This window comes from Lemur catta, chromosome 3 (genome assembly GCF_020740605.2).
Source record: "Lemur catta isolate mLemCat1 chromosome 3, mLemCat1.pri, whole genome shotgun sequence".
Classification (NCBI taxonomy): domain Eukaryota; kingdom Metazoa; phylum Chordata; class Mammalia; order Primates; family Lemuridae; genus Lemur; species Lemur catta.
Genome location: NC_059130.1, coordinates 100,245,524 through 100,385,775, shown reverse-complemented (window position 1 = coordinate 100,385,775; position 140,252 = coordinate 100,245,524). Strand labels below are relative to the sequence as shown.

The 140,252-nt window shown below is 48.5% G+C and overlaps 5 protein-coding genes and 1 long non-coding RNA gene across 11 annotated transcripts in view; 1 reads left to right on the top strand and 5 right to left on the bottom strand.

Annotated features, from left to right (window-relative positions):
- STK40 (serine/threonine kinase 40) overlaps positions 1 to 29,728 on the bottom strand; it is a 42,527-nt gene extending 12,799 nt beyond the window's left edge. The window contains exons 1-6 of one of the 2 annotated variants that reach the window (XM_045548253.1): positions 29,326 to 29,728; positions 8,782 to 8,901; positions 6,944 to 7,029; positions 6,444 to 6,587; positions 3,124 to 3,351; positions 2,355 to 2,407 (exon numbers count right to left, since the gene is read on the bottom strand). In XM_045548253.1, coding sequence (XP_045404209.1) covers positions 2,355 to 2,407; positions 3,124 to 3,351; positions 6,444 to 6,587; positions 6,944 to 7,029; positions 8,782 to 8,893 — 623 coding nt within the window. In that variant the 5' untranslated portion in view covers positions 8,894 to 8,901; positions 29,326 to 29,728. Of the gene's footprint in view, positions 1 to 2,354; positions 2,408 to 3,123; positions 3,352 to 6,443; positions 6,588 to 6,943; positions 7,030 to 8,781; positions 8,902 to 28,898; positions 29,113 to 29,325 lie in introns of those variants that run through there. The other variant, XM_045548252.1, reaches the window with a different exon arrangement.
- On the top strand, positions 654 to 3,367 carry LOC123635762. Its single transcript, XR_006734205.1, has 3 exons — positions 654 to 699; positions 2,072 to 2,210; positions 2,655 to 3,367. It is a non-coding gene; the product is annotated as an uncharacterized LOC123635762 (long non-coding RNA).
- Positions 29,729 to 35,852: 6,124 nt separating the features above from the next.
- Positions 35,853 to 38,859, bottom strand: LSM10 (LSM10, U7 small nuclear RNA associated). 2 transcript variants are annotated; one of them, XM_045548250.1, is made up of 2 exons: positions 38,574 to 38,859; positions 35,853 to 36,665 (listed from the first exon to the last, which is right to left on the bottom strand). In XM_045548250.1, the coding sequence occupies exon 2, from the start codon at positions 36,640 to 36,642 to the stop codon at positions 36,271 to 36,273; it is 372 nt and encodes a 123-aa protein (XP_045404206.1). In that variant the 5' UTR covers positions 36,643 to 36,665; positions 38,574 to 38,859; the 3' UTR covers positions 35,853 to 36,270. The 2 variants fall into 2 exon arrangements, with proteins under 2 accessions (XP_045404206.1, XP_045404207.1); XM_045548251.1 differs by having other exon boundaries at positions 38,722 to 38,859.
- A 6,406-nt stretch (positions 38,860 to 45,265) lies between these two features.
- OSCP1 (organic solute carrier partner 1) lies at positions 45,266 to 72,983 on the bottom strand. Its single transcript, XM_045548249.1, has 10 exons — positions 72,782 to 72,983; positions 62,458 to 62,612; positions 60,462 to 60,629; positions 59,861 to 59,941; positions 51,620 to 51,723; positions 51,077 to 51,205; positions 50,471 to 50,540; positions 48,449 to 48,588; positions 47,130 to 47,193; positions 45,266 to 46,905 (listed from the first exon to the last, which is right to left on the bottom strand). Exons 1-10 carry the CDS (start codon positions 72,891 to 72,893, stop codon positions 46,789 to 46,791), a joined length of 1,140 nt encoding a protein of 379 aa, XP_045404205.1. The 5' UTR covers positions 72,894 to 72,983; the 3' UTR covers positions 45,266 to 46,788.
- Positions 72,984 to 76,787: 3,804 nt separating this feature from the next.
- MRPS15 (mitochondrial ribosomal protein S15) lies at positions 76,788 to 84,419 on the bottom strand. The gene is made up of 8 exons (XM_045548248.1): positions 84,136 to 84,419; positions 83,792 to 83,836; positions 82,632 to 82,707; positions 81,454 to 81,502; positions 80,882 to 80,966; positions 79,110 to 79,168; positions 77,182 to 77,373; positions 76,788 to 76,942 (listed from the first exon to the last, which is right to left on the bottom strand). The coding sequence occupies exons 1-8, from the start codon at positions 84,263 to 84,265 to the stop codon at positions 76,862 to 76,864; spliced, it is 717 nt and encodes a 238-aa protein (XP_045404204.1). The 5' UTR covers positions 84,266 to 84,419; the 3' UTR covers positions 76,788 to 76,861.
- Positions 84,420 to 86,601: 2,182 nt separating this feature from the next.
- Positions 86,602 to 100,610, bottom strand: CSF3R (colony stimulating factor 3 receptor). Of its 4 annotated transcripts, none has more exons than XM_045548245.1 (17): positions 100,378 to 100,610; positions 99,154 to 99,208; positions 96,785 to 96,868; positions 94,316 to 94,612; positions 93,230 to 93,353; positions 92,896 to 93,074; positions 91,968 to 92,137; positions 91,694 to 91,847; positions 91,515 to 91,594; positions 90,909 to 91,122; positions 89,756 to 89,944; positions 89,282 to 89,383; positions 88,575 to 88,721; positions 88,344 to 88,484; positions 88,084 to 88,177; positions 87,778 to 87,859; positions 86,602 to 87,374 (listed from the first exon to the last, which is right to left on the bottom strand). In XM_045548245.1, the coding sequence occupies exons 3-17, from the start codon at positions 96,846 to 96,848 to the stop codon at positions 86,904 to 86,906; spliced, it is 2,508 nt and encodes an 835-aa protein (XP_045404201.1). In that variant the 5' UTR covers positions 96,849 to 96,868; positions 99,154 to 99,208; positions 100,378 to 100,610; the 3' UTR covers positions 86,602 to 86,903. The 4 variants fall into 4 exon arrangements, with proteins under 4 accessions (XP_045404201.1, XP_045404203.1, XP_045404200.1 ...); XM_045548247.1 differs by lacking the exon at positions 100,378 to 100,610 and adding an exon at positions 97,562 to 97,704 and having other exon boundaries at positions 99,154 to 99,189; XM_045548244.1 differs by lacking the exons at positions 99,154 to 99,208; positions 100,378 to 100,610 and adding exons at positions 97,562 to 97,704; positions 97,880 to 99,142.
- Between the last annotated feature and the right edge of the window lie 39,642 nt (positions 100,611 to 140,252).

Genomic DNA, 140,252 nt, shown 5'->3' with positions numbered 1-140,252 from the left:
ATTCCCAGAACCCAGGGGATCTAGAGAAGTGAGAGTCAGAAGCAAACCCACCAGTGACACAAAGAGGCTAGGAGTGCTGGTGTGGTTAGCCGGCAGGACCCCTGACTGGGCGTTCCCATGACAACCCCGGGGATGCTCATTTAGAGCCAATGAATGAATGGCTTCCGCTGAAGGCCCAGGAGCTCTCTAGTCCAGATGGACTTAGGTACTCAAAACACAAGTCCTCTCTTTGTGAACAGTGAGCCTGCAGCCAGAGCAGGACAGGACTGGCCCAGGGTCCCACAGACGGCTAGGGGCAGGGCAGGGCCCAACCTCCAATCTCTCAGACGATAAGCTTTCCACAGCTCAGGGCTGGGATGCTCAGTGCTCTGCAACACCTGAATTCTCCCAGAATTCTGAATCCTCCCAGAATTCAGAGCTGTGACTGGGGAACCGCTGAAGGACGCTGAGCCTCACCGGGGTGTCCTCATCAGCCATGCGGCAGGCCTCATCTCTGGAAGCAAGCCACGAGGCCCGCAGTCCCTGGCTGGATTAGCACCGGTGGTGTGCTTACAATGGCCAGACCCCGTCAGGCAGTTTTACAGCAATTTACTTGCACCTCAGGCCCAGCTTTCCAGGAAGGTAGAGCCATCACCTCTCTCGCATGAGGAAATGGAAGCTCAGAGAAGGGCCTGGTACCCCAGCATGTGAATTCCTCCAGTGAGTAAATAATCAAGTGAGCACATTCTCACGGTCTCCAAAATAACTAGAGGCGGCGCTGGGATGTGACCGGGTCTGACCCCCACGTGCATGCTGCTTCTGTTGTCCCTAACTCACTCGCACAGCCAGTTCAGGACCCAAGCAGCCCGGGCACTTCCTGTTTCCTTCCCTCCTCCCCGTGGAGCATGACAGGGCCAGGTTCTTATCAATCCGCTTTCTCAGGCTGGCAAATCTCCACGCATCCTTCATAAATCGACTCAGATGGCAGAGTCACTGTTCTCTCCATGTGCCCCCACCTCTCTGCACGCTTGGCCCCCATACGTGGTACTCATCTGGTCAGCACCCCATCAGCTGGTGAGCTCCATGGGGGTCGTGGTGGCAGCTGGGAGTTCCTGTCTGCAGCCCCAGCGCCAAATGGTGCTGGCGGAAGGAGGGAGACAGGCTTAGCTGCTGCGGTTTGCAGCCTCCTCGCGATGGCGACTCAGGCTGGAGCTGTGGGGTCTGGTGCCCCCCATCCAGGGGCCAACTTCCCTGCAGCTTCTTTTTCTCTCTGACCACTGTGGCTTTCACCACTTTATAGGGACAGTGGGCTCAGGGCCCTTCCTGTGCTGGGCAGACCACGTTATGCAATGAGTCTGCTGAGACTCGTGCTGCCTGCCATTTGTAAGCCCTCCAACCCACTCAGCACCTGGGGTGACAAAGGTGACAGAGGCAGGCTCAGGAAGGGGAGGGAGGTGCGTCCTTCCCAGCCCTGCGTTTCTAGCATCATGGTGGCCCACAGAGCCATCCCACCTGCTGTTGGTCCTGGGCACCTGTGTGGTTGGTGTCCCTCCATCACTGCCCAAGACCACTGCGAAGGGGCCCAGACTCTCTGTTGAGGTGGGGTGATGGCCTGAGACTGGGGCCTCAAGTGATCTCCCTCCACCGCTGGCTCACCAGGGATTCTGGGGTGAGCCGCCCAGATCCCCTCCAAGTCCAGGGCACTCTCCCTGCTGTTGGGAGGGCTGGCTTCTGACCACTCCCAGCTGCGCTGCTCTCCAGGAAGCCCCCTTGGCCAAAAGAAGCTGCCTTGCCCACGGCTGTGCCCCTCCCTAGGGACAGCCTCCATCCAGTGGCTGGTCGCTGTGGGGCACAAGGGCAGTGCCCGCTTGCCTTGAGCTGGGCCGTCTGAAGGGCCCTCTGGCTCTGGAGCTCTTCAGGCTGAGGCCCTGCTGTGACTTCCCTGCAGTTCAGCTTCTCCCTCTGCCCAATTCCAGCCCCTTTCTCCCCGAGAGCACTCCCCATAAACCTCCCGTGCAGAAACCTCTGAGTCTCTCCTGAGGAAACTGGCCTATGGCAAGGCCTCATTTTTCTCTTTCCTTCATTTTTATAGTCATTTACTGAGCACCCACTAGGAGCCAGGTATGACCCATGGATGGACCAGGGAGGATGTCTAAAATTCTTTCTGCGACTCTGAAACTCCCAGTCTCAGCAAGCACCACACATTCCCACGCGACAGGAGGCAGCAGCAGGTATCCCATCCCTTGGCCCTGGGATTCCTGGAGAAGTGGGCCGTTTTGAGTCAGAATCACCATGGGACACTGCAGGCACTGGGGAGCCGTAGTGCCTGTCCCAACTCGAGGGTGGCAGCATTGAAGAAGAAATAGGAATCTTACCTTTTATTGAGCACCATGTTCCCGAGCTTCAGGTCTCTGTGTACAATGTTTTTCTGGAAAACAACAGGCATATGGTTTGTACCGTAAATGTGAGAGATGTGATCAGGGCCCCCCTGTAAGATGTGGGCTCTCCAGGTGTTTGGGAAGGCAGGAAACACTCATGATACGTCTCTTTAGGCTCAAACCACAGGCGGATCAGGACAATTCTAAGGCCTCGTTATCCATGCGTCTGAACAGGGTAATGTACCCTATCGGTTTCTGCCCACCCAGGGCAGTTTTCTCAGCTTTCTCTCCCCTCAGGGCAGCAGCTTGTGGGCGATGCCACCGGCCTCTTCCCCTCCATCAGACATCCTAAGGACGGGCTAGATCTGGGGGTCAGAGGTGAACTGTCATGGCTCTGTGACAGAAGCAGTGTGCCTAGAAGAGGCCCGGTCTCCTACAAAAAGCTCAGATGGGCTGTGGCCACCCAGATGGATATTCCAAAGTCGTCACCAGAGCTGAGAGACTACAGTTTAGTCCTTGACTGATGGGGAATTACTGCACGGGGTCTGCTGGGCTGCCCGGTCAGCCCCCACCAGAGAGGTGGGCCGTGGCCACCGTACTGTGCCTCACCTGGTGCACCTGCCATTTAGCCACTCTCCTTCTGGACACCCCTAGCTGCAACGCACACCTGGGTGAGGCAGGACAGAACTGCTTTCTGCTCAGCAGCAGCAAGAAGGGTGGCTTTCTATGGGTCGCAGGGAGGGAGCGGCAGGGGGCAGGGCCTCACCTGGTGCAGGGCCTCCACCACACGCACCACATCGTAGAAGATGACCACGGTCTCTCGCTCGCTGAGCCTCTTCTCCTTGATGACATAGTGCTGCAGGTTGATGAGGTCAGCGGTCTTGTCACTGAAGTCATGTGCACAGAGGCAGTCCAGGACGAGGCAGATGCGCTTCTTCATCTTCTTGACCATTCGGCTAGATTCTGTGTCTTCGATGATTTCACAGGTGCGGTCCTGGGAGGCAAGGGGGCGGAGCAGGGCTTGGCTGTGGACTCGGCAGGGCCAAAGACAAGGGTCTGGGATGCTCCTGGAGCTGGATACTCAAACCAATGAGACAGCCCAGAACAAGCCTGCACATGCGGGTGGTGGAGGACTGAGGCATGGGCAGCCTGGGCTGTGGGGCCACTCAGCACTGCTCAGCTTCCCATGTGCAAACGCCAGGCCCAGCAAGGGGCTGAGGTTAAAACATCTCAGGTAAAGGCTTATTGCTTTGATCATAATGCAAAGGATTTGGATTTAAAGCCCAAGTGCCCTCCTTAGCCCAGTGCATAGGCAGCAAACCTGGGGTCTAGGGCATCCTCCTCTCCACGGCACTCTCAGATTCCAACAATCACCAATAGAATGTCCTTCCAATGTTTAAGATGGTAGAAGTTAAGGAGAGGTCAATCTCACACCTATAATCCTAGTACTCTGGGAGCCCGAGGCGGAGGGTCGCTTGAGCTCAGGAGTTCGAGACTAGCCTGAGCAAGAGTGAGATCCTGTCTCTACTAAAAATAGAAAAAAAATTAGCTGGGTGTGGTGGCATGTGCCTGTAGTCTCAGCTACTCAGGAGGTTGAAGCAGGAGGATCACTCGAGCCCAGGAGTTTCAGGTTGCTGTGAGCTAGGCTGACACCATGGCACTCTAACCCAGGCAAAACAGTGAGACTCTGTCTCCAAAAAAAAAAGAAAGAGGTCAATCTTGGCAGGCTCCAAAGGTCACACAGTGTTCTGTGTGTCCATGACAACAACTTTCCTCCTGACAGTCATACGGTGGTGGTTAAGAGCATGGCTCTGACCCTGGACGGCCAGGTTCAGGGCCCAGCTCCACCTCGTCTTAGCCGTGGGACCTGGGGCAGTTTGCTTCACCTTCCCCAGGTCTCCAGCTCCTCATCAATTCCTCTCACAGGTTGCTGAGAGAAGGAAGTAAGACACCCATGCCCAGGGCTTAGGTTCTGCCACAGCCGGGGCTCAGGAAGTAGGTCCTGTCACCCCCACTGTGGCTGCAAGCTCAAGGCCCATTTTTTCTTGCTGAAAAGTATTTCAAGTCAGACAAAAAACAGGAACGACATGGGGACTTTCGTCCTACAAACTTGATGAGGCCCTTGGTGTCATCCCCAGAAGACTTATCATTCCCTCTGGGGAGCTCTTAAAGGACTGAATATCCACATTTCTCCTTAAAAGCAGGATCATACCTCTTATTCACTCTTCTCCTGAGGCCCTAACAGTGTCTGGCACACAGACGATAAGCTAGAAATACTTTTTTTTTGAGATGGACTTTCACTCTGTCACCCTGGCCATGGTGTCATCATAGCTCGAAGAAACCTCAAACTCCTGGGCTCAAGCGATCCTCCTACTTCAGCCTCCCAAGTAGCTGGGACTACAGGTGTGTGCCATCATACCTGGCTAATTTTTCTATTTTTAGTAGAGATGGGGTCTTGCTCTTGCTCAGGCTGGTCTCGAACTCGAGTTCGAGCGATCCTCCCGCCTCGGCCTCCCAGAGTGCTAGGATTATAGGCGTGAGCCACCACGCCCGGCCTAGAAATACTTTTGATCCCCCAGGTTCTCTCATCCAAGATGACATGAACCAAGGCCACACTTTTAAAGATATCAGAGACAAAATACTAAGAAATCACAATCACCCTCAATTTGATTTCATGTTTAAGGGAAATGCTCTAATTTTCAGAGTTGCCTCTAATTGCAAATCTAAGAATAAAGACCTTGGCGGGGTGTGTATGTGGGTGTAGGAGGCATTTTCCATTTGTTTTATTTCAGGAAATCAAGCTGACAAGGAGTTTTTATTGCCTAAAATAGCAATGATGATGAGAGTGTGCCCGCAGCAGCTCAGTGCTTTACTCTCCCATTCATCTTCCCAACAGCCACATGAGCTGGGCACCATTATCATAGCCCCATTTTACAGATGGGGAATCTGAGGCCTAGAGACCTGAACTGACTTGCCCAAGGTCACACCACCTGAATTCAGGACTGTCAACATCAAATCCCGTGTGCCCTCTCTGGCACCATGCTGCCTCTCAAGTAGCAAGTCCACCTCAGCAAGAGCTGGGCCTGCCTCAGGGCCTGGAGGAATCTCTGTTGAGGAATGGGGCTGCTCCCAGGCCGGGGCAGAAGGCCACCCGGTCATTCTGAACCCAACTCTTCATTTCTAGAGATGCAATTTTAGCTTTGCCCCTAGGATGGCACTTTTCAGGGTACAAGTTGCTAATTAGTACCTTTCCTAAGGGACCTGGAACATCTGAGTGCTGGAGCCTGAATTGTCCGGGCAGGCAGAAGGACTGTTCGTACCAAAAACAACTGTGGAGATCTGCAGGCAGTCCCAAATGCTGATTCCTCCTCATCGCCTTCCCCTCCACCCTGGCCTGGCCAATTCCTGATGACACAGTACATTGTAAAGAGCCTGGGTATCTTTTTTTTTTTTAAGATCTCGCTTTATTGCCCAAGCTGAAGTACCATGGCGTGCTCATAGCTCACTGCAGCCTCAAGATCCTGGGCTCAGGTCATCCTTCTGCTTCAGCCTCCCAAGTAGCTGGGACTACAGGAGTGTGCCATTAATGCCTGGCTAATTTTTCCATATTTTTTTGCAGAGATGGGGTCTCACCGTGTTGCCCAGGCTGGTCTCAAACTCCTGGCTTCAAACAGTCCTCCTGCCTTGGTATCCCAAAGTGCTGGGATTACAGGCCTAAGCCACTACGCCTAGCCTTTTTTTTTTTATTAAACCAAAGTATTTTACAGAACTGGGTGTCTTTAAATGACTTCCTGTTTTCTTCTTTTCTCGGAAAAGCAGCTCTTCAAAGAAAGCCTGGCTGCTGTGAGATGCAAGCTGTGTGCATTCCTGCTAGGCTATGACCCATCACCACAGGCGCACCGCGACAGCTAGGCTGGCCCCAGCCTGACCTCCAGCCCATTCCACCCAGGAAGTCCCGATGCATGGCTGGGACACCAGGGGGTCACACGTCATGGGCTGCTCACAGTACGGCTGTGGCCCCAGCAAGCGTCAGTGCCTGCAGCCAGCCAGAGGTGGGAGCCAGGGATTGGAGGACAGGCCACTTACCTGGAAGAGCCCGTGGTGGTGGACCACACCATCCTGCGTGTGGAGCAGGGAGAGGAGCGAGTACTCAGTGTGCAGCAGCATCTTGCCCTGCCTCTCCTCTTGGCTCTCTATGCCTTGGTCCCCCCTCTCCTCGAGTGTCAGGATCTTCAGGAATGCACAAAAACAAAACCACAAGACCAGGACACCTCACGTTACACAGCGGAGCAACCGGAATGGCGGGGCAGGGGGCTCACTTTCTTCTATGAGACACTTGTGTGCAATGCACACACAAACACCAAGTGAAACCATTTTTCTTAATGTGATAGCAATGTAATTTATGTGCAAAGTTCTTTAAATCAGGAGTTGTTGTGAGTGAGACTGTGTGAACTTGACTGTTTCATGGGAAGAAACAGCGCTACTCCTGTTCACAAGTGACGTAGACGTGAAGGTGGGGGCGGGAGGAGTGGGCTGGCAGGGCTGGCCCCGGTCCCGAGGTGCCCTTGCCCCCACACTTCACTCACCTTCAGCTGATAGAAGTCATCCGTGCCATCTTTCCTCGCCAAACACTGCACGATGCTCGGCACTGGTGAGTTGCCCAGACGGGGACCTATGGCGCAGAGAGCCGCTGGCTTACTTTTCAGAAGGTCTGGCTATCGTGCAGCCAGGTTACCATTGGGTCTTCGACTAAACCTTTTCAGGAGGGCACCACAGTTCACACCCACTAGCCTGACTCCCACTCACCCCCTCCCGGCCCCGCCAGGTCTCCTAGTGGAGAGTTTCCACGATCTCCCCTCCAGAAATGGAGAAGGATGTGTGTGCATCTGCCTGAGACACACCCGGCTTCCGCAGGCACATTTCTCAAGGAGAGGTTTCCAACCGTGGGTGTGTGATGGAATCTCTGGGGAGCAGCTGTTAAAAACAAGAGATCCCAGGCTGCAACCTGGACGCTCTGAACAGCAACTCCAGGGTGAGGATCCAGGAAACTATGGCTCTAACAAGCTCCCCTGGTGACTATGATACATCTGCCTGGCCTCTGTCCAAGTGCCAGCTTTTAGGATGTCCTGTACTTCTAGAAATGCTTAGTGCTCGTTGTCCTGTGACAGCATCCTGCCTGAGCTTTCAGAGTGGAAATCAAACCGTGTCCCAGTGCCATTGCTCTGCGAGAAACCCTTCACAGAGCCCCACTGCTCTTAATATACCACCCAAACCTCCAAGGCCTTGCATGATTGGGCCCACCTTTCTAACTGAGTAGGTTCCACCCCTGTCCCCTGCCACACTCCAGCTATAGTGGGCTCCTAACTCCTAACACGGTAAGCCCTTTCCTGCCTCTGGGCCTTTGCACTTGCTGTTTCTTCTACCTGGAATGCTTCCTGCTTTTCACACAGCTGCTCCTGCTCATCTCTGGGCTCAGATGTCACTTTGCCATAGAGGCCTTTCTTGTCTACACTATCCACAGGCCCTTCTCACTCTGACATCATCTTGTTAACTTTTTCAGGGCACTTGCACCCCTGATGAAGAGCTAATATGTTGTTTCAACTCTCTGTTTCTTTTCCCAACTGGAATGTTACGTTCCAGGAGGGCGGGAACTGGTTTGACTTAGCCACTGCTTCATCCCTGGCAATCAGCATAGGCCCGGAGCGTAGCAGGCACCATTCACTATGTGCTGAATGACTGCAGCTGGAACTGTCCTGTGCCCATAAAGCCCAAAATGCTGTCCCAAAGCAAAACTCACACCCAGTGCCAGTGTCTGGCTGCCAGGAGAGACAGGGTCCTCAGAGCCCACACCACCTGCAATCCTGACCACAAGCACTCTGGACCTGCCAGTCCTCAGGCACCAGGCAGAAAGGCCCTGCTGCTCTTCTGGCTGACTGGGAACACACAATGCCATGGGATTTCTTGCCAATTTTACAAGCTTGGGGTGGGGGGGGTTCTATACAAAATGTTTTGTGAAATTAATCATGCCATCCAAGAATGGTCTAAGCAGTGCCTTGGATGATGGATCTTGGGTTCTAACGCAGCTATGTGCTTCCTATGGGCACATCAACATTCTGGGGCACACAAAGGATTCTCTGGGGGAAGAGACAAAGGCTAGCTATCAGCTGAGACTGATCTAAGGCTGGTGCAGCTACAACAAAACTGATGGCCCTTGGTGCAGAGTGACCTGAGGCCTGGGTCTTCCACTGATATAAATATACTCCATGTAAAGCGATGAAGCTAGGGACCAGGCTAGGAGCTGGTCAGGACCCCACGCTGCTGTGGGTGGGCCACCTCACTCTGGGTGTCTGCAGGCCAGATGTGCGAGCCAAAGGGCCCTGCCCCTGCCCTCTGTACGCCATTCCCCCCAGGGTCAGAGGCTTACCAAGGATGAATGGTCCAGCTCTCTTTGCATTATTTCCAGAAATTCCACTTCCTAGAGCCTTCGCCCTGGCCGACGTTTCCCCAGCTCCTCTGTCTGATGCTCTCCGCTTCATTCTCAGCTCTGGACAAGACACAAAAGACCCCTTCTCACTAAGTAAGTCAGCGAGGTTCCTTATGCTAATCCAGCCTGCAAGTCTTTAACTTGGGATGCGTCACGAAGCTGCTGCTGTTCTGCTGCAGCCACCACTTCCTCCCCCTGCCGGAGGAGCATCCAAGGTTCCCGGTGACAAACAACCACAGCTCCTTTACTTGGGACTAATTAGGCACTAAAAGTGGATGTCCTTTACGGCAGCATATGCGGGCTACAGAGGTGGGGAGCCAGCATGCTGCTGCGAAGGGACTGGTCAAATTCAGAGAGGAGAAAATTGGGCTTTGTGCAGATGCAAAAGCCAAACAAGAGCCCCAAGAGACCACCAGAGAGGCAGAGAGAAGAGCCAGCCCCATCCAACCGAGCCCCAGCCCTGAAGCAAGTGTTCCCAAAGTGAGGCCTTCCCTCCAAATACGTACAGCCGAATGCCCTGAGGTGCCCATTCCTGGGCCGTCTCTGGGGAGTGGGCTCTGGGAAAGGGATATTACACCTAAGGCTTCTTATGCTTACGAAGTTTGACAACTACTGCCCTAAGGATCCCTCTCCTCGACTCTCTTTGGCTCTCAGGTCCTCTCGGATGAAAGAACACCCCAACCTTGTCAATGGGGGATTTACTTTCTCTTACCTCTCCTAAATTCAAATTTTTCCTTAATTACTTTAAAGAAAAAATAAAACAGGCTGGGCATGGTGGCTCATGCCTGTGATCCTAGCACTTTGGGAAGCCAAGGTGGGAGGATCGCCTGAGGCCAGGAGTTCAAGACCAGCCTGAGCAATATGGCAAGACCCCATCTCTACAAAAAAATAGAAAAACTAGCCAGCCATGGTGGCGCACACCTGCAATCCCAGCTACTGGGGAGCCTACGGCAGGAGAATGACCTGAGTCCAGGAGTCTGAGGTTGCAGTGAGCTATGATAACACCACTGCACTCTAGCCTGGGCAAAAAAAAAAAAAAAAGAAGAAGAAGAAGAAAGAAAAGAAAAAAGAAATAAATTATGTATTTAAGAGTAAGTTAAAAGACACTACTGGACATGGCTGGGCACTCTCATCTGCCTGATGATCCCTAGTTCCTCTTGATTAAAATGAAGGGTGGACACAGGAGTCAGATTCTGGAAGACATTAACCTCTTGACATGGATAAAAAAACAAGGCTGGGTACGGTAGCTCTCACTTATAATCCCAGCACTTTGGGAGTTGAGGCAGGAGGCTCTCTTGAGGCCAGGAGTTTGGGACTAGCCTGGGCAACAGGACAAGATCCTGTCTCTACAAAAAATTAGCTGGGTGTTGTGGCACGTACTTATAGTCCCAGCTACTCCGGAGGCTGAGGCAGGAAAACCCCAGGAGTTTGAGGTTGCAGTGAGCTGTGATTGCGCCATTGCACTCTGCCTGGGCAACAGAGTGAGACTCTGTCTCCAAACAAATGCACAAACAAAAACAAAAAAGCTGCTTCTTCCAGCTCTCCAAAGTCAAACACCTGGGGAAAGCAGAGTCCAGGAGGGGAGCAAGGAAACAGATGGTCACAGGTGAGTTCCACACAGGGAAGGTCACAGGTCATAGGGATGCCCAGTTCAGGTGAGGGGCTCAGGGAAAATGTCCCTAAAGAAGGGATACAGGAGTGGGCTGGGCAGAGAGCAGGGATGTTCTGGGTAGAGGGGCCTGGGTGAGCAAACATACATAGGTAAGAAACGGCATGTAGGCAACAAACTCCAAATAAGTCTGTGTCACTAAAGTGTCTGTCGTGAGGCTGGGAATGGCGAGAGGTGGCCCAGAGATGGAGGCCTGATGGCCACCTTAGGAGTGTAGCCTTTACCCTTCTGTAAAAGGCTCACAAACACAGAACCTCAAGCTTCTCCTGTCATTTTCTTCTTCATACAAAAGTAATTGGTCAGCACTCTGGGAGGGTGAGGTAGAAGGATCACTTGAAGCCAGGAGTTTAAGACCAGCCCAGGCAACACAGCAAGACTCTGTCTTCACAAAAAATAGAAAAATTAGCCAGGAGCAGTAGAGCAGTAGTCCCAGCTACTCGGGAGGCTGATGGAAGGATCATTTGAGCCCAGGAGTTGGAGCTTGCAGTGAGCTGTGATTGCACCACTGCACTCCAGTCTGGGTGACAGACTGAGACCCTGTGTCTAAGGGGGAAAAAAAAAGTAATGGTGTTCCCTGCAGAAACATCAGAAAATATAGATACACAAAAATAAGAAAGTAAGGTACCCATAATCCCACCTCCCAGATGTAATTGCTATTAACATTCAAGCAGATTTTTCCTGTATGTTTGTGTGCATGTGTACATAACGTTTTCCTTATTACAAAAATTTGGACCACCCTGTGATGCTCTTTTGTAAACTTCCTTTCCCCCACCTAAAATATATTTTAAGGGTGAATTTTATGGTATGTGAAATATATCTTAAGAAAGCTGTAAAAAAACAAAGCAAAAAACCATTATTAACATCCCTGCATGGCAATTTTTTCTGTAGCATCACTTGGGATATCTAAACAGTCTCTAAACAGATATCTAAACAGACACCAAGGTACATAGCTTAACAGTCTCACTGGTACAGATATATGGTGACTTATGTGACCGTTCCATATTTATGGACATCTAGGTTCTTTCCATGTTTTTTATTTATTTATTTATTTATTTTGAGACAGAGTCTTGCTTTGTTGCCCGGGCTAGAGTGAGTGCCATGGCGTCAGCCTAGCTCACAGCAACCTCAAACTCCTGGGCTTAAGCGATCCTACTGCCTCAGCCTCCCGAGTAGCTGGGACTACAGGCATGTGCCACCATGCCCAGCTAATTTTTTCTATATATATTTTTAGTTGTCCAGATAATTTCTTTCTATTTTTAGTAGAGACGGGGTCTCGCTCAGGCTGGTCTCGAACTCCTGACCTCGAGCGATTCACCCGCCTCGGCCTCCCAGAGGGGTAGGATAACAGGCGTGAGCACCGCCAGGCCTAGAATTATGAGTTTTAAAAATGGTATACTTCTTGTTAACCCTAAAACTGCTGACCACTTGTAAGACTAAGGAAATACTCAATCCTGGTTCAGGTTCTGGGTCTCACTTTCCCAGACGGGACTATGAATTGACACGGCCATCCTGGGAGCAACCTGGCAGTGTGAGCCAAATACCTTTAAAAACATGTGCCCCATTTGACCTGGCAGTTCCGCTTCTTAGAATTTATCCTGAGAGAAAGAGGCAAAGATGGTAAGATATGTGTGCATGACTGTTAATTAAAAAAACATGGGCCGGGCGCGGTGGCTCACACCTGTAATCCTAGCACTCTGGGAGGCCGAGGAGGGTGGATCGCTCGAGTTCAGGAGTTCGAGACCAGCCTGAGCGAGACCCCGTCTCTACTAAAAATAGAAAGAAGTTATATGGACATCTAAAAATCTATATAGAAAAAATTAGCCGGGCATGGTGGTGCATGCCTGTAGTCCCAGCTACTCGGGAGGCTGAGGCAGTAGGATCGCTTAAGCCCAGGAGTTTGAGGTTGCTGTGAGCTAGGCTGACGTCATGGCACTCTAGCCCGGGCAACAGAGTGAGACTCTGTCTCAAAACAAAAAACAAAAAACTCATAATTCTTTATTTCTGAGGGTAAATTTGTTTCATGTGCTTACTGGTTGTGTGTACTATTTCTTTTATGAATTTCCTTCATGTTCTTTTTCTATTTTTTACTGCTATGTATGTAGTAAGTGTTATTGCCTTTTAAGAGCTCCTTGTATATTAGGGATATAACATAGGATGTCATTTTTTTCATCTTTTAACTTTCTTTTAATAAAAAAGGTTATATTTTCATGTAGTTAAATATTTCTTTGTCTTTGTTTTTGCTGATATTCCTAGAAGCTCTCCCCTACTCCGAGAACAAGCATGTATTCACCAGTTAAGTTAAATCCTCCTGTGCTTTTGTTTCAGTCATTATTCTAAACCCTAGAAGACTGACTGCACTCAGTGAACTGGAAAGTAGGAGAGATGATCCAATGTGCTTCTAGTTTAATCTACCAGGTTCTCCTCCCATCAACTGCAATTTATTTTCCGAGCTGTGCCACTGAGGAGCAGAGCCACTACAGTAACTAGAATGGTGTCACTCACTGGGCCCAAACAGTCCTTAGATAAAGCAGAAGCCACGATTAGGCTTAGCTGGGCCTTCTGCCAAAGAGGCTCATGCTGAAAGCAGATTCAATGTCATTCACACAAAAGCAGAGAAGAATAAAACTGCCTCTAGAAATATCTTAAAAAGCTGGGCAGTAAAGTGTCTGCCACAGTGTTCCCACTCTTTGCCTGGCTAACTCCCATGCCTCCTTCTCAATTTAAGTATCATTTCTTCAGAGAAGCCTACCTTGCCTTCCTTGGTAGCCCCATGACCAACGGGCCTCAGTCTCTCTCACAGTATCCTGCAATTGTCCTTCTTAGCACTCTCCAGATTTTATAATGATGTATTTGTGTGTTTATATGATTAATGTCTGCCCCCAACCACTAGAAAAATTCTACCACCACTAAAAATTCTATGAGGGAAATGTATATATATACAAAACATAGTATAAATGTATATAAAAAATACATGTAGCCATTGCACCCCAAGTGCCTGGCTCCGCAGATACTCCATGAATGAATGGGTACCTTCCCTCCTTGGTGATGGTCATGACCAGGGTCAGTGGCCCTGTGCCTGTCCTGAGCTGCCTGCTGCCCCTGGTAGCAAGTTGGTATCACTATTGTTTTGACCCTGTTTCCATCTTCCCTGGAGCACTAAGCCTCCTCTCTCCTGGTTCCCTGGAGAAAACCATGGAGGCGTGTCCTACCTGTGTAGACGCTGCCTACGCACAGCCACGGTCTAGACAACAGTTTGCCGGGAGCAGCTGCAGCATAGACAGTGAGTGGGCTCAGCCTGACCCCACCCACCCCACTCTGGATTCCACTCAAGCAAATGGCATGGGAACTGCTCCAAGATACAGGCAGGCAGACGGGCAGGGAGAAGAAAAAGATGCTGGCAGAAGAGGGAGCAAGGCTGCCTCCCTTTCCTGAACATCGCTTCCTGCTACCCAGAGCTAACTGAAGCAAAGGAAGCATCGTGAAGAGGCAGGCCCAGAAAGCCAGACGCTGCTGCAGGCTCACTGGTAGGGTGAGCAAAGACAAACCTCCTGGAGACAGACCCTCCCCTCCTTTTCCCATCCCCTGCTGATGTACAGGGACGACCTGCCCCACTCTTAACTCAGCCTGATGCGTGTCCCTCCAGAGACAAACCTACAAATGGCCACAAATCCTCCCATAGGAAAGGCCTGCTCAGAGGGACCCTGGCTCCCCAGTGGGATCTGTGATGAGGAAAGTCTGGCTACTTAGTCTCAGGAGGACATGGGGCCCAGGCCCCTCCAGAGATACCTGGTCCTCAGGCTGGGGTGAAGGGTCTTGGCCCAGCCTGGCTCAGGTGCAACTATTTGCCTGGTGTTTCCTGGGCTCACTGCTCAGCTCCCCAGGAACTCAAAAGTCCCAGCTTAGAAGTCTCTGAAGCTTTGAATCTGTCAACTCTTCCACATTCTATCCTCACAAGTCGGCACCAGTCCCCTTAGAACCTGAACTCAAGAGGAAGTTCAGTGAGGCAACAATGGTCAGGGGAGGCCAGGAGAGAGGCAAGAGAACCCAGCCTGGCACCCCGCCTTCTGCAGGCCACAGCTGTGCTCCTCGATTCTGAAAGCAGGGGCTTCCACTGCTTTGCCAAGCCCGGGAGTAAGTATGGGCCTCAGCATGAGAGGCCCTCAGCTCTGGACAGCTGCCATGGTACGCACGGAGTGGGGAATGCCTGATCCTACCCTGTCAATTTGGGGCTAGCATCATCTCACCCTAAAGCTGCTGGGCAATATGAGCCCAGCTCTCCTAGCAAGGCCGAGCTAATCAGGGACACATAAGGTTCCAAGGCTAAGGATGCCCAGAGTCCAGTGGTATAGTGTGACAGTGCACAGGAGAGTTGGGTGGGGTAGCCAGGAAAGACACCGTGCAGCAGAGCATGCTTCAACCCGGTGGACGTACCATTAACCTCTGAAGGAGGGGGGAGGGCTGCAAAGAAAGATGGTACTGAACAAATGAAACGCAGTCACTGTCCTCCCCAGCTCAGTCTGTCCTCAGCTCCACCCAGCTACAAAGCAGCTGAAGCCTGGCCAAGGCACGGAGGGTCCTGCCATTCCTGGGCAGAAGCATCCCTGCAGGCATCCACACATGAGCACACACACGCTGGCAACTACCTACTTGGGGCACAGTAAGGAACTGTCCAGGATGATTAGGCCACCTACCTCCCTGGATGGGTCCGTCATCACACTCCAGTCAGAGGCAAAGTGTGGGTGGCGGAGAGGAGTCTGGAATTAAGACCTGGTGCCTCTAACCCAAGATCTCTTGGAGCAGGATTGGGGGAGGAGGGCAGAGCAAGAGCACATATACTGAGCTGTAAAACTTTTACTGTCGAAGGACATAGCTTCTGGGTGTGCGTGTTTATCGAAACAATTGAAAAGCACAGTTAAAAGATCTGTGAAAGTCACTGTGTGTAAACAGACCTCAATTAAAAAAAAGCAAATTTTAACCAAATGGTCAAAGTTAGTATCACTAGTAACAGAACAAGCTGACATTACATGCCTTTTGATATGATGCACTTAATAAAGATGCATTATTCATGCTATTTTTTTCCCCAAAATGTACAATCTGAATCCAATCTTGAGACAAACCCAGATTGAGGGCCATTGAACAAAATGAGCCCATATGCTTCAAAAACATCAATGTCAGATAGTTAAAGAAAAGCTGAAGAACTATTCTGGATTAGAGGAGACTATACAACAAATAAATGCAATAGGTGATCCTGCAGGAAAAAAGTTATACGCTCAAGTGTTTTCAGGTAAAGAGTCACAATGTCTGTAACTTACTCTCAAGTCCCCAGAGGCAGAGGAGAAAGTTTAACCTGCTGGAATAGTTCCCAAAATCTGATTCACAGGTTCAAAGGGAACTGCTCGTGGGTACGTAGCCCACAGTGGCAGAACTTGGAATCTCATACATGTTGGGCAGAGACGGCCTGGCAAACGAACAGGGTTCAGTCTTGTATGGCCCTCTCTCCCAAATACCATGCTCAAGAAATGGGGGGTGGGGAAGAGGCCTTCATGCAATCTCTGGGTCTGCCACCTGGTGGCGTGTTTCTGCAGTGTATCTTCAAAGGGCTCCTTGGCACCGGGTGCAGGATGGTGGGGCACTGCTCTCCCTCAGGCTGATCAGGAAGGATGCCCTCCATCAGAAGAGCCAGCCTCAGCCACTTGTGTAATTGGGGCTGGACAGACAGAGGCCAGCAGGCGGCAGTATCTCCATCTTCTGCTGTGGGGGTCCTCCAGGGGCTCCATGGGCTTCAGGAAGAATCCCAAACTCCTCAGTGAGCCTGAGCAGACCCAGGCTACCTCTCCAGCTTCACTGCCCTCACATGCACCCTCCACCCACGCACACCAAATGACTCACAGTTCCCTGAGTGTGCCTTGCCCTGCCCTTCTCTCCCTGGCTGGTTTGTCCCTCTCCCTCAGTCCTCACTGAAGTGTTACTTTCTGAAGCAAGTCTCCACAGAAGGCCTCCTGCCAGAGCTGGCTGCTCCCAGAGCATCTGGACACACCTCTGTCCCCGCCCATTGTGCTGTACCCACTGGGAGGGAGGGACCACCCCAATTCATCTCTGCTTCCCTGCACCCTAACAAACTGCTTAAAGAGAAAACAGAGTATGTGACTGTTTGTTAGGCAGCTGTAAGGCACTAAAGGCTCTCTTGGGGCAGAAGACAGAGAAGGCTGAATAAAGAGGTACACGCTGTGGTTCACAGGCAAACTCTGCCCAACTAGAGGCCAGGGACTGGAGTGGGACCCTGAAGAAAGTACAGATGCTCATGGCAGGAGGCGGGGTGCCACAGCTGTAGGTAACTGGGCTGCACAGTGTTGGGATAGTTTGTCCAGGAAAAGTTCCATGTCAGAAATGCATGGGGGAGGATGGGTCTAAGCTAGCTGATCACCAGGGCTGTGCTTAGACAGCCTTTGCTGCTGCAGAGCAATCCTCACTGAGGAATGAAAGCCATTCACAACACACCTGCAGCCGGTGCAGGACCCCTCACTGATGAAGGGATAGACCAGGTCCTAATGTGGGAAAATCCAGCAAAAAGATCTGCTTTTCAGCAGTAAGCACGTGAGTGACAGCCTGGCCTGTCCCGCACACCAGTAACAGGTCCTCCCGGCCACTCTAGGTGGCGTGAAGTTCCTTCTGCTGGCCAGAAAAATTCCTACCACTCTCATTTCCCCAGAAAAGAGAACTTCTGGCCTAACTATGCATTTAGTTGACTACAACTGGGATGAAATGACGAGGTAAGCAATGTGAAATCTGAATGCATGATCCAACTAAGGCAACCTGATGGCCCATGCTTTACAGACCACCTGTCCACCCTAGGTAGCTGCCAGTCTCTCCTAGATTCCTGTGTGCCTCTGGATGGTGAATTTCAGACTTAGAACCCACATGGGTGGCCCATACTCTCACATTAACTATCATAATTAATTTTTACACATGGTTTTATAGTTTACAAAGCACTTGCAAATACAGTTGTCCCTTGTTATCCTCAGGGGATAGGTTCCAGGACCTTCCATGGATGCCAAAATCCAAGGATGCTCAAGTCCCTGATATAAAATACTGTAGTATTTGCATATAACTTATGTACATCCTCCCTTATACTTCAAATCATCTCTAGATTACTTATAATACCTAATACAATACAAATGCCATGTAAATAGCTGCTATACTGTATTGTTTTTGTTTTTTTTTTTGAGACAGAGTCTCACTCTGTTGCTCAGGCTAGAGTGCCATGGCATCAGCCTAGCTCACAGCAACCTCAAACTCCTGAGCTCAAGTGATCCTTCTGCCTCAGCCTCCCGAGTAGCTGGGACTACAGGCATGCGCCACCATGTCAGGCTAATTTTTTTTTCTATATATATTTTTATCTGTCCATATAATTTCTTTCTATTTTTAGTAGAGACGGGCTCTTGCTCTTGCTCAGGCAGGTCTCGAACTCCTGACCTTGAGAGATCCTCCTGCCTCGGCCTCCCAGAGTGCTAGGATTACAGGCGTGAGCCATCGCGCCTGGCCTATAGTTGTTATACTGTATTGTTTAGCAAAGAATAACAAAAGAAAGTCTATACATATTTAGTCCAGACGTAACCATCCACTTTTTATTTCTGAATATTTTTGATCTGCTGTTGGTTGAATCTGAGGTTGGCTGAGTCCATGGATGCAGAATCTACAGTTATCACAAATCATAACTGATCACCGCCCCCCACACACAACACAACATTTTCTTCTGCACTCCAACCTGGATGACACAGCAAGACCATGTCTCTAAAAAAACCACAAAAAACATTTTCTAGAAAAAGAAATTGAGACTTAGAGATCTGAGACCTGCCAAAAGTCACCTGGCTAGTTGTTGAAAAAATTGAGATGTGAACTCAGCTTTTCCAACGCTGAATCCTGTAGTCTTTCTACTTGACCATGCTACCTCCTCTATTGTTCCTGCTCCACCCAATGTCTGCATGGTTCTAGGAATGCCAACCACAGAGAGGACAATACCCTCCAAATTCCCTATAAACAATCATTCTCCTGGAACCAGGGTACCTTCAAGCCAGAAAATTCTAGTTGAGCAAGGAGGGAGAGGGGTCATGTACTGCTTCTCTCTGAAGGAGGCATTTCAGGGCCCCCTGAGTGGGGCCTCTCTAGAGAAAGGGCTGAGTCAGAGGCTGGGTTACTGAGACATCCTCCCACCAGCAGACATGCAGCATCCCCACCCTTTCTTTATCCAAGCACTCTGGGAGCCACTACCATTGCACCTAATACTCACGTGTAGGTTCTTCTACCAGGGCCACCAACCTTACTGACCTGCTCTCCAACCACAAAGTCAGCCCAGGAAATCAAAAGGAATTCATCGCCATAGAACTGAGGGTTTCAAACTATGGACCAGTTATCCAAATGCCAGTTGCGGGACCAAGATGGATTTGGGGTTCACATAGGCCTGGGCTCAAATTTCAGCTTCGGAGGCTCACTTGTTTTGAGACCCTGAACTAGTCACCTACCCATTGTGGGCCTCAGTTTACTTATCTGTAAAACAGGTAGGTTATACTCCCTCCTTCATGGGACAGGGGAGGATCAGGCTGAGGAGGCTGTGCTGGTGGTGTGAAGAGGTCTTTGCTGGGTGCAGGGTGAGTGCTCCCTGCTCTGTGTCGAGGCCACCTCTCTGTGGCAAGTCTCTCCAGGCACATCCCTTTTTAACCATCATTTAATGGTCTCCCACTACTTGCCAGGAACCATTCTTCGCGTCTCCTAGAGTCTCTCTTTAATTCTCACAGTTTTCTAAAGTAAAGACTCTCCTGTTATTACTAAGAAACCAAAGTCTAGAGACCCTGGCCCATGTCACAGGGCTGGGTCTCACCTACTTCTGCTAGCTGGGTGGAGGGGGCTCTACTGAGGGCTTTTCCACTGCGTATGAATGACAGCCATTCCTGAGGGCAGCATGAACTCTCTCCCTGGGAGCTTGATGGCTACAAGCAATCTCCCCAGGAACCCACTAGAAGCCATTTGCTTTGTGCTCAGGATGGATGCTGGGGGGATGGGCAGGCGGATAGAGGGGAGGATTAGTAATCCCTCGATTTCAGCCAGGACTCCCTGATGACAAAGATTCATGCATGTGCTGTCATCTTCACTGTTCCAAAACAGAGTGATGATTTTCTTCATCTTTAAAATGCAGGATATGTATAGCTCCAATTTGTCAAGAATACATAACATCGCATCATTCTCTGAACGTTGTGCTTTACTGCCTCAGGGGTTACAAATGAACTGGCTGCTCCTAACCAGAGCTCTCTTTGCACAGGGTGAACCTCACTCCCTGAAGCCGGCTCTGCTCCCAGCCTGTGGGAGAGTACCTGCTGGGGCCAGAGAGGAAGTGACTCAGCCCAGTGGGAAGTGGGAGGGGCGGTCAGAAAGAGGGCCCTGTGCCCAGCCTGCTGCCCCCAGTGCATCCTCTGACGCTGCCTTTCCTCAGCAGGACTCCAACATGCTGAGCACAGCAGGCCTGGGGGCCAGGAGGGGCCTGAAGGCCCAGTGTCTGCAGCTTGGGGACCCAGCTCTCGTCTCCTCCAGGAGGCAAGATTCACAGATTGGCCCCACACGAGAGGAGACTATAAAATCAGTGATGTCCCTCCTCCAGCCACTTCCCTGAGGAAGTCCCCACTGGGCTCTTCTGTGGCCTCCGTGAAGGCTGCGAGGAGAGTCTGGAGGCTAAAGGCCTCTGGCCAGGAGGACCTATCTCAGAGAGATTCAGAATGAAAAGCCTTGGGGCTGTACACACAGAGGTGGAGAGCAGCTCTCTCTGCAGGTTCCTTTGGGGAAAAGACAAAGGGAGGAGGAAGCCAATCCCTGCACACTGAATCAGGCTGGCTGCTCCTGGGGCAAAGGGCTTCACCGGCAGTCACTCTGACAGCCACCACAGCAGAATCCAGGGCAGCATCACCAGCCGTGCCCCAGCTCTCCCCTCCCAAGGGCCTCCGGAAGCAGCTGATGTGACAACAAATAATCCGTCACCGTGTGTGGGTGTTGGAAGAGTAAGGGACAGGCTCAGCTCTTTCAGGGCTATGCTGGCCTGTCTCCCATCTTGAGAAGTAGCCTGGGGAAGCAGCCAAGCACGTTGGCTTGGGAGACATTTCTGGTGGCCCCTTGGCTCTACAGGGGGCATTCTGCCATGTGCAGTGACAGCAGACTGAGTCACTGACAGCTCTCCCTGTCATACCAGCCTGCTCTGGCTCACTCAAAGTAGAAGAGCCGATTACAACAAGGGAGATCCTGGCATAGCATGTGACTAAGAGGCCCCTCAGCTCAAATAATCAGTTATGCTTTGTGCAGTGAGTCAGCCTGGGAACAAGGCCTGCCATGGGGTCCCGTGCGGAGTTTAAATTCTTGCCACTACGATAGCTCAAACCAGGCAAGGAAAAAGCAGCAAGCAACCAAAAAATGACTGACTGAGTGTGACAGCCACCATTCTGACCACTGCATCACCTGGACAGGCGCTTCTCTGCTCTGTAGTCCCCCTACCTAGAGGAAAGGGACAGCGCTACCCCTAAAGAGGGTTCCCGAGGACAGCTGAGAGCCAGTGTGTAGGAGGCACTAGACGCTTAGAAATGTTACGTTTCCTTCCTTCTACTGCAGATTTCCAGAGTGACAGACGGGAAAGCCCAGGCCAGGCCCAGGTGCGATTCTGTCTCTTTATACTGTTTTCAACAGCAAAAATCACCACAGTCATCCTGTGAGAGAGGCAGTCTGGACTGGGGCCAGCCAACTGCCTTTCCATAACTGTCTCCATAAAAACACTCAGTCTCACAACTTTCACAGGGAATAATACAGTTCACTTTCTGAAGTTTTACCAAATGCCACTGGCTATGGCTGCTCAGAGAGTCACGAAGCTGCCTGGTGTGATGAGAGGCAGACAGCAGGCTTTGTCCCTCAGCTGGCTGTTCAGACAGGTGGCCCACACGAGGCCTCACCTGCTCGACCACTGAGAGCCAGACATGGCTGATCATGGGGGCCAGAAGCCACCACCGACAGACACTGTCCATGCACTGGAGAGAGCACGTTCTCTACATGTCTGCTCGGGTGTGTCTCGAGAGGGGTCTTGTTCACCTTTGGCCCCCCACACCCTACACAGGCCCAGAAGGTATGCAGAAGACAGGTGTGAAACCACAGCCAACAAAGAAAGAGAAAATGCATGTGTCTCAGGGCAGCAATTCCAGTTCTGGCCTACCGACACACTCATAGACGTTCACAAAGATAAACATGCTCAACAATGGTCCCTGTAGAACTATGTGTAGCAGCAAAAAACAAAACCACAAAAATCAAAACACACACACATCCCAGATAAGAAACAAATCTAAATATCCATCAAGAAAAGACTGGTTAACTAATCATGTTCCACCTAGACAATGGAATACTACACAGCCTTTAAGACTAGGTCCACAGCTGCTGATAAAGATGTCTATGGTATGTTACCAAAAAAAGCAAACTGCAGTACTATATGTATAATATGATCCTATTTGGGTTAAAAAAATCATACATACCCTTGAATATGTATAGGAAATTTCAAGGAGAAATGTTAACAGTGGATACCTCCAGGTAATAGAACTATGGACTCAACGAGGGGAAGGAGAGTTTTATTTTATGTTCTGTATTGCTTGACATTTTACTATAGGCTACTATAATAACACAAGTTTAAAAAAATCTAAAGATCTCAACCCATTAGAATTGTCAGGAGCAGTAATGGAATCGGGAGGCTGGGCCTCTCGAAGGCAGACTGGAGAGTGTATGGCACGCAATGGGTGAAAGTGCGATTGCCCACAGGTGTGAGCCTGGGTGCCAACACACGGGTGCACGAAGAGGGCGAGGGACGCAAGAGACAAAGCCAACATTCCTGGTAAGCCTCAGCTCTCCCAGATAGCTTGCAAACATGCCTTTAAGGAACATCCTGCTTGCCACCTAGCACCTGTAAGGGCTGGAAGCTGGCTCAGGACACCTCTTCTGGGACACTCACGGACCCACTAGCAAGAGCGCACCTGGACCTCGCCAGAGCTGGCCCCTAGGTGCTGACTGCATGTCAGGCACTAGGCTGAACATGCTACAGACAGTAATGCCTCACGTCTAATTCTCATTACTACCTTTGGTGTAGGGACTGTTATGCCCATTTTACAGCAGAGGAAACTGGGGTTGGAGATGGGAAGTGACTTGTTCAAGGTCACTCAGGTGGCAAGTGGCAGAGCTGGGTTCTGAAGCCAGGCCTGATCTGAGCCTGGGCCCTTAACTGCTGGGTGACATGGCTGAAAGTCTCCTTATCCACCACTCATAGAGCAGGAAGGGAAGCGACTTATCTCCAAGCAGTGGCAGTTTTCTTTCTTCAGCTTTGCCAAGGTTTCTTCCAGCCGTACCACTCTAAGTCCAAGATTCTATGTGGGCTGGGTTCCCTGGGGCTGGGATAGAGGAAGGTTATGACATGGGCTCTGGGGCTCTGTCCTTACCAGCTGTATAATGGTGGACAGGCTACTCCGAGCCTGGGTGTTCTCTGTAAAACAGAGACAATCCCTACTTCCTTAGATTCAATAACACATGGCAAAGTACTCAGCAAAGGACCCGGAAGGCAGTGGGGATTCTTCTTTTTTTGCTGGTTTCCTGTTTCTTCAGGACGGACCACCTCAGAAGAGTCAGAAGAGAACACACACCATGAAACTCACCCCAAACTTGGTTATGCTGAGAGCTCCATACTTATTGCAAAAAATAGCAGGACTCTTGCTTTCCAGAGTTGGCAGATGCTAGCAGTGGGGTTTCAAATGCCCCATGGAATGTTGGGCTACCCAGTCCCAAGGTCCCCAGGGGGCTGAATCAAGCTTCTCCCCAGAAGCACTGCCATCCCTTTAACATACCTCACATCAGCTCTGCCCCCAAACCAAAGACAAATGACAGGCACGTCAGTCCTGCTTTTGCCAATTCCCACTACGACAACCAGCTTACTCTCTCTTCCTTCTGGACCCTTGGATTGCAGACTTCCTAAAGGCCAAAGATCCTCTATCTCTTTTGTCAAGTAGGTGGTGGTCTGTAAACACATTTAGAGGGGACAGCCTCATTCTGAATGACAAGACCCCGTCTCAGTTTTGCTGCCTCTGGTGCTTTCCAACAACTAGACTTTCTCTGAAATCATCAGCCTATAGGCCGCTATGCTCTGTGCAGCCTGAACTCACACCCAAGACAGACAGCCACAGCTGACAGAACGAACACCATTGGGGTGTAGCCTCTTTGGGGAGAAGGGATTTCAGTGCCCTCCTTCAAGAAGTGGGACCACAACCCAAGAGAGTAGATTTGCTTGCTGGGGGGAAAATAAGGCTGCTCCAGTTTATTAAAAGCGGACCTAGAAATTCTTTTAAAAATAAGAAGATATTCTTTAAGGCAGCAACCCCCTTTCTAGGAATTTATTCTGCAGGTGATACCTAAGGTGGGCAAAATCGTATGTATGAAGAAAGTCACTTAGCTTTGTTTGGAGAGCAAAAGACAGAAAATAGCCTAAGTGTTCATCTGCAGAGTGCCTGTTGATTATTACACTCATGATGGGACACAGTGTAGTCAAAAATGACCCAGACATGCATGTGCCAAAGTGGAACCCTCTCTAAGATAGTAAGTAAATCAAAGCAAACTATTCCATCCTTTTCCCCTCTTGGATCTTGACTACAGAGCCTGCGAGGATATGCAGGGGCCGCTGTGGGCCCTGGGCCACCTTCGAGGCCACTGCCTCGCCTGAGCAGGTGGAGAAGGAAGAAATGATCGTTTCAGGCCACTTTCTCCTCTACCTTCTTTATACCACAAACTCAAGGACAAATCCTGTGAAAATTTCCCAAATCCCAAAGGGCCTATTTGAAGGCCTGCCCACCAGCACACCCCTCTCCAAAGCTCAATACAATGCAGGGACAGCTCCTCGATCCCTCAGAACTCAGGGGGACAAGGGCACTGGGCAGCTTCCTCTCGCTTCCCTGATAGCTCTGAGAGAGTCCTTGGTGGAGGGACTGGGACGCTCACCCAGTGGCGGGGAGCAAATCCAATCTCAAAGTCTTTTTCTAGGTATGATCTCCAGGAGGTGCGGAGAAAGCTGCCTCTCCCCTGATGGTCCACTGCTGTTCAGGACCCCATCAGTCAGCTGTAGCTTGCTGAATCAGGGTGGATATCGCCAAAGGGAAGGCGTGTTCTTAGGGCCATTTGAAGGCTGAAGAAATTTTCAGAGTTTTGCAGACTCAGCAAGTGGAGTTCCTGAAACCCGAAGATATTCACCTCACTGGTCAATTCTGGGCAGCGGAAGGGGGCCCTCTCCCCCTAACACCCTCCCCACCGTGCCCTGTGGATGGCACTCCCTGCTTCCCTGCAGGGGCCCCATCCCATCCCGTCCCTTCTTCCTACAAACACTGAATACTTACACCAAGGACCTGTCTGGGGTTTATTGGTCAGTATTTTGACGTAGGGCATCATTTAATGTCCCATCTCCCTGCTGTGGGCCTGTGCCTTGGTAGAAGACCCCTCCCCCCCATTTCCCTTACCTCCCTGCAGGGCCCTGTTCTGTCCTTTCTTCCCATAAACACCGAGAAAAAACAAAATCTGGGCACAGGAAAGGTGAAGGAAGGGAGGCTACCCTTCTCCCAGGTGCTGACTTAGCCAAAACCAGAGGGAAGCCTGGCCCAAAGACGGACAGGGTACCACGAGACTTTGCAACTGATCTCCCGTGAGGGTGTACTCTGGGCTTGCTCAATGGAGCTGGCAGATTTCACTGGCCATTATCTTCCCCTTGAGCCATCCCTATCTCTGCACTATTATTCACTCTGTCACCCACACCAAAAACCCCAGGGGCACCTGCCACCAGTCCTTCTCCCTGGAAGCCATCACTTCCAAACACTCCCAGAGTCCAGCTGATTTCCCACCGAATAGCTCTGATCTCTGCCCTTCTTCTCATCCCCACTGCCTCTGCCCTGATTCAAGCCCCCCTCAGCCCTTGCTGTGATTACTGCAACAGCCTCCTACGGGGCCTGCAGACTCTCCCTAATCCATCCTCCAAAGCAGATGCAGGTCTACTGGTATGTTTCCTCCACTTAACACAAGGCATCCATCACCAACAGCATACAAAGTCCAAGCATCTTAGCACTGGTGCCTGCCTACCTCTCAGGCATGTCCTGCAGCCAGTCCCTTCACATCCTGGGCTAGAAACCCCATGGTTCCTAAAGTGCCACACATGCCAACACGCATCCATGCCTGTGCCATGCTGCTCCCCCTGCCTGTAGGGCTCCTTGGACCCCCAGAAAACTCTGTTCACTCTTCAAGATCCAGTTCAAGTTCTAAGGCTCTCTGAAGTTTTCCCCAGTCTCCTCCTCAACCCCAAGGTGAATCACTCCTTCCACTTGGTTCCGCCACATGCTGCAGAGACTTTTTTGTGAGAGACTCACCAAGCTCTGTGTAAGTGTTAATTGGTTAGGAGCCAGCCTCTGTCCCTGCTAGACCACAACCTCCTCCAGGGCAGGGCCTGCCTCTCCATCCTCCTCCTGCCCCAGTACCAAGCACAGCCCCAGCTACAGGTGGGAGCTCATGTATGGGGAATCAGGGGGAATCAGGGGTCTGTATTTGGAGCCACCACACACATCAATGTGTGTGACACCTCCTGGTGCTGCTAATTCAGGTAGCAGACTAGGGTTGCTAGTAGGGACATACATGGAAGAAACTCTAAATACATTTTCTCCCATGTATACTTTAAAATACTATTTTTTCCCAGCAGTCCTACTTCTATTTTTAAAAATGGTTCTTTTAAAGAACTGAGCTGAATCATCTGCATAACTCCCATACAGACTGGGTAAACTCCCCATAGATTTCCTTTTCAGAAAGAATAAAATAAAATTCTGTGCTCTTGTGATCCCTCAGGACATTTCTGACAGCTCAGTGGGACACAGTTCTAGTCGCCATGGATTGCTTCAACTAATTCTTGGAAGTTCTTTCCTGCAGTCTGTCATAAAAGCTAACATTTTCCAAGCATTTACTACTTGGTGTGTGCTAAATACTCATCCTGCAACATCTTAATCCTCACAATGGTCCCACTAAGGAGGTTCTCTTATTGTCCCCATTTTACAGATCAGAAAGCTGAGCACGAAGAGAATAAGTAACGCCTAGTGACCAGCAGGGCTGGGATTAGAACCCAGATCTGTCTGATGGCAGAGGCAAATAAGCTCTTAACCACTACAACCTACTGCCTTCCCCAAAGGTCAAATTAAAGGCACAAGTGAACAAATGCAGCAGCTCTTAGAACTGGCCTTCTGAGAGGGCAGCCTCACCTCCCCAGCTGCTAAAGTAACCTGCAATCCCAGGAAGAGAGGGGTACATGTGCCAGGCACTTCTGTGCCAGGCAGAGAAGCCCAAGCCAATGCAAGGAGCTTGCAACCTGGCACTGGCTGCACACAGTCCTTTCTCAGCAAATATCCACCACCAACTCTCCTCTCTCAGAAGCCTGCAAGAGTCTTGAAAGAAGTCTCTACCCCTTTAGTCTCTCCTCTCTTCTTTCCCTCCTTTACTGGGACTTCAGGGAAATCTTTTTAAAACACAGATCCAATCATGTCACTCCTCTGCTTAAAACCTTGTCACTGGCTCCCCACTGTCTGGACATAAAGTCCCAAATCATTACTGTGGCATTCCCTCATCCATCAACCTATACTGCTTCACCTTGCACCTTGACCATAGTGGTATGGTCAACTTCCATACCATTATATACCATTATGTGGAATAATCTGAGGTTTCTGGAATAAACTATGAGTTTATTTGTCTCTTTCGCTCTCTAAGTAGAACACTTGCCTCTTCATTCTCACCTGGTTAAGCCTCCCCCTCCTCTCCTTCTAGACTAAGCTCCAGCATCATTTCTGCCAAGCCTTCCTAGGGCACCCCCCCATCTGCACCCCCTACCCCAGGCAGCTTCCTCTGCTGGGCTCCCACAGCACTCTGTTGCTGCTACTAGTTTCAACTTTATGTTCACAGGCCAGTTTCCCGTAATTAGGGCATGAATTTCTTGAAATAAGAATAGCTAACATTTATTGAACTCTTTCTATGTGGCAGTCACAGTTCTACGTGTTTTACATGTGTTAACTTTTTAAATCTTCATAATATCTCTATTTTATCACTCCTGTTTTACAGATGAGGACACTGAGGCACAGAGAGATTAAGCAGTGTGCCCAAGGACACACAGCTGGAAATCTGCTGAGCTGGAATTTGAACTTAAGAAGTCTGGCTCCAAAGCCCACTCTTGACCACTGTACTGTCTAGCACTTGCCTCTTCCGGCAAAGACCCTGTTGTTGTCATGTAAGGGATGAATGAATGAATAAATGAGGGCTACCTTCAGACTGTCTAAATCCAACCCGCTAACAACTGACACAGCAAGGCCATTAAAGAGCACTGGAGGAGTTCACAGGCACTGTTTACAAACAAGGATTCTTTTGGCCCTACAATTACATATTGTGCTCTTCCTTATCTCATGCAAAACTACTCAGTCAAGAGGGAAAGGCCTCAGCCCAGCATGACTACCCTCTTCCCCACTGGTTCTCAAAACCAAGCAAAGTGAACCGGTTTCCTCCAGTGACTTAAAACAGAGCAAAGTCTATCCTGCCACAGAAGGCAGCTGTCATCTCTTCCTTCCGCCAACAAAAGGGCATCAAACGTGGGAAACTGGGGTGGGCAGAGAACTCGGCATCCAGAATCGGAATGCCCCTACCTACTGGCTGGAAGGTGGGGCCAAGTGGCGTGGGAATGGGCGGGCCTAACCGGCACTGCAGGTGGAACACTGACCACAGCAAGCTCTCTCCTTGGAAAAGGCCAGCCGAACGTGGCCCTGGCAAGCAGACAGCTGACTCGCACCCGAACGCCGCCCGGGATGTGAAAATTCCCCAGCAGCGATGGTGCCCGTGCCAATGGGTGAGGGCTCCTGGAGGAAGCCCTGGCTGGCCCTCCCCGGGGACTCGTTCTAACTTTCAAGCGACTCTCGGAATCAGGAGGGAAGTATGGAGAGGCAGAGGGTGTCTCCTTGGAAAAACCTGGCTGGGTTCAAACGCCGGTTGCTTCGCTTACTGCCTGAGTGACTCTGGGCAAGGCTGGCAGTGACCACTTCCCAGGGCTGCGGTGGAGACTGAAGCTCCCGCAGCCGCCCCGTACCTGGCGCTAGGCAGCCCCCGCCCCAGTCGCCGGGGAAGGGCAGACTCCCAACAGAGGGGACATTCGCTCCTGCCATTTCTGTCACACCCAGAGGGTCTCGGGCTGTCACTCTGGTCCCACTGCCACGGCCACTAAGGCCCGCCCCGTCAATCCGCAACCCCCGCCCGACTTTCCGCTTCGGGACCCCCACCTCACCTTCCCCGTGTGGTCAGCGCTGCTCGCCCATAGTCCGTAGCCCGGAGCCGGGACTGCTCGGCGCTCCGTCCCGGCTGGCCGGGGCCAGGGCCAGGGCCGGGCTGGGGGCGTGGGAGCCGCTTACCGCCGCCTCCCAGCGCAGCCGCCCGAGCCGCCGCCGCCGCCGCCGCCTGCCTCCATGGCTGCGGCGCCGCCACCTGACAACGGAAGTGACGCACCGCCCCCTCCTCCCGGCCCGAGCCGCGGCCCCGCCCCCAGCCCCGCCCCGTCGCCTGTGTCTGCGGCCTTGGGATTGGGGCGCCATCTTGACGATGGGCGGAAGCCTTCAGGCAAGAGGCCAGATCAGATTGAGGATTGGTTCAGGGTGGGGCCTGGGCCGAAACCTGTTAAACGATTGGAGGCTGTGGCGTTAAGAGGCGGTACTTACCACTTATCTATGTCTGCGGTGAGGCTGGGACGGAGGCACCGCCCCCGCCCCGAATCCTCAGAACCTCGCGGGCCCTACACTCGCCCTGCCCCGGGTGAAGAAGTCGCCAGCAGTTGGAAGGTTGGCCAGTAGTTGTGTATTTATCAGAAAAGTGACTCTTCCTTGATCCCCACTTCCTGGCTTCTAGAACTCTGTGCCGAAAACGCTGCAGTTAAGCTCAAAAGAAATTCCTGTCGCAGCTCTCACAATTCATTTCCCTCAAGGTCCCTCGCCTTTGTAGAAACCCCGAGGATGGCCAGCTTCAACCTGGAGATCCCTGGAGTCTTGACCAGGGAGGTTTACAGTGAAGAGTTCCTATTAACGAGTCCAGCCATCTAACCTCAGTCCCTCCTGCTGCAGTTTCGGTCCCTTTCTCCTCCTCCTCCAGCAACCACGCCCTCCATGAATCAGCTACTTGCACCAGCCGATGAGCCCTTTAAAGGGATTGCATCAGGCTGGTGACTCACTGGGGCCCTCTGAGAGCCTGGCTTCCCTCCCCTGGCATACAGAAGCAGCTAGAAGGGCTCAGTGGCAGCAGCACCAGCGGCCATAGCCCCACTCCTTTGTCTCAGAGGTGTGAGTCAGAGTGCTTGCTGCTTATGACTGTAACTCTTAGCTGTTTTTCCAGCTGTCCCCTGGGTCACTCTGTATCCATGTGTGGGCACACGTGTCTAAGCCTGTGTGCACTGCTGGGTCTTCCTAAGGTGTGTTGCCAGGCACTTGTGTGTATACATTTGTCATCTCCACACAGGCATGAGAGTTGGTATGAGTGAGGTCTGGCTGCCTCTGCCTGTGTCCTTTTTGCCTCTCTGTAAGCCTGATGCCCACGGAGCTGCTGATAGGGCTGAATAACAATAGTAATCAGAACAGCTCCCACTGTCGTGCCACACCCTGGGTTAAGCACTTCAGAGACTTTAGCATTAGGTGGCTGTTTGCAGATGTGGAAGCTAGCACTTAGAAGAGGAATCTGTCCAAAGACACACAGCTAATCATAGCAGGGGTGGGATTTGAACCAAGCCTGGTAGGTTCCAAAAAGCTTGGCTTTGAATCCCTGGGACATCAACTTACAAACTGGGTGACTATGTGCAAATTCCCTAACCTTCCCCTTTTGTTCAAATAGGGATAACACTTTGTGGGATCATTGTGAGAACTCAGTGAATTATGGAAACAGCTTCACACAGGACCCAGCAAATGCACACACTCATCTCAGTTGCAGAGCTTCAGTGAGGTGGACAACCAAAAGACAGGCATAAAGAAGCCAGGCAGGCCCCAGCCCACCAAGCTCCTCTCTCTGACAAAAGGAAAAGCCTAGGGATTCCGGAAGCCCTGACTCTGACAAGAATGAGTTTTGGGTTTTCCAGAGCTCTAATTATCAGCTAGATGAATCACTCAGCGCTGACACCACCATCCCCACCCCCAGGAGACACTCAGGTGATCGAAAATTTTGGATTTTAACAAAGGAGAGGAGGAGGAAGAAAAAGAGGCGAGGAGAAGAGGTAATGCATAGAAACTAAAGGTGCCAGCCAGAGTAAATGCAAAACTGTTATCAGGACACCAACATGAGGAGACTGCTGGGTGACACACACACAGTGACATACTCTCCTGCTGGCTCTCCAACTCTGGGCTTACTGGCAGATGGCACTGCCATAACAAAGTGATGCCTGTCACAACAGCACAAGATGGTTGCTTGATGAGGTATTGCCTATCACAGAAGGAGGGAAAGAGACCTTCAGCCCTCAGGGGCTTCCTCAGGCTTCTGAAACCCAGTCCTGCTTACTAGCTAGCTCTGGTTTCTCTTTGTGGCCAAGCCCCAAGGCCTGGGTATGACAAGCTTTGAGTGTATGACCCATAGTCTGTGGCTGGGTACTACACTGAGGTGAGCAGAGGCATCTCTTATCTTACTTTGTCATTAACATGATGTCAAGAGTGCTGGGAGGCCGGGTATGCGTGGCTCATGCCTTTAATCCCAGCACTTTGGGAGGCCGAAGTAGGAGGATCAGTTGAGGCCAGGAGTTTAAGACCAGCCTGGGCAACACATTGAGACCCCAGCTCCACAAAAATTTTTTTAAAACATTAGCCAGGCACGGTGGTGTGCCTGTGATCCCAGCTACTTGGGAAGCTGAGGCAGGAGGATTACTTGAGCCCAGGAATTTGAGGCTGCGGTGAGCTAGGATAGTGAAACTGCACTCTAGCCCGGATGGCAGAGTGAAATGCTATCTCTAAAAGAAAAAAGGATTTTGGGAAACAGAATAGTATAGTAGTTGAGATCATGGAGCTTGGAGTCACACAGACCTGAGTTGAAATCCCCATTCTGTTGTTCACCTTGAGCAGATGATCATTTAACTTCTCTGAGCCTGTTTGCTCATCTGTAAAATGGGGTTATTGATATATAGGGTTGTTATAATGATATAATAAGAGAACTCTGATTCCACAAGGATTGATGGACAGCCTGCTATGTGCAGAGCACTGAATTAGATGCTGGAAATCCGGTGATAGCAGACAACAGCTCTGCCCTTGTGGGGCATGGCACGTAGTGGGATCCAACAAACAGTAGCTATTTTTGATGGCCATTATCATGCCCATCTTGGCATTCTGTCTCTAAATTAGCCATGGGATCTGGCGAGAGCCCCTTTCCCTCTCTGAACCTCGGTTTCCTCAACTGTAAAATGATGAAGTTGGACTGCATCAGTAGCTCCCAATCTTCCCACCTTCAAAGACTTTTTTAGTCTTTTTCTTCCACACAATTGGTAAATTTTGTCTCCCGTACAACCTGATCAAGTTATTTCTTCCTTTTCACTGATGACAGCCTCAGATTATAGCCATCACAGCTTGTGATCAGAGCAGACCAGTGTGGCCACATTGTTGGTATAATTCCCTCCCCCGCTCCCTGCCAAGCAGAGACCAAGCCAGGTTGGTCACCCTTTACACACCGTGTGGTGTTTCTCTGGGTCCTCTGGAACATTAGTGAGAACTCAGGGGACCCCTGCTTTCCTTGGGGACCCTTTAGCCAGGGATGTGAAATGGGAACTCACTAAACTGGATACTCTCCTTCAAGTCCCATCCAGCTTGGCCATGGTCAGGGCCGGACATGCTGTGGCACTTGTATGCCCCCAGGGAGATCTGAACTTTAAGCTGCTGCCACCCAGCTTTCCTCAGAGCCCTGGTAGTTCCCTCCCTACAAATGAGAAAGACACCCTGTACTCTTCTCTCCAGGAAAGAGAGGGGAGGGAGGAGACACTTAGTGCCACCTGAACACTCAGATTCCTGGGGGTTCTGTCATCAGCTGGGACCCCCACCTTGGCTGGAGGTGCAGGAAGGGTGCCCGTGTGTGCTTGAACAAAGGCTGTGACAATGAGTAGCAGGTAGTCCAGGCTCCAATGGAACAATAACATTTTGAAATATGTTTTTCATCTTTTCCTTGGTGTCCCTTGGCCCTTCCCTTACAAAGATAGTTAAAGTTATTCTATTATATGTTCGTTACTTGAGGAAGCGATTGATACAACAGAATGCAGAGTCCATTTTTAGCTTCCGAATTCCAAAAGCCTAGATTTCAAGGAGGAATGGAAAGAATTTCTGTGCAGATACAAATTTAGAAAACTGTGTAACAGAGGGATCTGGGAGGCTGAGACTGGGTGGGGGGCGTCCCTGAAAATAGAGAAGCTTCTCCTCAGTCTTGTGGCTGTGGGTATCAGGAGGGTCTTTTCCTGGGCGGGGCACCAGGGAGGTAACATTTACAGAGAAATGACTGTGTGCTGCATTTGACCAAACAGGGCCTAATTCACCTAAGACCCAAGAATTTCCTGGGCCTAACCTGGCCTGGGGAAAACAGAAAATAAAATACACACACCTAGAGGGGTCTTTTGGTCAGGGAGGGGCAACACAGCAGCAATCTTCCTGGGCTGATGACAAAAGACCACGACAAAAAGAGAACATCTCCGTGGATGCTAGTGTGATTGGATGACCACCAAATCAGACTACCCTTCCCATGCTTTGGCACCTTGACAGGAAGTGCGCTAGAAATCAAACAAGGAAAATGGGGGAACTTTGAATTGACTGCAATTAAATTTCTGCCACTCTGGCTGAGTGGGGTGAAAATAAGAATTCAGGTGACTTAAAGAAAACTCTAGCTCTATTTCCTACACACCAGAAATTGGAACCAGCTACACTCTTTGCCCACAGGCCTTGTATCATTTACCCCACCTGCTCCCATCTCTCCACCTTCACGTGCCTGTTTCCCTTTCATCAATCGGCACGATACGTTATTGCCGTAAACCCCCAACTTTCCTACCTCAGGACCTTTACACCGACACTTTCCTCTGCCTTGCCCTGGCTCTTTAAGTGGCAGACTCCTTCTCAGTTTAAATTTCACTTTCTCGGACTACACTTTGCAAATATAACCACCTCTGTTATTCTCTCTCAAAGGGCCTTGTTTTTTTCTCCCATGGCATCTGTAAATATTTTTACTTTTTTTTTGTTTATTATCTGTCTCCCCCACTAGAATGTCAGCTCCCTGAGGGCAAGAGCCTTGTTCCTTCTGACATTCCCTCAGTTGCTACCCCTGTGCCTGGTTCATAGTTGGTGCTTGAGAAGTACCAGTGGAATGGCTGACCCATGGCAGTCGGGGAGTTCCTGGCTTCCCATAGGCTGGTGCACACTGAGCTCCTCAACCCCTACCTGGGCCCCTGACAGCCTTTCCCGGCAAGCCAGGATCAGACTACCAAAGACCCACATCCCTGGGGCTTGAAGACTAAGCTGTGCTCTAACCCAGGGGCTTGGTGAGAGTGTCAGTGCTGGGCCTGGCTCCCCTCGTTCTATTCCATCTTCCCAGGGCCTTGCTGGGAATGACAGAGGTCCCACCGGGGCCTGGCACATGACGCTTAAGGAATATGGCCTGAACCTCTCAGCAACCCACACTAGTCTTACCACTTCCCTCGCTGGCTCTGCTGACAATGTAGAAACCCCTGGTCATGACTTTTTATTTTTTAGAGGCAGGGTCTCGCTCTGTCACCCAGGCTGGAGTGCAGTGGCATGATTATAGCTCACTGCAACCTCGAATTCCCGGGCTCAAGAGATTTTCCTGCCCCAGCCTCCCAAAGTGCTGGGGTACAGGTGTGAGACACGGACCCCAGGCCCCTGGTGCACTATCAAAGTTGCAGAACTGGACTTTTCCTCTATCCCTAAGCTGAACCCCTAACTAAGCCCCCTTCAGCTTTGGAAATGTGCAGACACGTGGGAAAGCTCTGCCATGGAGGCTGCTGTGGGGACTCCCCGCCAGTTCATCTCTCTCCCTACTTGCTGAGGGTATGGGGACATTTCCACATTGAGGACCTCCCTTCTGGGCCTGCCCTGTGGTTTCTCTTGCCAGCAGTCACCTTGTGGTGTTGGTTCCCTTAACATTAGTTGTCAGAGGGGCCTGGAAACTCAGGTAAGTGTTTCTGTCCCTGCTAGGACCCTCTGTTTTCTCTGGAAGGCAGAGGGCAGAGTCTAATGGGCTTGCAGGCCTCTAGACAATGAAATACAATATACAGAAGAATCAAGGTGGGTCAGTGGGTGTTTATGCAGATTCTTGGATCCCAGATTTTGGTTCAAGTCTGGGGTGAGGGGGAGCCAGGAAAGTGCATTTCCTACACACATCCCAGTTGGTCCTGATGAGGCGGTCCATGGATAACACTCCCACAAAGACTGAGCTAGAACGTGAATGCTGTGATCTTGGGCCACAAGTGCCCACATGAACGCTGCTTTCTCAAATCTCCCTTAAGAAATGAGAGCATCTTAAGGGCATCTTAAGGTCAACGGCCCTGCCTTATTCAAAACTCTGGCTCAGCAGTTCTCAAACTGAATTTCATCTTTGTTTTTCTTGACCACTTCCCCCACCAGATTACATTTGAACCTCCAGAAAGGTTCAAATCTTCTTCAATAATGTGTGCTCAGCACAAGGCCTTGACAGGGCAGGCGCTCTGTGGATATCTGATGAACACAAACTCTGGTTCCACAAGACAGAGCTGCTTTCACTGATATGGTGGTTTGCCTGTGGTAGGTTTAGAATGACCACAAGGCAGCTGCCACAAAGACTTAGGTTCTAACCCTAAGAACCCCCTATTCCCTGAGGACCCAAGGACTCTCAGAATCAGAGACTGGTTTCTTGCTGTCGGCTGAGCTCCCACACTCAAGGGGAGGGCCCAGGATACTCCAGCCTCTCCACTTCAGGAAACAGAATGAGACTAACAACCTCCCAACAGAGAATCAGAACGGAAAGCCACTTTCCACCTGACCAGACTGAAGTACTCTCCTGCAATTCTCAAACTTTGCTACATATTAGAATCACCTGGGAAACTGAAACTCCTAGTGCTCAGGGCACACCCCGTACCAATGAAATCTGAATCTGAGGGCAGGACAGGTGATTCCAATGTGTAGCCAAGTTTGAGCCCCGGTGAGCCCTACTGCGACAGGGAGCCCAGCGTACAGCAGGGAAAGCATGAGGCATGGACTTGTTTGTATCCAAGTTTGGTTTTATGAGAAAATGAACGTAATTGCAAGAGAAATGGGGACAGTGAGGGGTGTCTCAGGCTGAGCACATTTACCGATCCTCACTGGGAGAGGGGTGAAAACTATTTGACAGATTCCCTAAGTCAGCAAATCAGAGATTCAGATACAAATGATCAAAAAGGGGATTGTCACCTATCCCAAGGCCACAGACAGATACATAGGATTCTGGATCCCAGGGTGAGTCTGGGAGGTTGACACCCTGTGAAAGGCAGCTGTGACAGGTGGTGTCTGTGGGACACCAGTTTCTGGGCTGGCCCTGTTCCTTTCCCAGGTTCTGGGCAGGGAGGGATGGCAGGGAGCTGGCTCAGGACAACACTGGGGGCACCTGAGTTGGGGCTGCAGCTTGCTGAGGGCACAGCCTCACTTATATTTTTTGGAGGGGAATTCCCGCCGGCCTTGGCCCTTGCTACCAAAATTGCGCACCCGATGGATGATCTGCAGCTGCTGCTCAATGGTTGCAGTGATGTTCACGTCATCCGGGATGTGGACATAACGGACGTTTCGGCCAGTCACAAAGAGGTCATCCAGCTTGACCTGGTGCCCCCAGCGGTCCGTGTAGGTGACTTTGGCCAGACGGATGTTCATGAAAGCATCAACATTTTCTATGCGTCCGTGGGCCACGCTCTCATCCCGCAGGTCCACGGTGGTCACCTGGCCCTGGAGGCCCTGCAGCAGGATGATCAGGCTGTTCTCAGAGATGGTCCGCTCCTTCAAAGAGTGGCTCACTGCCATTCTTCCACGCCGCTGGCTGCTCACTGTGGGCAGGAGCACACAAACGGCAGCTGGAGCAGGCTGGGGGTGCAGCTGCCAACTCACCTCCCCCACATTCTCAAACAAAACTCCCAGTACAGACTGAGCCAAGCCTGACCACCTCTCCAATTTTTGTGTCTGTGGGCACAGGTGTTTCATGCACATGTTTCTTAGAATCCTCACACCACTTTGCAAGCCAAAGATTACTTATATGCATTTTGTAAATCTGAAAAATATAGCTAGGATGGTTGGACGTGGTGGCATGTGCCTATAGTCCCAGCTACTCAAGAGGCTGAGGCAGGAGGATCACTTCAGCCCAGGAGTTCAAAACCATCCTGGGCAACATACCGACACCCTGTCTCTAAAAAAAAAAAAAAAAAAAAAAAAAAAAAGCTGTAAGAAAATGGTGAGCATTTCCAGTAAGTCAGGGACAAGAAAAGGATGCCTACTCTCATAGCTTCTAATCAACAATAAAATGTAGGTAATAGTTGATGCAATGTTCAAAAAATCACAGAAGGAAAAGAAATTGGAGAAATAATAATTATAGAGATAAAACTGTCCTTATTTGTCAATTATGTGATATCAACATTCAGAATTCAAGAGACTTTGTAGACAGATTATTAAAACTAACATACAAAAGTCAGTATCATTCCTACTAATAATTAACAAAAAAATCAATCAATAAAGAAAAATAAGGCTAGGAGAGGTTAAGTGACTTGTCCGAGGTCACAGTTGATAAGTGGAGTTGCTGGGATTCAAATCTATAGCTGCCTGACCCCTAATCTCACACCAGAGGTTCTGAACCCTCACTGTACATCAGAATCACTGGCGAGTTTTTACCTGGCCTCCACACCCCAGAGATTCTGATTCATTTGGTTTAGGAGGGTAGGGCCCAGGTGTCCTATTTTTCAAATGCTCCCAGGTAATTCTAAAGTGCTGAGGGGTACTTGTTAGAAATTGCATGATCTCAGATCTCTCCCTGCACCTGGTAAAACAGAATCTGCATTTTAACATAACCCCTAGGTGAATAGACACGTTAAAGTTTGAGAATCATTGGTTGACAGCAGTTCTCAAATATTAGTGTGCATTAGAATCACCTGGGGTCTTGTTAAGGCACAGATTGCTGGGCCCCACTCCCAGTTTCTCACTCAGTAGGTCTGAGGTGGGGCCCAGAAGTGAGATGCATTTCTATCATGTTTCCATGACGCTGCTGGTCAGGGGCCCACACTCTAAGAACTACTGGCCTATCTCATGCAGTTGCTATATAAATAGAAATTTAGGTGAAAGTCATGTAGCAGTGTTAAAAATGAAAAAAAGAGTAGAAATTTAGGTAATTGAAAAAAAAAAAGGTAGTGTATAAAGCACACAAGTTTTGAAGGTAGAGAAACCTAGGTTGGAATCCCCACTCTACCCCTAACTTGGTAAACCTAGGATAGTTACTTAATGTCTATGAACCTTTTTTCTACATTTATTAAACTATAGGGCTAACAAGGCTACCAGAATCTCACTACATTGAAGGTGCTCTCCTTTAATTTCAACATGCCCTGATATTGTGTTAACTATGTCTTATCCAGCCCTTACTTTCAGACCCTGAGTCAAAGCTGGTGGAATTTTCTCTCCTTACGACCTCACTCGGTGGCATTAAGCGTGGCAAGCCAGGCTACGGGGTTAGGGAGCTGGGTCCTGGTAAGGGTCACACGACTCCCACCCAGCCTTCGGCCTGAGGAATCTGTGATCAAGCAAGGGTATGGGGCTGCCATTGTGACTGCAACCAGCAGTCACTGGACCTCGAGTCAGGCCCGGATTCTGGGGCAGGCTCTGCCCCTTCCTAGGAGGGAGACCTCGAGCAAGCCCCTTGGCTTCTCCAAGTTTGTTAAGCCATCGGTGAAATGGGATGAGCATCCTTTACTCACAGAGTGGTGGGAGCGGGCTTGGGGAGAGGCGCTATACTCGGCAAATGGGGAAGAAAACGCTTCCCGGGCTCCCCCGCCGCCTTCCGGGGTCCTGGGCTCCCCGGCGCTCCGCCCCCAGGCTCCCTGCACACCGCCGACCGGGACCCACCGCGCGGGATTCCTTCCGCTTTCCCGTCCGTGTCGCCGAGAAACTAGAGGGCGGCTAGCTGTGCTGCCCAGGGCTGGCCGCGGCCGGATTAAGAAGCCATGGCAACGACACGGGCTCAGGCCTCCCGCGGCGCCTGCGTCATTGCGCAGGCGCGTTACCGCGGGCCGGGAGGAACTACAATTCCCAGAAAGCCTCGCGGGTGCCGGGCTCCCCGGCCTTCGTCATAGGAGCCGCTTGTTCATTGAAGTTGTTGTTCATTCAACACACATTCATCTCGCTGTCACCAGGTGCCAGGCTCCTCCTCAGGCTCTGTGACCAAGTGTGACCAAGATCAGATGGTTCCCTGAGCTGATGGCGCCACGAGGGAGTCTTAAGAACACAAACAAGAAAAACAGGAGACCAGCCTGAGCAAGAGCAAGACCCTGTCTCTACAAAACAGAAAATTTAGCCAGCCATGGTGGCGCGTGCCTGTGGTCCTAGCTGCTCTGGAGGCTGAGGCAGGAGAATCCCTTGAACCCAAGAGTTTGAGGTTGCTGTGAGCTGTGATGACAATGACGCCACTACAATCTAGTCAGGGCGACAGAGTGAGACCCTGTCTCAAAAAAAAAGGATAAAAGTTCTTCTGAGGATTAAAACAGTGTAATGTGATAGTGACCAGTGACCAGGTGGCCTTTATTGGATGGTCAGAGAGGTCCAGAGAAGGTGACATTTGCGCTGAGATGAATGACATGAAGCCAACCTTGTGAAAACTAGAAAAAGAGCATTGCAATTAGAGGGAACAGTTTGTTAAATAAACTTTATAGGAGGTCATTGGTTTGGACTGAGTTCGTGCACTGGGCCCAACAGACCAAACCAAAATGGGGTCACTCAAGCTAAAGTTCTGCCCACCAGGCTGAAACAAAGTTGTTTATCTGCCCTTCTGGGAAATCAAGAGAGTGGGAGATAATAGCCAAATCTACAAACAGCCAATGTTAGCTGCTGTGATAAGGCAGCCCCTCTGCTTTAACCTTTACAAGGAAAGTAGCTTTGAAACAACCAATCTGCTTTTTGTTTTCTTTTTCTCCTTTCCTCAGCCCTTTTCTGTCTATGAAACCAATATCCACTGCTTAGCTCACTGGAACGCTAAAAAATGAGGGGTTGCCCTATTCTAGAATCGCAAATAAAAGTCAATTAAGATCTTTAAATTAAATTTATTGTAAAGTTCATGCAAAGGACTTGGAGGAAATGACCTTGACAATTCCAGAAAAATGGAAAGGCCGGTGAGGCCGGGGATAGTGGTGCAACAAGAGATTGGAGAGGAAGCAGGAGTCAGAGCCAAGGTAAGGAGCTTGGATTGCATGGATAGGAGTGCAGGCTCTGGATACAGTGCCTAGGTTCAAACCTGCTCCTTGTCAACTGTATGGCTTTAAGCATAATTAACTTTAAGCAAGTTAATTATTCTCTCTGTGCCTCTGTTTCCTCATCTAATATAATACTAGAAGTGCAATGGTAGGCTGTCAAAGGGGAGTGACATGATTTTACTTACATTTTTAAAAGGTCACTCTGTATATCTTGGGAAAAGTAGCTTAACTTCTCTCAGCCTCAGTTTCCTCATTAGGAAAATAAAGATAATGTCTATCTCAGAGAATGGAGTAAGATTTGAGTGACCTCCATTAATTTGCGAAGGCACCTGGAGAAGCTCAATAAGAGTTAGGTTTCTTTCATTCCTTCACTGTCATTCATTCATTGATTTCCATCTCCCTCAGGAGCGGCCTTTTTTTTTTCTTTTTGGAGATAGGGTTTCGCTCTGTCGCCCTTGGGTAGAGTGGTGCTGCAGCATTGTCATAGCTCACTGCAATCTCAGACTCCTGTGCTCAAGTGATGCTCTTGCCTCAGCTTCCAGAGTAGCTGGGACTACAGGTGTTTGCCACCATGCCTGGCTAATGTTTTCTATTTTTTGTAGAGACGGGGTCTTGCTCTTGCTTAGTTAGGCTGGTCTCAAACTCCTGACTTCAAGCAATCCTCCTACCTCGGCCTCCCGAAGTGCTAGGATTACAGGTGTGAACCACCACACCCAGCTGGGAGCCTTCTCTTTTTACCAGTGATCACAGTTGGTCTCTTTTTATCCTAAAAATAAAATTTCCTCCTCCATGCAAGCTACTGTTCTCTTTTCCATAGTCAAGCTTCCTAAGAGAGGCCTCTATACGAGCAGTTCCCAAGTGTGATCCCTTTTCCAACTAATATCTGTGTGAAACTGAATATTCATCATGTCCTTCAACCAAAACAACACATTGCAATGGATGGAATGCAGACGCAGACATGAGAATCTAGCTGTCTTCTATTATGACATATTAAAGAGACTCGCAACAGGAGAAGAAAGTCGTTCTCACTAAATTTTTTCTTTGGGAAAATAGTTATTAAAAATTTATTATGTATGTTAATGAGTTTATTATTTTCAAATGAATTAATATAATTTTAATTTCTAAAATGATAAATATTAATATATGTAGCCCATATAAACAAAAGCTGTTAGGGGTTTTCAATCATTTTTAAGAGTATAAGGGGTTGGAGACCGAAAAGTTTGAGAATTGTTGCTCTATTCTGAGGGCTTCCCCTTTCTCACACCAACTACTCAACTCACTGTAATCAGGTTCTGCTCCCACAACTCCACCAACTTCTTTGGCAGAGGTTACTAATGGCATCCTTATTCATAAAAGTTATATCCTCTTTCTTAGTCTTTACTTCTGTGATCCTGCTCCTTGGTATTTTTTCTTCTGGGCATTGCATCATTTGTCTTCACTTATTTTTCTGATTGCTTCTTCTCCATCTCTTTCTGACCGCACTTCATTCTCCTGCTCCCTAAACACACGTGCTTTCTCTGGGGCTGCACTTCCGGCCCCACTCTACCTGTTTATAGCTGTCTCCGTGCTATGCTACACTGCTGCGTCCAGCTCAGGTCTCCGTTTTCCAACTGTTTGCTGCTTATTCCCACATCTCTTACCAGTACTTGAAATTCAGCATGTCTACAAGACAGATTCATCAAGCCCATCCCAAATCAGCTGGTGCTCTAATTTTTCCATTTCTGTGGTTGCTACCACCATTTTTTAGCTACCTAAGTTGGGCACCTTGAATAACCTTGACAACTTCTCTAATTTCTTGATTCCCCCACACCTGTCACAGTCACTGGGCCTGCAAATTCTTTGAAGGGTCTCCATCCTTCGCTTACCTTTTTATTCTGACGCCTCCCATCCTAGTTGAGACCCTCTTTCTCTCATTTAATTCCTTATAAAAACCATCTCACTGGTCTCTTATGATCCTTTGCCAATAGATTCAAAATGCAGTTCTGATCTTATCATTTACCTGCTAAAAATACTTTCAGTGAACTAGCAGAGTGAAGGTTCCGATGCTGACGTTGAAGGCTTCTGTTATTTGATTCCGGCCTATCTTCCAGCTGGATCTCTCTCAGGTTCTCTACCCAAACTCTCCAACTAGTGTTTCTTAAAGTGTGGGGGGAACCAGTACCTCAACATTATCTGGAATGCTTATTACCCCAAACCCAGACCTACAGAATCCAAAGTAGAGCCTAGGAATCTGCACATCGGGCAATGCACACTAAAATTCGAAATCCTGTGTCCCACCCTCTAGTCAGACCCAGCCACTCAGCAATCTGCAGACAGCCCTACACTTTCGTATTTGCCTTTGGTACCCCAGCTGGGAGTGATGCTTCTCTTTTGACTCCTATAGCGTATTGCTGCCATCTTTCCTAGTTTGCTTGTTGCAGGAGATCTGCCATAGTTATTTACTTACCTCCCCCACTAGTCTCCTGAGTGTTGGGGCAGGGAGAAGACCTTAGGAGGCCCAAATGCTTCCTACTGTAAACCACAGTTGCTGCAGGAACACTAGTTATATGAAATAGGGATCTGAATGAAGATAGTTGGGCTGCAGTGGGCATGGAAAGGAGGGATGATAGTTAAAGACTCTTGAAAAGAGCCCATCAGAATCCTTGGAGGCTGATTACATTCTGAAATGTGGGTGGAAGGAGGAGGAATCAGCGAGTTAAGTTTTTACACTGGGTATCCAGAGAGATTGATAGTAGTAAGAGGGTAGGGTTGGGGTCGATGCCTGTGGAGGAAATCTCATTCTTTGGCTACTGCTCAGCAACTGAACTCCTTCCCATGATTGGGGAAATCTGACATTCTGTGAATTTCAGTGGGAGGTGGAGTTTTGCTTCCCACAACAGGTGATTTAAAGGCCAGATATTGTCTGTGATCCTTGTCAGCTATGGTGTGGGCTTGTGACGTAAACTTACGCATTATTAGACTTTAAATCTGGAGCAAGCAACACAAACCAGCAAGAAGTGGCCTTCATCCAGTGCCTCATTCCTGGTGCCTGTGCCGGTGCTGGAGTTCTTTTTTCCCTGCTGCCAACCTTCCTTGGTTCCTGGCCATTTTCTGATGATTCTCTAGTCTTCCTGACAACTCTTGAGTTGCCTGATGTTCTTTCCACAAATTCCTTTTCTACTTAAATAGCTAGAATTGGTTTCAGTTTTTTTGCCACCAAAACCCCTGACCCTAACATTTCAAGACAGAGCCTACTTGAAATTTCATTCCAGGAGCCTTGAATTTCTCTGTTCCCTTTAGATAAGCTCTGTTGTGGTTCTGCATCACAAAATCCTGAGAGTTAGGGTGGACTTCTAGGCCACCTGCTCCCCAACTTACCACCCAGTGCCACATCCCCTCCACAACATCCTGTAGATGCTCCCCTAACCCTTGCATTTCTTTGCCAGCTGATCTACTTCATAGTTAAGAAGCTTTTCCTATTTTATTTTGTTACTTGACCATTTCTTTAATTTTTATTGATTTTTTTTTTTTTGAGACAGGGTCTTACTCTGTTTCCTGGGCTAGAGTGCAGTGGTGTCATCATAGCTCACAGCAACCTCAAACTCCTGGGCTCAAGTGATCCTCCTGCCTTAGCCTCCCGAGTAGCTGGGACTATCAGTGCGTGCCGCCACACCCAACTAATTATTAAATAAAAAAAAAAGTCTTGTCCAATTATTGCAATGAAATGGGAAACCACAATTACAATTCACAAACTGTGGCATGAAAAATAACACACATCCCATCAGGAATTACACCAAACCGTTTCATTTTTATTCACTCAAAAGAGAGTCCGATGCATTAGTGTCAAATATGAGCACCATCATTTTTTTTTCTTAGAAGGGGGAAAAACATTGACTCTGGGAGATGCTTCCAGTTTAAAACTGTCCTATTTTATATTATATTTAATTTAAAAAGCTTCTTCATGCCCTTACTTTAGGGAAGTAAACGTACGAAGTAAATAAAAGTGACCTCAGTTCTAGACACTGGAGTGTGAGGGACGTGGACCGTCTCGGGGAAAGTGGGCCTGCAGCCCGAGGGGCGGGGGAGCGGCATAGAGGTAATGGCTGAAGGTGACGGCAGCTCTGAAAACAGTGATGCTCGGGATAAGGAGTAGGGTGAGGGAGAAAAATAGAATGAGAGTGAACGATAAGGGAAAGGAATGGGGGAAAGGCCGGGGATGAAATAAGGACCATCTGGCAATTGACCTGGTCATTTCGACAGACTTTGAAACGGCTGCGTCGAACTGTGTACCACACAGGGCAAGGCTCAGTCAGAAGGCTCTGAGGGAGAGAAGAGGTATGGCCAGTGATAGGGTTACAGCTGCGAAGGCCAAAGGTTGAGAGTTTTAGGAAGAGAAGGGTGTTCACGGGGCCAAGAGCTTTCAAAAAGCCACGGAGAATGGGGAGGAGAAAAGGCTATTGGATGTGGTGTCCGGGGCCTGGAGACCTGGGCTCTGTGCAGCGGCAGGAGCTGCAGGGGTGTGGGAGGGAGGGAGGGTGAGGCAGCAGGCAAATGTGCAGCGCTGGCCCATGGCCGAGAAGCCAGTGAGTGAATGGAGAGGAGGAGACGAGCAAGACCCATGAAGATGGAGAGCAGCGGCCATGGAGAAGCAGGGGCCGAAGGTGAGGGAGCACTTGCAGAGGAGGAGGAGATTCTCCGCAGCCACGGGAGGAAGGGTGAGGATCAGAGACTTAGGTAGAGAGGAGAGGTGTGGGGCAAATGCAGACACAATACAGGTGGTCGCTTCTTGTCTGATGTAACCTAAGCTGAGTGGTCTTGAGACTATCCGGAGAATCTGAGCCAAACGTCCTCAGCTGACACCAGGGCTTCCCCTGGAAAATCTGCAGGCCTCAGTATTTCAAAGGGAAGTTGGGAGCTTTGTAAAGAGAACGAAGGGCAGAGTGGTCTGAGGCCATCGTGCACACCTAGCCCTGGGTCCTGCCCCCTGCACTGCTGGGACTGAGCTTGTGGTAGGCCTTCATCAGGCCTAATGCAATTGGGGTTTCATGCCATTTGGGGAACTAACAGAGAAGGGAATGTTATTTTGTCAGCAGAGGCACCACTGGCCAGAAACAAAAAGAATCCAGAATATACATGTGTGTGGTGTTGGCAGTGGTGGGGAGTGTTAAGGTAATCAAATAATCCAAAATAATTTCCACTGACCTTGGGAATGCATCTTGACATTCTCACTTGCAAAGGGGTAAGTTTATTATCTGAGAATTTTTTTCACACCAAATGAGGAAGCTATGCAGGGAACATTCAACTGTAGAAGGGTTTCCTTATGCCAGTTCCTGTGACTCCCTCTACTGTCAGCGGTCCAGGAATTTAGCAGCTGCAAAAGAGTTATCCAGCGCATAATTTAAAGGGAGTAAGAGGTAGGCAGAGGTTGTATTAGTTTTCAGATTTTAATTGGGATATTCAAGATTAGGTATTATGCTAACTATATATATTTCCTAAAATTTGCATTTCTCTTTCTATGGTTTCCTGTGGCGTGAGTTGGTGCAAAACTATACCAGACATAAACCAGAGTGACAAACCAGATGGCTGCAGACCAGATGGTCATGGATGAGGGAATCTGATCTGTTTAGATCTGGGCAAATCCAGGATCTAGTTATCACACGGAAGTTTGTTTCTCTCCTACTGGGATTTAGATAAGGACAAAAGTGAGTTTTACTTTTAAAAATTGTTGGATACTTCTATGGACTACACAGGATGACTTTCTTCTTAGACTTAGAATTGGGGGAAAAATACATTTCCCTCCCTTTTTATTCCTCCCTCACTGTTGATTTTTATTACCTCTCTCTTCTAGGAGCCATTAAAATCCTTTGCTTTTTGGCTTTCCTATAGCTTTGCCTTACATCATCTGTAGGGCATCCTGACATTCTAAGAACGGGTAAGACTCCAGTTCTCAGGGCCCACCCGGGGCAGGGCCTAGGAACCTGTAAACTCAGTAACTTAACTGGGCCAGCTGGATTTGAGCCACTCAACTAGTTCCTTCTCTTTCTTACAGATGAGGGAACTGAGGCTTGCTGAGGGTAACTGGTCCAAGAAGACATGGTGATTTGGGGCAGGGATGGGACCAGAGTGCAGTGTCATGTTCTAACCATGGTGCCTTCCCCTAAAGAGGATGTTATACGAGGCATTGTGATGTGACACCCTTGTGTCCCTTTGGCATGATTCTAAACACACTGATGCGTGTTTAGTACTCAGTCCACATCTTAGGCACAGAGTAATCCTTCTCTTTCCTTTGCCTCCTCCTGGTTCCCATGCTTTCTCAGGATGCCCTGAACCACCATGCAAATAAACTTGTTCTTCTTAATATTTGTGCAAGTCTAGAGACATGAAACTCACAGGTTACCTCATCACAGAGCTGCCTTACTAGACACATTTGAAACCCTCAGCATTGCTCTGGGATGGGTCGGGGAGGAGGCTACTACTGCTTCCCGGCAGCCCACGGCCCACCCCCAAGGCCCCAGGACATGCTCAGAGCAGACAGTGAAGTTGCAATTCATGACAGTGAGGTGGGAGCCAGACTCAAAATAGGACAGAACCTTCCCCTTCATCTGTCACCTAGTCAGGCCTCCCAAATGGTGGCCAAATTGCTTAAAAGAGACTTAAACAGAAGGCATTTTGTACGTCTGCTGTAAAAGGTGTTTTATAGTATGATATGCTTTTCCTTCCCAGTAGGGGGTGTGCCTGGTCAGCAGACCTATAACCCATCCATCATGGCCAGCAAATCATCCCCCTTGCTGGCGCTCGACCTTGGCTGCTCTGTGATCTCAAACTCCCCCATGATCCGAGCCAACTCTTCGTTCCGTCGCTGGTCCTGTTAGAGAAATGAGAGGGGAAGCGAATGAAGGGGATGTTTCGGCACGGTTGTCTCTTTGTGCAGTAGTCATTTAATTTTTCGTCCCATCACTGTGATGCATTTCAGTTACTCACCTGTTTGTTACAGACTGATTAGAGAAAAAAAGGGGTCTTTGAAGTTCAAAGTTATTATAAGATGACGAGGGGAATAAGATTTGATACTGCGTAATCCTCGGTACGCACCTGGGTAGCTTGTATGTTGATAACTTCGTAGGACAACTCTTCTGGTCTGGTTAGCGCTGCCTGTCTGGATGAGATGGTAAAGAAATGGGTCCAAGTTAGGGCGCTCCCTGCTAGCCTGGCAAACTGGCTCTTGGTAATTTGGCAACCTGTTTTTTCTGCCTCATCTTCTGCCATTGCCCTTCAACGTTCTACCCTATCTCCAACCAATGCACCCTACACTCCAGGAAGTCAAGTTCTTTTAAGTCTCTGTGCCTTTGCACATACTAAACTCTGCCAAGAATGCTCTTCCTCTTATCTACTTGGCAAACTCTAAGACCCAGATCAAATGTCACTCCTTCAATTTGCCAGTACAGTCACCATGTCCTCAATTAGAACATTCATGACATGGCACTCAAATCACTTAAGTACATGTTCATGCTCCCACTAAGCTGGGGGCTTCCTGAGAACAGGATCTAGGTCTTACACTCCATTTTTGTGTCCCCAGCACTTAACATAGTACCTGCCACACAGAAGTAAACAAAAGAAGTTAGTTCAATGAACGTGGAAATAGAAGGCAACCCTCACCCCAAATATTTGGTTGTGAGGAGGATCACATGAGATAATGCTGTGGTCCCCAACCCCCAGGCCATGGACCAGTAGTGAATCACTACTATAAACTGCTCGTGTGAGGGATCTAGGTTGCGCGCTCCTTATGAGAATCTAATGCCCGATGATCTGACATAGAGCTGAGGTGGTGATGCTAGCGCTGGGGAGCGGCTACAAACACATTATCATTAGCAGAGAGGTTTGACTGCACAATAAATGTAATGTGCTTGAATCATCCGCAAACCATCCCCCTGCCCCTGGGTCCCTGGAAAAATTGTCTTCCATGATACTGGTCGCTGCTGCCAAAAAGGTTGGGGACCACTGACTGATAATGCATATAAAAATACTCTGTAAACTGTAAAGAACTGTGTAAATATCGGTGAATTACTATTGCTATCGGTTTTGGGTGAGGCTTTCTAATCCCAAAGAAATCAAGCTCCAACCTCTCTCTGGTTTCTTGACAGACTTTTCTTACTATGGTCATCCTGGTTTCTAATACGGCTTGTTCAGCTGTGCTCTGCTAGTAAAACATTAGAACTGTTTTTTTGAATGATTTCAGAATGTTTAAGCCATCTAATCCTGGTGGATTCTTTAACTAGGTTATTGTTTGGTATTTCATTTGTGATTTCCACATTTGTATTAATAAGTGTCACTGCTTTGTAATTGTCATTTTGGGTTCTTATCACACTTGGGATGTTTATATATGTCTTTAAAGAAACAGGTTTAAAACATACTCCTCTTCTTCATCGGTAGTAAAGAGATTCAACCGGAATCCTGGCTCTGGGCCACTGGGTTTCTTAATCTCCATCCCTCCCATCAGCCTGGCCAAGAAATTCAGCTCTTCTTTAGCAAGAGGGTTGGGAGCAATGCTTTCCTGCAGAAACAATTGCATGATTTTTAGCCACATAAAGGTGATCACATTTCCTGCTAAGACCTGAGACTCATGGAGGTATTATAAAATAAGGCAAAACAATAACTTTAAATTATTTTGGGGTCCAAATAAAGCATAGAAAGCAGGCCTTAACCACAAGAAAAATCATCCACATCTAGAAGGAGAGGGAATCCAGCAATGCAGCAAGCCAAAGATTTTCATACTTTCAAGATGAGTGGAAGGCCCCAGGGACCCACACTTCCCCTCAAACTACCTTCCTCCTTGTAGGGGAAGAACATTGCTTCCTCTTCAGTCACCCAGTTCCCTCACAGCACTTAAGGAGCCTCAGTTGAGTCTCCAACCACACTCACTCCGAGACGCTGCCACACTGCCCTCAGGTGGTAACAGTTGGGAACACACCCTCGAGTCCATTCCCTCCTCTCATAGTCCTCGCCCCACTTCACCCTTGGCCCCTTCCTTCTAAGCCAGCCTTCCCTTGCTCTGTCTCTCTTGTCACTCTGCTACCAGTTATCTAAAATACAGTTCTTGGCTCATTTCTTCCTGCCTGGAAACAAACCCCTCTGCCTCCTGTCTAAAGAAAAAAGTCCAAATTGTTTAAGTCCCTTCCTAATCAGGCCTCAGTGTCCCTGTCCAGTCAGGCCTCTGCCAGTGGCCTCAATTAGCTGTGATCTAGCCACATGGGAGAGGTGCCACCTCCCCGCTCCCCTGAGCGCTATGTGCTTTGCCCCTCTGTGTCCCTGCTCATCCTGTTACCTGGGCCTGCGTGCCCACTTCTCCTTCTCTGCTATTTAGCATTTTACCCACTTTGTTTGTTTGTTTTTGTTGAGCCTGAGTCTCACTCTGTTGCCCAGGCTAGAGTGCAGTGGCATCATCAGAGCTCACTGTAGCCTTGAGCTTTGCGCCTCAGCCTCCCAAGTAGCTGGGGCTATAGGCACTAGGCACGTGCCACCTTGCCTGGGTAATTTTTAAAGTTTTTGTAGAGACCGTGTCTTGCTATGTTGCTCAGGCTAGTCTTGAACTCCTGGGCTCAAGTGATCCTCTTACCTTGGCTCCCCAAAGTGCTGGGATTACAGGTGTGAGCCACTGTGCTTGGCCTTATTTTACCCACTTTAGAGCCCCACTTTGATGTCCCTTCCTCTGAAAAGTCTTCTTGATCCTGTCCCCTGCCACCCACCCCACTGGATGGGACATATGTTCTTCTGGAACAGCACTTTGTTCAGAATAGCCAGCTAGTCCTTCTTCTACCTTGTTATAGTTATTTGCTTCTATACCTATATTTCCCAGGGTACTATAAATAAGCCCCTTCAGGATGGGACCATATCTGTCAGCTTTGTGTCTCTGGGTACCCAGCCCATATAAGCAGTTTAATAGATGTTTGCTGAATAATTGATTATTCCATGATTTGTCCTATAGCTAGCTGGGAGCTAGTTCTGTGAAAATTTGTGAAGATGAAATTCAGAGGAAATAAAATCCTACTTGAACTTAGTTACCACATTACTATGTAGGGAAGCATTAGAAAGAGATGTTTTAATGATCAGAATCACACAAGTGCTGGAGTCAGCAACCACGGACCTAATGGCACTGGTACAATGCTGTTTCACATGTCCTGGTGTGTGTGTGGTTCCTGCTTAATTATGGTGGTTGAGCCAAGCCCCAAATTACCTAATTAGTGAGATCAGTGAAGTCTCCATGAACAGCTACAATTAAAAACCTGCATACTTGTAAGGCTGAATGGAGAAGACTGCAAACAATGAGAGAAATGTTGGCTAGCTTTGAAGTCTACAGAATTCCCACACTTCTATCCAGGTAGATTTCTGTATCTAGAAAGAAGCTCTGAGGATGGGGAAGGGAGACGGAGGCTCACCTGTGTCCGTGAGGCTAAGTTCTTCGATGCTCCAGACATATGGGTTTCCACAGGCCGATTCACGCTGTACCTAATGTCAACAGAAGATGGTGACATTATCCAGCCCCTTTCTACTGACTGCCTTCTAATTCGTAAATATAGTTCATAGTTCTCATTTTGAGATGTTAAATTGCATCCAGAAAGGTGCTGTGAGTACAGAATACAACTAAATGGGTGTTAACCACACAAATTTCACTTCTTCCCAAAGAAAAATACCCGGGGAAGCTGTGTGGAAATGCTCCCTCTCTTAAAGGGCAACATGGATTACTGAAAAGACACGAGCATTACTTGAAGGCTAAGTATTTCTGGATTTCCATTGCAACAAAGGTTTTGGCTAATTCTCTTCCATGACTATTTAAAATTAAAATCTTTTCAACCTGTTGAGTTGCCTTATGTTTGGATTTCTTGGGTGCCCTTTGCAAATGTCAGCACCCCACATGCATTGTATCTCTGGGCAATTACTCCAATCGTCAGCAGGGATTTTTCATAGCAGAAGACAGGCTGTTTTTTTTAAACGAAGTGACCTCCTTTGCACTTGAATTCATCCAGGGAAGGAGAACTGCTTACATGTTAGTTCCCAGTTTCAGGACTCGGTCTCCATGAAGTTCAAAAGAACCTTCTCTGAGTGCAGCGACATAGTTTCCACCATGTTTGAATTCTATCTTCCTTATTTCTTCGCCTTTCTTGTTGAACATTCTACACACAATACAAAATATGACATGATGGAATGCTCTCCAAGCTTAGGTAGTCCTGCAGGTTTCTTTGTACTACAGAACAAAAAGGAATTCATGCACCCCTTCAAGATAAAGATGTTGGTTGTGATAATAATAGTAATACAATTCACAATAATATTTATTGAGCATGTGTTATGTGCCGAGTGCTACGTAAGCGTTTAGAGCACTACTATCTTATTCATCCTCACAGTAAACATTTAACAGATGAAGAAATGAGGCCTGGAGATCTGGGTGACTTGCCTCAAGTCCCTCTGCTAAGTGGCAAAGCCAGGATCAGAAGCCGAGGGGCTCAGCAGTGCTGCCTTCTGTGTGCTGGCCCAGTACTGGTTTCCTGGCACCCTGAACACAACTCTGATAATCACTGTTGAGAATTTACCTGATGACCCCAGGAACTTCAGTTCCCCAGGGAACAGGCCCAGACACTGGCAACACAAAGCGGCCATTAGAACTCTGAACTCTCTCCTTTAGAAATATGGACACCTAGAAAAAAATACACTTATTGTCATTTTTCTTGGTATGTTTTCATAGACATAAACATTCTGAGGATCGAAAGTGTGTAGTGGCTTGAGAATGTTACCTAGTAAGTTTATAACTCACCGTAACTAACACCTGCAGAGTTATAGTGTTTTTACAGACATACTTTTGAGCTGAACAGCAAACCTTCCAGGTGAGTCCCATGTGCCCCATTTTAAAGATGAGGAAGCTGAAGTTGAGAGTGAAGTGACTTGTCCAAAGAGAACAATCCTGGCAGGGACAGGATTCCAAACCAAGGTTAACTCCAAATTTCACACCCATTCCTTGAGGTTCTCTGCTGACTTTCCATGTAGCTGTGAGCCTTGAATTGTAAGAACCTCATTATCGCCATTTTATAGATGAGGAATCACCAGCTCAGAAGTTAAGATACTTCCTCAAGGTCAGCCAGCTGGGAAGGGCAGAGCTGAGGATTCAAACACTTGTGTTTCTGCCCCTGGAGCCTAAGCTCTTACCCACGTGCTGGACTGGAGAGAAGGGTGCAGCTGGGGCAGGTGGACCAAGTTGGCACTTGAGTTTGAAGGTCTTTTATGTGACTGAAAACATATTATGCTTATTTTTACTCCCTGGTTTGTATACTCTGTGTTGAGGTTTTGGTCATTCACAGATTAAATCCCATTAAGACTGTAGCAGTTAATCAGTTTGACTGGGTCTTATCTTCCTCATCTATAAAATGAGAGATAAACTTCAAGGTCCCTTCAACTCTAAAATTCTACATTAGTAGAATTTAGTAATATGATCAAGAATAATCATCTGTTGTGTGCAAGGCAGTGAAAACGCAAAGTGATGAGAATGTGTAAGCTAGCAGTTTGGTATGCTGATGTTAGACTGTCTAGGCTTAAACATCAGCTGGGCCATGCTTGGCTCTGGGTTTTGGGTAAGTTACACAAACTTTCTGTGTATCAGTTTTCTCTTTGGTAAACTGTGGGTAATAATAGTACCCACTCAGTGGGTTAGTGTGACAACTAAACCAGATGATATATAAAAAGCAGAGCCTGACACATCGTAAGTGCTCAATGAATGGTAGCTAATACTGTTAGTATGACAAGTCTAACTGGACACAGGACACAAGCATAAAATGGAGAAAACATCCACTATAAACAGGAGATCCTAACTAGCAGGTGCATAGTAGCTTGCTGAGAATGACTACAGGCATGGGGGTGGTAGCTGGGCCCGGAGGAAGAAGAGGGGTGTGGAGACACCTCAGAAATAGACAGGAGCAGGCACAAGTCATGTTTTGGGGTGAATGTGTAAACTGGTTTGGTTAGAGGGTTTTCTGGATGACCTCTTTGAGATTCTGTGACCGAGGGAGGTGTGTATAGCAATGGAGAAAGCAAATTTGGAGAGAGAAGTAGGAATATATATCAACATATATGTATGTGCAGGACTCTCTGTGAGCCTAATTTTAATAAGGCCAAAGATGGCATGGTAGATCTGGAATGTACAAATTTAGGTCACATGTGTGTCTGTGTTTGGCCTGAGTTTCTGTCCTTGGCTGGACATGACTGTTGGGGCCATCTGCCTGCCCAGCCCCTCTGCTGGCCCTCAACCGAAGGTGTGGCTCTCCTGTGCCCTTTTCCTCCCACTCCACACTTTCTTTTCCCAGGTGATCTCATCCACTTCCATACTCCAGTGCTCACCTCTGCGCTGATGGCTCCCGGACCTCAAGCTCCCTCTTAGCCCCCTTCGCTGGGCACCTGACTCGTCTATTCCATTGCCTGTTAGACAGGCCCACCTGTAGGTTCCACAGGATGCACCTCCCATTCATCCTGCTCACACGGGGCTCATCTTTGTCTTGATCAAATTGCTCCTCCTCTGGAGTTCCCAATCTCAGCGAATGACACCACCAGGCCACCAAGGTAGCAATCTGAGTCCCCCTCCCATCACCTGCCTGCATCTATTCAGTCACCAAGCCTCAATCTCATGATCATGCCTTGTGTCGGAGCCTTCCTCTCTACCCCAACTATTGCTCCCCACCCCAGACCTTCACCATTTCCTGCCTGGCCCGCTGCAGGAGCCTCCTGACTGGTCACTCTGCCTTCCTGCCTGCCTGCTTTTAATTCATCCATCATTATACTGCCAAAGACACTCTTCTAAACTGATATCTGGTCATGTCTCTCTCCTGCTTAAAATCTTTTATTGGCTTTCTGCCGCCTGCCAGATAAGGCCCACCTGGCCCTTGTTCCTCTCTGCAGCCCTGTTCTAGCCACACTCAATCGCTTGACCGAACTCCCCACCCCCACCAAGCAGTTACATGCCACATGCCTTTACTGAAATGGCATCTTCTGCTTAGGGTGTCTTCTTAACCCCTTCCCTCGCTTTCTCTTGGGCTTGGTAAAAACCCATTTTATTAAATAAAAGCTACCAGCTCTTCTGTGAAGATTTTCCTAATCCGCTTAAGTAGAACTGACCACTCTCTCCTTTGTGTCTTTTCTCTTTACATTCTTCTATCTCACAACTAAACATCTGTGAGGCACTTACTGCTTTTTTTCCCTTCTCTTTTTTCTTTTTTGAGATAAGGTCTTGCTCTGTCACCTGGGCTACAGTGCAGTGGCATCATCATAGCTCATAGCTCACTGCAACCTCCAACTCCTGGACTCAAGTGGTCCTCCTGCTTCAGCCTCCAGAGTAGCTGGGACTACAGGTGTGCGCCACCATGCCTGGCTAATTTTTTAATTTTTGGTAGAGACAGGAGTCTTGCTATGTTTTTCAGGCTGGTCTCAAACTCCTGGCCTCAAACGATCCTCCTGTCTTGGCCTCCCACAGTGCTAGGATTACAGGTGTGAGCCACCACACCTGGCCCCTTTTTCTCTTTTCTAATGAGTTCCTTGAGGGCAGGAAGCACGTATCCTATGGAAAGTGGAAGTAAAGGTCACTGAGCTGTGGAGAGATGTCTCCACGACCACTCACCTTCCCCAGGATGATGCCAGGACTCTGGAGGCCAAGAAGAGAGGAGCCAGGGATCTAACTGCTCAGTGAATATGGGCGAGTGACTTGGCAGTCAGTTCAGCAGTGAGTAATGGAGATAGGGCTTTGGACAGTGTTATGGTTGATGGTGTGACCTTACAAGAGAGGGCAGAGTTTGTGAGAGTGTGAGAATCATGATCTGAAAGTGAGGGGGAAGCCGGCAGAATGCTGATCCTGCTTCTCACATCCTGCCCGCAGCTGAGGGGGAATGACCAGCCTCTGCCAATTGGCCAGCGGACTTCAAATACCATCTCTATGCTGCACGCTGATGATTCCTGCCTGGATCACTCCTCTGAGCTTGGATTTGTGTATTTGACATGGCTATTTGGATGTCTAGTAGGCAAATCCAACAAACAGAACTATTAATTTTTCTACCCTAGTGTACTCCCTTCAGTCCTTTCCCATCTCAGTAAATGACACCATCAGTTGCTCAGGTCAAAAACTTAATAACTCCTTCTTTCCCTCATTCCCCACGTCCAATCTCTTAGTCTTATCGTTCTTGCCCTGAAGGTATATCCCAAATGTGAATACTTCTCACTAACTCCACTGCAGGCACCTAATCCAAGCATTCCCATTTTTTGCCTAGATTTCTTTTTTTTTTTTTTATTAATAGATTTAAAGAAAGGGAGTCCCCAGGTCTGTTCCATCCAAACACTGTTGAAGCAAGAGACAGATCCATGGGACCACTGAACGCATTGCCTTGCTTAGATTTCTATAATACTCTCCCAACGGCTGTCCTACCTCTACCCTTGCCCCAGATAGTTCACCTTCTGCAACATAAATCCCATCATGTTACCTCTCACCTTGAAATGCTCAGTATCATTTGTTTTCTCTTAGAATAAACTCCTTCCTAGGGCCTAAAGCTAAGTCAACCGGCAGGGTCCAGTTTATTGATGACCGGCATCTGTTCTGATTACTCAGTGCCCATGCTACACAGGTTGTTACATTTATTTTGCACATCCCTCCTGCCTAGGAGATGTGTTCAACTCACACTGGCTCTTTCTTTGCCCAAGGAACACATTGTGCTTTTTCCCATCTAAGGGGCTTTGACCTCACTGTTCCTTCAGCTTAGATGCTCTTCCCTCAGATCTCTGTTAGTTACATTCTCAGCTAAATGTCCTTCCTCAGGAAGGCTGTCCTTGACTCTAGCACTATCATCTAAAGATGTGCTGTCCAATACAGTAGCTACTAGTTAAGTGTGGCTATTTAAATTTAAATTAAATAAAATGAAAAACTTAGTTTCTCAGCCAGTCACACATTCGAAGTGCTCAAGAGCAACATGTGGCTAGTGGTTACCATATGGGACAGCACAGATATGGAACATTTCCATCATCACAGAAAGTTCTCTTGCTGGTCTCATGCAACATCCCATCCCAGTTGCCCTTTTTAACTTTACCTGACACAGGTATTACCATCTTCCTGAAAGTTATCAGCAGGAGAACATAACTGACTTGTCTCTTCCCACTAGCGTAGAACCACTTCAAGGCAGAGACTCTCTTGTGCATTTATGTATCTCAGACACTTCAACAGTGCCTGGCATGTAGTCAGCACTCAGTAAACATTTGCCAGACTGACTAGTTTTCCAGGGATGAAATGTTTCCAGGTAAAGCAGCTAATGGACTGGAGGTGTAAGGAACACTCTATGAAGAGGCTAAGATAGAATGATGTTTTCCAACAACGGAAACAATGGAAAGAACAGGAGGAATGTCCACGATGGAAGGATGCATGAATGAGAGTGGGAGTACGGGAGGGGGTGGGGGGCCGGGAAGCCTGGCCTTTAGGAGGCAACTCTGGGGGAGTCCTAGAGGGCTGAAGGGAGTTGGGAATTTAGACGGTTATAAGTAAGTGTTCAGGACTTCGAATGGAATTAGTCTCAGTGTAGATTCTGTCAGGCCCTGGCACACAGGTCAGAGCCTTGGCCACATTAAGACAATTTCACATTGTTTTCGTGACATCACAGAGAGTTTGGATATTGGTTGAGCAGTTTCATATTTGCTTTGGTTAAACAATGGGCAAGGGGTTATTAGAGCAGAGCTGTGTTTTTTTTTTTTTTTTTTTTTTTGAGACAGAGTCTCACTCTGTTGCCCAGGCTAGAGTGAGTGCTGTGGCATCAGACTAGCTCACAGCAACCTCAAACTCCTGGGCTTAAGCGATCCTACTGCCTCAGCCTCCCGAGTAGCTGGGACTACAGGCATGCGCCACCATGCCCAGCTAATTTTTTCTATATATATTTTAGTTGTCCATATAATTTCTTTCTATTTTTAGTAGAGACGGGGGTCTCACTCTTGCTCAGGCTGGTCTCGAACTCCTGACCTCGAGCAATCCACCCGTCTCGGCCTCCCAGAGTGCTACGATTACAGGCGTGAGCCACCGCACCTGGCCCCGGCTGTGTTTTTTTGATTTAGTTGGTTTTGCTAACAATTTTTTTTTAAATTGGGCAACACTTTATTCCATAAAATAGAATAAGTGTTGCCAGTTTTGCTAACAAATCTAAAACCTGTTAAGACTATTTTGAAAATAGAGGAAATCTGTATAGGCAATCACAAATTGCAGCTCAGCAGAAATACCATTAAAGACCAGACTTGGAAAAACAGCCCCGATGTTACAGATCAGTGGCAGAATATTGCCAAGATATGTGATTCTAGTTCTCTTGGTAAACATTCTGATATTTCATTGCCAGCCCATTTAGCAATTAAAGCTTAATGTATTTTGTGGTTTAATACACTTCAATGATTTTTCTATAAACTTATTATTAGGAAAGGCTTTTCATTATAATGAATTTTATCTTGTTAAAATTGAGAAACCAATATGCCTGTTTGTATTACTACAGTCCATAAAATAATGCCCAAATATGTACAGCCTTGAAAACAGTATGATGGAGAATTTTCAAAATTTCAAAACTGATATTTGAAATTTATACTTTCCCATTATTTATTTATTTATTTTAGTTCCCCATTGCTGCTATAACATATTTTATTTTAATTGATGACTATTAGAGATCTTAAATTATATTGATATTATTATTGCTCTATCTATAGCAAATAAAATAATTCATGAGGGTTAAAAATAAAATTGGCAGCAGAGTTAAAAATCTATTTTTCTTCCCTAGTTCATGGAAGGGAAATACAATCAGGCACCAAACATTCTGTTTCTTCCTTTGTCTCTGAATTTTATTTTGTGACTATGCTATACACGCACAGGTACAAAATTCAAAAGGTTTGTTCGAAATGGCATATACAATGGATAGTAAGTCTCTCCCCTCCCGTGTCCTCCATATAGTTCTCCACTCCCAGGAGGCAACCACTGTGACATCTTTTTTTTTTTTTTTTTTGACACAGAGTCTCACTCTGTTGCCCGGGCTAGAGTGCCATGGCATCAGCCTAGCTCACAGCAACCTCAAATTCCTGGGCTCAAGTGACCCACCTGCCTCAGCCTCCTGAGTAGCTGGGACTACAGGCATGTGCCACCTGCCAGGCTAATTTTTTCTATATAGTTTTAGTTGTCCGGTTAATTTCTTTCTATTTTTTTTTTTTTTTTTAAGTAGAGACGGGGTCTTGCTCTTGCTCAGGCTGGTCTTGAACTCGGTTGGTCTCGAACTCCTGAGCTCAAACGATCCTCCCGCCTTGGCCTCCCAGAGTGCTAGGACTACAGGCATGAGCCACCGTGCCTGGCTGACAACTTTCTTATATATCCTTCCAAAAGCACTCTAAACATGTACAAGCAAGTACATATATATTACAGATATTGCTTCAATTAATCCTCCCAGCAAACCCTAAATTAGGTATTATAATTTCCATTTTTCAGTTGAAGAAACTAATGCTCAAGAGAAGCAATTTGCCCAAGGTCACCGAGCTAGTGCTGGAGTTGGGATTCAAAACACAAGAGTGTCTGATTAGAGCCTGGGCATGTTTTGCCATATCATACTATCTTTCCCATATCAGTTTGTTCAATTATAGGAAGGAACAAAGTCTCATCCAAGAGAGATGGGCCCAAAACTCAGAAGCTCACAAATGTGTTTTCAAAAGATAGGGTATAGAATTGTCTGGAGTAAGGCGTGGTGGGAGGAGAGAGGCCTAAGTGGGAGGCAGTAGCCAGCAAGGATGAGGGCCTAAGCCAGAATGTTGGCAACAGGAATGGAAAGGAGGCATGGATGCTGAAAAGGCAGACTCCATGGGTTTTAGAAGCATGTGGATAAAGATCAGGAAAGGGGAATCAAAGGTGACACTCTGGTTCAGAGCCAAGTGAGTAGGGCAATGGTGGTACCTTGAAAGAAATCAGAAAGGGCAGATCGGGCACGGTGGCTCATACCTATAATCCTAGCACTCTGGGAGGCCAATGTGGGAGGATTGCTTGAGCTTAGGAATTCGAGACTAGCCTGAGCAAGAGTGAGACCTTGTCTCTACCCAAAATAGGAAAAGTTAGTCGGGTGTGGTGTAGTGCCAGCTATTCAGGAGGCTGAGGTGGGAGGATTGCTTGAGCCCAGGAGTTCAAGCCTGCAGTAAGCTATGATCACACCACTGCACTCCAGCCTGGGCGACAGAGTGAGATCTCATCTCTCAAAAATAAAAAATAAAAATAAAAAGTTAAAAAAAAATTTAAAAACTGCCAAGATTTATTATCAGAGTATTTATCATCTAGGCCAGGCACGGTGGCTCACGCCTGTAATCCTAGCACTCTGGGAGGCCAAGGTGGGCGGATTGTTTGAGCTCAGGAGTTCAAGACCAACCTGAGCAAGAGCGAGACCCTGTCTCTACTAAAAATAGAAAGAAACTATATGGACAGCTAAAAATATATATAGAAAAACATTAGCCAGGCATGGCGGCACATGCCTGTAGTTCCAGCTACTTGGGAGGCTGAGGCAGGAGGATTGCTTGAGCCCAGGAGTTTGAGGTTGCTGTGAGCTAGGCTGATGCCACAGCACTCTACTCTGGGCAACAGAGTGAGACTCTGTCTCAAAAAAAACAAAAGAAAAAAAAAAGAGTATTTATCATCAGAGAATGAAACCCTGTGAGCGTCACTAACTGGGCAAAATCTCTGCCCTCGTCTGCCCTGATGGCTGGCACCCTGTTCCCCTAGCACAGCAGATGCAGGGGGTTCCTGAGGCTGCCCATTCACTTACTCGGATGTGCAGGTCTTGGAAGAAGATGAGGAGCGTCTGCCGGATCAGCTGGAACTCCCCAGCAGAGAGACCACCGTATGTCTGCCAAAGGCAAAGCAGAAATATTTCACTTTCAGAAGTGAGATGAGTAGTGTGGACAGGAAGGGGCAGGCGGGTGCTCAGGGATGGGAACCAGGTAGGCAAGGAGTAGACTCAGCTGCTAGGGCAGGAGGGCCACAGGGGAGCCAGCACTGCTCCCTCACTGGGGACAAACCCTGTTACGCCACACCTGCACAGGTGTACACCTCATCTCTCCCATTCTCCACAGACCTGGAGAGGCTACTCTCCAAGATTTAGCAGAACATCTGTCACCAACTCCCTTTCAGAAAAGTGAGGAGAAAATGGCTTTTCCAGTTTTGAAGCCAATAGTAAGAGGGCATAAGATGATAGTGCCTATTATAATACCGAAATGGATACTTGTAGATTTATAGAATCTTCTGGGAGAATGGCAGGCTTTGCTATTCCTCATCCTGTTCGCTTTGCCATAGAATCTGCCTGTTCTTAACAAAGGGAAGAGAACAAGTATTGGGGCTGAGAGGTGATAAACTGATGATACTCTTACTTCCGTCAGCTGCCGGAAAGTCTCATCTACTTGATGTAGGATAGTTGGGGAGTCTTGGATGAATCTCTTGATGGCATCTAAATGATTGAAAGTGACCAGCAGTACATCCTTGGGACGGGGACACAGCAATACTTGGTATTTGAAAGCCATTGTCATCAGGTCATAGAGCTGCCAACCCACACACAAACAAGATAAATAGGATTATAAAAGCAAGCAACGTAAGAATCTCCAAGTCAAGCATTTACTGAAAACCAACTCTGGGCTTACCATACAGCTCAGGTGACTTTATCAGTTATCACCCAGACCAAGACACTTTTGGGAGTAAAAGAGGTGATATTAATAATTAAACCAGGGCAAGAGGAGTTAACTGGGACATTCCTGGGCAAACTACAAATTCTGGTCACCTTACGTGTATTGCTGATAGGACAGACATGAAACAATATTGGCAGCTGTGGCATCTGGAACCAGGCACTGAACTTGGAGAAAGAAAACCCCAATTCAAGTACTCCTTTGCTGCTAACTTACTGCACGGCCCTGGCCAAGTTTCTTAACCTTTCTGGACCTGAGTTTTCTCGTTTGTAACAAATACTCCAATTTCCCAATGTTGCAGAGCTGCTGAGAGGGGTAAATGAGACGATATGTGTGAAAGTGGCAAGGGTAAAGTTCCACAACTGTGTAAGAACAATTTTAAATGAAGAATGATGCTTACTACAATGTCAACAAGCTTAGCAACATATGTGTGGTATGACCACATTACATTTAGTTGTCATATGTCCTTGGGTTCTTCTTGGCTGTGACAATTTCCCTGACTTGCCTTGATTTTGGAGACCTTGACAGTTTTGAGTACTGGTCAGGTATTTTGTAGCATGACCTCTGAATGGTATTTGTCTGATGTTTTTCTTTTTTTTCTTTTTCTTTTTTTGAGATAGGATCTTGTTTTGTCACCCAGGCTGGAGTGCAGTGGCGTCATCATAGCTCACTGCAACCTCAAACTCCTGAGCTCAAGTGATTATCCTGCTTTAGCCTTCTGAGTAGCTGGGACTACAGGTGCATGCCACCTGATTTTTTAAAAAAATTTTTTGTAGAGACAGCATCTCACTATGTTGCCCAGGCTGGTCTCAAACTCCTGGCCTCAAGTGATCCTCCTATCTTGGCCTCCCAAAGTGCTGGGATTACAAGTGTGAGCCACCGAGCCTGGCCTGACATTTTCCTATGGTTAGACTGGGATATGGGTTTTGGGGAGGAAGAACATAGAGGTGAAGAGCTATTTTCATCACATTGTATCAGGATACATACTAGCAACATGACTTGTCACTGTTGATGTTGACCTTGACCACCTGGTTGAGGTAGTTTGTCAAGTTTCTCCACTGTAAAGCTAATTATTTTCCCCTCCTTTCCATACTGTACTCTTTGAAAGGAAGTCAGCCCACACTTAAAGAGTGGGGAGTGAAGCTTTCCCTTCTTGAGAGCAAAGTATCTATATAAGTCATTTGAATTCTTCTAAACAGATTTGCCTATCCTCTGCCATTTATTTGTGTGCAATTATTATTTCAAAAACCAGAGTGCCCCAATAATTTGTTTCCCAAAGAAATAGATACAGTCACATTATAAGTAAAGACTGAGCATTTTAAAATTTGCTTTAAAAAATGCCCGATTTCCTCATTACAGCATGAGATGTTAAATGAATGAGGCAGAATTAGTTTTTAGGGTTGAGTGCTTATATTTGGTTAAGGCATGTGTTTCTGGGGTTCATAAATATAGGCGTGAAAACCGGCACTCTCTTTGGGCAGGTGGAATGACACAGACAACCGAGGGGTTGGTGTGGATGACTTCTGAGGTCTTTCCCAACTCTAAAACTCAACAACTACTGGTATTTACACATGCCTGTTTCTCTCAAGGCATCACTGTATAGGTCATGTCATTTTATCCCAGTCTATGATCATCCACAAAGGGTACAGAAATGCATCCAAGATGACAGAGGCAGCTGTCTGCTCACCTTATCCATGCTGGCCTGGTTCAGTCTCATAATAGAGGCATGAGCCAGGCGGTCGTAGACAGTCCTCAGGGCCTTCTTGGAGTAGAGCTCTTGGGGTTTGAACAATTCCTCCATAAACTTTCTACTGAACATGGTAGAGATGATGTCGTTGAGAACTGTAGAGATAAGAGAGAGTACAGCTGAGCAAGGTACTGGAGGAAGCTTTATTCAGAAACACTTTTTGTGTACTGATGGAGGAGTTGGGCCTGTTCAGTACAGAGTGGGGATCCCGTGTACCTGTTGAGATCAGCTCCCTGGGGCAACCACACAGATATCCCCATGGAAAGCAGGGCTCTGAGATTGCTTTATGGCACCATTTCAGGGCAAACATAAATGATGGCAACGTACAAATGTGTTGTGCTTCAAGATTATACCACTTTTACATACATTATCTCACTTGATAGGGAAATGTTTCTTCTTTCTTTAAAAAAGATTCTTATAAGCATCTTAGATCTCTTCCTTAAAATGAGAAATAGCAACACTTTTTTAAAAAGCAAATCTGAACATTTTTATTTAAACTTCATAAAAATGGGCAATAATGGTAATTGACTCTTCTTTGAAAAACATTTTATGAAAATAGACATATCTACCGACTAGTTAGAGATTAAAACACTTCTAATGTTTCTATAAGACATGTACTTTGAATAGCACCATGTTAGAGTGCCTTAATTTCTATATTTGATCTATAATATTGATATCATACTGTAGGGATATATCTCATACTGTTGTTAAAATGTAAAGTTTCCATGTGTTGAGAATAAAAGAAGTGTGCAAAGGAAATGTCTATAATGTGAGGTCTTCATTCATTTAGATATTTTGTACTATTCAATAAAATATCACTAGTTAAGGGCCATGAAAATTCTCTGGTATGAGAAACAGGAACAGGTATGGTTGAACAGAGATTATTCTTTTTTTTTTTTTTTTTTTTTTTTTGTTTTGTTTTTTTTTTTTTGAGACAGAGTCTCACTTTTGTTGCCCGGGCTAGAGTGAGTGCCGTGGCATCAGACTAGCTCACAGCAACCTCAGACTCCTGGGCTTAAGCGATCCTACTGCCTCAGCCTCCCGAGTAGCTGGGACTACAGGCATGAGCCACCATGCCCGGCTAATTTTTTTGTATATATATTTTTAGTTGGCCAGATAATTTCTTTCTATTTTTAGTAGAGACGGGGTCTCACTCTTGCTCAGGCTGGTCTCGAACTCCTGACCTCGAGCGATCCACCCGCCTCGGCCTCCCAGAGCTAGGATTACAGGCGTGAGCCACCGCGCCCGGCCTTAGAGATTATTCTTAATTAAGCCAGTTATTCTGGCCCAAGTGAGAGTATGTGGATACTGAGAGTATATGTTCATAGAAATTAAAATTTGAAAGAAAACCGGGTTACTTAAAATGATTATACAAAATTAATTATTAAACGTGAGTGCTTATTACTGAAATATATAAATTCCCCCTTCTTTTGCTGAACACTAAGAACATGCCAGGTGATCCGCTGTGGCCATGTATCTTTAGAAGGGTAAGGTAGAGCAGTGAGTCATTATTTCAGGCACTTTCTACCAGTAAGTAACTGACAGAAGTGCCCTGAGGGCTCGAGCCAGCATTTAAAAGCATTTCAATGCATTTTATGGGGCAAGGAGGAGCTCAGGGCTGGTTATACTTAAATCTTAAATGAGAGAGATGGGAGAGGGGAACATGTTTTCTTCCACACTGACACAAATGAACCAACTGACTGTGACTCCTTACAGAAGTGTTGAACTCATACTTGACCTTTGGATTTTACTCTACACTCCATCCTACTGCTCTGTGAAGAAGAACCAACTCCCTTACCAACACAGGGTATCCCTCACATCTGACAATTTCAAACCATCAAGCTTGTCCTTAATGTGCACTGACATTTCCCCACTGCGGACAGCTTGGAGACATAAGAACTCTTCTGGGTTTGTATCATGCTTGGTCTTTTTCCTTCAACCAAAACAAGACAGGACCTGCAATAAAGTGGGTTTTCTAACTTTTTTCTTACCACAGCCTGTACGAAAGCAGAATTTGTAAGGAAACAGGTATAACTGAAAATATACCTGTAAATCCTCAAAAGAGAGAATAGTGAGAATTTCCCACAGATTTATGTAGGCCAGGGAGGAGTGCCAAGGAGCAATAATTCACGTTAAAGCATCATACCCACTCTGATCAGGTTAACATTTACAAAGAGCTACCATTCACCTAGATGCTGAGTCATTTCTCTGGGGTCTTTGAGCCCTTATCAGGATTTTCAAAATCCTCTATAGCTGAGACCCAAATAAATCAGTTCTAAAAGAAAGAAAACCCTAACTAAGGTGATTGTTAGCTACCCTGGAAAAGTGAAAAACAAAATGAAGCCTTTCCCCCTGGGAAGTGAAGAAGCTCTATACCACCAAAGCTCCTGGCACAAGAACGTGCAGAAAGTTCACCTCTGGGAAGAGAAGACAGCAGACTGTCCTTGTGGGCAGAGCAGTGAGTACAAATGTCCCCAAAGAAGAAATGGCAGTTTAATGGTTGAGCCCTGGCACCTAGGGCTGCCACCTCTTATTTCATTCTTTGGAAAGAATATGGAGGGACACAGTAACATGTTTTCTTCTCACAATGTCCTTCACCTAGCATTTGGTTGGGGCAGGCCTATTATGCATCAGACGCTGAGATAAACACTGGGCACAAAGAGGAAGGAGATGTTATTCTTGCCCTAGAAAAGCAGCCCAAATCATATTTAAGTTAAACCCGAGAAACAGTTTTAATCAAACCTCTTAGACTGTCTTAGTTTTTGACACTCAAATGCGTTTAGCGTACTTTTCATGGGGCAGGAATGTACTAGGAGCCAGATTTCATCAGGAAGAGGCTAAGGCAGGGGAGGGAAGGGATTTTTTGCAGGTGCATCAGAAGGTTGGTAACTGGGTTTTCAATATATCAGGCTTCTAGTGTTAGGTTCAAGTTATGAAGTTAGTTTCTGCTCATGATTATTATTTTAATTATTATTATTATTTTTCAGAGGCAGGGTCTTGCTGTGTTGCCCAGGCTGGAGTGCAGTGGCTATTCACAGGTGCAATCATAGTGCACTGTGGCCCTGAACTCCTGGCTCAAGCCACCCTTCTCCCTCATCCTCCTGAGTAGCTAGGACTACAGGCATGCACCATCACACCTGGCTTTCTGCTTATCATTTCTGAACACTTAAGTTAAAATAAATTCCAGTGATTCAATAACTCATATGAAAAGCCCTCAAAAACCACACTTCATGTCTGAAATTCTGCCATACATCAAAGTGTGGGCCAAAAATTGCTCAAGAGAAGTGTCAAAAGATGGATATGAAATATAGTAAAAGTGTATCAAGCACTTCAATTGGGCTTTTCTTTGAGCCTGGGTTGATGAAATAATTGTCTTGATGACAGCAATTGAGTTTTTACCAATTACCTCTGCTCTAAATCCACTTGTTTATGGGAACATGCAATTTGGAGCCAAGAATTTTGGAGAGAAGTGAGGAGACCCTCCTGAGTGGTTACCATGTTTTGAATCCTTACTATATTCCAGGCACTGGGTTTAGAACTTTATATGCATTAACTAATTTAAATTCAAAGACAATTTTCAATTATTATTCTCATTCTATTAAGGTTGAAAATAGAATCTTAGAGAGTTTAAAGTCCAAGGTCACACAACTGGTGATAGAATTGAAATTAGAATGGGATCTGTTTGATTCTGATGTTTGTACTCTTAAATATTACATATGTTACCTGCCCAGCATACTTGGTGTGGTGAGAATATTTAAAATACCGAGGACAGCCAAGCACAGAAAGACAAATCTCACATGTTCTCACTCATATGTGGGAGATAAATATTAAAACAATTGATCTCATGGAGACAGAGAGTATAATGACAGTTACCAGAGGCTGGGAAGGGTAGTAGAGAGTGGGGGATAAAGTGGGGATGGTTAATGGGTGCAAAAATATAGTTAGATAGAATGAACAATATCTGACAGCACAACAAAGTGACTATAGTCAACAATAAGTTATGACATACTTTAAAATAACTAAAAGAGTGGAATTGGAATGTTCTTAACACAAAGAAATGATAAATGTTTGAGGTGATGGATACCCCAGTTATCCTGATTTGATTAATTCACATTGTATGCCTGTATCAAAACATCACATATACCTTATAAATATATACAACTATTATGTACCCCCCAAAATAAAATATTGAGGACAGCTGATGACAGGCATAAACTACACCCAAATGTCAAATGATGGAAGGTACCTGTGATATTTGAAGGCTGAGAAAGGGTAAGGCATTATTCTGAGGAGTTGATAACCTTTTCAGGTTTGTGCCTAGTGAAGGGGAAACTGAAGATTTTGGATGAGGCCACACTACATGCACGATATCATGCCTTCTGCCCACAATCCTGGCAGCCATGCAGTCACATGCTTCCATTTTTCTTGGTTGCTCAACAGATACCTCTGTGTGCTAGGGAGAATGGGTCAGGGAGAGTCACTCATGTTGAAACACAATTCTTTGGTTACACGATACTTTAACAAAGTTGTTTTAAGAACTACCAAATAAGATACGTACTCCAAAAGTGTAGCTACAGCCCCAGCTATCCCTGCAAAGCTTGGAACTGAAAAAAGGAGACATCCTTTAGGTACGGTATAGCCCTTTTGTCAAAATTTGCTTAGTTATCATCTGTGTTTATTCCTTTTAAGTAAAAATTAAAATGTATAACCAATATCTCAGCTAAAGAGAAACTCATACCTATTTTCTTATTTTGAAATAGTTAGAGTGGTCCCACTTTAAGCCCCACTGATAAAGGCCGGAATGAACCTGTGGATGCAGACTGAATACATGCAGCCCAGATATAGCATACCTCGTTTTCTGTCCACCTCTGTCCATTCATCTACATGAAGCATATAAAAAGAAAACACCAGTTCATGAAGCAAGAACATTATTTTCAAGAAGTCTTTAAAAATACCAATTCCAATGATCTCGTCTATGCAACTCTACTTTTCATATTTGCATTTAATGTCTAATGTGAATACTCTACCTTCCATCTGAAACTTTTAAAAGGATGATGGATAAATAACAAGTTCCAAAAAAAGCCCAAGAAAGGCTATGAGAGAGTGGCTTAGGGAGACAGGTAACTCAGGAGGACTAGCTACCTTGGGGTTCATCTTGAAAGGCTAAAGAAGCTATTCCCTCTCATGCTGTAAGAATGCACATCATTCTAAAGCAGGCTTTTAAAGACACTAGCCTCAAGCTGGGCACAGGGGCCTGTAGTCAGTCCCAGCTACTTGGGAGGATAAGGCGGGAGGCAGAAGGATCTCTTGAACCCACAGTCCAAGACCAGCCTGGGCAACATAGTGAGATCCTGTCTCAAAAAAAAAAAAAAAAAAAAAAAGACACTAGCCTCCACAAGGAAGAATAACTCCAAGAACAGGTAGAGAAAGGAGTTTCTTTGTGTACAATCTGATTTCCTATTACTATAAGATTTCCCTTCCTAAAGTACAGATGAAGCTGCTCAAATTAGAAAACTTGAAATATGAATTAAAATGAAAATATGTCAATGTTTGTGTCTATATTATTTTTTATGTATAGATGTGTGAATTCCATGTGAAAATAAGGAAGTAGTGATGGGACCACTGTAAAGAAAGCTCCTAGGGACAAAGGTAGTCAGGGAGATCCCGAAAGGAGACTAAATAAGGAAAAATGCAGTTGGTTGGAGAAATCTGTGAGAATCAAGACCCTTTATGGGTTGAGCCCTGCCTCTACTACTTACTAGCCATATAAACTTCAAGCAATTTGGTTAATTTGTTTTTTCATCTATAAAATGGGGCTCATAATAGCACCTACCCCATGGGGTTGTTGCAGGGATAAATGGGTAATATATGTCAAATCCTACCTGGCTTCTCTTCTAGTTCTGCTTTTTCTTTTTTTTTTTTTGAGACAGAGTCTCACTCTGTTGCCCAGGCTAGGGTGCCACGGTATCAGCCTAGCTCACAGCAACCTCAAACTCCTGGGCTCAAGCAATCCTCCTGCCTCAGCCTCCCAAGTAGCTGGGACTACAGGCATGCGCCACCATGCCCAGCTAATTTTTTCTATATATATTTTTAGTTGTCCATATAATTTCTTTCTATTTTTTAGTAGAGACAGGGGTCTCGCTCTTGCTCAGGGTGGTCTTGAACTCCTGAGCTCAAACAATCCACCCGCCTGGGCCTCCTAGAGTGCTAAGATTACAGGTGTGAGCCACCACGCCCGGCCTAGTTCTGCTTTTTCTGCTGAAGGACATTGGATACCCACCAGTAAAGGAAGAAAGATGACTTTTTTTCTTTCCTTAATTTTTGGGGGAGATTTCAATCTAGAAAAATCACCCCCAGATAAAGAGTTCTGGACACATCCACATTTTAAAAAACATTTTGTAATTAATGGTCTCCTTTGGAAACATTTGCCACGAGATTGTTTCAGGGCTGATTTCTGAAGTTATAATCAAAGTATATACGTGCCTTCAATAAACAACTGGCACATGGCTTTCATACACAATACCAACAGCTCCCAAGAGACCAGTTTGAAAGCATGCCTTGTGCCATGCCCAAACTGACAGCAAGGGATTCCCACTGCAAGATCAGACTCCTCCGGGAAAATTCACTATCTTTCTCTCCCAAGAGTCACAGGCTTTTGGAGAGAAAATATTGGAGAATAGTCCCAGGAGTCTAGCCTTCTTAAAGCAGATACCATTTTCTTTGGTATAATGTCCACATCTTCTATCTTTCTGCAGTATTTATTTAACTGGTGATCTAGTGTGATACGCTTGTGGGAATTCAGAGAACTGGAGTTCCCTCTAGAGGGTATGTTTGGAACAGTGGCACTGCAGGGGGTTCATGTCCTCTGAGGAACAGTGACTACCTGTTGTTGATAAAATGAAACTGGCAAATGCCTACCCAGGAGTACGGAGGTACTCCCGAAGGCACCCAGGCTCAGCACCAGCAGGGGTCTCTGTGGTGCTGCTGTGTGCTCTCTGCTCCTTTCTTCCTGAGGATCCAGGGAAGGAAAACACCCTGTTTTTCTATTATTTCTGCAGATGACTTATTTGTGACAATTCCACTTTAGTTATATTTTGAATACGAGGTAGGCCCAAGGCTATCCAGAGCTGGTTGTTAAATTCTATTTCTCTAGAAATAGAAACAGAACCTCACTGCCATTTGGTTGCTCAGTACTACACTGTGATTTGTATGTCTTGGAAAAATCACTTCATGGCCCCATTCCTGTAAAATAAGAAATGTCAACAAAATGTAATAGGCTCTTATTTATGAATATTTTTAAGAGGATGGGAGTGAGGCAAAGGTAGCTGTTATTATTCTCACTATTGCTTAAAACATGGGACAACATTCGTGATGCAACACTTAAAGTTGCCCCATAGAGAGAGCACTTCCTTTCTGTTGAATGCTAAACTAGAGGCTGCATTGTGGGGGGAAACTGCAACATCTGCACTGGCCTTGTGGGAACAGGGATGGCCTCCAGGAGACCAATTAGTTGTGTAAGATAATGAAAACATCTAGAAGAAATATGATTTCCATTCAAAGCTTCAGCAAGGACTAGTTTACCATGGCTGGCGTTTTACAGGCCTATGTGTACAGGCATCTGTTACAGTGTCTCCCATTCCTGCAGCTACATCAACTCTAAACAGTAGAATGGAATAGATGAGTGTTTTTCAGCTTTTTGAATCCTAAGCTCTTTACCCTGCTCTCTCATTTTATCTTCTACAAATCCCCATCAGCCAACTACTTTGTCATTTCTTTTATAAAATCAGTGGATACACAGGGTATTTTTTTCAAACTCCTCCCTCTTTTCCTTACCTACCAACCCCCACAAAGATCCTGATATAATTCCCCCAAGTAGCAGCAAAATGCAGTGGTTAAGGGCATAAATTGGTTAAGAGTATGAGCTCTGGAGCCTGATGCCCTCGGTTCAAATCCTTTACTCCTCCTCTTACCATCTATGTAATTCTGGGCAAATTAGCTTTAGTTTTCCCATCTACAAAAAGGGAACAGTAATATCACCTATGCGATAGGACAGTTGTAAGGATTAAGGTGTTTAAGAAGAGTCTTTAGTACATGGTGTTTAATTTTTTATTGTTTTATTGTTGTTGTCCTCAGGAAGATATGTCCCTCAGTTTTAGAATCAGTCACTGGAGTGGATCAATAGCCCTACTGAATGCGCAGAAGGGCTGGATCAAGTTCCATCCAGAATCTCACATTGTGTTTGACATTCACCCAAAAACTGTGTAATCAATGAGTGTATGAATGTGAATTATTAAAGATGGTTGAAACTTCCAAAAGCTGAACCTAGCAAAACCAGGAGGACTATAGCTCTTAAAGACAAAGCCATCCCCTAGTATTCACAGGGTCTTGCCCAGACCTCCTCTTGAAGGATAATACCTATTACTTATTGTGCAAAACATGCTAAATACATTATCTCATTCAATCCTTACAATTTTGTTTTAAAGTATGTATTGTTATTATCATTTTATGGAGAAAGAAACAGGCTTACGGAGGTTATACTCCAAAGTCATGCAAGTAGTTAAATGGCAAAGCTGGAATTGGGACCCAGGTTTGTATGACTCCAGAGAGTATGCTCTTAATTGCTAATTTACCCTATCTTCCAAGATGCAGACTACCAGTCTGAGCACCCTGGCCTGTCACCTCACTAGTGTCATTAGCTTGAATGAAATCAGATCACATAGGCACCAAGGAAAGCAGAACAGTCTCAAAGAAGAAATGACAATACCATATAAAACTGCCAATTTTGATCATCAGTTCAACAAACATTTGCTGAACACTGATTTATCTTGGTCTAGGAATTATGCTAGGTGCTGGAGTACAAAAATGATTAAGACAATCAAGTGGGGGAGACAGACACATAACGGATCATTTCAGTATAATGTGGCCAGTGATAAGGCAGAGAGAGACACAAATGGAGTGCCATGGGGGCACAGGGTGATATGAGAGTATGGGTAGGCCCTTTCCCCATGTGGGGAGGCCTCCTGAAGGAGATGATTGATTCTGAAGCTGAATAGTGTAGGGTGGAAGAGGAAGAATGGAGGGATGGGAATTACTAGCATGGAAACATGAATGAACATGATTTAAGTGGAGATCTACAAGCAGTTTGGTATTACTGGGATACAAAATAGGAGGCAGGCAGTGGTGGGAGATGGGACTGTAGAGGTGGACAGAGATCAGAGCAGGAAGGGCCCTGAAATGTCCTGCACAAGGACTTGGCCTTGATCCAGATAGCAGTGGAAAGCTGAAAAAGGGTTCAAGCATGGGAAAGTATGAACAGAGCTGCATTCAGAAAGCAGCAGTGTGCAGAATGAATGAAGCGGGTATGCTACAGGGATAATCTCTCTATGCACAGACTTGGACTTAATCACACAGACACAACAGTTAATGTCTGAATATGTATCCTTAACATCTGAATATGTAGTTTAACACCAATTGAGCATACAAAAACTGTTGGAGAGAATGTTTTTAATCAGTGGCCATGTCAATTGTATTTATATCAACTTTTTCTCCTCTACCTTGAAATACAATATTTCCTTTATACTGAATCCTAGAAATTTGGTGAAAGCAGTTACTTGCTGAATAAGGAGGAAAAGAGTGGCAGAGCATTCTGAGTGAGTGGTCATTCTTTGGGGATTAGATGTGGTGTATATGGGAGCCAGACTTTGAATTTTAGAAGCTCTCATATAATTATTTTCACAATTGCATTCCCTTCTAACACTTGTGAAGGGAAAGGCTTTCTTATGTTTTTAAATTTATTTATATTATTTTAGAACCCCACATTTCTAGAAATGGCTTCTGAAATGAGCAAGACCAGTCTCGGCTATGTGGGAGGATACTACATAGAGGAATGGAGACGCAGAACCTGTTCCTTGGGGGTAAAGATGATGCTTGGGCTCGCAAAAGGTACGTTACTGGGTGGTAGGCAGCTGGGACTCCTACATTTGGAAGGGACTGGTTGTCAAAAGAGACGGGGAAGCTAGCGGGGATCAGGAACCCTAATTATATCCGTTGGGGGCATTAAGTTCCTCTGCCGTGAAAGGATCTTTTGGAGAATATGACTCCTGAGGGGCTCCGACTGGGTAGTGGCTGTGGCTTGGGAGAAAGGTCCCTGGCTATAAAGAGTGAAGTGTGCAGGGATGCGGGTCTGACTGCGGGTGTTAGGGCGGTGGCGAAGGGGCCCGGCTGCGGGGTGCGGGTCTGGTTGTTGGGTCCGGGCGCTTCTCACCTCTTCGGGCCTTGTCTACCGGGATGTTCTGGGCCCGCAGCCGCTGGTCCAGGATGTAAAGCATCTCCCCGCCCAAGTTCAAGAAGAGCAGCGGTAGCGTTCGCATCGACATGGTGCCAGAAGCAAGCAGGGCTGGTGAAGGGCTCCAGGGTTAGGCAGCCAGCGGCCTGGAGGCCCCGCCGCAGCGGCCCAGAAGCCTGGTTGCTAGGGCAACGCCGCGTTGGGAAAAGGAAGCCAATCAGGAGGCGGTTTGGTGGGAGGTGCCCTGAGAGAGGGTGCTCATTGGGCCGACTGGAGGACCACCTCGCGTGGATTCGTCTGAGGCGGACGCTGGCGCGGGCGCGACGCTGGGCTCCGCTGGGAAGCGCTGGCTTTGAATTTTTAAAACCTCCCTCCGAAGGGCTAGGGCCGGGAGATCTGGGGACCGGCCTCGACGCCGCCAACCCGTAGCTCGGGACTCGGGCATGGAGGAAGGGGGCCGGGGGCCCCGGGTGCCCATGGAAGAGGAGAGCCCGAGCAAAACGCCTTTAGAGCAGGCTCGGCCAGACGGACCTGGGCTAGAATCACGGCTCGGTATTTCCTAGCTGTGTGACTTCGGGCAGGGTTTTTGAGCCTTGGCTTTCTCTTACGTAAAATAGATGTAACATCCCACTCATAGGACTGCTGAGCGGAATCAGTGAGATCATGGAAAACACCCCCTCTGAGGGCAATTTGCCCACACAAGAAAGTCTTTCCTGGACATAAGCCAAGCTTAAGTCCTTTCCTCCATCCCACGCCCTCCCTAGTCTGTTTTCCTTCCTCTCCAGCCAAGTTTTGAAAGGGTAGTACACTCAACCTGAATTTAACAGCCTCATTCCCCACCTCACTATAACTGAGACTGACCTCCTTCCAGCCCACCGAACCTGCTTCGCCATGAATACTTTTGGTTCTCTTAACTGACATCGCAGCACCAGGACTATACAATAGTTGAATGCTGGCAGCCCAAGGCTTTCTTCGGTTATTTTGCCTGGTCTGTGCACCATTTTAAAAGGGACTATAACTAGGATACATCTTAGCATAATTACCTTATGTCAGGCTTTCAAGCATTTATTACCTGCCTGGCTCCTAAAAGCATTTGAATTTGCTTAGACTCTTCCCTTGGCTTCTCAGATCATTTTTTTTGCCCCTAGACGATGTAGCATAGTGAATAGAACATGGGCTTTGGAGCGAAGACAGAGCTGGGTTTGAATCCTAGACTTGTCTCTAACCAGCTCTTTGACCTTCTCTCATGGTAAAATGAGAATAATTAGCCAATGTGGGGAATAAAGGTGGCTTTGAATATTAGGTAAGATAATGTGCCTAAGGCAGCACTTAAAACAGTGCCTTTCCTGTAGGGCCTGATCCATTAATAAGTGTGTTCCTTTTTCTCTCCTTCCCTTCTGCTAGACCCCTAAATGTTGGCACCTGGCTCTCTAGCAAAACACCTCTAAGCAGTCCTGCCCATGGAAGAAACATGTTAAATTAATCTTCACTTCTGAGTCTTTGTCTCACTTGTTTCTGCAGAATCTCAGGCTCTCTGTTCTACGCTCACTGCACCTTCCCTTCCACCTCAGCTGCTTCTCTGGGATCATCCTTCCCATTCTGACTTGGCCCTTTTTTCTTCCACACTCCCTCCCTGGGCAATTTCACTCACACCCATGGTTTTAATCACTCTAACAACTCCCAGACCTCTCTACTTGAGTCCCAGATCTATTTCCTCTTTGCACAGCACTTTAATACATCTCTCTCCCTTTTTGGCTTTCCTCAGTGGCTTCCCTTCTCAGAATGAAGTCTAAAGTCTTTTCTTCAGTGTTATGGACTAAATGTTTGTGTTCCCCCAAATTCATATGTTGAAGCCTTAACTACAATGTTATGGTATGTGGAGATGGGGCTTTTCAGCGATAATAGGGGGTAGATTAGGCCATGGGGGTGGGGCCCTCATGATGGATTAATGGCCTTAGAAGAGAGAGATCTCCCTCTCAGTACATGCACTAAGGCAAGCGCATGTGAAGACACACTGAGAAGTTGGTTTTTCCAAGCCAGGAAAGTCCTCACCAGACACTAATCGGCTGGTACTTTGATCTTGGACTTCCCAGCCTCCAGAACTGTGTGAAAATAAATTTCTGTTTAAGCCACCTAGTCTATGATATTTTGTTGCGGCAACCTGAGCAGAATATACCCAGAAAGCTCTTTATCACCTTGTTTCTGCCTATCCCTCTGACCTCATCTCTTCCTACTCTTCTCTGTGCTCACTCAGTTTTAGACACATTGTCCTTCTTGGGTTCTACAAACATACTGTGAACTAAAATAAAACTTTAAGGCTCACCCCCTCACTGGCCAAAGGAATATTCTAAAACTAAATTGTCTTCCAGGAAGAAGGAGGTCAGACATGCCTTACCATGCCCCACTCCCTTCTTGGGGACATCCTTTGTAACCCATTAATAGGCCTAAGGGTACACAAGACAAACCTAAAGTCCTCAATTTACACAACAAACATATGTCCGGTGGCTTATCTCTGATAAACAGCAACTATGTTAAAACATTCCAAGCCTTTAGACAAAACTTCCTCTTTAACCAATTACAAGCCAAAAAATCTTTAAACCCACCTATAACCTGTAAGCACTCCCCCCCTTCGAGATGGTTGACCTTTTTGGGCCAAACCAATGTGTGCCACCCACGTATTGATTTATGACTTTACCTGTAACCCATCTCCCTAAAATGTATAAAACCAAACTGTAACCTAGCCACAGCGAGTCTACTTGCTCAAGGCCTCTTGGGCGTGGCTCTGGGTCATGGTCCTCAAATTTGGCTCAGAATAAATCTCTTTAAAATTATTTTACAGCATTTGGCTTTTTTTCCATTGACAATACCAAGCATACTCAGGCTTCAAGGTCTTGGCACCTAACTTGATGTAGATGGTTGGGCCTTATGGGAAAGGGGTTATCCATAACCCCCCAGAATTTATAAGCAATGCATTATGTATGCAGTTTCCTGGGGATAGGACTTGTAGGTTTTATCAGATTCTCAGTAGGAACACCAATACCCCTGTTCCCAAAATAAACCTTCCCTGATCTTTTCCCTTCCCATCTACTCTCCACACAGCTGTTGCTTAATCATCTAAAACAGAGCTGTTGCTATCACTCCTTCAGTTTTAAAACTTTACCTGTGTCCCCACTCCCTACAGGACAGTGTGTGATCTTTTAGCCTAGCAAGCATATAAAGCCTCACATACCCCAGCTGCAGCTTATCTTTCAAGCTTTATTTCTGCTTCTCACTGCTCTCTGAATACAGCATGCATGTCTAGACTTCTTTGCTTTTATACTTGCAATTCTTTCTGCCTGGGTTGCCTTCTCTCCTTATTTCTGCCCAGTGAATTCCTACTTATTCTTTAGGGCCCAGTCCAGAAGGCAGTTCCTACAGCTGGCCTACCCAGCCAGCCACCCTTCCATTGCGCTGCCATGTACTCTGTCTCACCTCCAGTGAATCATATGCCACCCGGATGACAGGTAGTTGTTTATATGAATGTGTGAGGCGTGTCATGAGAGTATCCCTTGGTGGGTGAGGGCAGGGAATCTGCCTTCCCAGAACTGAATGAAAGAATAAATTCATTTTCTTTCTCAGGCCAAAAAGAGCCCCATCTTCCCTCACATCATTCTGCAAGGCAGAAAGAAAGAAATAATTTTAACAGAATTTATTGGTTTTCTTTCTTTTTTTTGAGACAGGGTCTCACTCTGTCACTTAGGCTAGAGTGCAATGGTGTGATCATGGCTTGCTGCAGCCTTTAACTCCTGGATTCAAGTGATCCTCCTGGCTCAGCCTCCGGAGTAGTTGGGACAACAGGCATGTGCCACCATGCCCAGCTAATTAAAAAAAATTTTTTTGTAGAGATGGGGTCTTGCTACTGCCCAGACTGGTCTCAAACTCCTGGTCTCAAGTGATCCTCTTGCCTCAGCCTCCCAAAGTGCTAGGAATACAGGCCTGAGCCACCTTGCCTGGCCCCAGAATTTATTGGTTTTCTTTGAGTATCTCTGGTCAGGCTTTGGAAGGGCTCTCCGCGTTCTTCTAGTCTTGTTTTCGAGCTGCTGCTTCTGCAGCTTTTAAGGCCTTTTTTTCCTTCTTCAGCTTCTGAACCTCCTGGAAAACCTGGGGGTGAAAGGGGGCAGGAAAAGACCTGGTAATACCATGCGAAACCTCAGACTTAGAGCAGATGGGCTGGCAACTATCTTCCTTGATGGTAACCCCAACCTTCTTCCATGGGGTTGGTGGCCTGTGACCTCCCTGGGTCCACTGCAGGCCCTAGGGCCAGTTTCCATGCCTCCCTTCTGTTCCCTCCATCCCAGTGCCATTGTGGGGCCAACCAAAGCAGCAATTCTGACTCATACCCGAATGCAGAGAGCCTTCTTGGTCACGAATCTGCGGTGGGCTGTTCGGTAATACAGAGGGGGAAAAGTGTACTCAATCCCCAGCTCCCTGCATGTCTTCTCGAAGACATCATAGTTAGTGTTACGGAGGTTTTTGAGCATCTTTTTCCTCTGGTCAATACTCATCAGCAGATAGCGTTTGTGGGCTTTGTCCTATAAGAGAATCTGTGTTACTTTTAGTATTATATAAGTGTTACTATTGTTTACGGTAACCAAGGATGGTCATTTTATCACTTCATTGAAATTTCCCAACAATCTTATGCAAATATTAGTACAATTCTGAGAGGGGTACTGTTAGTGTTATTCCCACTTTATAGATGGGAAAATAAAGGTTCAAAGATGTTTTCTGACTCAAAAAAGATCCTTAGAAGTGTAGGTGGTGAGGTTGGGTCTTGAATCTGGATCTACTGCTGACTCCAAATCTCATGCTCTTTCTCTTTTACCATCCCCTCAGCGTTTCCACAGGTTAGCAAACTGTCAGCTGAGGAGGAGAGGAGGAAAGGCCTTGCGCTCTTCCTGGACACCTCCCACCCACAGCCGGGTGCTGCCCTGCGAGGGACCTCTGCAGTGGGCTGGTGTTCTATACTCCAAATGAACAAAACTGTGATAGCTCCAGGGAACACTGAGGTGCCAGGCATGGTGCTGGACGAGTCTGTATTCACAACCATGTGTTTATTTATTATCATCATTATTATTATTTCTTATAGAGAAGGGGTCTTGCCATGTTGCCCTGGCTGGTCTCAAACTTCTGGGCTCAAGAAATCCTCCTGCCTTGGCCTCCCAAAGTGCTGAGATTACAGGTATAAGCCACTGTGCCTGGCTCAGAACCATGTGTTTATTAAAAATCACAGCAATTGCCTAATTACAGCAGCTCTGTACTGGACACTGTGCTGAGACAGACATCACGGTTAAGAACATGGGCCCTGGAGCAAGATCGCCTCGTTTCAAGTCTCAGCACATCACATCCCAGTGGTGTACCTTGTGGAATAACTTAATCACTCCGTGACTAGATTATTTGTTTGTAAAATGGGAAAGAAAGATGGCTCTAAGGGTTAAATGAGATGATACATGTAAAGTATTTAGCATGGGGCCTAAAGACTTTATATGCATCATGTTGGCTACTGTGATTATTTCAACTAATCCTTGCAATCCTATGAGCAGGTACTCTTATGATCCCTATCTTATAGGTAAGAGAACTAAAACTCAGACCTGTAACTTCCCTAAAGTCACACAGCTAGTTAAGTGGAAACGGCAGACCTGGGATTTGAACCCAGGGCAATCTGAATTCATTCATGCATTCAACAAATATTTACTGAGAACCCAGTATGTGCCAGACAGTGACCATACTCTAAAGTTTGTGTTCTTAACCACTGATGACACTTGGCATAGACTTGCAAGGCTCCCATTTCTCCTCTGGAGGCAGGAGGGAAGTGTTTTTCCCGCTGCAGCTGAGGGGTGGGCAATCTGGTGGTGTAGCCACCGGGCTTATCACGCTGCTTCTCTGGACCCAGATCCCTTCACCTCCCAGACTTCTCTCCCCTGGGCTGCTGTTGTTAATTCTTTTTTTTTTTTTTTTTTTTGAGAAAGGGTCTCACTTTATCACCCAGGCTAGAGTGCAGTGGTATCATCATACCTCACTGCAACCTCAAACTCCTGGGCTCAAGCATCTTTCTGCCTCAGCCTCCCGAGTAGCTAGCATTACCTCAGCAACCACGCCCAGCTAATTTTTCTGTTTTTTGTAGAGATGGGGTCTTGCACTTGCTCAGGCTAGCCTCCAACTCCTGGCCTCAAGTGATCCTCCTGCTTTGGCCTCCCAGAGTGTTAGGATTACAAGCATGAGCCACAGTGCCCAGACTGTTGTTTAATTCTGAATGATGCCCAGGGTTTACCTTTCGATGTTTCTGCATGTGTTCCTCATAATTGCGTATCTTGATGGTCAAGGCAACAACTGAAACCACAAACCACAGAGGATGAGAGTTGGGCACAGAGGAAGGAAGGGCCCAGGCCTGGGTTATGTTTTAAGAACTCAAGGAATAACAACCACTAATGCTCTGTACAGCTCTCTATAAATCCCAATGCACTCTGAATTTTGAGATCTCAAAAGACTTTGGATTATCTTTGCTTTAGAAAGCAAAGACAAGGAAGGGAAACTCCTTAATCTTATAAAGATATCATCCAAAAATCATATAGCATTCTAAATGGCAAAGCTTTAGAGCATTCCCATTAAATTCAGGAATTAGACTAGGATGCATGCTATCATGGTTAACAATCCAACATTGCACCAGGGGTGCAGACAATGCAATAAGATTCCCAAACTGTCAAGGGTCTACTCCTTGCCTCTCCCCTTCCAGCTGACACCCGTAGCCATGCTTTCACTAATGAGTTTTCAGAATTATCACCTCCCACTTGTCTCCCAAGGCCCTGGAACTTCCTTCCTTCAGGCATCCTCTCATTTGATTCCCACCTGTATTACAAAGACAGGGACAAAAGCAGAAGCTGGCCTAAAAGAGGCTGTCATGACAGCAAGCCCTTCCTAGCACACGCTGAATTCTGGAGCACTGCAGAGAATGCCCCTGCCCACAAGGCCCCTTCATATCACCTTGCTGTAGAGTGTAACAGGACAGTGAGATGGGCTTTGGTTCCTGAGGGGTTCTCTAGGGCAGACAGTATGCCAAAAGCAACTGGCTTTCAGAAACTCAGTATTAATGAAAAAACAGAACTGATACTTGTGCTTAAAGAGGACTCCTCTAGTTATCACCCTTCTGGTGCCTTGGCAAATATGCCATCTGTTCCGGCCAACCTGGGAGATTTCAGCAGTGATAATGCAGAAACAGGTGAGGTTGCAGATGGTCCCTAGGCCAGGGTTTCAGTGGGGCCAAGGGAAGCTGAAACTCATCTCTCACATGGGGCTAGGGAGGACCCAGGAGTGGGCCTCTATACCTTCTCTATGGGGTTTTAGTGTCTGAGATGAACTCACCAGACTTTAATCCCTGGCAGAGGGGGAAAAAAAGAATGAAGGCAGGATGGTGGTGGAAGAGGAGGAAGAGGCAGTAGTATGGGCCAGTGGCAAAGGGAAAAAAATGTGCAGACCCCATGCAGGTCCACTAGTCTTCCTCATTTGCTCTCAGTGGTCCATGAAGAGAAATTCCCCCCAAAGCAAGGGGGAAGTGGTGGGGATTTTCACTTACATCTAATGAGGGTTACTGCCAGTTCCAGCTTGAAACCAAAGTAGGAACATTATTTATTCCCTTGGGAATGCTCCACAGTGTCTAACACATGAAGGTTCAGTAAATGTCAGTCTTACTACAATTATATTAAAACAGAGCATGAGCTTTAGTTTCTAAGGTGTGTTTACATCCTCTTGCTTCTCACGATCCTGCCACGATGTAGGTAATGCCCTGCCCTCCCTAACCCCCTGAATTCCAGACTTGGAAGCAGAGGCTCCAAGAGAGGACGGGTGACTTGCTCAGGCTCACACAGAAGCGCAAGGCAGGACCTGGGCGCTGACCCCAGCATCAGAGCTCAGCATCATTGCCTTAGGTCCTTCATGTCTCTCCCTTTCCTAAGCCACATCTAAGCATGCTTGTAGAGGAGAGCCCTAGCTCAGGTCCCAGCTAGCAGACTCCCCTGCACCCCCACTTCCCAAGGGCCGCCAACGAACTTCGAGCCTCCAGGGATCTGGTGTCCTCAGGGTTTGCCACGACCTTTTTCATCAACTGTTCTTCCTTGATTTTTAGCTTCTCCTTCTGTTGAAGACAGAGATAGAGAAAAATCTGTGCAGTCTGCCATCCCCTAAGAACTAGCCCTCCTGCCCCTGAGGCCATGGCTGCAGTTATAGCAACTAGGCCCATAAGGCTCAGGGCCTGACTTCACTCTGCTCACTGTGGCCTCAGCTAACCACACAGCTATTTACATTTAGGTGAGCCCAAGGTCAAAGCCACTGACAGGAGAAATGGCTTGTGGGATGAATGTCCCCAAAGCTTGCTCATTCATTTGTGCATCAGATCTTTATTGAGCACCTGTTTGTCAGGTGCTAGGGATACAATGGGGGAACAACAGTACTTCTGCCCTCAAGATGCTCAGTATGGGGGTACTGATAAGTGGACACAATGACAGTGGGCTAAGTGCTGTGACTGGAGAAGCTTGGGATGGAAGAGCTAACCAGGGTAGGTAGAAATCCCAGAGGAGAGGACTGAGGGAGGCTGTGGCCAAGATTTGGCACAGGCTGCTCACCTTGTTGGCCATTTCCAAAGACAAGAGTCTTTTCACGACATCATCAACCCTGTGGAAAAACCACAGCAATGAAAGATGGGTGTTGGGGAGAGAAAATGGGAAGCAATGCTGTTTTCATTTTGCTTTGAAAAGCAAAGATGATTGAAAATTCCATCTCCAGGCCGGGCGCGGTGGCTCACGCCTGTAATCCTAGCTCTGGGAGGCCGAGGCGGGTGGATCGCTCGAGGTCAGGAGTTCGAGACCAGCCTGAGCAAGAGTGAGACCCCGTCTCTACTAAAAATAGAAAGAAATTATCTGGCCAACTAAAAATATATATACAAAAAAAAATTAGCCGGGCATGGTGGCTCATGCCTGTAGTCCCAGCTACTCGGGAGGCTGAGACAGTAGGATCGCTTAAGCCCAGGAGTCTGAGGTTGCTGTGAGCTAGGCTGATGCCACGGCACTCACTCTAGCCGGGGCAACAAAGTGAGACTCTGTCTCAAAAAAAAAAAAAAAAGAAAATTCCATCTCCAGCAAATAAGTCTCTCTGGAGGTGGGGAGCCATTTCCCAGTGATTAAAAGTCAGCATGGATCTGGCTTGCTGGGCTGAAAAGTACAGAAAATTGGGGCTGTCAGCTCAAGTGTTCCGGTCTCATCACAGGGAGGATTTCCATTTTAGCTAGGACATGGTTCAATCTGCCTTGAGACATTTCAAGTCAAACTGCACAGTGGGAGGGACTGGAGGGACTGCCCAGTTCCCACCACACAGGACAGGGACTAAGCAGAAGGACCCTGGCTTTGGTGTCAGTCAGCCCTGGATTCAAACCCTATCTCTGCCCCTTGCAGGGCTGGACTGCTCCTGTATGACACTGAGCAGCTTAATAATCTATAGAATGGGGACACTATTTCTTCCCTTATAGGGCTTTTTTGAGGATCAAGAGATGAGAGATTTCTACAAAGACCCAGAGTCAACAAAACAAAACAAAACAAACAAATAAACAAACAAGTAGTTGACTCCACAAATGCCATCCGCCCTTCCTACCCACTCACCCTCACCATGCCTGAGTCTCTACACCTCTGTGCCTCATTCTATAATTGAGTTTCAGATATAACCGACCAAGCCTCAAAGTCACTTTCCCTGCTCCCTGCCAATCCTCCCAGGGCCCCCAGCCTCCTCAAGTAGGTTTCTTCCTGCTTACTTCTCAATTCCAGGCACGTTCTGGTAGTCTTTAAGCAGCATGGAAGGGGGTGGGTCATCGTCTTGGCTGGGCTGGACTGTCAGGTATAGGGATAGAAAACACCCAGAGTCAACTCTCCGTGCCCATCCTCCCAGACTTGGCTCTTCTCACCCCTCTCCAACTCTGTAAGGGACATCTAGGGTCTCAAGCAAGGCACAATATTTCTAGGCTCAGTTTCTCCTGTGCAAACCCTGTGGGTACCTGCGTTGATTCTTCACTCTGGGAGTAGGTGGCTTTTCCCAAGACCCTGTACTATGCCTGCACCTCTCGCATACCTGTCTGGCTCTACAGCTATCAGATCCCACACTAGGATGGGTCCTCCCACAGTCTGGTCCATGGCCCAGCCTAGAACGGGCACTCAATAAACACCTATTGGCTGTCTGCATGAATGCAATAAAGGGGTTGAGGAGGAGTAGCTAGCTTCCGGATGCCTGAAATGTAAGTACCAAGTAGAAACCACAAGAAAACCTCAGCTTTGGTGTGCACATCCCCACTGTCCCTTAGAGGTGAGGGAGAGGCATGGGATAGATCAACTTATTCTCTCCAGACCCAGCTCTGCCAGTATGTGAATAATATTAATAGCAATAAATACTAATATATGCTACATCTAAATGAGCATAATGCTAAGGATGCTTTTTATGTGTTATCACTGAATCCTAACAATCCTCTCAAATGGATATTTTTACACTCATTTTAGAAATAAGGCTCAGAAAGAGGAAGTAACTTGCCCCGTATCATTTACCTAATAAGGGATCTTAACCGCCACGCATACTGACTTGGAATGGGAGACTACAATCCTCTATCTCACAATGGCAGACACAAAGTGCCATACTCCAGTAAGGCCTGGGTGGTGCCAGCCATGCATTCTCTCTGGATAGCTTATTTTCATTCACCGGGAAAGCTCCTGCTCTCGCCCTCCACACTCCTTCTCCCCGCCCCCGCAGGCTTCAGGCTAGGGCTTTGTGTGAGGTGGACGGTGGGGATTTGCTGCCAAGGAGCTCAAGCCCACCCCTCTGCCCACTCCTTCTAGTGGCTCTAACTCGCCACCTTCGTCCCCTTAGCCACCCCAAGCCTTCAGGCGATCTCCCTTCCGCCCCAAGTCCCACCTTAGGAACTCTTACCTGGTTTCTGGATGGCATATCCGCGGACGGCCTGGAGGAGGACACCTACACAGAAAAGAGAGGGCTGAGGCTCATCTCCTTAAATAGCCCAGCCTCAACTTTTTTCTTTGTTCCTCGTGTTACCCTTCTTCCAGGGTCTATGCGCTTCTGCGCCTGACCGCTGCACTGGTTCTTCCTTACCCCGCAGCCCCTTGTGTCTCACACGTCGTCTCACTTCTTCCCCAGCCACCACCCTTTCCCATTATCCTGCTGCTGTAGTCCTTCCTACCCTGATCCCCCAGCATTCTCTATCTCTGCCGAACCCCATTTCCCTACGCCCGCCGTCCCATTTCCCAGCTCCTCACTTCGAGGCTGCGGGCCCGACTGGCTGGAAGGAAGCCTGGCGCTCCCTCTGCCCAGCAGCCCAAGGACTGGGGCCTGGGTCACTGTCTGGGTCCGAATCGAACTCAGCGCCCTCCACGCCGTCCTCAGCATGGTGACTCTAACCCCCGGGGCCCCGCGCCTCGACCGCTGTCCCTTTCGCGGTACCGGCGGCCTCACACGGGCGCCGCCATGCTGGCTCAGGCTCGACCAATCGAGGCAGTTGCGATACCGGAGCAGACGAGGACCGAGAGTATGGATTGGCGGGCGGGACGCTGCGGTGGCGCGGAGGTTTGAGTTGAGCTATAGAGGTCTGGTTAGCAGCTGCGCAAGATCGGAGCGTGGTTAGTGGTGTGCGGTGTTGTGTAAATTATAAAAGGCCACTTTTTCTTGGGCATGCATCCCATCTTTGATCCCTCGGTATGTTCCTGGCCTTGGGCCGCGGTTATTTCGGGGCTTTCGTGGGGCCTGCGGTAGCCTTCCAACCTAGCAGTAGCCTCCCAACCCCATCTCCCGCCGCGAAATCAAGGATGGGGCCCTGTAAGAGCTGCTGGGTTTCAGCCTCATCTCTGGCAGCCTTGTAGCTTGGTGGCTAAGGTCGCTGATTTTGGAAACAGACAACCCTGGGCTGTAATTCTAACTCAGCCATTTACTCAATGTGTAATCTTGTGGGCAAGTCACTTAATCTTTCTGGGCCCCAGTGTACTCATCTATCAAATGGGGATGGTAATAACAGTATCTGACTTTTAGGTTGTCGAGAGGATTAACTGAGAAAGTTGTATGTAAAGCACCTGGTATATGTAAGCATTCAGTAAATGCTGTGCTATTATTTGTGATATTATTTGTGAATGAGGGGGGTGTATGGGCGAATACAGATTAAAAGTAAGAAAAATAAATTTTAATTCTCCCTGGTGCAGAAAGGGAAAAGACTCGTCCCCTTCACTTTTTTTTAGAGCGTGTACTTTAGAAAACTTGTAGTTGTGAATTAATTCTCTAGTCGTTTGAGATGAGTGTAAATCTTTTTATTTATTTTATTTTATTTATTTTTGAGATAGAGTCTTGCTCTGTAACCCTGGATAGAGTGCAGTGGCGTCATCATAGCTCACTGCAACCTCAAACTTCTGAGTTCAGGTGATCTTGCCTCAGACTCCTGAGTAGCTGGGACTACAGGTGCATGCCACCACACCTGGCTAATTTTTCTATTTTTATTAGAGATGGGGTCTCACTCTTGCTCAGGTTGGTCTCAAACTCCTGAGTTCAAGCAATCCTCCCACATCGAGCTCCCAGGGTGCTAGGACTACAGATATGTGCCACTGGGTCTGGCCCAAGGGTAAATCTTTTTAAAAGCAAAATAAACCTCTGGCCAGTTTTACAATCACGATGTTTTCCTCAAGTTCTCAAGGATCTGGGAGTCATCTCTTTGAAATGCAATTTTTTTTTTTTTTTTTGAGACAGAGTCTAGCTCTGTAGCCTGGGCGAGAGTGCCGTGGTGTCAGCCTAGCTCACAGCAACCTCAAACTCCTGGGTTCAAGCAATTCTTCCGCCTCAGCCTCCTGAGTAGCTGGGACTACAGGCATGTGCCACCAGGCCTGGCTAATTTTTTCTATTTTTAGTAGAGACGGCATCTTGTTTTTGCTCAGGCTGGTCTTGAACTCCTGATCTCGAGCAATCCTCCTGCCTTGGCCTCCCAGAGTGCTAGGATTACAGTTGTGAGCCACTGCGCCTGTCCTAAAATGTAATAATTATGCACAATAGCGCCCTATCTCTCAGTTTCTGTGGGATGTGTAGGAGCCTAACTTCAGCTGGTACCTAGCTCCAAGTTGCAAACCTACCTCCTGTTCTAAAGATATGAGAAATCTATTTTTTCTTTGGATAAAGGCAGTTAGCAGACATAGGTGAATTTAGGATGAACTGTGTGTGACAAATGGTGCTGTCAAGTCCTCTTATTTGAGGATGAGTTATTGAAAATGCATGCAATAAGTTGTATCCACTTGGCTATACAAAAGAGTAAGATTTCTTTCTGTCTTTGTACTCTCTAGTGGATTGCTTGTGATGCATATCACATTCTAGTTTAGTGCTTATTCAAAAATAAAACCTTTCTTTTCTACCCTTGTGGAGAGGTTTTCTGGATTGGCAGGAGATTTTGTTTCTAATCGTATTTCCCTAATAGGGTCTTTTCTGAGGTCTCCTTACTGTGTCCCACCACACTCTGTGACTCCCTGTGTGTAACCCTTGCCCACTGTGCCCTAATTCTCAGGTCTTGAGTCCTCACCACCAAGAGTGGGAGCTCTCTGAGGGTGGATTGAACTGTGTCATTTTAAAATCTCTGCTGCCAGCGCAGGGCCTAGATGCTAAGTGCTGGTTGAATAAATAAACAAAGGAACTATTCTGAGAAGTCTCCCCCTGACTGCTAGGGCCCTGGAAAGAAAAAGAACAGAGACAACAAAAACCACAAACCAAAAACCAGTTTAAGAGACTGAAATTATTGGAAACAAGCACAAAAGGCCAGTGGGTGGTGCTGGACAGAGCATTGTCTGAGTCTCAAAGTATGCAGGTTGCCTGGGAGGCCCATCCTATGGAGAGTGGGGGGACAGGGAGGGATACTGGGGACTGGAGATTGGGAGAGACAGGGAACCTCTGCCTTTCCTGGGGCTGGGGTAGATTTTAGTGATGGGCTTACTGACCCTCTCCTCTCCTCTGGATAGCTCAGGCCTTTCAAGAGGCAGGCCCAGGTTGGGAGTCCCAGGAAGTCCTAGAAGCCCCCCAGTCCCTCCTCCCCATGGACCCGGAGCCCCTGCAGGAGGGGGAAGTCTAGCAGTGGCCCAAAGACACAGTCGTCCTCCTGGCTTGGGACTGAGGATATGGGGGACCTCAGGGGGCTGGTCTGGAACCAGAGGTTCTCATAGCACTTGGGGCTGGGGGTGAGGCCCCCCAAAAGGGGCTGAGTAGAGTCACTGCGGAGGTAGTGTCCTGGGCCTGTGGGGCTGCCCAGCACCTGCCCATAAAGGACCTGGTCGCTGGTGCCAGACTGGGGCTGTGGCTGGGTAGAAGCTGTTTTTGGGTCCCCTTGGAGCACATAGGTCTGGACCAGGGTGGGGAGGCAGATCCCTGAGCTGTCATTGGACTCCCAGGGCCCCAGCTTCTTCTCTTCCTCTTCTAGCACCGTGATCTTGGTGATGGGTGGCATGCCAGAGTCCCAAAGGCTGGGCAGCTGGAAGGTCTCCTGGACACAAGGACATGGGCGGAGGGCATGATTCATTTCAGATATCTGCCCCAGCCACTGTCCCTTCCTGAGTTGGGGCAGTAGTGGGGACATCCCTGCTGCTGTCTGCTGGAACACAAAGGGTTCCATTTGCAAAGCGCCAGGATGTTCCTGACACATGTCTGACATGTGCTACATGCCATTCACACTCAGCCTGGTGGATCTGTCCATTTCCAGGGAGGTGACTGAGGCTTTGAGAGGGCAGTGCCAGGATTCAAGCTTGAGTCTGCTTCATTCCGATGGGGGGTGGAACTTGCTGGAAGTGATGGGAAGGCCTGAGTGCTCATCCTCAGAAGGGTGTCCCTCCACTTTGAGCCTGGGCCAATGTCCCCAGCCCCATTTCCCTCTCCCTCCGGACGCTCACCTCCTCCATGGTGGTGGGCACCCAGGAGCCCAGGCTGCTGTGAGCTGGGTCTGGGACACTTGGCCAGAGGGAATTCTTTCTGCTGGAGAAGAGGGGAGGTGGAGGCTGGGTCAGGCATACCCTCCTGTCTTCCCATCCTTTGTCCCACCCACCCTAGCAGCTGAAGAGCTGCAGCTGCCCCTTAGTACAGAGAGAGGGTGGAGGGCTGGGACTCTCAGACGTGGGCCCCAATGTCTGGGAAGGCTGGAAGGGGTGTAGTTCCTGTGGGTAGGAGTAGCTGGGGGTCGGCTCTCTCAAAGGACTCACCTGGGTTTGCAGCAGAGGCAGGCAGTCCCACAGAAGCAGATGACCGAGAACATGAGAACGAACAGGCCCAGGAGGATGGGTAGCTCAGACCCCTCTGGGGTAAGGGCAGAGCCAGAAGAGGTTAGAGTGCGTGTAAGGAAGGCGGGGTCCCTCGCTCAGCCTGGGATCCATGGGCAGGGCTGGGTCCCTCCCTCAGCCTGGGATCCACGGGCAGGGTACCCTCTCAACAGCCATCTCTGCTGACCCCCCTCTCCTCTTACCTAGGGCCAAGGTCATCAGGGTGAGGCCTGTACTGTTGGTGGCCCCAGCCTGGCTGGTGGCCATGAGGTGGATGTGATACAAACTGCCGGGCTCCAGGTCATGGAGGACAAAGCCACGGGAGGAGGCGTTCAGGATGGTGGCTGGGAGCGGGGGCATATGGTCAGCCTCTCTGTGGCTGCTGAGTGCCCTTCCCAGGCCCTGGGGTTGTGGGGAGCTGAGGATAGACTCACAGAAGGACTGGTTCTGAGTGTTGGTCCAGAAGATGGTGTAGTGGGTAAGGGGGCTCTTCCCCAGCTCAGGGGGCTCGGGTACCCACTCCAGCTGTGCCCAGGTCTTGCCAATGTGCTTTAGATGCAGCTCTGGGGCTCGGGACGGGGCTGCAGGAAGAGGGGGTACAGGGGCTGCAGGGAGCCCGACTGGACTCCCTGTGGCTCCCCAGACACACTGCAGGTGGGCGAGGAAAGAAAGGCCAAGAGGACCATGTCCACGCCTCATTTTCCCAGGGATTTAATCTGAATTCCACCTACTGCTAGTAAGTGGCTGAGCCAGGATTTCAACCTGGTTCTGTTTGACCCTAAAGCCTCACTTCCTGATTTCTACCAGGCCAGATTTTGTCTGACTCACTATCTGATTTCTGCCACTCACCCTCTGAGTTTATGCTAGGTCTTCTGTCCACTTTTTATCACACATGACACTTTATTTTTTTCAGGGCAATTGATTGATTTTTGCCAGATTTGTTCCCTGAATTCTGCCAAACTCACTGCCCAGTGTCTATCACCACACCACCTATTTCTATGCAGCTATAGGGGTCCAGTGTAAGCAAGGATAACCTTAGGATCTGGAAAGACCCTCTCCAGAGCCAGAAGTATGGCAGAAAGGACATGTTCCCTCATATTCCTGATTGTTGGGGCCCAGGCAGGCCTGATGTCTAACAAACCCATCTCTTGGGAGTAGGCATAGATGTGCTCAGCGGGTCCCATGGTGTCCTCATATAGGGGAGTCACAGAGATCTTGTAGAGCTGAAAGGGCCTGATGTTCTCTGTAGGGAGGAAATGGGGGAGGCACTTGGTTAGGGGCTAACCTCTGCTGATGATTAGGAGCCAGCCTCAGACCTCTAGTCAGGGTTAACCTCTGCAATCTCTTCTTTAGATTATTTGATAGGGGGTAGGGAAGAAAAGTGGACGGGAGAGCTAGAAAGGTGGCAGGGTTAGGGCTATAGAGAGGATCAGGTTAGACTGCGGGAAGAACTTCCTGATTGTTAGGATGTGAGATGAGAGCAGTGAAGGATAAGAAAGGCTGGGTAATCTGCTTCTCCTGGGTGGTTCAGGTTGCCTTTGCCTGCTGTCAGACACCCCTGCCTCCCTCTCTCCCCAGCCCTGCCCACCTGCCCGGCCCTCCAGGCTGGCCTCACCTCTCAGCAGAGTCCCCGTGATGCTCCCGTTATACTCCATCCTCCAGGTTTTGTTGCCATCCCTGGGGCTGGGGGGACTCAGGTCCCACTCAATCACATAGCCTTCAGGCTGTGGGTTGGGGCACTCCCAGCCCACCCAGAGGCTGTGAGGGTCTTGGGCCATGGTGTAGAGTCTGGTCAGGGGTGGGCCTGGAGACAGAGTGGGAAATGGTGCAATGCAGGTGAAAAGAGTGCAGGCCCTGGAGCCAGAAGCCTGGGTTCAAATAAATCCTGGCTTTGCTACTTACAGGCTGGGTGACCTTGGGCAGGTCAACATCCAAGCCTCGGTTTCCTCATCTGTAAAGTGGCAATGATGATACAAGTTCTACCTCGTAGGGTCTTGGTGCAGATTAAATGAGTTGATGAACAGAACCAAGCCTGGCACAGTGACTAGCATGCAGTAGTCCTTGGTAATGACAACAGCTAACCCTATGTAGTTCTCGGTATGTGCCAGGCATGGTCCTTGATATACGGTAATTCATCAAGTCCTCTAACAGTCACACCCAAGTGGTGTGTGACTGTCAATAGTAGTACCTCTCGGTATTACTATTTTATCAATGAGAAAACTGAGAGACACAGAGAGGTTAAGTAATTTATCTAAGGTCACAAAGCTAGTAAGTGAGAATATTAGCTATTGTGATTGTTATTGTGATTATCAGTCTCACCTTGTGAGGATCCATGTTTAGGGGAAGCTGGGGGCGGGTGGTGGTGGTGGGTGATCCCCTGGGAATGAACAGTGAACATGAACTATGTTCCAGCTGGAAAAGCTTAGGGCTTTCTCTTTCAGCTTTCTTGGCAGAAAGGACTGTGGGGAGTGTGTGTGTGTAGACGGCACCACCAGCTCAACCTGGTCCTGGCTGATACTAATAGTAGCTAACCCATACTGAACAGGTACTTCACGCCAGGCCTTGCATTTACTCCTGTGACCCTCACAACGACCCTCAGTGGGCGCTGTTATCATCCCCATCTACTAGATGAGTAAACAGAGGCCATGGAGGGGGAGTTACTTGCCCAGGACACACTGTTAGCAAGTCATGGGACTAGATTTGAACCCAGGCAGTCTAGCGTCTGAATTTCCATGGTTAACCACTGTGTTCTTCTGGTGCCCCCTCACCTCTGCTGTCCAGGAAGACCACTGGGGTGGGATGAGAGGTCCCAGCTGGGTTATAGGCCACAAGGGCCACCTCCCGGGCTTCCGAAGGCAGGTGGAAGGTGCAGCTTAGCGCCGTGGTGTTGCAGAGGGGCAGGACTGCCCCAGCCTGGCCTGAGGGTCTCCAGGAGACCAGGTACCCTTGGATCTGGCCACTGTTTTCCTCCAGGGGCATCGGCTGTGGCAGGCACAGGAGGAAAAAGAGAAGGGGATGTATGGCTCATCTTGAGTGGGGGAGGTCCTCTAGGTGGGGTGGATGGATCCTAGGAATGGAGTTTCTCACCTCCCTCCCTCTTTCCTTCTGTCCCTGTGCTGGTTCTGGGAGGGAGGGCAGGAAGAAGCAAGTTGGTGCACACAGCAGCCACTTACTATTCACTGAACCAAGCTGTGTTGTAATCTCTCTAGAAGGTCACTACTCAGCTTCCTAGGCACATGCAAAGTGTGTGCAAATCACATATAAATGCGTCCAAGCCTCTCAGACCTGTTGGGGTCCTGAGCCCCAGCTTGCAGGGGTCTATGTGGGTTGGAGGAGGTCTCAGGGGTGGAGGGATGGCCTTTAGAGGGAGTCACCTTCCAGAACAGCTGCACATCCATCATCCTGTTGTCCAGTGTCCTCTGCCGTGACCACGCACGCAGTCTGACGATGGGGACTGTGGACGGAGCGCGAGGAGAGAGGGTGCCAGTCAGGGAGGGCCTGGGGCCTGGACTGGGTGCTGATGGCTGCTCCCAGGCCGTCATCACCCGCTCACCCTGTTCGGTGGTTCTCAGCTTCAGGCTGGGGCTCCAGTTGCTCCAGTGGCCAGGCAGGGGCCAGCGGACGCAGCGCATCTGCAGGGTGTAGGCTGTGGCTGGGAGGAGCCCGCAGAGCTCATACTGAAGGGTCTCGGCGGGCAGGGGGCCCTCCTGGTGGGTATGTGTGACTCTGAGCCTGGATCTCTGGGCCCTTCCAGGGCAGCTCGAGCCCGACCTACCCTCCCCTCGGCCACTCCCCGCTCAGGCTCTTGCGGTTGCCCGTCACCTCACCAGCGTCCAGTTGGCGTCTCCAAGCTGCGGCTGGTGGCGCAGCTCACACTTCTGGCTAATGTGCAGGCTGGGTTTCCAGGGCTCCCAGTGCAGCCCTAGGCAGCCTGGCTGGGGCGGGGCCGCCTCATGGCTGGGGTCCACGGTCCACAGCATGGGGGGCTCCAGTTTCACTGCAAGGAGGGGGGTTGTCAGAACCTCTCCCTGCCCCGCCCTGTAGAGCTCTGCTTTAGCTCCCTCCCATCTCCCTGTCTGTGGTTCTAGTGCTTCTGTTTTCCTCCCAGGTCTCTACCCGTGCGGTCTCTCTCCTCCCCCACCCCCGCTGTCTCTCTGTCTCTGTCCTCCGTCTCTTTCTCCTCCCCCCTTCCCTCTTCTCTCTCTCGGTCTTTTCGTCTCTGTCCATGCTGCCATGGACATGTTTCCGTGCATGTGGGGTTTGCTCCTCATTCCCCAGGGGTCTTTCCAGTGGTCACCTTAGTGAGGCCTTTCCTGACCAACCTATTGAAATAACAACTGTCCCCCCGCATGTCCCTCCCCCCGAATTTCTCCATTCCACTTATCCTTATTCGACATTCTGTTTTATTTATTTTCCCACCGGACTCTAACATTCTGAGGGCAGGATTTTTGATGGACTGCTGTATCCCCAGTACCTAGGACGGTGGCTAGTACATAGTGGGCACTTCCAGCAATTGGCTCAAAGAAGGAACGAATGTGTCTCCTTGCCTCTGTCTCCTCCCTGTCTCTGGGGCTGTGCCCCCATTTCTGTCTCCAGCTGCATCCCTCTTTGTCTCTGTCCCTCTTCTCTGCTCCCATCTCTAGGTCTTCTAGTGTCTCCTTGTCTGTCACTGGGCCTGTGTTTCCCTCTCTGTTCCCTCTGGGTCTGCCCATTTTTGGGGGGTCTCTCCCCTCCCCCACACCCAGCATCACCAACCAACATCCATGGGATCAAGGCACAGCTGCGGGGACACACTGGTCCCCAGTGCATTCTCTGCCTGCACCCGGATGCCCATTTTCTGGTACAAGGTCAGGTGTTTGCGTAGAATGGAGCAGTGACTCTGCCCGTCTTCGGCCACACAGTCCGAGATGGAGTCCTTTTGGGTCTGACAGCTCCTGTCAATGGGCCAGGCTTGGGTGCCAAGCAGAGGAAGAAGGCGAGGCTCCCTGTCCCTCCCATCTTTGCCTCTGACTCCCCCATCCCCGCAGTCCGACCCACACCCCACCCGAGGACCCAGAGGAAGGGGGCTGGGGTGGGAGCCCCTACTCACTGGAAGCTCTTTAGGGTGAAGCTGGTGGGCAGGTGGGTCTCTGGTCCTGGCTCCCACTGGCAGGTGAGGCTGTATGTTGTGAGGTTCATTAGGCAGGACAGGTTGTGGGGTACGGCAGGGGGGTCTGCACGTGGGATGGCAATAATGTGAGTGCTTTGGGTGGGACCACTCAGAAAGCTCCCACCAGGACCAGTTGGCCTTGATTCCTTGCTCTGCATGTGTCCCTTTGGGGTTACGTCGTCCATCCCCCTGTCTCCACACAGAGTGACCCTGGAAGGGCAGCCCCCGGGGAAGCCAAATTACTGGCACGTACAGGGATAAGCAGCACAGACCTCCAGTAGCCCGGTGGTCCTCCCCCTCCAGCCCTCCCAACTCCAGGCCCCTTTGTCAGTGACAGCGTAGTGTCTGGGTTTGCATCCTGGTCCTGCCATTCACCGGCCATGTGCTCCGGAAGTAATTTAACTGCTCTGTGCCTCAGTACCCTCATCTGGAAAATGGGGGAAATGATGACATACCTACCCCTGGGGGCTGTTGTGAGGGGTAAATGACTCACTGCACACGAAGTGCTCAGAACAGTGCCTGGCGTGTATGAAGTGTAATGTCAGTGTTAGCTGCTACGGTTATTGCTTCTTGAACAAGAAACTTGGTCTTTGTCTTTTTCTTATGCCTCAACTTGGCACAGACGCCCCCCTGCTCAGTTTGAAAAAAAGGCTGAGACCGGGATGGAGGAGAAGCTGGGAGCAAGCCCACCTAGAGAGAATGTCCTTCCCGGAGACACCCTTCTATGACCAAGGAGTTGGACGTGCTTGGCAGCCATATAGAGTAGTGGCTGCCACGCTGGCTTTAGAGCCACACTGCCTGCTATGAATCTGGGCTCCATCCTTATTAGAGTATAACCTTCCCTTCCTGAACCTCAGTTTCCTCATCTGCAACATGGGGCTAAATAATAGGACCCACTGGTACTACTGTTACCTGATATCCTGCCCACAAAGTGCTTATTGAGTAACAGCTCCATAGCAATAGCTCTTACTATTTATTGGCAGGAGGGCATGGAGGCAGAGTGGTTGGACATCTGGAGGGACTTACAGCCTGCTCGCAGCTCAGCCTGGTCCAGGATTTGCAGGCTGTTGCCCCAGGTCAGGCAGCAGGAAAGAAAGGCCTGAGTATGGTTGAAGTGGGGCAAGGTGATGGTAGATTCCTGGGTTCCATCAGGCAGGTGCTGCTGCCTCCCCCCAGGTTGCAGCTCTGCTCCCAGTTTCCACAGAATCTGTGAATCCAGGCCCGGGCGACTGCAGTTCTGGTTGATGACGCAGGAGGCTGTGACAGAATCCCCCAGGCGGACGATGGGGGCTGAGAGGCTGATGTGCCCGCACTCCTCCAGGCCTGGGCAGGGAGAGAATGGCCCATGGGTGACTCTTTGGCCTGGCAGAGCTGGGCTATAATCGAGACCTTTGAAGCCACAGAGTCAGGGTCTTGGGGGCTGGAATGTCTTGGGGGCTGGAATGGGAAGGGTGTGTACAGAGATGATGAGAGGCCATAGGGGTGAGACAGAGATAGTGATATCCTGCAAATGTTTATCGACTGGCTCTATAGAGAAAAACAGACTCTGCTGCTTTCTGTGGTGTAAATACCGCCACCCTAGCTACTAAAGTGACATCATTGACTCTAGGGGTGGGAAGAGATGTGCACAATCAGCTATTGGGAGCCAGCGCGAGCTCGCCACCAGATAGGGCCCAGGCCCCTCTCCAGGCTCTCCCTGAGGATGGTGAAAGCAATGATGAGAATGATAAGAACCTGTAGCCACAGCAATCTTTTCACAATTCAAATCTGATGGTGTTACCCCACCTCGATTACAGCACTTCACGGCGTATCGCTGCCCTGAAAGGCAGTGCGGTGTGGTGGCAAAGAGCATGGACATTGGAACTACACTGCCTAGGTTTAAATCCTGGTGCTTTTTTTTTTTTTTTAAATATAAGTAGAGAGTTCTTGTGGGCTAAGTTTGAAGACTGCAACCCAGGAGTATAGATTCAAGTTTCCCTGAATATATGCTCCCCAAATTCTAGTTCTATTGCTTATTAATTCTGTGCCCCTGGTATGTTACTGAGACTTACCATGCCTCAGTTTTTGCATCTGTAAAGTGGGGATAAAAATAGTCCCGACCTTAGTGTTGCTGGAAGGATTACATGGGATAACATATGTAAGGCACTTAAAACAGTGCCTGGTGTGTAGGTATTTGCTGCCGTCATTAGGATGAAGACCCATGTCCTTCACACGGCCCTTCTGGCCTGGCCCTGCCTAACCCACAGTTCCAGCTCAGACCATATTCTCAGCTCCAGCCATTCTGGCCTATCCCTGCTGTTTTTTGAAAACTCCATGATCTCTCCAATCTCTGGATCTTTGCGCTGTTGCTCCTTTTTGAGGCTCTCTTCTTCCAGTCTCCCACCTCTCTTTCACCTGGGTGACACTCAGGCATCTTGAGGGAACCAGACCAAGCTAAGCCCCCAGTGCTTCCCCAAAGCCCTTACTACCCTTCATCCTTATGGAGTCTTATGATTATTTGCTTGTCTGTCTCCCTGGCGAGACTGTAAGTTCTGTGAGGCCGGAGACCTTGGCTGTTTTGCTCATTGCTGTATTCCCAGGCACAGAGTGGGACCTCAGTAACTATTTTTTGGATAAATAAACAAGTAAGCCATGCGCTTTGCCCACCATGCCTTCTCTCCTCTCTCAGGTGTGCTTAGGCTAGTTTTCCTGATGGGGATGCTGAGGCCCTAAGAGGAGAACAGTTTGCCCGGGGCCACAGAGCAAGTTCGTGATTCTCAGCATGGGGCTCCTATTGCTTCACTGACTCAGAATTTAGGCTGGAAGGAGCTTCGCAAAGCTGTTTACTTCAAAACTCCACCTGATGCTGTGTCCTCTACAGCAGGGCTTGGGTGGCCTGTTTTGGTATGGCCTGCTGGCTAAGAATGGTTTTTACATTTTTAAAGGGTTAAAAACAAATAAAACAAAAACCAAATAAGAATATGCAATAGAGACTGTATGTGGCCTACAAAGCCTAAATATTACTGTCCAAGTTTGCCCACTGCTGCTGTGTAGCATCCTCGTCAGTCCTGGCCTCAGCTTGCATACCACTGGAGATGAGAAGCTCTCCACCTCTCAAGACAGTTTCCACGGTCAGAGAGCTCTGCTTGGGCTTCCTTATTTCAGGATGAAACCTGTCTCCTTGCGGCTTCCGCCTTGATCCTTTTACTGCCCACCCAGAAGTTCCTCCTGACAGTTCAGCAGAGATTTGCAGACGAGAACTAAGACCCACTGGCCTTTTCCAGGCTGACCAGCCTGGTCCTCTCACCGTTCCTCCTGGGTGGTGGTTTGCCTGTGGAGGGCTGTGGGTGAGAGCCCAGCTACCCCACCTCTGTGGCTCAGTCTTGAGTCTCTTGGGATTCTCTGGGAATCCCAGGAGCTGTGTGGCAGTGCGGGGAAGTGATTCCCACACACCCCCAGTATCTCTCCCTGTAACTCCCCTCTCCCCATCACACCCCCACCTCTGGCCACACTCACTTCTGGGGAGCAGCAGGATGATCAGGGCAGCTCTAATCAGGCCGCAGTCTCCCAGCCTTGCCATAGTGCCAACTTGATGCTCACCTGGAGGCAGAAAGGCTTGGTTAATATCATGGGCTTTGGGGTCAGAGCTGACCTTAGTCCTTGCTCTGCTCCAGTGCAGCTTTGGCCAGGTTACTTGACCTCTCTGAGCCTTAATTTCTTTGCAAAATGGAGGCAACAGCAGCCTATACTGCATAGGGCTTTGAGAGGAAGACTCAAAATGATGCAAGTCAAGGACTCTGAACAGTGCCTGGCACATAGGAAATGACTCTATAAGTGACGGCTGCTGGTTTCTTTCTTTTTTTTTTTTTTTGAGGCAGAGTCTCACTCTGTCACCCTGGCTAAAGGGCAGTGGCATCATCATAGCTCACTACAACTTCAAACTCCTGAGCTCAAGCAATCCTCCTGCTTCAGCCTTCCGAGTAGCTGGGACTATAGGCATGTGCCACCACACCCGGCTAATTTTTCTATTGTTTGTAGAGATGGGGTCTTGCTTTTGCTGAGGCTGGTCTTGAACTCCTGGCTTCAAGTGATCCTCCCGCCTCAGCACCCCAAAGTGCTAGGATTACAGGGGTGAGCCACTGCGCCCGGCTGGCTACTGTTATTATACTATTATACTTGCCTTCCAGGAAAAAGCCTTCCAGGGAAAGGAGCAGCAAGGAACAGCATTCTTCCCCTTCCCTCCTGTCTAAGCTGGGTTCCCCACAGAAAGCAGAGCCTGAGACAAGGGCTTACATGCAGGTAGTTTATTTTGGGAAAATCCCAGGAGCAGGTGAGGGAGTGGGAAGAATGAATCTGGGAAGGAGGGAAAGCCAACACAAGTTGTGTCATCAAGCTGATCACCTCGGTGGATAACTTGGGCTCTGTCCTGCTGGAACCTGCCAATGAGTCATGTAGAACATTCCTCAGAACTGTCCACCCAAGGGAAAATTTCTCTTGGATGGGAGGGAGGATGGCAACATTTATCCACTGGCTCCTGCCCCCCCATTGGTCAAGGGATGCCCCTTGGGGTTTTAACTCCCTGGCACGTCCAGGTGGTATGTGCATGAGTACCAGGCAGCTTCTCCTGGGCAAGCCATGCCAAGAATGTCAAAGACGCTCTCTGGAAGACAGGGAGAACTCCACAGAGCAGCTGAGGCAAAGGGCTGTCAGGTACTCAAGCAGGAAGCTGGTGCCTCTGCGATGGCTAGAGAAAAAATGGGCTGAGAGGGTATCAGTTGTGGTACCCAAAGGGTCCAATATACCCCCAATTCTGGGCACAGACTTCTAGAGGCCTTCTGGGGTCAGGCATCATGTGGTCATGGTGTTAGTGCCTGGACGGAGAGAGCATTGGCTCCAGTCGGTCTTAAGCAGGACACAGAAGTGTCCACCACTGGTGTGGGTGTCCAGCCTAATCCTCCACCCTGCTCCCGTCCAGGTCTTGGGGCTCCAGCACCAGTTGGTACTCTTGGTGGCAGATCAGTGGGAATCGCTGACCAGGCTGCATGTACATATATGGATACATACGTGCAGGTGGCGTCTCGGCACATCCCCTGTGCTCAGCAGGGAGAGAGCCAGGAGAATCTTTTTCTCTCCCTCCCAGGCAGAGGTGTGAATAAGAACTGCCTGGATACCCAAGGCTGCTCCTGCTTGCAGGGGTCCTACCCAAAGCCCCAGTCTATCCGTATATATTGCAGTATCAGGACACCTGGTGACTGCTAGCCTGTAAGTCACCTATGTGCGAATTGGAGCAAAGTTCCTCCTCGTTTGGACAGATGCAGCCCCATACTTGGTCCTGGCAACTGGAGAACAGGCTGGATTTCAGGTGTGTCTTAGCTGGGCAGCTTTGTGCAGTGAGAAACCTGTACAAATGTCCAGAGCACGCCTGTCTACTAATCAGTGGTTGGTAACCTTCTTATGACAGCACACCAGTTTGAGTATAACCTCCCCTACACACTGGTTGGGGAAGATTTAGCCTCTCAGGCCCAGATTTTGGGACACTGGTTCCCATCTCCATGCAATTGTGATCTGACCCCAGCCTTGTTGTCCTAGCAAGAGTCAGCTTCACGCCCCGTGAGGTGCCACCTTATCCCTCTTCTCTGGCTCCTGTCCAGAATGGGCAACCAAACCCCGAGAGGCCCAGGCATCCTCCCCCTGGGTTACAGGGTGTTGGCTTGCTTGGCGTCAGTCCCTGGTCCCCCTCAGCAGCCCTGGGCATGCCCCACCTGGTTGTATGGGACCGGGGCTGTTGGAGCATGGTCTCACTCGCTGGGGGCCAGTATGCAGAGAGGTTTAGAGCCCAGTCTGGATTTAGATCACCTGACCTGAACTCTAGCTCCACCACTTACCAGCTTTGTGACCTTGGACAAGCTACTTCACCTTTCCAGGACTCAGTTTCCCCATCTGTGAAAAAGGGACAGCAATATCACTCTCAGTGTTACTGTGAGGATGAGATGAGATGATCGTGACAATAGCACTTAGCACTGTGCCCGTGTGGGGTGAGCGCTCAGGAGCCACGGGTGGTATTCACGAACCACAGAGCAGGACAGACACCCTCCCACGGACTCCAGCGTGGTTCAGTCCTCCCCCTCCCCGCCTCCCTTACAGGCTGCGTGGACACAGCCTGCTGGGACTGCCACCTTTTTTCATCTATGTCACCCTGCACAGTTTCAAAGCCCCCTTTCTGGACTCCTCCTTCTAGCTCCTGGGCCCCTGTACCTCCCCGGCTCTGGCTGTGGGCCCTGGCTCATGCCTCCTGGGCTCGCTGCCCTCACACCCCCCTTCTGCTTCCCCTCCCATCACATGCAGCCTTCTCCCCGCATGCTCCCCTCTCCAGTTCACAGCCCCTCCGCCCTGTTCTTCCCACTCCCACCCAAGAGTCTTTCTGTGGGGGGAGGAGGGGGCTGGGAATAGACAGAGGGAGAGGCCTTCCCAGATGTGGTTCAGAGAGAGACAGAGGCAGAGGGCAGAGGGGGTAACAGCGAGGCATAGACTGAGATATGCACACACTGAAATGACAGAGACTCACAGAGACAAAGACGGAGGGAGGGGAGATGTTGAGAGATAGAGAGTCCAAGAGACAAGTCTACTGACCCGGAGAGACGGAGGAGCTTGATACCGAGTTTAAGAGTCAAGAGACAAAGGGATGCATGCGAGGCAGAGAGAGGCCCAGAGACAGACAGAAACCCAAAGAGAGAGCAAGCCAGAGAGGGGCTGGCGGGGAAGACCGAGAGGGAGCCGGGGAGAGGTTGCCAGGCTGGAACAGGCAGACACACAGGTTCTGAGAGACAGAGATGTGGAGAGGGAGAACCATTATGCCTGTCCCCAAGCCCAGCTTGGTGTCCCCAAGAGTTTTTTTTGGCTGTTTGTGACTTCTCTGATGCAACCTTCCCCCCCTCAAATGTGGGCCATCCTGGGAAAAGAGACCCAGTGTCCAGGACTCCTGGTTCCAAAGGATGCATCCCCAGCCCCAGCCCTGGGCCCCCGGACATGGGCACTGTGGGGAGTGACCTGGGACGCCAGGTCTCCCTCAAGCCCAAGGCTCAGCCCCTCCCCAGGGATCCCCTACTCACGCTGGCGCTCTGGGCAGGCACCCGCCTGGCCTCCGGCTCTCTCCTCTCCTCTTCAAGGCAAGTTCCTGAAACGGGCTGCAGTCTGGTGTCTGTCCCCAGCCCTGTCGTTAATGGCTCAGCCTCCAACAGGCCCCAGGGCTGGGGATTGCAACACCTTCCCAGCCTCCCTCGTGCCCTCCCTTGCGCCGTGGGCACAGGCAGCCCCTTCCTCCCAGGAAGGAGAGAGTGAGGGAAATTGGTGAGGCCCAGGCAGTCTTCCTGCCTCGGGGGTCTTAAAGGGCTGGGGACTGTGGCAACAAAGTCCCCCTCCCCTGCCTCCGGATTTCCTGAGCTCAAAGCTTTGAGGCTGGGCAGGGCCCAGGCTCCAACCTGGCTGGGTGCCGTCCCCATGCCCCCTGCCCTGGGGAGCATCACTTGGAGACAGCCCCTGGCCCCAACACTCCCTCAGCTCCCAGCCTCCTGTCGGCACCAGCCTTGGGCCCTCATCCTTGCAGTACCGAGGAGGGTGTCCTCCAGGTTCCAGCAAATTTTATAATGTGATACCCACTGTCCCCCTCTTTGCTACATGTTCCCTACCATCCAGGCCGATGGAGAAATGGGGACTCTGGGTACAAGATGAGGGGATGTCTTGTAAGTCACAGGGTCTTCATATGTTCACTCAAAATTATTAATAGTAACGTTTACTCACAATGGATCTGTTAAACTGAGGTTTTTTCTTTTTTTTTATTATTTATTTATTTTTTAATTTCAGCATATTATGGGGCTACAAAAGTTTAGGTTACGTATATTGCCCTTCCCCCCACCCCAAGTCAGAGCTTCAAGCGTGTCCATCCCCCAGACGGTGCGCATCGCACTCATCATGTATTTACACACCCATCCCCTCCCCTCTCATCTGCCTGATACCCGATTAATGTTATTCCTATATGTGCTTTTAGGTGTGGATCATCTTTTTTTGAGATAGGGTCTTGCTTTCTTGCCCAGGCTAGAGTGCAGTGGCATCATCATAGCTCACTGTAACCTCAAACTCCTGGCCTCAAGTGATCCTCCTGCCTCAGCCTCCCGAGTAGCTGGGACTTACAGGTGTGCCTCACCATGACCAGCTAATTTTTTTTATCTTTAGTAGAGACGGAGTCTTGCTATGTTACCCAGGCTGGTCTGAAACTCCTGGCCTCAAGCGATCCTCCCGCCTCTGCTACCCAGAGTGCTGAGATTACAGGTGTGAGCCACCGCGCCCTATACTGAGTATTTTTTAAGTAGCTACATTTTATGTCTTTTATTGTTTATATTCATGTTTGCCCTGCAATTGTTTATGAATGATTTTCTGAGAAAAGTTCAGACTGCTCATAGTTCATTGGATTCATGACCCAATAAGGGTTAGGTACCAACAGACTGGCAGAGTGTCCTTAATATGTGATCCTTCTTAGAAAAAGTGGGCTTCTGGCTCTGGTGAGATGTGGCAGACCAGGACTGCAGTTCTGGTTCCAGAGCGAATTACCCCACTGCCTGCTGGAACCCCCGCCCCACCCAAGATGTCCCACAGGCTCTGCACGCTCAGCAAATCCCATTGACTCTTCTTTCAAAATATAGCCAGATTCCTGGGCCTGCAGGCATTCACTGTAAAATTCAACTTGGCTCTCTGAATATTTTCATGATAACATGTTGGAAAGTATAAATATCACTTAAAGCAATACCAGCCAGGTCTAAGCCACTCTTATCTCTTGCCTACATCATGGCAACAGCCCCTCCCTGCTCTCCTGCCTCCTTCCATTCATCCTGTTCCCCACCTGTCTGTTATTCCTTCAGCAGCCAGGGTGATATTGATCAAAGAGAAGTCAGATCACGTGGTCCTTTGCCCCCAACCCTACAATGCTCCCATCTCACTCAGAGTCAAAGCCAAAGCCCTTTCAGTGGTCTACAAGGCCCTACACAGCCTGGTGCCCCCATTCCTCCCTGACCCCTCTCCTGTTTTTCTCTCCCCTGCTGCTTTGCTCCAGCCACTGTTTTCCTTGTTTCTTGAACTTGTTACGCTGCTTCCTGCCTCAGGCAGGGCCTTTGCACTTGCTGTTTTCTTTGCTTGGACTCTTTCCTCCCAAATAGCTACGTGGGTCACTTCCTCCCCTTCTTCAGGCCTTTGCTCAAATGTCACCTTCTCATTGAGGCTTTCTCTGACCACCGTTTTAAAAAATTGCAAGTCCCTCTCCTAGTCCCTATTTCTCTTTCCCCATATCCCTTTTCACTTGATATTGGCCGTTTCCACTCCCGACTAGAGTGGAAGTTCCACAAGGGCAATGCTTTTTGTCTGTTCTGTTCAAAACTCTATCTCCAGTGTCTATAACACTGCCTGTCACATAGTGAGACCGCCATACATGTTTGTTGAATGAACAGTTGAATGGCTGAATCTTTCCCCTGGACATCACCAAATCTGTCTTCAATCCTTGAGTGCCTCGTCTTGGTCAATTAACCACCATCTCCCTCCCCCCAGTCACGCAGCCCAGGGACCCAGGAGTCATCATTACACCCCCTTCCCCACACTCCCACCTCCAACCAGTTCTTTGGGAGGGAGAATGGGCCTTTTGCTCATCATTCAGCAAACATGCTTGGAGCAGGCACAGGAAGGCAGTGGTGAGCAGAGGCTTTGGTTCTTGCCTTCATGGAGCTCCCTTCTCAGTCTTGTCAACAGGCCTGCGACCCGCCTCCTCTCCCCGCGTTTTCCAGAGGCTCCGCAGTGCATCCTAACTCCTTAACTGGACTATCAAGATATCCCTGTACCCCCCCTCCCTCTCCTGCCTCGCTGGGCTCTGCTTCCCCAGATGCACCTCTGTGTGCTCTAGTCATGCCGAATGTGCTTGTATTTCCCTGCCTGCCCTGGGCTCTGGGACACCTCTGTGCCTTTGCTTTTGCCAGTCCCTTGTCACCTCTGCCTGCCCCAGTCCTGTTCCTGAGCCTGCTCAGGCCTCTAGCCTATGCTGAGTGTCTCTACCCCCTCCCCCATCCCGCCCGGGGGCTTCTGCCCCTTAGCCATGCTGGTCGGGTACCCTCCCTCCTGCGGATCCTGTAACGCTGCAGTGGGTGCTGGCTGTCTGCTGCCTCCATTCCGCTGAACTTTTTGAGGCAGAAACTGCATTCTCTCCTCTGCCTCCCAGCCTCAGCACAGGGCTGGGCATGCAGAGAATACTCAGTGCATATCTATTGGGCTGTAGAATCTTGGAAGTTGTGTACCCTTTCCAAGCCTCTTTTTTTTTTTTTTTTAAATTAAAAAAATTTTTTTTTATATTTTTATATTTTTTTAAGAGGTGGGGTCTTGCTTTGTCACCCAGGCTGGAGTGCAGTGGCATGATCATAGCTCATTGTAACCTTGAACTCCTGGACTCAAGTGATCCTCCTGCCTCAGCCTCCTGAGTAGCTGGGACTATAGGAATGCGCCATGCGCCACCATGCCCAGCTAATTTAAAAATTTCTTTTTTTTTTTTTTTGGAGACAGATCTCACTTTATTGTCCAGGCTAGAGTACAGTGGCATCATCATAGCTCACTGCAACCTCAAACTCCTGGGCTCAAGTGATCCTCCTGCCTCAGCCTCCCTAGTAGCTGAGACTACAGTTGCACACCACCACACCCAGCTAAATTTTTTGTTTTTTTTTTGATAGAGACGGGGTCTTGCTCTTGCTCAGGCTGGTCTCAAACTCTTGGCGTCAAGTGAACCTCCCACCTCGGCCTCCTAAAATGCTAGGATTACCAGCATGACCCTCTGTGCCTGGCCAAAAAAGTTTTTTAGAGATGGGGTCTCACTTTGTTGTCCAGGCTGGGGAGCCTCTGTTTCCTTATCTGTCACAGGGAAAACAACTCCTAGCGGTTTTGTGAGAATGAAATGAGCTATGAGAAGTGTGGCACCTAGCATGGTAACCAGCACATAGTAGGTGTTCAATAAATTTGCTTTCCTGGCCGGGTGCGGTGGCTCACACCTGTAATCCTAGCACTCTAGGAGGCCGAGGTGGGAGGATCGCTCGAGGTCAGGAGTTCGAGACCAGCCTGAGCAAGAGCGAGACCCCGTCTCTACTAAAAATAGAAAGAAATTAGCCAAACAACTAAAAAGAGAAAAAATTAGGCCGGGCGTGCTGACTCACACCTGTAATCCTAGCACTCTGGGAGGCCGAGGCGGGCGGATTGCTCGAGGTCAGGAGTTCGAGACCAGCCTGAGCAAGAGCGAGACCCCGTCTCTACTAAAAATAGAAAGAAATTATCTGGCCAACTAAAATATATATAGAAAAAATTAGCCGGGCATAGTGACGCATGCCTGTAGTCCCAGCTACTCGGGAGGCTGAGGCAGTAGGATCGCTTAAGCCCAGGAGTTTGAGGTTGCTGTGAGCTAGGCTGACGCCATGGCACTCACTCTAGCCAGGGCAACAAAGTGACACACTGTCTCAAAAAAAAAAAAAAAAAAAAAAAAATGAGAGAAAAAGTTAGCTGGGCATGGTGGTACGTGCCTATAGTCCCAGCTACCTGGGAAGCTGAGGCAGGAGGATCGCTTGAGCCCAGGAGTTTGAGGTTGCTGTGAGTTAGGCTGACGCCACCACACTCTAGCCCAGGCAAGAGAGTGAGACTCTGTCTCAAAAAAAAAAAAAAAAAATTTGCTTTCCTTTTTCCCCTCTGCACAATTCAGTATTTTGGAGTAAGTAAGATTTTACTGATCTTGTTTGTGTTCCATTCTCCTTTGAGGACCTGCACCAGGAAATGGAGTGCAGCAGATGAAGTAAAAGTTAGCTTTAAGGAAATGAAAGTTAGATTTAAGGAAGAACTTTTCTTAGGAGAACAGCATTAGAGTGTACAGAGGTTAAGACCATGCATTGAGGAGTCAGACTGCTTGGTTTTGCCACTTACTACCTGTGTGAGCCTGGACAGGTGTTTAACCTCTCTGAGCCTCAGTTTTGTCATCTTTATTTATTTATTTATTTTTTATTTATTTTTATTTTTTTGAGACAGAGTCTCATTCTGTTGTCCTGGCTAGAGTGCCGTGGCATCTGCCTAGCTCACAGCAACCTCAAACTCCTGGGCTCAGGTGATCCTCCTGCTTCAGCCTCCCGAGTTGCTGGGACTACAGGCATGTGCCACCATGCCCGGCTAATTTTTTCTGTATATATTTTTAGTTTTCCATACAATTTCTTTCTATTTTTACTAGAGATGGAGTCTCACTTTTGCTCAGGCTGGTCTCGAACTCCTGACCTCAAGCGATCCTCCCGCCTCGGCCTCCCAGAGTGCTAGGATTAGAGGTGTGAGCCACCATGCCTGGCCGGTTTTGTCATCTTTAAAATTGGGATAGTATCTGCTTCATGGGATTCTTGAGAGAAATCAGTGAACGTAAGTGGAACAGAGCCAGGCACACAGTAAGTGCTCAATAAATGCTTACTACAGCAAGCCAAAAAACACAACACAGATGAGGAGTCATCCTCTCCATCTGCACCCGGTATCTGCTCTGAGCATGGAAACTTCGTCCTCCGGCTGTCCTGCCACCCACCCGCCCCTCTGCCGTTGGACAAGTTTCTATGGGTTGGAAACCCCAGTAGGGGAGCCCTGGGGAGGGAACCCTGTTCTTGGCAGCCCAGCTACTGAGGGCTGGGCTGTTTCTGTTTCTTTTAGTGCCCGTGATGTGTGTGTATGTGGGCGTCAGGGAACAGCTCATTCCAGGGGGGCCAGGCGGGCGATGGGCTAGCCAGGGCCAGTGTCCGGAAGTGGAGGCTGTGCTCACCCGCCCAGGCCTGGGCTGGCTGGAAGACAGCAGTCGCAGAGATTGTGCAAACAGGTCGTTGTGCAAACACACCCCTGTGTGTGACCTCGATTGTGCAAACAGGTGTTTACTGGAGGCTGCTTACAAAAAAAAGCACTTGAGCTGTTGACTTAGAAACCAAAACCTGGACACTCCTTCTTCCCTGAGGGTGCCCTGAACTTCTTGCCTTCCAGCCTTTGCGCGGGCTGTCCCCTCCGCCTGGATGCTGTCCCTCGCCCCCACTTCATCCTGTTGAAATTTTACCATTTTTCAAGATTCACGGAAAATGCCACTAAGCCTTTCTTCATAAACCTTTCCCTCATTTGCATAATCAAGGCATTTGCTACATTGTTAACATCCTGGCCATGTTCTACCTTACGGCTCTTAAGACTGTGAGCTCCCTGAGTTCAAGGATCTTTCTTTAGTCACCTCTGAAAGGTTGGGAGAGCGAGGCCCAGAGAGGGAAAGTGACCGGCCTATGTCACACAGCCAGCTTGAGGCAAGGCTGGGCTCTAAATCAGGCCTCTGCACTTTCTGCCACACTCAGGCCCTCTCTCTCAGACCCCATCCACCTCTGACCTGGCGTCTTTGCTCTACCCCTGGGTTGAGGCGGGACTCCAGCTGGAACTTGAGAGGGAAGGGTGGGATTTACACAGAGCAGGGAAGGGTGTGCTGGGCAGGGGAACAGCAATAGCAAAGGCTGGAATGGGAAGAGTGGATGGGGGCCATAACAGAAGGAGGAGGGGAGGACACGGCCTAGGAATGGTGGCGGTGGTGGTGGGGAGTGGCATTCTAGACCCAGAGATGACATTGACTTTGCTCCTTGAGCAGCACCTCATAGTCTTGCCCCGCAGACCCCCAGCTCCCCTCGATACTCCACACCCCCCCAAACTAATCATGCGCCCCGCTGAGCTCCTCCACATTCTCTCCTGAACACCTGCTCTTCTGTCCAGGTGAAAGGCACCTAGGCGCCTGGCTGGTCCTGGCCTCCTCCCTGCCCCTCACCCCCACATCCAGCCTGTCACTCCTTCCTGTGGGTTCTGCCCCTTCTCTCCCACCTTATGCCCCTGTGGGAATCAGGGCCACCATTGTCGCTTATCTGATGACCACAGCAGTGTCCTTCTGGTCTCCCTGCCTTCATTCCTGGGATACTGCCCTTGCTGTACTCAGCTGGAGGGCTTCCTCCAAATCAGGAATTCCAGCATGTCACTGCCCAGCTGAGAACCTTCCACTGGTTCCTTTCTGGCCATGGGATAAAGTTCTAAGTCTTCCCCATGGGCTTTTTTTTTTTTTTTTTGCCCCATGCCTTTTGAGGGCCTTCAAAACCAGGCCCCTAGTCCTCCCCTACTCCCCCAGCCTCCTCTCGTGATACTTCATTTCCTAATCTGCCCTTCTTTTTCACGAGCCTGACACTTCAGTTTACCATCAATCGTGTCCGATGCTGCTTTTTTCACGGCTCCAGGCCTTTCCCTTTGATTGGAATGCCTTTCCCCTTATTTCTGTGTCTGAAGAAATCCCCTTCATCCCTCAAAACCCAGCTGGCATGTCACCTCCCCTGGGAAGCCTTCCCAGATTTCCCAGGCTGGGTTAGGTATTGCCCACCTGGGCTCCCAGGTACTTGGTGAAGGCAGGGATGGATCTGTGACCTCAGGACCCAGCATGGGGCCTGACATGGAGAAGGTGTCCGTGAAAGGTTGCTGTACAGTTGGGATGGTGGAGCTGGGTCTTCAGGCCTGAAGGTCCCCCAGTGGCCATTTAGTTACCAGCCGAGGGGACTGGAGGAGTCTCTTCCACCGGGTGGCAGCCAGCACTGCATTCTCCTGCTTCCCTGGTGCTCAGATTGGCAGGATTTTCTGCCTTTGATTGGTGTCCCAAAATGAGAAATGAATTAATTAGGACATCATTGATCCTGAATGCTGGTGAACAAAACACAGGGCTCCGGGCTGCAAGGAGGCTGGGACGGCTGCCCAGATGCTGTCTGGGGGTTGCCTCTAGGGAAAGAAGCAGAATTCTAGCTCTGAGTGGGCAGGAGGGAAGACCTCCCCTCCCTCTTATCCCTGCTTGTGGTCTGCTGGCCAGGAGGGGCCTTATCTGGCTGATAGCAGGATGGGGAGCAGCCAGACAGAGGGAGGAGTCCCTGGGTGAGGGAGCTGGACCCATCTGGCAAGGGATGGAGGCCCCCTTCCCACCAGGCAGCTGATTTATGTCCCCTTAGCACTGGGGTGGGCAGGTAGAAGGGAGAAGACAGGAGCATTTTTCCTAAAATCTTACCAGGAAGAGTGGCCAGGAGATGTCAAATGACTGTTTAAGGCTAGAGAGAGGCGAATGCAAGTGTGGAACTCCTGGGATCAGAACCTCAGGTCTGCACTCTCCTCTGCTTCCCGGGGAGTCTGACCTTGATCCTGAGAGGGAAGAGGGGCTCCCAGAGGAAGCCAGTCTGCTCCCTTGGTCCCATGTCCTCTGCTGCTGCAGCCTGGACCCAGATGGGGGCTCCTGCCCACAGATAGGCCTTTGGGCTGGGGGCACAGGGCGCAGAGGGATGGTGTCTTTTGCAACCTCCTTGTGGTTATAGCTGTTCTCACGAGGGGTCTAGACTGCTGGGATAAGGCCACGTGTGTTATCTCTATCACCTTTCTGGCCTCCCAGGTGGTTCTCCTGTTTCCTGGAATGCCCATTTTATTCAATTCATTTATTTATTTATTTACCCACTCCCATGCCCCACCTTCTCACTCTTCTTTCCATTCACCCTCTCACTCACCCATCCATGTATCCACCCATTCACCCATCTATTCACCCACTCATCCATCCATCTACCCACTATCCACCATACTCATTTACTCATTCATCCATCCACCATCCATGCACCCATCTATCCATCTATCCCTCCACCCATCTATCCATCATACCCATCCACTCATTCATCCAACCACCAACCATGCACTCACCCATCCACCCACCCACTCATTAATCCAGTAAATATTTTTGAGCACCTACTGCCAACCAGGTCCTGCACTTGGACCTGAGGGTGGTGTGTTAATAAAACCCCAGGATGTTATGATCTGTGACAAGCAAGCTTTCCATAACCCCAACCTCTTCACAGGACCTCTGAGTGCCTCCCATCCCTAAGGTCACCACACCACCTCCCTGCAGCTCTCATGAGTGGAGACAGCTCCTTCTCCCAAGCTCCAGGTATGGCAGGAGCCAGAAATGTGGTTGGATTTCTTCTTGATCCAGATGTGTTGTATGCAGATGCGGCCCCAGTGCCCTCATTTAAAGCCCTTGCCCTGTGGAGCTGTGCCAACTTCTACTTCTCCCTGCCACCCTCCTCTGCTGGCCTCCAGTCACTTGGACTCATTCTTTTGATGTGGGCACCTTCCTCATAGTCTTCCTCTCTACTGCTACTCTGCCACAGTTTGGGGGCCTTACGGCCACAGGGGTGCTGCTCCCATACCCTGGGTTTCAGTTCCTTGACTGGCTTAGCTGCAGGGGTTTTTCCACTGTAGCCACCTGATAACCTGGTCACGCCACAGCCCTTTTCACGGCCTGGATCTGCTCCACCTTTAGAATCTCCTGCTCTGACACCCCGCTTTGACACAGCCCTCCCCCTTCTAGCTCCTACCTCCCAACCCTGCGGCTCTTGCTCTCTGAGCTCAGAGAGGCCTCCAGGCCCTGCTCCCTGTATTTCCTCATCTATTGCCTCCTCCTCACCTCCCTTCCTTTCTTCTCTCCTCCAGAACCCAGCATTAAGTCATCGAAGATTCTCTTACTGTGCCTCCAACAAATTTTTTATTAGGTTGGTGCAAAAGTAATTGTGGTTTTAGTATTGTTGACGTTTGCTGTTGGATATTGGATTACATTCTTAAATAAATGTGGTTATGTTATACATCATTTTAATGCCATTATGTTTTTTGCTAATGACTTATGACTTGCTGTTTATTTTATATTTATTTTAGACTATGGAAATGATGTTAGACAAAAAGCAAATTTGAGCGATTTTCTTATTCAAGTTCAAAATGAGTTGTAAAGCAGCGGAGAAGACTTGCAACATCAACAATGCATTAGGCCCGGGAACTGCTAACCAACGTACAGTGCAGCGGTGGTTCAAGCAGTTTTGCAAAGGAGAGGAGAGCCTTGAAGATGAGGGGTGCAGTGGCTGGCCAGCAGAAGTTGACAACGACCAACTGAAAGCAATCATTGAAGCTGATCCTCTCACAACTGCACGAGAAGTTGCTGAAGAACTCAAGGTTGACCATTCTGTGGTCGTTCGGCATTTGAAGCAGATTGGAAGGTGAAAAAGCTTGAGAAGTGGGTGCCTCATGAGCTGACTGAAAATCAAAAAGATCATTGTTTTGAAGTGTTGTTCTCTTCTTGTACTTAACGACGAACCATTTCTTGATCGGATTGTGACGTGCGATGAAAAGTGGATTTTCTACAACAACTGGTGACCAGCTCAGTGGTTGGACCAAGAAGAAGCTCCAAAGCACTTCCCAAGGCCAAACTTGCACCAAAAAAAGGTCATGGTCACTGCTTGGTGGTCTGCTTGCGGTCTGATCCACCATAGCTTTCTGAATCCTGGAGAAACCATTACATCTGAGAAGTCTGCTCAGCACATGGATGATATGCACCAAAAACTGCAGAAAACTGCAACACCTGCAGCTGGCATTGGTCAGCAGAAAGGGCCTAGTTCTTCTCCATGATAACTCCTGAGCACACCTCGCACAACCAACGCTTCAAAAGTTGAGCGAATTGGGCTATGAAGTTTTGCCTCATCTGCCATATTCACTTCACCTCTCGCCACCCGACTACCACTTCTTCAAGCATCTCGACAACTTTTTGCAGGAAAAATGCTTCCACAACCAGCAAGATGCAGAAAATGCTTTCTATGAGTTTGTAGAATGCAGACGCACGGATTTTTACGTCACAGGAATAAATAAACTTACTTCTCATTGGCAAAAATGTATTGATTGTAATGGTTCCTATTTTGACTGATAAAGATGTGTTTGAGCCTAGTCATAATGATTTAAAATTCATGGTCTGAAACTGCAGTTACTTTTGCACCAACCTAATAGTCCTGTCCTTCCATTTCCCTGCCCAGAAGAGCTTCATGGATTGGATTTTTGAGGTAAACTTTTGTTTGTTTTTGAGACGAAGTCTTGCTGTGTCTCCCAGGCTGGAGTGCAGGGGCATGATCATAGCTCACTCATAGCATCCTCAGACTCCTGGGCTCAAGCAATCCTCCTGCCTCAGCCTCCTGAATAGCTGAGACTACAGGCGTGTGTCACCACACCTGGCTAATTTTTCTAGTTTTTGTAGAAACGGGGTCTTACTCCTGCTCAGGGTGGTCTCGAACTCCTGACCTCAAGCAATCCTCCCGCTTTGGCCTCCCAAAGCTCTAGGATTGCAGGTGAGAGCCACCATGCCAGCTGAGGTAAACTTTTTATTGAAGAATAACATGTACATACCACTGTGAACTTTTAATTGCAATTCCTAACCTTACTATAAGTGTATGTAACTGTATATGTATATATGTTTTTAAGCTCTTAATTTTGACATAATTTGAGACTTCTAGAAAAGTTGCAAGAATAGCACAAAACCTCCTGTATCCCCTTCACCCAAATCTTTAAAATGTCACCAACAATTTGCCAAATTTGCTTTCTTTCTCTCTTTGTGTGTGTGTGTGTACATACATTCATGTATATATTTTTTCTGAACTGTTTGAGAGTAAGTTATACACGTGATCTTCATTTTCTTCCTTTACTCTAAGTATTATACTTCCATTGTGTATTTCCTAAGAAAAACAAGGACATTACCTTCCATATGACCACAGTACAATAAAAAAATTAGATTAACATTGCTACAATATTATTATCTAATTAATAGATGTTATTCAGATTTCAGATCTGATTCAGACTGTCCTAGATCTATATTTAAAAATTTATTTTAAAATGCATTATCTAAGATTCGATATATAAGAATGCTTGAAAATTATGCAATATGTTAATAAAATGACCACCTTTCAACCAATCACCCAACTTAAGATCTAGAACAAAGTCAACAAACTATGGCTTGTAGGCCAGATGCAGCCCATGGCCTGTTAATTGGAACAGTCACATATATTCATTAACATCTTGTCTGTGGCTGCTTTGGAGGTGCAATAGCAGAGCTGAGTAGTTGTGCCAGAGACCTTATGTTCCACAAAGCCAAAAAGTTTACCACCTGGCCTTTTACAAAAACATTTGCCAACCTCTGGTCTAGAGCAGAGGTGTCCGATAGAACTTTTTGTGAGAATGGAAATGTTCTATAAATCTGTGCTGTCCAATACAGTAGCCACTGGACACGTGACTGTTTAGCACTTGAAATGTGGCTGTGACCAAGGAACTAAATTTTATTTAATTTTAGTTAATTTAAATTTAAATAAAAACATCCACATGTGGCTCATGGCTACCATACTGGAAAGCACAGTTCTAGAACATCACCCGAATCTTTTCATTCACTTGCAAACCCCTTCCTAGTCTACTTCCCTGTCTCCTCAGCTCCCAGAGGTAACAACTACCTTGAGTTTTGTGTTGATCATTCTTTCCATTTCAAAATTTAGTTATCACGTGTGTTTTTGAACTTTATGAAAATGCTACCATTCTATAAGTAGCCTTTTGCAACTTGGTCTTTCCACAGTATATTTCTGCCATCTTGTGATGGGTGATTGAAGCTTATTCCTTTTTTTCCCTTTTTATTACCTTTATAGTTCATTATGTAGCTTTATCAAAAATTAGTTTTTATCCATTTCTTGTTAATGGCTGTTGGGATGGTTTCTTTCTTTTTTCTACTAGAGACATTTTTGTACATCTTTCCAGGTATATATGTTCATGAGTTTCTTTAGAAGAAGAATTGCTGGGCAAGTAGAGTATGCAAATATTCAAACTTACAAATGGTACCCTCTCGTTTTTCCAAAATGCGTGTACATTACATTCCCACCAGCCTCGTGTAAAAGTTTCTATTGATCCAGATCCTTACCAACTCTTGGTGGGGTTAGCCTTCTTCAATTTTGTCAACCTAGTGGGTATAAAATTGTATCTCACGTTGTCTTAATTTCCATTTTCCTGATTATTAATCAAGTTGATCTTCTTTTCATATGTTGATTGGTCTTTCATGTTCCACTTCTGAGAAATGCCTGTGGATGTCTTTTGCTCACGCTCTCAGCTGGGCTGTCAGTTGTGTATGTTGCAAATAACTTTGCCCAGTTCGTAGCTTATCTTTTCATTTTCTTTATGATGTTTTGATGGAGAAAGGTTCTTAATTTTCATGTAATTGAATTTATAAAATATTTTCTTTATGGTTGGGACTTCTTAATCTTGTTGAAGAAAGCCCTTTCCTGTTTTGAGGTCATAAAGATATTTATTCTCCTATATTTTCTTCTATGAATTTAAAATTTGCCTTTCATATTTAAGTCTTTTTTTTTTTTTAGCAGACCAGCCCACCAAGGACATATTTAAGTCTTTAACATAATCTGGAACAGATATCATTTATGGTTTGGGGAAAGGATTGATTTTTTTTTCTGTGTGGATATCTAGATTTGAGGCTCTCCATTCTGTTCCCTTGATCTATGTGATCATCCCTATGTTAATACCATACTATCTCAATTATATTATTACCTTTATAATAAGTCTTGCTATTTGGTAGAGCAAGTTCCCTCACCTTATTTGTTTATTTTTTTCAGTAGTGTTTATTCCTGTGCCTTTGCTCTCCTAAGGTATTTTAGAATCTAGATCCACAAAAATTCTGTTGTGATTTTGATTGGAGTTGCATTGATTTCCTAGATCAATTTAGAGGGAATTGATATCTTTAAATACTGACTCTCCCTACTCATGAGGAATTTTTTTTTTTTTTGAGACAGTATCTTGCTCTGTTACCCAACGGAAGAGTTCAGTGGTGTCATCATAGCTCACTGTAACCTCAAACTCCTGGGCTCAAGCAATCTTCCTGCCTCAGCCTCCAGAGTAGCTGGGACTACAGGTGTGCCACCACACCTGCCTAATTTTTCTATTTTTAGTAGAGAGGGGGTCTTGCTCTTGCTCAGGCTGGTCTTGAAAGGATTTTATTTTTAAAGATAGTATTTATTGTCCTTAAGGTTTATGATTCTTTCCATTCAGGTCTTACAAATCTTTTGTTAGATTTACTCCTGGGTATCATTTTTTTTAAAAAACATAGGTATTTATTATTATATTTGCTTTTGAGTTGTATGAGTTTCTTATGTATTTTGGATATTAACTGTTTGTCAGATACATGCTTTAAAATATTTCCTCCCATTCCATAAGTTGCCTTTTCACTGAGTAATATTTCCCAGCTCTCTCTCAAATTCCTTAAAAAACTTCCTGAAATATTTTATGTGTCCCTATCTAATTTATTCTGTTGATTTTGCCTGAAAATGCATTTATATATGCTAATATTCTCTAATAACTAATATGTGTCTAATGATAACTTTCCCCCTTGGGATGTGGAGTGAAAACCCATCATCAGTCCTTCAATGTTGTACAAGGTCTGTCTGACACCTTATTTCCACTCGGCTTCCCCCCACGCACAGGCTTTTCCTTTTCATTAAAGTATTCTTTTGGCCACGTTAATTCCAGGGAAAGTTTCACTCATCAGATTGAAAATTACATGCTCACAGAAGCTTTCCAGTATTTCCAGATTCTATTTTTTAAAATCTTGATAGATTTAGGGGTACACATGGTTTTTGTTACATGGGTGAATTGTATGGTGGTGAATAGGTACTTTATTTTTTTTGTTGCAAATGTAGGTGATGTGTATTTTAAAATTATGTCTCCTAAATTTAATTGCTTTTTTTTCCTCTACAGGAAAAGGTATCTTTCTCCTTCCCTCTTATATATCATTTTAAAAATCTAGTAACTTTGGTAAATCTCTTATTCTAACATTTTATTAAATATTTCTATATTTGGGGGTTTTCTAGGTAAATAAACATATAATCCATGAATGATGTACGTTTCTTCCCTTTCAATCTTTATACATTTTATTTCATTTTCTTATCTTGCTGCACTGGCTGGGACTACTGGTTTGGCTCTGAAGAGAAGCAGTGAGAGAGAGCATCTTTGTCTTTTCATTATTTTAAAGGGAATGCTAATCTTTCCCATTAAGAATAAAGTTTTCTAGAGGCTTTGGGTAAATAACTTTTATTATTTCAGAAATTTCCCTTCTATTCTTAGTTTGCCCAGAGTTTTTTTTTTTAGATCATGCGTAAGTGTTAAATCACATCAAATACTCCTTCTGTGTCTATTGAAAAGACAGTTAATAATAGTGTATTGTCCATTTGAAAATTGCTGAGTGTAATATCAAATCTTTTCACCACAAGAAATGATACACATTTGAGGTGATGGATATGTTAATCAGCTTGATTTAATTATTTCACATTGTATTTGTAAGTCATAACATCAGTTTGTACCTCATAAACACATAAATTGTCAATTTCTAATAAAATAGAAAAAATTTTAAAAAAGAAAAAAATAAGGTCGTTTTCCTCCATTAGTGTGTTCACATGATGAGTATATTTGTAGATTTATAATACTGAAACCTCTTTGCATGACATGTCCTGAGTTATAAATTAAAAAAGAAACAAATAACAAAAGGAAACCTCTCTGCAGTTTTAGGATACGCCCAACTAGGCCCCGATATATTATCATCTTTATGCGCTGCTGAATTCAGGTTATTATCTTGTTTAGGACTTTGGAGTCTATGCCCTTGGGTAAAATTGGCCTATAATTTTCCTTTCTCATACTCTTCTTGTTAGATTGTGGAATCAAGGTTATGCTGTCCTCGCGGAGTGGGCTGGGAAGTACTCTGTCTTTTTCTGTTCTCTGTCAGAGTTCTTGTAAGTTGGAATGATCTGTTTCTTGACATGGAGTTGTTCACAGTATTTGCTTTCTTTCTGTTCATTTATTTATTTTTTTCTTTTTCAGGCCAACCATGAGCAAGGATACTTTCTATCTTTCTAATATCTTCTGGATCTATAAATTTGTTCCTTAAAAAATTTTTAATAAGTTTTTGGTGACTTCTCTTATTTTATTTTTTATCAATCTTGCCAGAGGTTTGTCTTTATTGGTCTTCTCAAGAAACCAATTTTTGATTTTGTTATATGTGTTTTTTTTAACCACCTCTTTGCTGTGATTTAATTAATTTCACTTCTTAGCTTTATTATTACTTCCTTTGGGTTTATTCTATGTTCTTTTTTTTTCCTTCTTCTTCTTCTTTTATTTATTTATTTTTTGAGACAGGTCTTGCTCTGTCGCCCAGGCTGGAGTGCAGTGGCACAGTCATGGCTCACTGCAGTCTCGAGTTCCTGGACTCAAGTGATCCTCAGCCTTGGAGTAGCTGGGACTACAGGTGCTCGCCACTGTGCCTAGCTAATTTTTTAATTTTAATTTTTGGTAGAGACAGCATCTCACTATGTTGCCCAAACTAGTCTCAGACTCCTGGGCTCAAGTGATCCTCCTGCCTTGGCCTCCCAGAGTGCTGGGATTACAGGTGTGAGCCACCGTGCTCAGCCTCTATGGTTCTTTTTATAACTTTTTGTAACTATAAGCTGGGGCTTAGCTATTAATTTTTTGGCTAAACTTTCAAGGATCTACATTTACTTAGAAGTGCTACTTTGGCTCTATCTCACAGTTTTGTAAAGCACTATTTTCATTACCATTCTGTTTTAAGTGTTTTAAAATTTCCAGTATGATTTCTTCTTTGACTTACAAATTACTAAGAAGAAAGCTTTAAAATTTCCAAGTGTATGTGAATTTGAAATTCATCTGTTTCTTACTGAGTTCTGATTTAAATGTGTTGCAGAGAACATCATGCGTAGGATGACAATTCTTTTAAATTGAGATTTTTTAAATAATTTAAATTAAAAAATTAAAATACTTTTAAAAAATGTATGCTTGAACTGCTAGTCACTAAGAGGTGATCTACTCCCATGGGAGTGGGTTTTTCTCTTTTTTTTCCTGCAATCTCATTAATTGTTGATTTCTAATTTTTTTGAGGCTATTTTTTATTAGGTACATGCAGATTTAGAATAGTTATGTCTTTCAGAAAAAGTAAACTTTTAATCTTTGTGTACTGAACTTCTCTATCCCTTTTAAGATGCCTTGCATCTTAAAGTCTGTCTTTCTGATTTAGCGTAGCTGTCCCTGCTTTCTTTTTTTTTTTTGAGACAGGGTCTTGCTCTGTTGCCCAGGCTAGAGTGCAGTGGTGTCATCATACCTCACTGCAACCTTAAACTCCTGGGCTCAAGTGAACCTCCTCAGCCCCCTGAGGAGCTGGGACTGCAGGCACATACCAGGACGTCCAGCTAATTTTTCTATTTTTGGTAGAGACAGGGTCTTGATCTTGCTCAGGCTGGTCTTGAACTCCTAGCCTCAAGCAATCCTCCTGCCTCAGCCTCCCAGAGTGCTACGATTACAGGCGTGAGCCACCTGCTCCCAGCCCTAGCTTGCTTTTGATTAGTGTTTGTATGGTCTTTTAACCTATCTCCTTATGTTTTAAATGTGCCCCTGTACACAGCAAAGAGTTGGATTTAAAAAGAATGCATCCTAACAATATGCCTTTTAAATGGCACATTTAGACTTTTTAATTGTGATTATTGATATATCTTATTTTTATTATCTTTTTTATCCTATTTTCCTCCTATTCTTATACTTTCTTGCTCTTCTTCCCTTTGGATTTATTGAGTTTATTTTCTTACTGTATCCTTTCCTCCCTCCTTTATTGATTTGGAATTTATATACTTTACTTCTATATTTCTGATGGTTCCTTTTGAAATCCTATCCTGTACACTTAAAGAACTCTCAGGTTATTAGTATCTTAAACTCCTTCCCAAATAATACAAGAACCTTTGAACCCTTGACTTCGATCTTCTGCAGATTTACATACTTTCTTTTTGATGCAGTATTTGAGTTCTTTCCTTCATGTTCCTGCATACTGTCATTATTTTATACAATGTCTGTATAGATTTATTTACACATTTATCAATTTCCTCGCTTACCATTCTTTCTTGTATCCCAGTCCTTCATTCTAGGATAATTTCCCTTTATCTTGTAGCACATCCTTCAGCTGTTCCTTTAGTAAAGATTTGTTGTTGGCAAATACTTTTTGTTTTTCTTTTTTTTTTTGAGACAGAGTCTCACTCTGTTGCCCGGGCTAGAGTGCCGTGGCGTCAGCCTAGCTCACAGCAACCTCAAACTTCTGGGCTCAAGCGATCCTACTGCCGCAGCCTCCCGAGTAGCTGGGACTACAGGCATGCGCCACCATGCCCAGCTAATTTTTTTTGTATATTTTTAGTTGTCCAGCTAATTTTCTTTCTATTGTTAGCAGAGACGGGGTCTCACTCATGCTCAGGCTGGTCTTGAACTCCTGACCTCGAGCGATCCACCCACCTCGGCCTCCCAGAGTGCTAGGATTACAGGCGTGAGCCACCGCGCCCGGCCCTTTTTGTTTTTCTTGATCTGAAAAAAAATCTAGGTACTGCCATTTCACCGTCAGCCTTGGAAGATAGTTTTGCTAAGTTCACAGTTCTGGGTTGACAGTTATTTTCTCTCAGGACTTTGAAGATATTCCCTGTTTTCTGCCTTTCACTGTTGCTTTTGAGAGGTGTGCTGTCATCTAATTATCCTGCCTTTGTGGGTGGTGTGTCTTGTCTATGTGGCTGCTTTTAAGATCTTTGTCTTTGGTGTTATACGGTTTCACTACTCTGTGACTAATTGCGGATTTCCTTTTATTTACCTTGTTAAATATATATTATGCTCCCAGTGTCTGTGAAGTCATTCCTTTCATCAATTCTGGAAAATTCTCAGCCATTATCTTTTCAAATATTGCCTCTCCCTCTTCCTCTCTCTGTCTTCTTTCTGGGACTTTGATTTTATCCACTATAGCTTTTAACCTGTCTTTCATATTTCCCATTTGCTCGTCTCTGTGCTGAAATCTATGTAATTTTTTCGGATCGATCTTCCAGCTCACTCTGTTTCATCAATTGTGTCTAATGTGCTGTTTAACCTATTTGTTGAATTTTCAGTTTCAACTGTGATCATTTTCATTTCTAAAAGGTATATGTTGTTCTTTTCCAGATCTGACTAGTCTTTTTCTTTTTGATCTCTTGTTACTTGATTACTTTTGTGATTTCATTTTTTATTTCTTTAAAAAGTTCAAATATGGTCATTTCATATACTGTAATTATAATAATTATAATTTCTATCATCCTTAGGGATCTAAACCTATTGTTTATTGGTTCTGCTGACAATTGCCTCCTGGTGTGTTTGATTTGATGATTATTTTTTTTTTTTTAGAGGTGGGGTCTTGCTCTGTCACCCAGGCTGGGCTGCAGTGGCACGACCATAGCTCACCGTAACCTTGAACTCCTTGGCTCGAGCAATCCTGCCTCAGCCTTCCGAGTAGCTAGGACTACAGGTACATGCCACTACGCCTGGCTGTTTTTTTTTTTTATTGTGGATTTACATGTACAGTTGGCCCTCTGCATCTGTGGGTTCTGCATTCACGGATTCAACCAACTGTGGGTGGAAAATATTTAGGAAAAAAAATTCCACTAAATTCCAAAATGCAAAATTTGCATTTGCTGTGTGCCAAGTACTGTTTTAAATCCATGCAAATACAGTGATGTATAGACAGTGTATTCGGTGTTAAGAGTAATCTAGAGATTATTTAAAGTTTGCAGGAAGAAGCGCGTAGGTTTTATCAAATACTGTCATTTTATATCAAGGTCTTGAGCATCTGCAGATTTGGTGTCCTCAGGGAGTCCTGGAATGAACCCCCCACAGACACGAAGGGATGATTGTATATTCTTTGGGAACCCTGAGTGCCTAAGTCGGAGATGCTGTGCTCTAGAGGGAGTTTGTTTGCTGTCCGGTCCTATGCTGTGGTTAGCAATAATAATACTTATTGTATAGGTTAACTAGAAATATTAAATGAAATACTAGATGCAAAGCACTCAGCTCAATGATTGACACACAGTAGGTGCTCAAAAAAACCTGGTACCCCCCCCCCCGCCCCGGTTAATGACTGAATTCTTTGAGGTTAGGAACCCTGTGTTATTTACCTCATTGGTCCCCACTCCACCTAGTGCAAGACCTGCCACAAAAAGGACACCTAATAGATATCTGATAAATGAATGTGTACGAGAAATCTCAACTTTCAGAACAGAGCTACCCTTTGTGGGGCATCTCGAGTTTCCGTAGCGCCTGGTGCTCTGTTCTACCCTTACCCTTCAGTACTTTGAAACCTGTCAGAAGGCCGGGCGAGGTGACTCACGCCTGTGATCCTAGCACTCTGGGAGGCCGAGGCAGGTGGATGGCTTGAGGTCAGGAGTTCGAGACCAGCCTGAGCAAGAGCGAGACCCCGTCTCTAATAAAAATAGAAAGAAATTATCTGGCCAACCAACTAAAAATATATATAGAAAAAAATTAGCTGGGCATGGTGGGGCATGCCTGTAGTCCCAGCTACAAGGGAGGCTGAGGCAGGAGGATCGCTTGAGCCCAGGAGTTTGAGGTTGCTGTGAGCTAGGCTGACGCCACGGCACTCACTCTAGCCCAGGCAAGAGAGTGAGACTCTGTCTCAAAAAAAAAAAAAAAATGAAACCTGTCAGAGGACCAACTACAGAACTACAGTTGCCTGTTCTCAAAAGACAAAATCCATCCAACAGCTGAGACATGTAGGGAAAACTCTAGCGAACAGGCAATCCACGTACTGGGGACCTGAGTGTGTTGTCTCCAAGATTGCTTGCTCTCTGCTTATACTGAAAGTCCTCTGTCTGTTCTTGCTGTCAAATTGTTTAGAAGATTTTATTATGTCATACCATGCTGCGAGATGAGGCTCCATATGAGAAGCCTGTTTCAGAATTGTTTCCTGGAAATATCTGTCCCTGTGCAGGAACTGATCTGCTTCCTCTTTTCTGATAGTAAGAGTGTCGGAACTTAGTGTTTCATTTTTTGCCCTGGCTGCCAGGAAGCTCAAATTTCAGGATCAATCACAGCATCTATGGCAACCTTAAGACTGCTATTTCTTTTCTCTTGAGCAATAAGAATCTGTTGAATGTATTAATCTTTCCTGTTTTAAAGCCATCTCATGTCCTTTTGGGAAAAAGATGAAGCACACATGGCTTTCTAAGCTATGACAACAGCATGGTTAATGGAGGCCATGTAGGATGCTGGTGAGAGCTGGGGCTCTGGAGCCAGACTGCTTTATACAAATCCTAGCTCTACCTGTCACTCACTTAGGGCTCTTGTGCACGTGTCTAGTGGAGCCCCAGCTCTTCAGCTAATTGTACCAGAGAACCAGTGACTAGTTGCAGCCTCCTCTGGGGCTCTGTTAGAACATTTGTAAGTAAGTTCATAGAATTCTGAAGAGATGCTAGGAGGATAAAGATGAAGAGAAAGGCTTTGGTCAGGAGCAGGTGACCTAGGCAGGAGCTATTTCTGGGCCATTAGAGGGAGGAATCTGAGGCCACAGGTGCTGACCTCTCAGGGCAGGGGAGGGAGGGGAGGAGAGGGAGGGAGAAGTCAGGACTCCTGCTGGTGGGGGGGAGGCACCTGGTGTGAGCTGCCCCTCCCAGCCCATGCCCATCAGCCCTCCTGTGGGCCACTCCCTCTGAGGGAGGGGGTTCCTGCTGATGGAAGCCACCCCTCATCTTGGGGTTTGGTTTCTGGTTTTCCTGTGACTGCACCAATGGCTTGTTCCATGGCCAAGATATGTGGGGGTGATGGGGGAGGGGACGGACTTGGGGGAGCAGGTCCACAGAAAGGTGTAAGGCAGTCGCTGCCTTGGTGGGCAGCCTGCAGTCTCGTTGGGCCACCCAGGCCCTCAGTTTCAGGGGGACCCAAGCAGCAGGTGCCATAGGCCAAGTCCCTAAGTGTCCAGGGGATTTGGAGGAGAGGAGACAGCCGGGCAGAGCTGGCTTTCTGCAGGGAGGCTTCTGGCGGAGGTGATTTCAGAGGCGGGAGAGGACATGGGGAGTAGAACAGAGGGGAGTGGTCCGTGCCGGGCTCAGAGGGAACAGCGAAGCTGCGGGTGACGGGGACTGCTGATTTGTTTCATGGGCAGTTTGGGGTGTGGCCCCAGTGCAGTCCCTTTACTCCCAAAGGATGTGGCCCAGCCTAGGTCCCATGCAAACCTGGCCGAGCACTGAGATGGAGGACTGTGACTCACAGCTGGCTCATTGAGAAGGATGGCCCGCACTGCGGTGGGGGGTTGAGGGCTGGCAGAGAGGGCCGGGCCCACATCCTTCTGCTCGTGCTTCAACTGTCCTCAGCCCCACCGTATTGCCAATGCCCCAGCAGCGTGGGGACAGCCAGAGGTGCTCGCTCCCATGTCCAAGACTTCCGATGGCTCCCCTCTCCTGTGAGCTCTTCACGGTCCGATGGTGGATGGTGGTCCAGGGAAACCAGCAGCAGACACTGCTTTGTCCAGCAGCACCAGGGGTGGGGGACTTTGAGAAATCAAGCATGAGGTCAGGAGTCCCTTTGGGCCCAACTGTGGTGCTGAGCAGGCAGAATTTTTCCAATAGGTGACATGTAGGGAACAAAACAGTCAGGTCCTTCCTGGGGCAGAGATTGGGTGCTCCAGGGTGGGACACAAGGGGAGGAGAAAGGGAGCTGGGTGTCAGAGTGGACCTGAGCAGGAAGGCAAGTGTGAGCTGTTGCACTGCACAAAGGTGATGGGAGTGTGGGGCGGGCTGTGTAGCTGAAGAAGACTTCAGCCCCGGAACTCACCCAGAGAATTGTGGGGGCAGGGATAACATCAGAGCTCAGAACTCTATGTACCCTTCTGTCTGGAAATTTCCACAATAAAACACTCTTTGAAAGGAAAAGTGCATAGTCATTTTGCTGCAATCACTAAGTCATCGTTGCTGGCTGCCTGAGATGTTCCGTCAGCCCCCAGAAGGTCCTGGGGCAGCCCCCCTGTACTGCCTTGGTAGCCTGCCTGCCCCAGACGGGGTTCAAATGCCTCCTCTGGGCCTGGAGTGATGCTTCTTGAAAAACGTCTCCTTGGGACGGAGAAGGCCTTTCTAAGCAAGGCACAAAAGTCAGAAGCTGTAAAGAAAAGCACTTTCAGGCTTGACCTCATAAAAATAAAAGTCTTCAGGAAGACAAATGACACCATAAACAAAGTTAAAAGATGAGCAACAGACTGGGAGTTGAAGGGGAAAAAAGGAAATAGCCTCAACTTTCCCCAAAATGTGTCAGTATCAGGAGGGGATTTAGAGGGAAATGAATAGGAGGGAAGACAGGAGGAATGAGTTCTCCGAGGGTGGGTCTCGGTGCTGGGGTCTCCGTGCTGGGATCTCCCCACTGGGCCAACTCTCAATTAATATGACAAAACTTTCTCTATCAGCCAGAAATGAGATCCCTTGTTTTAGGAGGACTGCACCGACAGGGAGAGTTTGTAGTGGACTTTTCGTGGCTTCCTGTGACACAGATTCCTGGGTAGGTTTATGGGGACAGTAGCCTGACCCACCTCGCATAAAGCCCCATGAGTCACTAAGTGGCTGTATCTCCTGCCACAAATTGTATCATCTCCCATGGTTCTAGCTGAGAGTAGGAACTGTCTCCACTATCTCCCCGCCACGATCCTAACTAGTGGATTCCCACCGCCAGCCGGCACGAATGGTGCCATGCTCCCTGCCCCGGTCTTTTAGTGATCAAAGGCTCTGCTTGAAGCAGGCGAGGAGGATGGGACATTTGTGGCTGCTTCTATGCTGGGGACACTAGTGGGCAGAATAAAGGGTTGCAGCAACACTTGCATGTTCATGGTCATTTGGACAGGTCCAGGTAACAGAGGCCTGCAGCCCCCCTCACCTGCCTCAGGTGTGCAAACAGCCTGGCACCTGTGTTGGATACAGAGAACCTGCCCCACGGCCAGCCTGCCGGGTGGCCACTGATATCCCTGGGGTATGAGGGCCTGGGCAGCACTGCCGGGGCTGTCCTCTGGGGAGGCCAAATCGCTTAAGCAGCAGGGACTTGATGCATGTTGAGTGTGAGCACTTGGAAGGATGGGTGGGCGAGGTCTCACGACATGGAAGAGCGCCGGCCCACTCACCTGCTGGGCAGCCTGAAACCGAGCTCTATTCTTAAGTCTAGCATGTTCCTGGGCTTTCAGATGTGTCAGAATAGGTGCAGGAGTGAGGATGAAGCCGCTCTGTCCTGCTGGCCTTGTTCATAGGACAATCACAGGATCCCCAGGGTAAATGGGGCTCTTGAAAAAAGAGAGTTTCAGGGGTGGCCAGACAGCAGCTGCTCACGTGGTGCCAGGCCCTTCATCGTTGCCTCTGTCCCGAGGCAGGGCCAGGGCCTGCCTGAGAGACAGATCAAAGGGAAGGACAGGGGCCCGGCCAGAAGGCTCAGGACTGCCCTGAGGGCACTGCCATGTCCTGGTGGGCCGTGGGTAGATAAACTCACTAACGAGAAACTGCCAAGGGCTGTGGGAACATTGGGGCTGCCCCTAGTATTGTCCTTTGACTTTACAAGTCCTACAAGGTGACTTTGACCATCTGAAGAGGGACAGAACCCCAGCTAGTTCAAGCTCTGTTTTTCTGGTCCCAGCTGGCCGAGGATGTCAAATACAAATGGGGAAAACCTGACTTCTCATGGAAGCACACCCCACGGGAACTATCCAAGAGCCTTTGGGAGAGTGAGCCTTGCAAGTTCATGTACTTACGTTGCTCGGCTGTGAGAATCAAAACCAACAGGTTGGGACGGCTCACTTGCCTACAATGCCCCTCTTGTTCCGCTGGGGATAGAAAACCTCCATAGTGGGCCCTGCGGTGTGAGAGTCACCCTTCAGCTTGTGGGTTCCCTGCTGGACTTGACCCGAATTGGGAGATTTTTGAAGGGGCAGGGCATGGCTCTTGGGCTGTTCAATGCCTGGGACCAGAGGACCAACCCAGCACTGTGTCCAGGGTGTGTTGTTGGGGCACCCTGCTCCCTGCACCCTGGTAGGGGACCATCACCCTGCTGTGCACACATGCACACCGTGAGTGTGTGATACTCCAGGATGCCGTAAACCCTAATGGGACCACAGGGACCTGGTGGCCTGGGAGAGCTGGCAGAGGAGCTCCTGGAGCTGTCGTTTGTGGCTAGAGAGGGTGCAGCAGTTGAGAGTTACCTTTGTAGTGTGGAGGGAGGCAAGGGACACTGCACAGAGCCCTAGGGATAGGAGAAAAGCATGAATTTGAGAGATTTCAAGGAGGGGGAATCAACAGGACTTGGATATTGATTGCGACCAGAGGTCCATGACATGGGACACATTTTCTGTCCAATGGGAAGAGGAAATAATGACGATCCCTGGTACCTATGTGTGATGGTAAGTCCCCAAATCACAAATCATGCCCTGATTCAGAGAAGCTTCCAGGGAGAGGCTGAATGAGCAGGCTCTGGGGAGGGGCAGGTGGGGGTGTGCAGGCTGCCTACCACCCCCTCCCAGGCTGCCGGATCCCTGGAGTCGGCGGGCAGGCGGGGGAGCCCAGAGGTGCCCACACCGGGGGGAAGGGTGTGGGTGAGCCCGTGGAGCTCTGGGGCCCAGTCTGATAGGGGTGAGGCTTCCCACTGGTCTGAGCTTAAGGACAGTGGCCTCAGCCGGCCACATGCCTGTCCTTTGGGCAGGTCCTAGACACCCCCAGGGCCTTGGGACACTCTGACCAGGCTCCTCAGTCACAGGGACTAGACCCTGCTGGTCTGCAGGTCTTTGCTTCCTGACCTGCCGCCATGTCGGTCGGTTCCTCCCCACCTCCCAAGCCCTGGCTCTGATGGACATCAGCACCCGCTCCCCCTGTGACCTGCCACGTCCCCCGCCTGGGTTCTGAGCTCCCCGCTGGGCTTGCCCGCATTCCTGGAAAAGAGGAATTACTGGCCGGTCTCAGAATAGCGCGGCTTCCTCCTGGACGTGAGAAAGCAGAATTCAGAGGTGGCACCATTGGGCTACGAGCCCCGGGCTCAGGACAGAGACCTGGGCCCCCACCTCGCGCCATCACACCCATTTCACAGAGGGGAAACACTGAGGCCCAGAGAGGGGATGACATTTACAGTCACTAGGGAGTGCTGGGAACAACCCCGTGCACAGGACCGGCCCTCGGAGGAACTGAGTCTCCCTGAGTTAGTGACTCGGGATGGGGTTCCTCTTCCCTGCAGCACCCCAGCTGCACCCCAGCTGCCCCACGGCCCAGACACTGTCTCACTGCCGGCCCCCACTCTGCCTTCAGCCTCTCCACCCCAACCAGGCTGTGGCTCCCCGTGACGGAAACTGGGTGATCCCTCTGCCCTGAGCCTCCCAGTCCACAGAAGGTCAGCCTTGAGTTGAAGACGTTCCTTTTCCAGTGCTGGGCCAGACCCTAGGGCTTGGAGGGAAACACACAGACTTGGAGTGCTGTGACCTGCTCCGTGAGCTGGTCACCATCTGCCCCTGGGCCTGTCCAGGGGGTTTTGGTGGGCGCTGAGGCAGGGAAAAGGACCCAGGGACCCAATCTGGTGCCGTCCCGGGCAGAGCCCCAAAGCCGGTCCTGAGAGCAAAGAAGCCCATCCCTGCTCCGGGAGGTCTCCTGGTTCTTTCCCCCAATGGTCAGCAGGTGGCGCTGTGTCCCCAGCTTTGGAGGCCTCAGGGCTTGGCTCTGCAATTCCGCTTTGCCCGTGCTGGGGGCTGGGCTGCGGCCTGGGAGGGCACCGTGAATCCTGCCAAGGGCCCCTTGTGGCCCTCCTTCTGCCTATGCTGGTGGTATCTGATGGGGCAGGATGCCTCCCAGAGCTGGCGGAGCCAGGCCTTGAGAAGTCTGAACATAATTTCATGGCCCGCCTCTTGCCACACCCCAGCCCTTTGCTACCCTTAGAGGCCTCTTGGCCGCCCAGGGTGTCTGTTGTGTGTGGTCCGGACATTTCAGTTCCCACTTATTTCTAGTGCTGTGCATCGTGTTGGGTGCGGCACAGCCATCAGCTCATGCATTCTCCGGCAACTGCGTGCTGTAGGTACCCATTGTACAGATGAGAACACCAAGGTCAGGGAAGGCCAGCAAAGCTGCTCTGCAGTCCACGTCTGTCTGACTCACACGTGTGTTCCTAACCCTGTACCGGACTGTAGCCATGTCCTGGAGGAACTATTGCTCTTAGGCAGAGTCCCAAATCCGGAACCCTATTTCCATCCTCTCCCACCCCAACTCTGGGGCACTTTGCACATCTGCTGTCAGTGCAGGGCTTGGGGCCAGGACGAGGGAGCGGCAGTGGGAACCATGGGGCAGAGAGAGGAGCCCGGCACCCCCTTCTGCCCCATCCCAGGCCCGGGGGCCATCCCAGCTGCTGTTTCCCCATTCTGCTACTTCCATGCTCTCTCCTCTCCTTCTTCCCGACGGAGTCTCCCTTCCTCGGGTGTCGAGATGTGTCTCCCTCCCCGACTCTCTGTTCCTGGTTCCCTCTCTTACTGTCTCTGTGGCTTTGTCAGCCTGTCTTTCTCTCTTTTCGTGTCTCTGTCTCTCTCCAACAGAATCGGAGTTAAGTGACAAAAGAAAAATGATCCCCTGCTGCTAGGGTTATTAAAATCATGTTCTACAATTGAGCCGCCAGAAGAGCCGCCTAATGACGGATGATGAGGCCACAGCGTCCCCGCAGCTGGGAGTGAGGCGATAGGCCGGGCTGCGGGATTACCACCAATTACTCTGGGCAGAGAGTGAGCGGCTCCTCTGCTCTCCTTCAAATCACCTCCCTGCTGCTCCTGGGAGATAAAGTCTCACCCTTGGCGGGGAGTCTGGAGTTGCCTGTAGCCCCTGGGGGACAGGCATCCCTCAAATCTGCAGGGATTATCTCAGTTTACCCAGGGCTTCCACGTCTCCTCATGGCAGCCCTGGAGGCAGGTGAGGCAGGATTCTGAGCCCTATGGAGATCTGGGCTCAGAGAAGTTAGGAAACTTGCCCAAGGCCACACAGCCAGTAAGTGGCAGAGCCAGTACTTGAATTCCAAACTCCCGTGTCTTTTTTATTCCTTAGGCAGCTTCCTCGCCATTAAAAGGGCATTGGGAAAGGACGATTTTGTTTGCCAGAAAATGATAGTCTTTGGTCAACCAGGCTTTGATCCTACTGGGGCCACAATAAGAGTATGCAAATATATTGCAGCAAAATGGATTGAGTTAGACACTAAGAAGGACTTCCCAAGGAAGTGGGCTCTCAAATAGATGACTGAGGGTCTGTGGTTTTGCTTTCTTTGATGGTCTTTGAGAGCAAGAGTGACCACCTTGGCCGTCTCTCTAAGCTAGACAGGGTGCTGGTGCTCTAGAAATCCAACCAGTGGAATTTGAGGGCCCTAGGGTTGGGGTGTGCGGAGTCAGGGAGACTTGACAAAGTGAAGTGCAGAAGAGGTAAGGAAGCTCATTGGTTAGACCCAGCCTGAGGAGTCAGCTCAGGTTACAGACGCTGCCTCGTGTGGGCGGGGGTCACATCTCCCAGAGTGCCCCCATGTACAGCTAATTTAAATCTCTCATCCAACCTCTGGGGTTGACAACTGAGGAATTATTATTCCCATTTTGTAGATGGGGAAAATGAGTCCCCAAGAGGAGCAAGTCAGTCAAGGTCACACGGGGAGACAAGACCATGGTGCCCTGGCTGTGACCCCAGCTCTTCCCATACCCCCCTGTGGTGTCCCGGGGTCCCCAGCCTCCCCCTGCTCTATCCCCACTTCCCGCTCTGGGTGACCCCTTGTTCCTCAGCTCCCCTCGCCCTGGGTGAGTGCGGGATGGAGGGCCGGGGCCAGACGCACAGTGTGTGCAGCGCGAATGAGTATCTCTTTCCCATCTGGATTCTATTATTTTTCAGTTTATCCTGGTTGAAAAGCAGAAGATGAACGTCTGGAGGAAAAAAAATAATCTTTGAGAAGATTGAAAATATATATCATTGGGGCTGGGGCTCTGGGGGCCCTGGGGCTGGCTGTCCCTGGCTCACTGCCGGGGGCCTGGCTCAGCCGGTGGTTGCCCTCTTGGCTTCTCTGCCGTGGGTCCCCAGGGGTCTCCCTCCCCACCTCGGGCTCCGTCCAGGACCTGGTCTCTGGGGTGTGTGTGTGAGAGACAGATGAGGGAGGGCAGGGGGTGCTGGGGAAGGGAAGTGAGGTCTCAAGCCCCTTCCCTGGGGACATGGGCCTTTGCTGGGTATTTCTGGGACCTCCAGATTGTCCCCTGCAGAAGTACCCACCGCGGCCATGACAGCTGGGGTGTACTGAGGCTTCACTGAGTGCCACGTGTGTGTGCAAGCACTTTCCATGTGTCCTGAGGACTTTTCATCTCTTTTATTCCTCCTCCAACCCTGTATCTAGGTACCATTTTCTCTATCTTGTAGGTGAGGAAACTTAGGCGCAGAAAGCAGAAGAAACACGTCCAAGTTCACATAGCTGGGAAATGGCGGAGCCGTTCAAGTTCCGCCGTGCGAGTGGTTGAACTCCAGAGTTCTCTTCCCACCCACTACTCTACAAAGCTTTCCCCCCTTGGAAAGAGAAAGGGTGGAAGGCAGGGGGAGGGACAGAGAATGTGCACAGGAGGGAGGATGTGAGAGAGGCCGAGGTGTGTCCCCGTGGAGGACTGTGTGTCACACACAGCGCTGTGTGTCCCTCGTGTGCTTGACGGCAGGTTCATTTATCCGTGCCCCCCCCGCCCCTCCCCACCCACACCCCTCTCTCACCCAGCATCTGTTTGTAAGCCTGGGGTCCCAGGTATGCGGGACGCTTCCAGGTGTGTCTGTATGTGCATGCGTACAGCTGAGCGCGTGTGACAAGTGTCAGTGTCCATCCGGATGTCCAGACCTGTGACCCCTTCCACTCCTTCAGTGGAGACCCTTCCCCCACACCTGAAGGGCCACTGAGGGAGGAAGAGGCCCAGCCCCAGCCCCAGCAGCCTGCCCTGGGCCCTGGCTCCCCTCCCAGCCCCAGCGGAGAGTTAATTAAATCCCTTTCCCCACAAGTGTGGTAATTAGTGCTAATGGCTCGGCAGCTGAAGGGGTTCCTGCTGGGTGTGTGGGGGTGGGGAGTGGGGCCTTCTCAGCTCCAGAAACTCGCAGGGTGTGGAGAAGGGGCTTCTGAGAGCTGCCTGCTCGCCCCTCGCTCCTTGACTGCTGGTCTGTGGGCTCCAGGAGCCTGGGGGTGTGGCGGGTCCCCTGCCCACCTGCCTGGGCAGGGCCTGCTGTGGTGCCCTCAGCCTGAGGCCTCTGGCTGTCTGGGTCTGTGTGTGTGACGGAGGGTGTGCATCTGTGTGTGTGTGTGTACGTGCGTGTGTCTACACCAGGGGCACTCTGTACCTTGCCGCGTGCATATGAATGACCACATATGTGAGTGACAGTGATGTGAATGGTGCCCCTGATTCATGGACCCCAAGTTTGCATGTCCAAGACATGTGGGTGACTGTGTGTCCCCGCGTGTCCTCTGTGTGTCTCTCACAGAGGATGAACGCGGGTGCCGGTGAGCATGTGCCTGTGTGTGTTTGTGTGTAACACAAAGCCAGGAGCAGCAGGGTAGCCTGAATGACACCCCTTGCGAATAAATGTGACAATGAAATATAGTCCTGGAATTGCTTTGGATGCTCCGTCAGGCAGGCGACGCAGAATAGGTGAAGTTGTAAAATGTCCCCTGGGGAGCTGCTCCGCTGAGTGACAGCCGTTCCTGGCTCCCGCCTCTGCCTGGCTCTCCCTCCTGAGGCTCCGGGACTGGTGACACGCAGCCTGGCCGCAGTCTGGGGGTATCGGGGCTCCACTTCTGCAGTCTGTTGATGGGGGAAGGGCAGAGGTGATCTGTCAGGGCCCCTCCCCTCACTTTTGTCTCCTCACTGTCTTCGGAATGGAAAACGTGGAGTAGGGCTGTGTCCAGTCCCCAGTCACAGGCCCTGGGACCGGGCTGCCTGAGGACAGGGCCACGCCTGCCCCTTCAGACGGGAGCTTCAGAGGACACACCCCTGCTTTCCTCTTGGGGCTCCCCATGGGCAGGGATGTTTCCCCTAAGATTGGGGGACCCCTCAAGGGAGGGCCACGCCTGCCCATGAGACCAGGCAGGTCCTGAGCACCCTCCAGCCTGGTCCGTGAGTGTCCTCGCACACTTAGGAATGTATACCTGGTTGTGGATTTGGGGACCGGAGAGCAAAGTTTGCAGGAGCCTTAGCGTTGGAGACCTGGGTTCGAATTCCACATGTGCTCACTCACCAGCTGTGAGCTCCATGAGGCAGTAACAGCTTCCACAAAGTCGGGGTGCAGCTTATGGCTCAGGCCAAAGGCCCAATGGGATGCCTTTTTAAAAAAAATCACAAAGATGACATCTGCTCACTAAGCCACATGTCCTCCCAAGGGACACCTTGTTCTATCCTTTAGCACAAGAGGTGCCTTGTTAAATTCTCGCCTGGACAGCAGTAGGGTGCCGTGGGCCTGCACGTAGGGTGTGGCGAGGACAAGTGACACGTGCCCTGGAAAGTGCTCAGTGCCTGGCCCGCGGTGAGTGCCTGGGGCCAAATACCCCCTCTGGTGGGGGCTTCTGCTTGCTATTAACGAGTGCCAGGGCCATCCCTGGGTCTGAAAGCTGCATGGGGGACACTTAGTTTCTTTGTTTCATCTTGGGTGGCCACCTGTCCTTAGAGACGGAGGTCGTGTGTTTGTGTGTGTGTGTGTGTGTGTGTCTGTGTATGTGTACACAGGGGAGGGATGGCAAAAGGCATGAAGGGCATTTTCCTTTTCCTCTTCCCTCAAGCTGGGTCCTCTCAGTCCTCTGTCACAGACACCATGGGGCTTCCACTGCCCTTTCTGGAACTCTTCCTGCGTCTCTCTCTGTGCACGGGGTCCAGGTCTCTCTCCGTGCACGGGGGTTCCAGTTTGTGTGGTGTGTGCAGAGACTGCACATGCAGAGGGAAGCTTTTGCCATCTGTCTCAAATTTCAGCGGCAAGTCCTCAAGGAGGCCTGTCCCTAGGCAGTGAGGTGTATAGAGCCCGAAATACCATGTGACTTCTTCACAGTGGCAGCCCTAGTTCCTGGCACATAACATCTGCTCAATAAATGTTTGTTTCATGAAGTGTGTTATGATACCAGGATCCATCCTTCCATGGCTATGGCTTCTAGCATTGTGTACGGCATGACAAAAATTAAGACCAAGATAGCACGGCTGGCAGAATGTTCTGGAGGTTTTATTGACAAATAGTGTATTCCACAGGATGAAGGTTAGCCAAGTCTTGGGTCCAGCTGGGTTCAGAGAGAAAGGTTTTCATACAATCTTTATAAACCCTAAGGGGACAATAACTTCTATCTTCTACCAATTCCATCTCCATCTCAATATGACATCCTGGCCTCAGCGGGGGACACTGTGCGGCTCTGGCTTTTGCTCTCTGTCCTGAAGGCTCTTAGCCCAACCTTTAATCTTCCAAATTGGCTGTCAGTTGACCCCTCAGTGCCCTGAACCAAACTAGAAAATCCCTGTATTCTAGACTATGCATAACAGACAGAGGGAAATGGGCATCAGCATGTCCCCAGCCGGGCCCTTGCTTACAGACGAGGGTGTGGTCACCAGAGCCTGGTCTGGAGGCCTCTGGGTTTCTCCTGGGTGTGTATTCCGGGCAATTTAGCTGCAACAAAGGGAAGCCATTGTGCAGGTGTCTGATTGTTTCAAACTGCTGTAGCTTTCCTCAGGAAGAGAATGAAAGTGTCTGCCCACACCTAGGTCGCTGTCATTTCATTTTCATATTAGACTATTGTATGATGAATAATTATACACCTCAACAGAGCGCGGGAAAGGCAGACTGTAGGGGCATGGGGAGGTGGGGTGCAGAGGGGCCGAAAGGACGGGTTGTGGCTCTTCCGCTTCACAGCGGGTGAACTCGGGCAAGTTGCTTAGCCACTCTGTGCCTCAGTGTCCTCGTTTGTAAGATAAGATTGGCACTTTCTGGGGTTTTTGTCAGCATGAAATGAGATTATGCATATAAGGTGCTAAGTTCAGTGTCAGGCAAAATGTTAGCTAGTATTACATTATTACATTCAGGTGTCTGCGTGCATGTGTGTGTATGTGATGGATGCCTTTGTGTGAGTGTGTGTGTATTTGACAGATGTGCATGTGTGTGTCATGAACATGTGTGTGTATGTGATGGACATATGTGTGTATGTGACAAACACCGGTGTGTGTGCACGTGATAGACACATATGTATTGTGTGTCTGTGATGGACACTTGTGCACATGTGTGTGATGGACGTGTGTGTATGTGTGTGTGTGTCTGTGTGTTATGAACAGGTGCACGTGTGTGATGGACGCCTGTGCGTATGTGTGTTAAATGCCTGAGTGTATGAGTCTGTGATATGTATGGACACACACATGTGTGTACATGTGATGGACACCATGCATGAGTGTGTATGTGCTGGACAGCCACGATAGTGTACATATGTGGCAGTGCCCATGCCTGTCGAGGTCTGTATATGGAAGCGCAGAACGTAGGAAAATGGCACTTGACTGGGAGTTGGGTTCCCTGAATTCGGTTCCCATTTCTACCGCATGCTTACTATGTGCACGACATTGAGCAGACCATTCTGCCTATTTTCTCCTCTGTGAAATTGCGATAAAAATGAGAGTGAAAAATCATAGCAATGTTCAGTGAGTGCTTACTGTGTGCTCAGACAGTAAACCTCATTCTGGCCACCACACAGGGCTGGTCTTAGACTCAGGGTGGTGGAGAACTGCTGTACACACCAAGATGTCCTGGTCACGCAGGAGGGGATGTGGATATACGTACATGTGTGTGTGCACAGCGCACTGTCTTCCTCTGTTTCAAGGCCAGTCTGAATAGGCACACACCTGTGCATGGACAACTCTACCCACCTGGCCACACCTGTGGTTTCATTTCACACATGTGCTCACACGTGTGCACCCAAGTCAGTGCATGCTCACCGACGTGTCCCCACGTGGGCATACGCACGCATGTATGCACACACGCCTTCTGGCACTAGCCCTCTTCCATCCACATGCTCGCTCATACCTGCTCGCTAGCACTGGCACGCACACCCTTCCAATTGACAGAGGCTAAAAACATGCCGCTCCCTGAGTGGCCATTTCTAACGAACAGGTGTGTTAGCTGGCTAGAGCTGCCACACAGTGTACCACAGACGGGGTGGCTTAAACAGCAGAAATTTATTTCCTTACGGTGTTATAGTTTGAGTTTTGCGCCGAAAAATCAGTAATCTGCCATTCTGCTTCTGTAAAACCTGCTTGCTCCTGCTTGCTACCCCCAACACAGAAATTCCTAAGTGACTACAACACCCATGTTCTGCGTAAAATGATTTCAGCACCCATGTTTTGTGTGAAGCTATTACAACACTCATGTTTTGCGTGAACAAGACACGGCCCGGAGCCCAAACTGCCCAGATCCTGTTACACCAAAGATAAGAAAATGATATCATGCTTCCTCAAGGCTTTTTGTACACGTGCTTGCTCTGTCTTAGTAATTGTCCACCCACAAACTTACAATATAAAACTTTCTGTTTCAAAGGCTCACTGTTGCACTCTATGCTGCCTTTGGGCGGTGCAGAGAGTAGTTGCTGGCCAGCTAATAAAGACTCCTGATTTGGCTCAGTTTGGTCTTTAGGTGGTCATTTCCTGCATCTCAGACCATAGCAACAGTTCTGAAGGCAGAAAGTCCGAGATCAAAGTATTGCTGGGGTTGGTTTTTTGGAGCCCTCTCCCCTCGGCTTGCAGATGGCTGTCTTTTCCCTGTGTCTTCACGCAGTCCTCCCTCTGCAAATTTCCTCTTCTTATAAGGCCACCAGTCCTATTGGGTTAGGGCTCACCCTACGGCCTCATTTTAACTTAAAAATTGCTTTAAAGACCCTCTCCAAAAACAGTGACACTCTGAGGCACTAGGGGTTAGGACTTCAACATATAATTTTTAGGGGGAGCGCTATTCAGCCCATAATAGCAGGAGAGAGAAATTCTTTAGAAGAATGTTCTCTGTAGAGAATCCCTTAACCCAGCCCTCAGTTTCTTCATCTGTAAAATGGGCTAGGTAACCATACCTACCTCATGGAGTTGTTCCCAAAATTAAATCAGTCAACCTATGGGAGGTGCTTAGGTTAGTGTCAGGCACACAGTAGGTGCTCAATAAATACTAGCTATTTTTATGATCATTTATTATGTATTATTAAGGGTTTTATGTTTGCTTTCTCCTGAATCCCTGATGCGGCACCTGTAATGAATGGTGGGTCCAGGCAGCCGGGACGGGCAGTGAGGCCAGAGCCTCTGAGGTGGACTTCCTGCTCGGCACGTTGGAATTGGGAAGTATAGCCCAGTCTGTGCTGGAGGACACGACCTTGAACTCATAGCTCCTAGACGCTCCACCCCCCTTGATGAGCAGGAATTCTCTCTGTAACCCTCTGACAAGCACTTGCCAGGTTTTGTTTGCATACCTCCAGTGACGGGGAGCTCATTTCTTCCTAGAGCGACTTTGCCAGATAGTCCTTCCTGGCTGCTGCCCTGAGCCACAGCACGTCATGCCCACGGTTCCTCCTTCTGTCCTCTGTGGCCACACAGCAAACCTGCTCCCATCTCTAAACTGTTTCCCTTTACCTGCAAGCCTCTGTTTTCACAGGAGTGGTGGCCCAGCCAGGGCCTCAGCCTATACAAGTGAGGCAGACACTTAAAGAAAATGTTAATGGCTCTATTGTTATTCTTGATTTAGAATGTAATACATGGCCATTAAAAAAAATTCAGACAATGCAGGAAAATAGGAAGAAGAAAGTAAAACCACCCATCACCCCAGCAACCAGAGATAACCAGTGTTAACGTTCTTTAATTTAATTTTTGAATAGGCAATACATTCACAGGGTTCAAAATTAAAAATTAGAAAAGGGTATTATTCAGTGAAAAATTTTCCTCCCACATCTCTGTTCTCTAGTCTGAGTTTCCCTTCCCACAGATTAAAAAAAGTCATCGATTTCTCATGCATATTTCTGGAGATATTTTAAGATACATAAGGCTATTTTAAGATCTTTTAGGGCCAGGTGTGGTGGGTCACGCCTGTCATCCTAGCACTTTGGGAGGCTGAAGCGGAAGGATCACCTGAGGCCAGGAGTTCGAAACCAGCCTGGGCAACAGTGAGATGCTGTGTCTACAAAAAAATAAAAAAATTAGCCAGGTGTGGTTGTACTCGCCTGCAGGCCCCGTTACTAGACAGGCTGAGGTAGAGGATAGGTTGAGCCAGGAGTTTGAGGTTGCAGTGAGCTATGATGATGCCATTTCACTCCAGGCTGGGTGACACAGCAAGATCTTATCTCAAAAAAAAAGAAAAAGATCTTTTAAGGTATCTCAAGGCTATTTTAAAAGATTTTAAAGGATGGTTTAGGATATAGACATGCACACTCCCTCCCCGACCTCTCCTCTCTCTCTGTCTCTGTCTCTGTTTCCTCCCTCACCCTCACTTCTGTTTACTGCTTTCTTGGCTAAGCAGGATACGGTGGAACTCTTCTATCAGTTTCCAGAGGGCAGGCCGTTCACCTTCTTCTGTTATACTTTGCCCTCTTGGTCTAAATACATTGTCCTGGACTTTGCGAGTCATTTGACATTCTGTTGGCCCGTTCAGCTTTATGATATCTTGTCATCTTCAGATGTATTTGTCATGCAAATTTGCAATGACCCTGTCCGATGACAAAGCCTCTGAACCATTTAATCAACACTCAGCGCGGCTTCAACCGACGTATGACAATATTTTACCCAGCCCACACTGAACAGAAATCAACATTGCTCTCTCATAAGAGCATCAAACGTGTGTCTGAAATATCTTTATTGCTCTTGGTCTCATCATCCCAGAAATGATGTGGATGTTAGCAGGATATAACTTTTTTAAAGCGAACCATTGTTGGCTCCTGGTGACTTTTCCTTTCTTCCTGAGATGCTAACAAATGACTATGACCACAGAACGGCTCACAGTGAGCGCTCTCTGCCTGCCAAGCTCAGTTTTGATCTCTTTCATGTTATGTTATTTACTCCCACAAACAACCTTATATGGAAGGTGCTATTACCATCCCCACTTTATAGGTAAGGAAACAGTTTCAGAGAGGTGAAGTTACTTGCCTGAGGCCACACAGCTTGCAGAAGGCAGAGCCATGCCTGGAGCCAACTTCTGCTAGGGATTGTCACCAAGTGTCTGCCCCTGCATGGCCACCATCCTGTTTGGCCTGCTTGGCACAGTGGTGCAGGTCTCTTGATGGGGTCTCCTCTTCACTGGGCTCCAGAGTGACCCACATGCCCCTCTTGTCAATCTCCCCAGTGCGGTTTTGTGGAGTTTTAATCCACAGGAACTGCAGAGCAGGTGTGAGCCTGGTGACTCATGGGGCCAGCAGGACTTACAAGGGATTGAGGACAGTGTAGTCAAAGGTGATGATTAAGAGTACAGGCTCAGGAGTGAGATCGTGTAGATTCCAGCCAGGGTCTACCCCTTACTGCTGTGCATCCTTGGACAAGTTACTTAACCTCTCTGGACCTCAGTCCCCACATCTCTGCAGTGGGAAGGGTAACTGAGACAATTCATGGAAAATACCGTGTCGAGGAGGTGCTCTGCAAATGCTTCCTCATTGTTACTAAGCCTGAGCTGTCAGACTCTGCTTCCTGGGCCTTCCTCTCTTACAGTTTCCTTGATTAGTTCCTCTCCGATGGCTCAGTTGAGGGTGATCAACAGATTAGCAGTGGGGGTGGGGGCAGCCAGAGACCCAGGCTGTGCGGGGGGGAGTGGAGGCCTGGAGAGAGGGTTGGCCCACTCTGCCCTCTATCCTGCCACTGCTGTCCCTTCCCCATCAGCCCCTGAGGAAATGGGGACCCTGGTCCCACCAAAAGAGGGTGGTTCCCAGACACACCCTCCCAGCCCCGCTGCATGGCTCAGTCTTTCTGGGTTTCACGTCTCTCCAGGGAGACACCGGCCTTCTGCCCAGCCCCTTCTTGGATTGGGGGTCCCCTGGAAGCGACCATGTGACCTCTGTCAGACCAGCCTCCCCAGGCCCTGACTGCACCTCCCCTTCACGCTGGGGCCCCCAAGACGAGGCTGTATGTCTTCCCTCAACTGAACTGTGCAGGGCAGGCGCTGGCTGCCGCCTCCGACTGGGGCCGTCCCAGGGCAGGGCTGCGTTGTCCCTCTCAGACCAGGGCTCCCCAGGGACATGAGTTGGGTCCTCCCCCTTAGGAAGCTCCTTGAGGGTCAGAAATCTCACACTTGAGATGCTCAAAGATAGAGGTGGTATCTTCTCCCCCTCAGGCTGGGGCTCCCCGGGGACAAGGGTTGTGTCTTCTTCGGACAGGGGGTTTCCCTGGGATCACATGGGGTCTTTTCCCTCGTGCTGGGGCTCCCAGGGCAGGGCGTTCGTCGTCCAGAGGCTGCTCCTCCAACAGCCTGGCCGGGAGTGCGGTGCCAGGCAAGAAATCGAATTCCTGCACATTAACAAGTCAATCATGGAGTCTTAATGAGGCCTGAGTAATCTCAGGCCTGCATGTAATTAAATAGCTGTCCTGGTTCTGATCCGCTGGAAGTTAATCATGGGGGATTAGGAGGTGTCAGCGAGGAACTTCATTAAGGCAGGGAGGGCGGGGCCTGGCCAGGGGAGGGTGGGGGCTGGCGACAGAGTGAGGGGGCTCTGTCCTGAGTCCATCAGAGGCCTGGGGATGGGGGCTCACAGCTGCAGTGGGCCCATCGCCTCTGCATCTGGGACAGGAGCGGCCCCACCCTCAGTCCTGGGGGAACCCCTCCCTGCCAGCCTGCCCTGCTCCCCTCTGGCCTCCGTCTCCAGTCCAGGAAGCTCAGGGAGAGGCAACAGCCTACAAACGTGCTGTGCACCCGGCAGGGCGAGCACAGGCTGGCTCTGCAAGCACCGGTTCTGCAAGCACCGGTTCCCTCCATCCTTCCCCCACCCAGCCACTGGTGCCCCCGCCCCCAGCTCTGCACCCCGGGAGCCCGGGAGGCAGAGCCTCTGTGCCCCCGCCCACCCGTCTGGCTTCCGGTTGGGTCTGGCTAACAGGAGGCTTCTGTCAGCCTCCATCCCTGCAGCACCTCTGTGCACAGTGCAGGCATCAAGCACTCGGTCTGGAACCCTTTGCATGAACATCTGCTCCCGCCAGAGCCCTGGCTGCTCACCTGCCAGGTGATCCCGAACCAGAGGTGGGTGTGCGTGTGTATGACGGTGGGGGGACAGGGTGGGGGGCAATGCTGATTGGACACAGCCCCACCCAGGATCAGGGCAGGGGTCCACCAGAAGTGGGCAGTGGGGAGACAGTAGCAGTCCGGGTTTGGATCTCCAAGGCCACACCTAGGACAGCCCTCCTGATGAATTAGGGGCAGAATGCGCAGTTCCCCCAACTGGCATCTGGCCTAGGGTTCTGGAAAGTCCTGACAGGAGGCAGCTTTGGGCTCTGTGTACTGGACAGAGAGAGATTGTGGTTTATGCAAAACCCTGAGCTGGGCCCTGGGGTGTCACTGGGAAGCTGGACAATTCTAGTGACCGGACTTGGGACTCGGGATGGGGCCTGGGCTCTAGGGGGTGGGGGGCCTAGGATCAGAGGTCTGTGCAGTGGTGAGCTCTGGATGCACTGGTGAGTGTTTTAGGACTCTCGAGAGATCCAGAACCAACAATGCTGATTGGTTATATAAGCATAACCAATTACTTAATAATAAATCCCTTTATATTACATAGAATATGTAATATTAAATAGAGATTATTGTTAGGTCCGGAGCTGAGAGAGAGACACACGAAGCCTCACATGTAGCAAAATGCTGTTTATTTTGAGCATCTGGGTGCAGACGGCTGGAGGCCAAAGAACATCCACCCTGAGGGAGGGGAAAGCCTTGAGTTTTCTAGAGGGTTCCTTAGGAGGGGGGTGAGTACCTGGGCCAGAACAGCCGCTGCAAGAAAATTTTGAAATAACCAACTTCTGGGACCCCTGCGTCCGTCTCATCCTGTAGAGATAAGGGAGGGGGGTAGTTCCGTCCTTAGCAGGGGGGATAGGAATGCTGCAGCTGTCTGTTAGATTTTACGGGGACTCTCCAGAATTCTGCGGCTACTACTTCATAAACCTTAGTTTTCTGTTAACCACATTCTGTCCTGTACATAC

Excerpts from the sequence above, each read along its gene's own strand:
- CSF3R (XM_045548244.1), bottom strand. The coding sequence starts at position 97,905 with ATGGCTTGCCCAGGAGAAGCTGCCTG. Across the intron at positions 96,869-97,561 it reads CCAAAATAAACTACCTGCAT|GTGAGCATCAAGTTGGCACT; the intron begins GTAAGCCCTTGT and ends TTCTGCCTCCAG. Across the intron at positions 93,075-93,229 it reads TTCACCCTAAAGAGCTTCCA|GAGCTGTCAGACCCAAAAGG; the intron begins GTGAGTAGGGGC and ends GCCCATTGACAG.
- OSCP1 (XM_045548249.1), bottom strand. The coding sequence starts at position 72,893 with ATGTCGATGCGAACGCTACCGCTGCTCTTCTTGAACTTGGGCGGGGAG. Across the intron at positions 62,613-72,781 it reads GGTAGACAAGGCCCGAAGAG|TTCTCAACGACATCATCTCT; the intron begins GTGAGAAGCGCC and ends TTATCTCTACAG. Across the intron at positions 59,942-60,461 it reads CTTTCCGGCAGCTGACGGAA|ACATACGGTGGTCTCTCTGC; the intron begins GTAAGAGTATCA and ends TGCCTTTGGCAG.
- MRPS15 (XM_045548248.1), bottom strand. The coding sequence starts at position 84,265 with ATGCTGAGGACGGCGTGGAGGGCGCTGAGTTCGATTCGGACCCAGACA. Across the intron at positions 80,967-81,453 it reads CTTTGGAAATGGCCAACAAG|AAGGAGAAGCTAAAAATCAA; the intron begins GTGAGCAGCCTG and ends TGTCTTCAACAG. Across the intron at positions 76,943-77,181 it reads AGAAGGCTCTCTGCATTCGG|GTTTTCCAGGAGGTTCAGAA; the intron begins GTATGAGTCAGA and ends TTTCACCCCCAG.
- LSM10 (XM_045548250.1), bottom strand. The coding sequence starts at position 36,642 with ATGGCAGTGAGCCACTCTTTGAAGGAGCGGACCATCTCTGAGAACAGC.